The sequence below is a fragment of the Brachyhypopomus gauderio genome, chromosome 6 (assembly GCF_052324685.1).
Source record: "Brachyhypopomus gauderio isolate BG-103 chromosome 6, BGAUD_0.2, whole genome shotgun sequence".
Lineage (NCBI taxonomy): Eukaryota > Metazoa > Chordata > Actinopteri > Gymnotiformes > Hypopomidae > Brachyhypopomus > Brachyhypopomus gauderio.
Genome location: NC_135216.1, coordinates 17,219,530 through 17,360,931, shown reverse-complemented (window position 1 = coordinate 17,360,931; position 141,402 = coordinate 17,219,530). Strand labels below are relative to the sequence as shown.

Genomic DNA, 141,402 nt, shown 5'->3' with positions numbered 1-141,402 from the left:
GACCCCTCGCAGCAGTGTGCTGTCCATTCGCTCATGAAAAAAAGATGTGTGGAGATTTTTTTTTTCCAAGCCGCAGATGCCAGCTGAGCTGACAATATGCTCCTGGTCCTCGTCCACATAAAGACTGGGTGGAGCTCTTCTGTCCCGATGCGTCACAGAGCCACTCAAATCCCCACGCAGTTCCAGGCTGGGCGCTCCGGTGAAAAGGGAGGGCTCTGATATGCCAACACATGGCACTGAAGGGCGTTGGGGGAAAAAAATTACGAACCGGGTGTAAAAAAACAGGACGGCTGTCATTCATAAAGAGGCCCCATGTTTGTGAATTGTGTCTGGGGATACGTGGTGGCTACTGGGGGTGAGAGGCTGATTAGAGTACTGAGTGTTGGCTGAGCTCACATGGACAGAATGAGGACAAAACCAAAATCAGTGGGCAGAGGGAGTTTTCGGGCCAGGCTCACCCTCCACTGCTGTGACCCGATAAACACACCCATCACTCTGGTCGAACTCCTCCGGGTCTGTGGCTCTCCAACCCAGACCCACCAGCCTGGACTCACCAGGCCACACCCACCAGTCTGGACTCACCAGGCCACACCCACCAGCCTGGAATCAACAGGCCACACCCACTCACCCCGTATAGACTGCTAAGCACAAATCATTTCAGAAACCAAGCGCTACAAACGAGCAGCTTGTTTCCATTCTAACACACAGCACAGCCAATGGGTTTTTCAACTCAGTTAAACAACACCGAACGATCTGGGTTTATTTATATTCCTGTCTTTGAAGGTGTTCACAGGTGCTCTTGGGCTGGTGATAAGACTCTGACTGGAGCATGAACAGAACGGTTAACCTCTGCTACGTCTTCATGGGCTTGGAAATGTCTTCTGTGATTGGTAAATGTTTTCTCTGGTGCAGCCCCCCCCACCCCCCCCCCCCCCCCCCCCCAGTCATTATTGCACAAGCGATGCCTGAACAAGCCGGGCTATAACTGAAGCAGTGCTCCATTACCCTACCTTCCATTCATGCTAATGACGTGCACCATTACTCTTCCTCCTGCTTTAGCTCTTGTGCCATTTCACTGACTTATGGCACTATATATAACAGGCAGAATCGCAGCCTGATGTTGGGGGGGGGGCATTTACAGTGAAACAACCATGAGCAGCGCAGTCCTGCACCAAAAGCTACACCAAAATAACACTCAGGTGCTCCCATGTCCCCTCCCACTTCCTTCCTCTGGATTATCCAGTGTGAACGCATGTAATTGGGTCTGTGACGATATTAAACTCAGAGCCAAAGAGAGGCAGCATCAAAAGCAGAAAGCACAGCAAAACAATTTTAAGCCTAATTTGGTATGAGACATGACTGTCCCAGTGGCGGCACGCAACACAGTCAATTACGATAAGGATTAAGTGTACGCAATCAAAAAGATAGAACAAGATAATGTGCAGAGATACATTTGGAACACAGGCAATTAATTGAGGAAGCGTGACACCGAGCTGCTCCAGATGAAGGAGGAGTGGAGGTTTTTGGCTCTTCATCATTATTAACGACACACGATGCCTGCGTTTGTTCCCAGGCATCGGGAGCGCGGGCCACGAAGCCACCGAGGGCAGAGGTGGGGGAGGAGGGTGGGTTAGGGGTGGGGAGCGGGTGATGCGGGGGATTGGGGGTGGCGTATGGTTCGGCGGAGGCAGACGGAGCTGTCAGAGGGGCCGTCCGGATTGCGTGGATGCTGTCTATTACTCATGCGGCCAGTGAACCCGCCAGGCGGAAAACGACTGGGGTTCACGAGGTGATTAATGAGCTCTCGGCCACCACCCGTCAAAATATGATGCTGACTGTTAAGCCCCTGGACCTCTCGCAGGACAGGGCCCTGGAACATGCTTCCATCGGAAATCAATTTGGTGTTTCCTTCAGAACGGGCATCTCTACGTCTTTATTCATTAACACACTGACATTGTCTTGAAACTAGGCTCCAATCCCATAGGTGGGAGTGCACTTTTTTTTCTCAAAGACTGAAAAATAAGGACGTAAGCCAGAATCCTGAATGTGCAGTGTGTCCTTAAGACTGTGTCCTAATGTAAAGTGCATCCTGAACAGTTTGTCCTGAATAGTATGTCTTGAATGTACAGTGTGTCCTGAACAGTGTGTCCTGAACAGAGTGTAAGTCCTGGGTGTGGATGGTCACACAGCAGCAGAGGACATGTATCTTGTCACATGGAGAACCTGAGAACCCTCCAGTTAAGTGTAACACAGTGGACACACGACACACTCCTGCACACGGGCTGCACCTTCACCAAACCTTCTAGCTGAGAGAAAATGTAACGATACATTAAATGAATTAGTTTTCCAATAGACCCGTAATAAAACGCAACGATCCGACAGTCACCTTGTGCTAATATTAGAAATAGAAGCAAGAGAGAGTGGCAGCGGCAAAACCATCTTTCATTGGCTGGAAAAATAACGAGTCCACGAGACCACGAGTCAGTCAGAGCTGACCAGGGCTTCTGGTGCAGCCACAACCTGTACGTCAGACACACAGGGTGGGTGGAGAGATTTGGGTGGAGAGGAGTTAGTGGTGGGGGTGGGTGGAGAGACTCGAGTGGAGAGGGGATAGTGGGGGGGGGGGGGGGGGGGGTGGAGGCATGTGCGGCGGCCATCAGGTGAGCCCACGGGAGACTCTGGAGGAGATGAAGCCGCACATTTGATCTGTGCATCACAGTTAGAGGAACGGATGTGACAGAACGCAGGAACGCTTGATAAACAGGCTATCTGGGGCACACGCCATCTAAGGCACCTCTCCAGGGGCGGCCGGGGAAAAACCCAAGGCATTGCGATGGAACCCAAAGCAAATTATCCTGACGGGGATGAAACAATACCAAATTGGACAAATGATATAATGTGAGGCCGGCGGTCCCCGGCAGAGCACGGCTGCGTGGCGGCACTCATGGGGAATTGGAAATAAGACAGGGCTTTGATGGTAAAAGATTGGAAATAAGACAGGGCTTTGATGGTAAAAGGTCAGGCAAGCCAGGAGCTCTCAGCAATGCCGCCTTACTGGAAGAGTCCCAGCAAAATCCCTGAGAAACAAGCTAGCACTCAGCACACCCATTGTAATGTTGTTGTTAATAATGCATTGTATATAAAAGGGACCCAGTTTTTATTTCTCAAGAGAGCGGCCCCATGGGCTGCCAGCTTGTAACAGGGGATGTTTGAGGAACATTTTTTTGGTGAGGCCACTGACGACCTCGCGGACATATTTCCTCGAGACTCAATAAATCAAAGTGGTTGCTTCACTGTCACAAAGCTCCCGTCCGCCTGTGATAAATAGTCCCAGTGTTGGACAAGTACAGCAAATGAGCCTCACGTCAGGAAGGAGGACTGGGATTCCCGTCCCAAACGCTGCGAGGCCGCACGTCGGCTTTTATGACCCGCCTGTGCCACAAAATACGTTCTGACAAATTCCCATTAAGCGCACATTCATTATTTTGTTCGCTCGTGAGCAGAGTGTGCAGGGTGTCAGAGCAATTTTGAAATGACGCTAATTTGAATTCGGCGCACCGTGGAGACAAAATGGAAGGTGTGCCGGTCCTCCTTGCCCCGGAGGACGAATCTACTGCGCCTTTTTTTGATGCATTCGAGTTCAACTTGTGGCCCTTTGATTTCACTCTGACAAATCAATTACAAGTCAGTTCAAAGAGCCTGAAAAAAGGGGGGTGGGGGCTGCTGGATTGTACAGGTCAGAGGGCACGGCTGGGTGGGTCCGTCTGAATGCTTTCCCATGACGAGCAGAGGGGGTCCTGTGCTGGTAGTCTCGGCCTGGACTGAGTTCTCCAGTGCAGCAGGCAGTGGACACTCATGCTCATTAATCATCCGCTGCTGACACCGGAAACATCCTGACCCCTCTCATAAGGACTAAACGACTCCGGCCATCACGGGCTACGACGGGCACCTGGAAAACTCTCTCAGGCTGCCTCTTGGAGAAGTGAGAAGCGTTTGTTTACGTAGCCCCTCGTCAGCACGGTGAGGGGCCCGTGTGATGGGGACAGCTGGCCATTTGGACTGGGCTGCCTCACACCCCCACGATCAGCGGGGGGCCAGCAGCACACAGCAGCCTGGGCCAAGCTGAGAGAAAGCAAGGGAGAGCCGTGAGAGAGAGAAAGAGAAAGAGAGAGAGAGAGAGAGAGAGGATAGAAGACATCTTGAGATCACGTCCCCCGCCGTCTCAGACCAGCCTCATTGCCGCCTCATTCAGACTCCGTAGAACTTTGAGCTGATGTCAGGGTGTTGCCACAGCGACAGAGTTTGGCCCCACGTCCGCCAACACTGCAGGCAGTCGGAGAGGTCGTGGGAGAGGCAGTGAGGGAGGAAGTGAGGGAGGAAGTGAGGAGGGAGGCAGTGAGGAAGGAAGTGAGGGAGGAAGTGAGGAGGGAGGCAGTGAGGAAGGAAGTGAGGAGGGATGCAGTGAGGGAGGAAGTGAGGGAGGCAGTAAGGGAGCAAGTGAGGGAGGCAGTGAGGGAGCAAGTGAGGGAGGCAGTGAGGGAGGAAGTGAGGGAGGAAGTGAGGGAGGAAGTGAGGGAGGCAGTGAGGGAGGAAGTGAGGAGGAAGGAAGTGAGGGAGGCAGTAAGGGAGCAAGTGAGGGAGGAAGTGAGGGAGGCAGTGAGGGAGCCAGTGAGGAGGGAGGCAGTGAGGGAGGAAGTGAGGGAGGAAGTGAGGAGGAAGGAAGTGAGGGAGGAAGTGAGGGAGGCAGTGAGGGAGCCAGTGAGGAGGGAGGCAGTGAGGGAGGAAGTGAGGGAGGAAGTGAGGAGGGAGGCAGTGAGGGAGGAAGTGAGGAGGAAGGAAGTGAGGGAGGCAGTGAGGGAGGAAGTGAGGGAGGCAGTGAGGGAGGAAGTGAGGGAGGAAGTGAGGGAGGAAGTGAGGAGGGAGGCAGTGAGGGAGGAAGTGAGGAGGAAGGAAGTGAGGGAGGCAGTAAGGGAGCAAGTGAGGGAGGCAGTAAGGGAGCAAGTGAGGGAGGCAGTGAGGGAGGAAGTGAGGGAGGCAGTGAGGGGGAAAGTGAGGGAGGCAATGAGGAGGGAGGAAGTGAGGGAGGCATTGAGCGAGGCAGGAGCTTGGAGAGCCACGGGGGGAGGAGGGGCCTTCGTGCATATTTGCATCTCAGCTCTCCAGACACATAGGCAGATTGATTAATGGAGACAGGGCTAGCGGAGCCATAACAGGGCTCCTGCTCAGGTTAAGTGGTGCTTAGATTGTTTTTTATAGCCTGTGATTAGGCGGGATGAAGTTGAAGAGTTTTGATCGCTCTGAGTTCACACCCTCTCTAATCAGTGGGGGCCTTTCGATCCACCCTGCCCTGGCAACTTCAATCAGACATGCCTGCATTGGTTCCCAGAAGCCTGACACTCTGTCCGGGGGAAGACGTCAGGCCAAGCTAATGAGCATTTAGTGTCACCTACCTTTTCTGAACACAATGAGCAACGATAATACATTTATTGTACTTGAAATGTCTATTCTTTCAACTAGGGATAGGTGGGATTAGCAAAAACAGGATGGAGTTGACAGGAGCATCAGAGTCATCACCAGAAAGGATCTCTCAGTAATCACATCGCATAATCAAATCATACCTGCCAGATTTGCAGTAAAAAAACAAATCGGAAAAATCATTGTTAGATTTTGCTTTGCACGATTTCTTTTTAAATATGGAAGAGAAAACAGTCGGAGGCATTCAAGTGAAACGAAGGAGTCGACTTTCCAATCTAATCAGCTTACCACGTGTGGACCGTCTCACACAGCAACAAGCTCACCATTGATTTTTTTTTATTATCTGTGCGTGAAGCTGCATTACCCACTTCTGAACCCAAATATGTGATGTACAATAGCAAACAACATGGAAACAGGGTGCGATGTAGAACCTCGCATCACCGATCAGACAGAAGGCGCGTTCATTAGCCACTGGCCTCCCATAATCACCCACACTTAACCTTTTCACCCAGAACCCCATCTCTGCAGCACGGCTCTGAGCGGAGCAGCATAGCACCACCCCAACACACACTCCCTGCTATCACAATCTGACTTCTGACAGAAGCGTAAAAGATACACAATCCTGGAAACATACTATATATTGCTATATATTTCATATTAGTCAGTATACCAGCTAAACCTTCTGATAAACAGTGAGAGAGATGGAGAGAGTTGAGGGGGAAAGAGAGACAGAGAGAGAGAAAGAGAGAGAAAGAGAGAAAGCAAGCACGAGCTTCTGAGAGTCCCAGAAAGCTCATCTGTCAGGGGAGCATCTCGTAGTGTGACTCTCCTTCCCATTCAAACGCAGCCGGGTAAGTATTTTAATTAGTTGGCTAATTGTCTAAGTAATTGGTAGACAACTTAGCTCAAAGAGTAATCAATCTCAACAGGGCTGTGTTCTATCACATCAAAGTATCTGTAATTAAGACGGTTGAAGTGTGGGGCGCTCTGGCCCCTGGTGTGCTGGTGTGGGGGTGGGTGATCCCAGATAACGCCAGGATGAGGAGCTCAGACTCCACAGCATTCTGGGAGAAAACCAAAGAAGGAGGAGGAGGATGTACCAGGGACAAATATATATATATATTTATATATATAGGGACAAATATATATATATATATATATATATATATATATATATATATATATATATATATATATATATATATATATATATATATTTTTTTTTTTTTTAATTTCCTGGACTATATTGATTCCCTATTATTAAGTGTTTTAATATGCTGGAAATGAAGAGAAAAGAATGTATTAATAGGCAGGGCAGAAAGCTATTTTCATGTCTACCTTTTATTTTATTTTCCAAAAATATCTACTAAGTAGTAATTACAACAGTGTGCAATAATTCTTCATGCTACCTTATATTTCCTGGTAAAAGCTTCTTTGGTAAGAATAGGGAATGTTCTCATTAGGAATGTGCTGGAGCAATTCACTCTATCAGATGCATTTGTGTTTGCTTGAACCCCAGTTATCATTATCTACAATTCACTCTCATTTCATGACGCCTTTGCTCGGGCTATAGGCAATTATGAATTATGTTTGGAGGGGGGGTAGCACACTAATCATTTCCTGAATTCCTCAATTTAGGGGAATTTTAATCTAACCATTGTGGAAAACAAGAACCATAATGAACAATTATACAAACAGTCAATTTCTGTGTTGTGCAGACGACTTAATTAAAATTGCTATAATGAAAAATAAACTAGTTACAGCATGAAACTTTACTTATCAATTTTCAAAAAAAGAGAATTGAAATATTTTGGCTCCCTGCATAAGTAAGTTAATGAAAACGACCCAACTTGCAATAAAGCATGATTTATTTTGCAAATAAATGAAAATATCAAAGGCATTATTAATTACAGAGCCCCAAACTCAATTCCAGCATATCAGAGAAGACGTATAATAGGCGAGAATGAATAGTGTAATTCATTAGGTCCATGAGCCTCGCAGTGCGTCTGGTGTGTGCACAGTCCTCACAGTGAACCCGCCACTGGTTATGGACAAAATAACCTCCAGATATCTAGAGCTCATAACTCTGGTGGAACGTCTCACCACCCTGCAACTCCACACTGACCAGTTCATTCACCGCATCAAGATCTGCGATCGTTAGACGAGGCTGGGATGAGGATTCTGACATGCTGCTTGCGAGGGGAAAAGTGGAAGAATTCAGGCGGAAGGAAGCTTCAGCGTCAGGGCTGGAGGCTGCGGTGTGTTCACGGACGTGCAGGGGCTGTGAATACTCTCATCAGCACCGGATCGATGCGGATCAACCCGCACCGCTTTGATCCGCCGTGCGCCAAACAGTGTGTACGCCACAGCACGAGCGAGAGAGCCCGTCAGACGCCAATTTGCTGAAACACACAAAACAAGCCGGTAATAGAGTTAGTTTTACCAAAACATCCTGCTTCATCTGTCCAGGCCAAAGTGGACTAGTCATGAGATGGCTACATTTGCAGTTGTTAAAACAATCCTCTTTAAGGACACGCAGAGGGGGAACAGACACCATCTTGCTAGTTAATGATGTATACACAATCTCACACCACAAAGGAGGCTGACAGTTTTCAAATGATCAGATTACAGTGGTGAAAAACTGATAGCAGATGTACGAATGTTCAAGCCCAAGTGGCTAATTACAGAGGGGCTTCCCCGAGAGACAGACAGGGGAGGAAATTAAAACAACCCTCCTCCTCTTTCTGCCCCCTCTCTCTCTCTCTCTTGCTCTCTCTCTCTCTCTCTCTCTCTCTCTCTCTCTCTCTCTCTCTCTCACTCCATCTCCCCCTAACTCTCTTCACCCTCTCCCTCCAGCAAGGGCCAATACGGAGAGTGGCACTGACAGATTGACAAATAAGGTTAATAAGTACTTTCCACTTCTCCTAAAGGCTAATCAAATATTAATCCTTGCAGTGTGGTCAGCAGAAAAATAACAAACAATCAGTGGAGAGGCATTGATTAAATTGATTTGCCAGTGAAGCTTTTGAAAACAAATTCCCTGAATGTCTTTGAAAACATTTGCACAGTCAAAGAGAGCACTTCTCTCTGCAGTCTTCAGGATTTCATAAACCAGCTCAGGACTGAAATGAGTCCTTGAGAAGGGGACCTTGAGAAAATGTGTACATTAATTACACAACACTTATGATAGCATAAAGTGAAACATGGTTCTAAAAATAAATGATGGATTCTCACAGTTTACAGTATTCCTGCTGGTTTTATGTGTAAATAGTTGGAAATAGAACAAATAATTATAATCAAAATTGAATCAAAATGCACTCTCACACCCACTGAGCTTTGAATCCTAAGGCCCATTTGCTGTGTAAATCAAAGCCAAGCATTAAATTATATGGAGTTAATCAAGCTAGCTCCATAAAGCCTCGTCTTGCTCTTTAGTCTTTAATCAGGTCTCGTTCTGAGTTTTGAAAGATCCCCCAGAACTTGGTCGGTGGACTAAACTGGAAGGTTGAGCAGGACTTAATAAAACCTTGAGAGATAAACACCTCATCCTGAAGCTTGCCTTAAATGGGTTCACACTGGATAGGGCTTACATGGTTTCACATTCCACTCATGTTTTGACATCCAAGTATTTAAATATATCTTTTTCCAAAATCCATTCAAACAACTGATTAAAACTTGCGACACGAATGATTTCATGAGGTTAAAATAATAATTCTAAGGATTGTGTGCTTAGTTGATTTAAACAAACACTGGCACATGTCTGAAATAGTCTCTCACGGGCAGAGAGGAGCAAGACGACAGAGTGCAGTAGTGCTAAATGGGGGGAAATGCACACAGCGATATTTGTAGGAAATTGGAAATCAAGCAGTCGGTAGCAATAGGGGAGTGTTACTGTGACAGAGGACAGCGGTTGTGATAGGGCTGTTTGGGCGCCTCTGTTTCCCAACTCCCTCGATGATCCTCCCCCTTCTTCTCCTCTTTTTTTATCTCCATGCTTTCACTAATCACAAGCCCCAGGACATCTCCAGGCCTAGTGGACTATGCGCGCAGCCCTAGACACTCTCACTGATAGGCCAAAATTGGATCCAGTGTGAATGCAAAGAAGCTTATCATCCAACATTGCTAGGCTGTGCTCCCTCCTCGAGCATATGTCAACATCATTTATTAGATGTGGCAAGGGACTAAATAATGTATGATCACAAAACGAAAGGAAAAAAAATGAAGCTCTCCCAGCAGGTGGGTGGAATAATATTTGGAAAGAATATGAAAATTATTAATAGAACCCCCTTGAGGAAGAATTATTTGTTAACATTATCCAGTAAGTCATTGGGGGTGCTTCAAATCTATGATTAATCATATAGAACATTTTCAATAATAACAATATTATGGAGTGAAGGCTTCCATTTACTGGTAAGTCCACACAAAGTAGACCATCACTGAGCTAATACGCTCTTTGATTCTGTGATTCCAGCACATATTTCTCTAACCTGTCTGTCTCTGGAGTGGCTTCAAAATGAGCTGGTCGCACTGATCTGTATTCTTTTTTATTTTCTCTTAATAGAACACACCACATGTATTTTCAGCAGATTTCCAGATATCCAAAGGCATAAAATACAGAGAAATTTTAGAAGAAGCACCATACTCTACATCGCCATACTTTACACCGCCATACACTACACCATCTCATAGCATACAGGATGTAGCAGTGCTAGACAGTATAAGGAGACAATGGCAGGTAATTACAATCTGTGTCCTTAAAAGGCTGCTGGAGTCCAGGTTCACATGTTCATCCTGCTTCTCACAGATATGACTGTGAGCTTATAAACAAGAGCTGAGTCTGCAGAAGACACTTCTAACGCATGGCGCTACAGTCTCTTCTGGCTGTGTGATATTATACTTACACCACAGGGACTCTCCAGCGTTAAAATACACAAGCACTACAGTTTACTGCTTACAAACTTGGTAAGCTGGGGTAAGAAACAGGACACAAATATGCAGCATTATAAATGCATTAAATGAACAATATTGACTGCAGTTTTGTGAAAGTGCATTTTAAAAATCCTTAATACACATATATTCATTACTGGCAATAAGTATCTGAGCAGTTACTCAACCAACATTTACTCCAGAGATATATGTAATTGACTCCACATCTAACAGTATGGAACAAATCCTACTAGCAGAGGGGGCTCACAAATTGCATTAAAAACACTCAATTGGCCTGGGATTGGAGGGAGGCACATGTCTCTCTTTATCCCATTACACACGCCGCTCTTTAATCTACCAAACTTGCTGACGCACAGGAAAACATCTCTAACATAGTCGGATACAGCAAAATCAAGGAAGAAGGGGCGAAATACGGAGCGGGCGTGATAATAAAAGCAGGAGGCGTCACAGACAGAAGCACACGTCCAAGCACAGCGCTGAAAGACGTCAGAAAGAACCGGCTCTGTCAGGAGCGGCAGGCCTCCGCACACGGGCACAACGAGAAACAAAGAGTGAGACTGTCGTATCATCCAAGTTGCTGATGAATGGCTTACCCTGACGGGAACATGTTACAGTCCTTTTGATTACATGTAAACAGGTTTTGACATGGGGCTGCTTTAATGTGTACGACATGCAGAAAATGGGGTGGAAAAAAAAAATGCCCGTGCACAAGTGAACCTGTCAACATCCGCTACCTGCTTAAATCTACTCCTGCGTCTCAGGCAATCTGTAGGAAGCAGGCCTGTGGAGTCTAATCCTGTTTTGATCCACACCCCCCTCTCCGGTATCACACTTTCAATTCCACTCGCCGCCTCCTTTGTGCGATTTTCATTTGATCTTGCCTTTAAAATTCAAAATCTATTCAGCGTTTTTTTTTTAAGTTGGTTTCATGCTGTAGCCGTGAAGCCCTATTTATGTAGCAGATTTCTGGAATTGAAAATCGAGGGTGTGTGATTTTTTTATAAGGGAAACTCTGGTGCAACATTTCCCTGCTCCCGCTCTTTATGGGCATATAGATTTAGGATGTTAACACTGGCTGATCAGGCCAACATTAGTCACTCATTGGCTGCACCATGGAGACTAGTTATGGTCGTCGGCCGAACGGAGGAGACCAGAGTGCTCTGATGTATGGCTCAGGTGATGTCTAGACAGCTTGCCAGATGTCAATGCACTCTGTATTAATATTGAGTGACAGAATGAGTGATGGGGACTGAGTTGTCCTCAGTTAGTAATTAGCGCTCTCAAAGGGGGAAATCCCACCCGACGCCGGATCGCCACACACTTCAGGGGGGGTGTGTGTGTGGGGGTGGTGTGTGTTGGGGGCACTATGCTATGTATCAGTGAACCGGAATGATTTTCTTCAACATGCACCAATACACTTATGGCACCTTTAACAATGTACAACTCGTGACTCATAGAAACATGGCCAAGTGGAAATTTAAACACAGACCCACAGACCTGCATTCAGCCTGGGTCAGTAACAACACGAGTATGGAGAACTTACGGTGGAAATAATAAGACGCTTAACAACACAAACCCTATGGAGCCTGTGGGGCTTCCAAAAAGAGAGCAATGCCAGTTTTTGTAACAAACAGATCTCTGAAATGTCAGCATGCATTTCATCACATTGCTGCAGTCATTTTTACAAAGCGCCACTGAAATGTAAAACTGAAGCGGATCACTCCGCCATCCCTGCTATGAGCCTTGGGTATATGTACAGGCATTAATGGGTCTCATCTAATAACATCTACATTGCAAGCTTCAACAATTGCACGCAGAACATTAAATATATAATCTTATTTGCCAAGTACTTAAAGGAAATTTTATCATAAGAGGGCAAACAAGTCTATCAATATTATCACAAGCTCACAAAGCGCAAGACAGAATTAGTGATGCAGAGGACCACAGCAACTGTATGACCTAATAAAAGCACTACAGCAATGGTATGACATAACACAGGCACCACAGCAATGGTATGACATAACACAGGCACCACAGCAACAGTTTGACCTAATACAAGCAATACAGCAATGATTTGACATAACACAGGCACCACAGCAACAGTATGACCTAACAGAGGTACCATTACAACATTACAATCTAACACAGGCACCACAGCAACATTACAACCTAACACAGGCACTGCAGTAATGGTATGATGTAACACAGGCACCACAGCAACATTACGATGTAACACAGGCACCACGACAATGGTACGATCTAACACTGGCACCACAGCAGCTTTACAAGCTAACACAGGCACTACAGTAACAGTATGATCCAACAAAGGCACCAGCAACAGGCACAGCAATTTTACACAGGCAGCACAGCAACAGTACAATCTAACACAGGCACCACAGCAACATTACGATGTATCACAGGCACCACAGCAAAGGTACGATCTAACAATAGTAATGGTACGATCTAACACAGGCACCACAGCAAAGGTACGATCTAACACAGGCAACACTGTAACAGTACAGTGTAACACAGGCACCACACAGAGAGGTTCTGAAAATTATTCTGCATAGGAGATTTTTAGAAACCCACCAGCACTCAAGCCTTACCATAGTGAACCAAGTCATTTGCATGTGGCAGACAATGTAAGAGTAAACACGCAAATTATGTTGTTCTACGCCAGCTCATCTTTTCTAATTCCTTTAAATAGCTGACGAAAGCTTGGTTTGACAGGAAGTGTACATTGCTTTGTGGATAATACCCTTGAGTAATATATGCAAAAAAATTCAGCTGTTGCTCAAGAGGCCCACTGTCAGTGCAAACAAACACTGGGGCTTTCTTGTGGCCAATAATAAAATACTTCCAACGAGCACAACATAGCCTCTTCATTTTAAAGAGAATCTCATATATTTTTAATAAGTCATAGAGGAGACATTCATAAACGAAACGTGGGATCATCCGGAAATGTCACAGGGAAATATATTTGAAACTTAAGGAAAGCTTTGTGCTATAACACAGCAGATCGCTCAAAGCAGCAGAAAGAGCTGTGAATGTTCAGAATACATCTGAAAACACCATAGAGGGTCTTTCACGCAGGCAGCCGTGAGCAGGACACATGCCATAGCCCAGCCGCTCAAACCACTCTCCACCTCTCCACCTCACCACACTCTCCACCTCTCCACCTCACCACACTCTCCACCTCTCCACCTCACCACACTCTCCACCTCTCCACCTTTCCACACTCTCCACCTCTCCACCTCTCCACCTCACCACACTCTCCACCTCTCCACCTCACCACACTCTCCACCTCTCCACCTCACCACACTCTCCACCTCTCCACCTTTCCACACTCTCCACCTCTCCACCTCTCCACCTCACCACACTCTCCACCTCTCCACCTCACCACACTCTCCACCTCTCTGTCAAGCCTGACTAAAGCACGTGCTCAACTTGCTCATCAAGCACATGCTTGGTGCTATAAGCCAGCACCACCACCCTTGTGCGTTGACATTTTTGTTGATATTGTCATCGGAGGGAATAGCTCTGGCATGGATTTGTACTCTTTTCTAGGTTTATCGTTGTCATTTCAATGGTTTTTTTTAAGATAACCTGTCATGGCTTACTCCTAGGAACAACCCTTCAAATCCTTTGCTGTTTCTGACAACAGCATGTTGGCAGGAGGGACGAACACTGTTACAGTTTAAGACCACTGCTCAGCCTGCTAACTTTACACACTACACAACCAACATAATTCCAGAATACTGCAAACACTTTATGACCAGTATAACCAATCAAGTTACGCTATTTGAATAAAATTTTTCGATGGTATAGAATCCTAACCTGTTTCATAATAAACTTTGGGGGGTGGGGATAATGCTAAAAGTGCTGTCAACAATTATTCAAACATTAGTTTGCAAATGAGTCCTTGTTAATGGGTCACTGGGATGTCCTTGTGATGTGGAGGAAGCATCTGCACAAGATACAGGCTAACATCGGTTCTGTGGGCTCTCCCTCGTTTGCAAGGAGCTGATTCTGGAACTACACAGCCACCGTATTCAAGGACTGCCTCACAAAGTCTTTTTGCAAGTGTACATGTTCCTCGCCTTTGTGAAACAATTAAAAAACGGCATGCGATACATCACGGTGCTCGTCTGCATCCTATTGTTCTGCTGGTTTTGCATAAGCACACTTTCATCATACTGCAGATAAATACCGAAAACTTTTGTTTTTACACTCTTCACACTTTTAGTATGAATCCAGGCTGAAAACTAGGAAACTACCGTCTGAGCACGTCTCTGAAGCACAGATGGGAAGGGTTTTCCCAGCTCTCCCCAGTGTGTGAAACAACGGAGAAATATGAGCATTTTCTACCTATCAGTGGATAATGGATTCGGTATTGGGTTTTCCCATGACATTTAGAGGTTAATTTGCACTGCTTTCATGGTTACTTATTGACGGCTAGCCCGGATATTTGCATTTACCACGCTTTTTATTGACACAAATGATTCATACGCTGCCAGATCAAACAGCACGGACAGTCTGAAGAGCAGAAACACGCAACATTTTTATCTATTGTAATTGTTTATAAAGCTGTGACCAGTCTAAAAGTCCTAAAGTTTTGTACAAATCACAAATTAAAGTGTAACTATTTATTTATTTATTTTTAAATCTACCTGTACAGAGAGGATTGTCACATTGCCTCCTGCATTTCACAGAAGCACTGGAACGCATTTTGCAATGCGAATCTCAGTCTATATCATGTTTCATTCCTAACACAGAGGCCTTTCATCACAGGTGATGTATTTGGGTCCTGTCTGGTACTGACACGGTGTGCGGAGCCGTCGGGTCATGAAGCCTGGTTCTCCCACTTTGATCCCTCCACAGACACACCATCAGAGGAGGAATGGGAAGAGTCCATTCTTCACGCCCAGCCAAACCAACTCTGACCCTCCAGATTTGTTTTCCTCTCCGCTAATGTCCTGACAGGCCTGAAGAATCAATCGACTCGCTTGCTCATCCTCCTCCCAGAATGCCTCACTTCCTCCACCTTCTCCACCCACCCAACCTCTCCACCACCCCCACCGCTGGACAGGTGCATGGACTCCATTGATTCAGTTCACTTCTTAGGGCTTTAACCGCATGGCTCGGATTATGATGATTCTTGTCATGGATTAGAGGAGTCTGACACTCTCGAGTATTCATATAACCATGTTTTGTAGGCAGTAGAACAGTTCTTGCTCTTAGATTTCCTTGACAAGAGATCTGATCTTGCCACCATGATGATGAAGAATTACAGCCGCTTCATCTCTGATGTAGTACAATGCAGTGAATCTTTTTCAAGCTGGAACACACTGGGTCTCCTGAGATGCAGCTACCCCCCCCCCCCCCACCCCTTAATTCTGAGCAGTTATGCTTAAATGTGTATAATTTCACATCCTCAGATTCACACGGCATGTCAGCAGCTCAAGGGGGAAGCACACCACCGTTCAAAGGACTTCTAATATGGAATGAGGGGCGGGAGGATCTAGGGGGTAGCAGAAACTCTGCACAGTTGACACACAGCTGTCTTTGCTATAAATCTTGCAAATCCACAGTACAGAAAAAAACCGACTCTAGAGGATATTTTCGTACAGAACCAAAGCTCTTAACCACCAACAGAAACTTAAAAAATAGAAGAAACAACTTTTTCCTTCAGTGCAACCAAGGCCTTTACAGTGTGTAAATTGATAATTACTCTAAAGTGTGTAAGTCCACTAGCATATAATGCACCTAGTCCAACACTGGGATCCAGATAACCTCACAAACAAGGCTCAGCCCACAACAGTCAGGCACCGGGTAAATACACAGCAAGGCAGAGAATGCACAAATTAAATACCCAGCGTAGTTGTATTCTTACCAGACAAGGTTAATCTCACAGGTTAATAAATACAACAAATTTCTTCACTTCATAACATGCTTGGTCTTGTATGAGGAGTTCTATCTGCGAGCTATATGTGGGAGGGTTACGATATAATTGTATAATTGTATTTGTCATTTCAGTGTGGCCTTTGGGTCAAGAACAAATTGCATCACTTAATATTTTAGCTCTATATCCAGTCTGGCAGGAAAGCACGAGAAAAAAAAACAGTCAAAGTTCACACTTCTATGTAATGAATCTTACATTATTTATGGAGTGAATAATGGATGAACTTAAAGCCTCACATGTGTAGGGTATCTAGGAGTGTGGGGTCACTTCTCAACAGTCCAACTATGACACATTCCTTCGGCTGAAAATCCATTAGTATATTTAGTGGTGTGGACATCATCGATATCGAGTCTTAGTTCTGGTTCTGAATGGATCGCTGTCAGAGCTGCTCAACAAAGCTTCCTCGATCTTCCTCGTACCTCAACCTCATTCTTGCTGCATACACTCTGCGCTTCATGCTGGAAATTATCACATTTTCACAAAAATCACATTCAGACACAAGACCAAAAGGAGTCAATCTTAAATGACACAGCCATTCAAATTAATATGCATTTGCCAATGGCAAGTAGTTTCAAAACAGCACAAATCCAGAAGCTGAAATCCAACACACATGACAGTCAGAAGCACAATTCCTGTCGAGTTTTTAACCCAACGCTGTTATATTAGCTTATTTGATTCTCTATTCTCTGTTTAGTTGATTTAATACATATCCTATTTGCATAAAACTAGCCGGTAAGATTATCTTCACTTATTCGATCTATCCTAAGAGTCACCTTGTTTAGGATCTTATATGAATAATGAGATTTTAAATTGGAAGACACTCACACAGAGAAGGAACCATTTACAGTTAATTCATCTCATTGAGGTACATTGCTTAGAGGTATTGGAAGATTTAGATTTTCATTCAAGCATCATCTTTAACGTCTGCACTGTCTCCTTCACCCGCATTCAAATTTAAATGGCTCAATTTTGACTGATCCAATATTGCTTTAGACTGTTGTTATTTTTCCTTGAAGCAAATATTTTTTGGCAAAATCCCTTTCTTCTGAGAAAATTACGTGTTAGTGGAGGGTAGGGAGGGTGGGGGTGTGAGGTGGAGACAGAGCAGAAGAAGGGCAGGCGAGAGAGAGAGAGAGAGAGAGAAAGAGAGAGAGAGAGAGGGTATGCTTTAGTCTACTCCTTCATTTCCTCCAAGCCCCTTGCTAGGGTCCTGCTCTGGTTGTACACACCTATATGCTCTTCGTCTATTCCACCAAGTTCCTCCATCGTCCAGTGGTACACCACAAATACATTTGCATGGACGTTCTGGTCTTTATTTATTTATTTATTTATTTGCCTGTTTTTAGTATGAGCGTGGTGTGTGTCAGCGTGTGTGGGTGGGTGAAGTTAATTGGCTTTTTATGACTCCAATTATATAACATTATGAATATACAGGCTTAACAGCTCATATGTGGCCTCTATTAACAATGTCTTTTGGATTAGTGATTGGGCTCTTAAGGTTACCAGCATTCAGCAGTAGGCTTGTCACAGCTCTTAGAGTTTTAGAGCGCTCACTGCGAAATGACTTTAAAAACAGGAAAGACGTCTTGCCTGGGACAGTAATCCTAACACTGCCACTCCAGATAGTGATCTCACAGAGCAATAACTTCCAAAACAGGCAACCGGCAAGCGAAAATCAAAAAACATTTCTTACAACCCTCCCCATCACCGAACACCACCAACTAACCGACCCCGTTGTCGTCTACTACAAAAACGCTCTTGTTTCGATGAGACAAACAAAGTCCCAGGCTTCCATTGTTAGGGCATTAGCGTGTTATATATATATTTTTAAAGAAAGCAAATAGTGGGGAGGGAAAACAAGCAAGTGCCTGTCCTAAAGCGCAGCTCCTGAGGTGTTAAGTAATCTCCAGTGACCAGTCTGCACGCAGCCTCCTCTAATTGCTCCCTGTATTTCAGTCTGGTGTGGGAGCAGCCATTGTAGCGAGCGCCCGGCGTGGCCCCCAGAGTTCTTACACCTTCATTATCACTCTTTATTGCAGAACCTACCACGGGCACTCAGCACCAAACAGCCTGCACGCGTGATAAAAATAGAGCCCCCCCCCCCCCCCTTTTCTATTCCTTCTTTTTCTTCTTCTTTTTCTTCTTCTTTCCCCTCCCCACCTCTCTCCTTTCGGTGGTTTCAGTTTTAATTACCAACAGTGAGCCTGAGACTGAGTCCATGGCAGTCCATGGCAGGCCGGGCTTTTTGTACACTAATTAAAGTGAGAGGGTGTTTATTGAAGGGACCCAAACTCCATGCTCTCATCTATTATTAAGAGGGCAGGACAAATCATTTTCAAATTTAAGCGCTGAAACCTGTCCAGGGACAGAGGAGGTGGGGGGGGGGGGGTAAAAGAGGGGGTAGGTGGAGTTGAGTAGACTGATGAGTGTGGTCAGAACATGATGAAAAAAGAAAGAAAGAAAAAGTACTAGCAAACAACAAAAGCAAAAAAGCAAAAACACAAAAGGAGACAGTGATTGTTTGTGGTTTGTTTGTTTGTTTGTTTTCTTTGTATGGGGGGGGGGGGGGGTACACATGTGGTTTTAGATCATCCCTGTCAGGTAAGCTCTAGTACTCTAGCTCTGCCCTTTCCCAGCCATCTGTCCGTCACGTCAACCGCAGCGACGCGTACAGGGTGAAATAACGCACCTCTGCTGAATTTACCAGCAACCCCCACCAACCACAGGCCTGGACACCACGCTGATTTAATTGGTGGACCCCCCACCAGTGTTTTGGCTAAACAGTAGACGCAAATAAGCAAACAGTAGGCAGGTAACGGGAGTAGCGTGGCCGAAAGACCTGACGTCCTCCGTCCCAAACAGCCCAAACATGCTGCCAACCGAGTGACAATAATGGAGGAGGAAACACCTGAGGAGGCAATTTACGGGATGAAACCGAAAACAAATCATAATCACAGAGCCGTGTACTAACTTTTCTGTCATTGTTTGCCAACTACCTCACAAACTCGAGCCACTTTCCCTCCTGAACACAAATGTGGAGGAGGTGCGAGGGCCTCGCGAGAGCGCCACCCGAGCTCGCCCGGCTCTCCAGCTTCTACTTTAGGAAGGCGCGCGCACGTTGGGGTGAGGGGGTCGTTAGGGTGGAAGGAGAAATAATGAATTTAGCCGAGCTAAAACCGCGCTGACTTCCACCGGCCTAACAAGCGGTTCGCATCCTAGCTGCAATTAGTCACTGTCAAATAGGGGCAAATGTAGCACTCTCTACATGCTTGTTAGGTAAAAACCTACACAGGGGTCGCAGACATGGTGGAAAATACAGCAGATGCAGTGAATTCGCCGGGTGAACAATACAAATTCTCCCTTTTATGGTCTAAAGGGTGCAACTTTGTAGTGTGAGAAGAGGGCACCGAAAGTGAAAATAAAATGAAACTTGGAGTTCCGCCGCAACGAGTAGAGGCAAAAACGATCAGTAAAAAAGAGTACAGCGACAGCACGGTTTTAATAACCATTTAAATTAAAATCGTGCCATCACTTTTAGTGGATCAGAAACCACAACCTATTTTACTTCCTTAATAAAGAGTTGTTCAGAGTGAAACGGAGAAAAATATGCACGAGACATGATTTTATAAATTAGCATGTGACTGGATCGTGAAACGCACGCGCTTCAAATCACATGGGACCAGGATCTGGGCGCTAGCCTGCACTCCACCCCGAACTAATTCATCTTTATATGCTTTATCATTACACATTTCTATATGGTCAGTACATAGGTGAGGGATATTAGTTTAATTTTATAACACTGAATAAGACGGTAGAGCATTGCTAAAGGGGATTTGTATAGAAAATACTTTCAGCTGATGGAATTGCCATATTCATCAACAGCAGAATGTAGGCGACCTGCACTCTTGAAACTGCTGGGGAAAAAAGCCTCAAACATCATTTGGAATTCTCCAGTATTCCGCCTTCTTCAGAATGTAAAGATTTGAGCTGCAGGGCCCATAACTACGGTACAGGTAGGTATTGGTATTAAAACAACCAAATACACATCTTGCCCATGTTGCAGCTATATTGTATCAAACGTCAGAGGTCATTTAAAGGTGGGCAAACGTCACTGCATTGACTACAAAATCAAGTTAAACAAGAATTTTGTCAAATGATTTGATATTAATCGTACTTAATATGAGGAAGGGCATAGGTTAATAAGGTATGACAGTATGAAGGGTTTATCTATTGACCATCACACAAGACAATGCGTGATGCTACTTTATTACTGCCTGTGCCTGACTTCGGTGTGATGGTCCTTTAAGATGGAAGGTGCCACTTCTACAGAAAACTAATTTTCCCGTCAATAAGTCCAAAGCGTCGCTCGTGCACTAGTCAAAAATAAATGTCACTGCCTGTTACAAGGCAGGTCTGCTATAGATTTTTTTTTTTCAATTACCTAGAAAGTACTTCAGAGGTTTTATGGTTTTGTATCTTATCCACTAAACGCTGGTTCTAACACCGGCCTCCTCGGTTTATTTGTAGTGGGCTACACCATTCAAATGCACATTAACCACTCCTCGATATGCAAATATCCAAAAGGACAGTTTCCTCGGGGGTGGGCTTAAACAGGATATGATAACCTCTGACCCTGAACACCTCTGTCTTTTATTAAATTATAGTGTTTAAAGGCTGTGTTCGAAATAGACTACTACATACTGGATACTGCATACTGGACTCAGTATATACTGGATACTGCATACTGGTCCTCGTAGTAGTATGTAGTACAGTTTCCAGTATGCGACAAAAGCAAAGCACGCTACAGGGTCACGTGAACGTAGCGTTGCATGATGGGATGCAGTACACCACGAAGACAGCTCTGTTCGCGTACTGGAATATTTTGCGGAAGTAGTAGGTCATCCGGGTATGTTTCGCGTACTGGAATTTTTCATTTTGGTCACATACTGCATACGACATACTGATTTGGGGCTCGATCAGTATGCCAGTAGTATGTAGTAGACTATTTCGAACACAGCCTTTGTTTGCGCAGAGCAGAAACGGATGCAAAACAAAGTTTGTTCAGTTATACATGTATCAACAGCCAGGTGACCGTTACTCTCAAACACGAGCACGAGACCCACGTGTCTTATAAAAACACCACCAGTCTTGCCTGGCTAAACGAGCTACACTAACAATTACAACTTTTAAAAATCAACTACAACTTCTTATAAATCCGTTATACTGTATACTGTAGGTTATCTCGAGCTGAAAATGTCATCATGCATCATGGAAATTTCAATCCAGCATTAAATGAATGTAGGCGACAAATAAAATTAGCCTCAACCGCCACAAAATTAACATGGTCTAATCAAGCTACATGAAAAGCGTCTAACAACGACTGCAACACGGTCTTCCTTTTCTCGTCGTAATGTGGACTGAACAAATACTGTAGACATTGATGTGAAATACAATTTCTCTCTCTGCCTCTTTATTTTTTTTACCACCTTTGATTATTTAATTTCAGGACATGCATTTAAAAAGGTACATTTCTTTCTTGGATTATTTTTTTGCAATATATAGAGGGGAGGATATATAGGTCAGAGACCTTAACGCCTTATCAGTAATTCACCATTGCCTGGTTATTAAGGACAGCTTAGGTGGAGAAGGCGGGAGTACCATGAGGGGTTAAGGTGAATTGATTGCCTGTGGACATGTTAAACATGACCCTGTCGGGACTACACTCCACACCAAAGACGCGTCAACCTGTGCACCTCGCTGCAAGTAATCAGCTGTAGAAGGGCTTTAATAAAATTGGGAAGGCCTCGAGAACTGCCCCCAGGGGGTGTTTTCTACCAACTTGGAAATAATCAAAACCCGCGGCAAGAGACATTTGCCGCGCGCTATCGTCGAGACTGTGGTAAATGCCTTACCATATCGGAGCCCTTTAAAATATGAATAAAGCTACCGTGTGACTGGGCGCGGTAAAGTGCAATTGTTCGCGGGCGCAGCTAAAACAAACAGGCTTTTGACACGAAGCGGTCAGCGGGTGTGTGTGGCGGAGCCAGCTTCGCGTGCCGCCTTCGGAGGCACCAGCTTGCAGCGCGAGGGCAATGAGAAGATAATTACGGGCGTAACTTGGGCTCAATCTGTCCGCGTGCCCCCTCCCTCCTAAAGGGGGTGTTTCCCCTTGATTAGCCGAACTCGGGGTGCAGCCCCCTCTGCGGATAGCAGATTGAAGTTCATCACAGGGGTCTCAGCTGCCAGTGTGTAGCGATGAATTGCCTGCTGTAAGAAGGTGTTGACAGGAGCAGCTGGACATCAGAGAGTGATGAAAAGAAAGGGAGATTCAGCGAGACCCGAGACAGAACGGTCCGCTGGGGAGGAGAGACGGTGGCGAGAGAATCTGCCATCTGCTGGAGGCTGACTGAACTGCAGCCTGGCCTGGAAGAGCAATACGTATGTGCCTTATAATAACAGCAGCCACAGCAATAATATTATAATGTAAATCTCCTAAAGTGGTTGATGGGCTGTTTTGTTTGTTTTATTCTTTTTTGTTTGTTTGTTTGTTTGTTTTTCTGGCTTTTCATGATGAAGCATATTCTCCCTTTTCACTGTATATGCCTTTAATTAGAACAAATTTATACACTTTCTTGTGACATATAAGACATTTGACCAACCCTCTACATAAATGAGGTATAACCTACCCAAACCGATGAGTGATGTCTGAGGCTGTGCTTGCTCACATGTGAGTAAACAGTAGACCAGTAAATACCCTGCCCAGTGGTAACCCCCAGTGTAAATGAGTGGTGGGTCAGTGTGCTGGCAGAGGGAACCCCAGCCCCTGCCAGTGCCCCGGGGTTACACTCCGCTCTATTGGTGTGATTTCACTATCCCCTGCATTAATGAACTGCCTAGCGGTGCAAATGAACCTTTAATGGGTGTTACTTTGCCAGAGTGGTCCCACTTCACACAAAAGGACGTATTATTCACCAATGCCCTCTCCTGATATTTTTTCCAGGGTTGTACCCATGCTGGTAGGAAGTTCTGAGCTAGGTTGTTTTCATACTTGCCACCAAGATCTGTGTATGTCATCGTGCCCCCGCGGTACGTATGTCGTGCAGTCCGGCCTCTCGCATATATGCGCTGTGAGGCGCTTCGCGTGGGCCGGTCCTGACGTCTCCTTCGGCCCGCGGGTCCCTGCTCTTCCTGGACGTCCACCAGCATGGGCTGTCGGAGCTGAAGAGGGTGCTGGTGCCAACGTGGCCTGCGTGTGCTGCCAACAAGGTTCTTCTCCCAGGCCTGGCAACCTCCCTCGTCCCCCCACCGTGGCGATGGAGCGATGACAAAAGCCATACCCACGCCCTTCTTCTAGGAGCACCTCCCCACTTTGGAGTGGGACGTCTCCCGCTATCGATGATACTCAGCACCACCTTAATTAGCCAGTAGCAGCGCGGGCTGTGAGGAAAGAGACAACGCAGCTAATGATTAATGATAAAACTCTCATCTGAGCACGAGTGCGGATGCAGCTCCATGGCGACACACACCCCTTGGAGCCGGCTAATGGTAAAATGGTTTTTTTTCTCCCCCCTCCTTAATGCTGCCACCTATTTCAGCGCATTAAGCTCCTAATGGCAGAGTTGCACACTACTCTGCTATATGACACCTTCTGAAGCTCTAAGTGTATTGCTAAATCAATTGGGGGTATTGATCTGGGACTAATTAGGGGAGGATGGACGGTCGAAGAACACAAATATTGGTCTGCTGATGAGCCAATAGACTGTATGAGGCATAAATTCAGCGGCAGATGGAGTTACGCGTGACAGGCGGGTTAGCGGCAGCACTAAATGAAATTAAACGCTGTTTGAGGATACCCGTCAGCTAAATGTCTTCATGGGGAATTGGCTTCAGCTTTTCTCTGTTGATCTGAGAGGTTTCAGCATTTTTAGACAAACGTGAAGACATCTGATGGAAGCCAAATAGTACAGTAGTTATAACAGTCCAATTTATTTAATATGCTGATAACGAGACCTTTTCTCGAACAGAGCCACACTTGGAGAGTTAAGTGATGCTGACTAGATTGTTGTGTTTTTCTGTGATAACTAGCAACACTACACAATGCTTTGTCTGTCACATTCATTGCTTCCTAATCTCTCTGAAGGTCCTCAGAGACTCTACTATTTTACTCATTAAAAAGTGTACTCGTCACATGTCATCAAGCTCTAATTAGTTTCAGGTGACAGGGGGTGTCCTAGAGGTCAGGGGTCAGGGGGAAGGGTTGCCACTGAGCTCAAGGGTCAACATCCTCATTAGAGTCGGCCGTTCACACTTAAATCAACCCGATAACTGAGCACAAATATGCAGTAGCTCCCAGACTCCTGCCTTCACCAGAGCTCCTCACTCAGTCTCACTCTCGGACGCTTCTTCTTACCCCCTCAAAGCTATGACAACGGCTGCTCCCGCTCTTATGGAGAGAGGGCCCCACAGCACCCTCTGCAGGCCAGCTGTGGAATGGCCCGCAGATCAGAGTGCTGACATGGCTGAGTCATTAACCCAGAAAGCACCTTGTTTGCTTCGATTGTCATAACATGTTTCAGAAATATTTCCACCCAAGCTTAAAATTGAGAATAAGTCTTAAATTAATAACCACTCCCTTCCCTCGACGTGCAAGTTCTCAGCCAGTGCTAAGAGCCCTTGTTGACTCAATTGGATTAGCACTAATATGTAAACACAGAAGCTAAAAACAGTAATCCTCTAATAAATAGGGGAGAAATAGCATCTAAACAAGTCAAAATTTCAAGTTTCCTGTTTGATCACAATACATGCTCATAGAAACAGAACGGACTAAAATAAATCCCAACCATTGACTGGGAGACTTCTGTTTGAGATGCCTGTTTTGACCGTCCGGTATCAGAGTAATTACCCGTTTGTAACTTGGTTGAATAATAGGAGTGAACCCTTTAGGGGATAAGACAGAGACTTGTTAATTATTAAAAGCTTACATCAGCTGAGCGCTAGAGAGTTGCAATTATTAATGTTGTTGTTCTTGTTTGTGCTTAAACACCACCGTGGCTGTTAATATCCTCATTAACCAAAATGAGTGAATTTTATTACTCCTGATTTGGTCTGGGGGTTGCTAATACATCGGGGCTGCACTGTCAGTGTTCATCCAGGGATAAACGGTGCCACTGACTGTGTAGCTCACGCCAGTCTGGAGGGCATGTTTGCTTCTCACATTCGTCTCTCATGCTATCGTTCTGGAGACCGTCGCAGAGGGTGCAAAAATACAGAGCTCATCTCTAAAAATACTGGTTAATTCACAAGGGTAAAGGACAGCGCGGATAAAGCTTGTGGATTCAGCCTATCACAGTCATTAAAAACTTGCTGGAGAAATATTACCAAATATACCACAAAACAAAATAACTGGGATTAGGTGGAAAATTCAGAGATGGAAGCATGTCATTTTAATTCCGCGTCACAAATGGTCTGAGTGCTTTTGAGGTTTTACCCCACCCCTCGGAAAACTCTGAGGTGTCCTCAAAATGTCTGGTTGCATTAGAAGAAGACACAGTATTAACATTCAAAATACCTTTGCTCGTGAAAACACTTGCTGTGCAAAAAAACCAAAGTTGAATTAATGAGATTCACCTTGGATTAAACAGGAGAGCCGTCTGTTAATTACATGCAAAATATGGAGCATGTTAGACCTGCATGATCACAGGCTACACCCAGTGCTCCGAATGTGGATAACGCAGAGGTTCATTTTTAAATGTATTTATCTGTTCTATAAACGTGTGTGTAGTGGCATGTTGCATTCTTTCCAGGGGAAACAGTAAAGGCATAAATCCTCCGTTCTCCTCTGAGCATATTCTCTACCCCCCAGTATTTACTATTTTAATAACAAGCTAAAATGCTGTCTGATCAGCACTCTATGACAGCAGTAAAGAAGAGAACTTCATTAAGCTGAGGCTGTAGTGATCACAGACCTCTCAGCTGCAGCTCCAAGAGGGCCTCAGTTATAGTCATGTAATGTTCAAAAACATCAGTGATCCATAAAGAACTAATAATAGTACAGTAGTAAACAATTCTGTATTGAAACAGTGGCCTTTTCACAGAACATTTGGGGGCCTGTAAAATGACTTTGATGGCAGAGGTCAGAGGGCTTTGCAGCAACCTGTGTCTGCCCCCACGTTTGCTAGCCTCGTCTGCCCTCTCTGTCCACGTCCACCCTCTCTGCATCCATGTCTGCTGTTTCTGTCCATGTCTGTCTCTGTCTGCGTCTACGCCCATCCACCGTCTCCACGTCTGCCCTCTGTCCACATCCGTCCTCTCTGTCTGCGTCCATGTCTGCCCTCTCTGTCCATGTCCGTCCTCTCTGTCCACGACCGCACTCCGCGTCTCCTCTCTTTTCCCACAGTAAGACACAGGCCCTTGCAGGCATGGCGGATCCGTTCAGCTGACAAGCTCACACCAAGCTGTACACGCATTGTCTCGCTGTGTTGCGAATGTAATCCTATAGGTGAAGCACAGAAGGCCGCTTGCTACCTGAATCCATCCCAGCATAATCGGAAGCATATGCAATTTTAAAGGGTGTTTCTCCTGCTAATGGGCCCCTAGGGGCCTGGGGGTTAATTGATGCAGCTGTTGATGACTTTTACACATGACGCTGGGATCGTGTCCCTGGTGACTCTTATTCCAAGGCACTTTTTAATGAAGTGCTAAACAGAAGGCTTTTTTACAGCAGGATTGTATCCAAGAGAATGCTTCAAAGCAAAAAAGGGAAAGGGCTTTTAGGGAAAGTACAGGAGATGGCCATTGATTTATCTGTTAAATAAGCAGCATGGTTCTGCCCCTTCCTCTCTGTTGATTTGCAGGCCCTGCTAGGAGACCAGGAGGGAGAGAAAGTCAATTGCGAACACGCCATCGCTTGCTTACTATGTTATTTCATCCCGACAGCTCCAAAACAACATCAAACATGTATATTTTACCCCTCGTCGTATGACATAGGGTGAACAGATCATGGCCTTATACAGTCAGAGTTTGGACAAAATTTACAGTCTAACTCACTGTTGACACCAAGGGCAAAACATTGAAATCAGAACTACTGCCCACACAACACAGGTATGTGGTACACCCAAACGTCCCTTCTACAAACATCCCTGCTGTTGATTTAAAGAGCGTACAGCCCTTACTGTGAAGTGCTGCTTTTCTGACAACTGCTTTGTTTAATATCTGAGGTGACAAGTTCAGACTTTTATAATGTCACCCCTGGCTGGTTTTAATTATGCAGTTATTATCATGCCATAGATAATGCCTTTGAAGGCCAGCTCTCTTCTGGAGCGCAGAAGCTGACAGACCTCCTCCCTGTTAAAGGAGGCCTCTTTACTCAGCAAACATTCACGGATATCTGAGCATTGAAAATGAAATACAAATACATGGCTAAATTTATTTGACTGCAGGCCATGGAGGAGGTGGGGTGGGGGGGGGGGGGGGGGGAGAGCCTGACTGTTGGCCATGGAGGAGGTGGGGTGGGGGGGGGGAGGAGAGAGCCTGACTGTAGGCCATGGAGGAGGTGGGGTGTGGGGGGGGGGGGGGTGGAGAGAGCCTGACTGTAGGCCATGGAGGAGGTGGGGTGTGGGGGGTGGTGAAAGCCTAGAGTGATGACAGTGTGATGAACTGGATAGCGGCCTCACCCTGAGGATTATATTCCCATAGTCACTAAATTCTGCTCATTACTGAGACAAGCCCAAACACCGAAGCAGTCAGGCGTAGAATTCAGCTGTGTACTGCATTTAGGTTGCACCAGCACCCCTAACACCAGCATCCTCCACACACACACACACACACACACACACACACACACACACACACACACACACACACACACACACACACACACACACACACACACACACACCTGGAACAGCCATAACCTCCATCAAATCTAAAACAATCAACTTGCCTTTCATTTCCAATTTACCAGTCTGCCACAAAGCCCTATTAGAGTTCATGATCATACACTGCTGGTGACTTACAAATGAGGATCCCTCTCCATCTCCCTTGCTCTCCTATGGATAGCTCTCTCTCTCTCCCTCTCTCTCTCTCTCTCCCTCTCTCTCCTTCTCTCTCTCTTACTCTCCAGTCGCCATCTCATTCCATCCGTCAGCCTTCTCCTGATTATCTGGAGACGCCAATTTCAAAGAGACATCTTAATAGTGATGTCAACGTATTAATTAGAAGTGTTAATGAGCTAAAAGCAACCTAAATTAAATTAATGCAGCCATAGACACAGAGAGCGAAATTAGCTTCAATTTCTGTAAATGATTCTGAAGTGTGCACAACATATCAGCCTGCCTGAACACTCCCATCCCCCAAAGCTAATCAAGAGCTACATTGCAATTAGCTGCTTAATTAAAGCAACACTCTGCTTGGAAAATCCAGCACAATTAAGTAATGGCTGTTATAGCATGAAGGCAGACTGTATTTGTCTTCAGGAAATACAGAGGGGAAGAAGAAACACACACACACACACGCACACACAAAACATATTATATTCCTGATTGCCAGCAGGGACCGGAGACATCCAAGATGGGCAGAGACGGATGTGTGTGGAAGGGGCTTCTCGGCTCCAGCTGGAAGCGACACGGCCCAGTCTCAGCCCTGCCTCGGCCCTGGCACCAGATCCTGCTCCCCAGCCCTGAGGTTTCATTGCCATCTGAATTGGCTTTGCTTGGGATCAGGGTGGCCTAATCGCCATTTCCCCATGTTCTCGCCTCCTTGCTTTCCAGTTGGACGTGGTAGAGCGTAGACAGTTGGAGTCCACCAACCACCACCACCACCCCTCCCCCTCCGCTTCCTCCCCCGCCCTGCCCTTCCGCAGCAGTGGCAGTCATTACCCCCCTCCCCGGTCCACTTTGGCCGGGGCACAGCTCCTGATACGGGCCATTCTCTCACCTCACGACTTCATCAGCACGCAGCAGTCGAGTGGCCGGCCTCTCTTCCTGCCACTAGCTCCTGCTAGCCGCCCCTTCGGCAACGGCTCGGCCTCTCCGCCCACCCTCCAGCATGTCATCTGAAGAGCGTGGGAGTGAGCGGGCAGGTTAGTTCCGACCAGCGGACCCAGGAAGGGAGCGGCGTGAGCGCCCCCTTTCAGCTGCCGCGGGACACTGCACGACATATGTCGCCGGACGCTGTGCGGAGACTCCTCACCCGTGTGCTCCCTGGGGCTGCGATCAACTGGGAACGAGTGTCCCTCACAAACACCATCTGTCAGGCCCACCCTCACCTGCTAGGAGCATTTCACTGAATGGATTAGACAGAGAGAGTAAATATAGGCCTGCGTCAGGGCCCCTGCTTCAAACCCACTCTGATGTGGGTCCGTGTTTTCCTTGATCAATCATGTAAACATCAGACAGGAGCGAGAGAGACGAGAGGAGATGGCGGATCGGGAGCAGTGCTGCAGGACAGCTTTTCCCTTCTCCACGGAGAGGAGAAGAGACACCTGAAGTGTTTAATGCTAAATTAGGTTTTCAAAGACAATAATTAGACTTCCCTCCCTAAAGGTAAATTACCTGCTACCCAATTGATCTGCATTCTAATTATAGATTTCTGCCTCTGAGCCATTGCTAGTGCTTCCCTTTCCTCTTCTGCTAGATGTAAAACACATTAAAATACAAGTAGATATATGTGAACTGCTGTAATCAGTTTCACGTGCATTCGGTGGCGTAATTGAAGGAGTTAATCAACAGTGTTTTGCAGTGTGGAAAGCAAAGCATTAAATATTACAGGCTGTGAACCTTCATGATGAGTCATTCTCGAGTCTACTACCACACTACTTCCCCATTATGTTTAAACAGTGGCTTTCAAAAGCATGATAGACATGCCCACATCCCAAATCAGTAAGAACTAAAATGCAGTTACGGTTATGAGAGCAATGATTAATATTCATATTAACATGCCAGGACAAATGGACGATAAGAATTGGTCAACTGAAAGACAAACGAATCGCACCCAATCGCGGCGCTAAGCTAAGTGGTTGAAGTGGTGGGGCACTGGGAGTGTATCTGAGAGAGAGGGCGGGCTCACAACTACTGTGAGGTAAAAGGTCGGCACTCCACCCCCACCAGCACCGCCCTCACCACCCTCACCGCCACAGGGCGGCACTCTGGCAACGTGCGGCTAGCGCTTCCCCGCAGCCGGGAGGGGCCAGTCATTGAAATGCAGCCCGCAGTGCCGAGCGCTAATTAATATGTAAATTTCACATTGTTTGTTAGCGCCAATGTCAAATTTTGATGTGAGCTGCAGCTTCTAAAGTTAACAGAGATTTACCGTAGATTGGGCATGTGCTCCTGGCAAAGACCAGTCTGGCCATAATCTAATATTTCTTAAATAGATAGACTAATATATGTCTCTACAGCTTATAACTTGGGAGACAGGCTAATGATATTTTATTAAGCCAAAGTAATTGAAGAACCCATTTAAATATGCAATTAAGCACTTAAGCATAATTATGCAGGGCAGCTCAAACTCAAATTAATTAAAAAAAATGTCAATATGTTAATTTATTTGGGGTACTCTAGTTAGCTAGCTTTTTCTGGTGATAGACATATTTTGTCAAAAGGCACAGTTAAAAAGATTCATTGTTCTTTAAAAAGAATATTGAGGGTTTCTATATAGAAAATTCTATATAGAGAATACCAAAATTGCCAAAATACATACAGCATATGAATAATGACATGAACTTGTTTGAAATTTTGAGAACTGAGAGAGAGAGAGAGAGAGAGAGTGAGAGAGAAGAGAGAGAGAGAGAGTTTGACGCACAACCTGCAGGCAGCCTAATTTCTCGGAGCTGCCACTCCCGGACTGGCTTTGAGAGGGGTTCACTGATAAACACAGAGAAACAGGGCCATCTCTGCCCCCACTGGAGCCATTTACCTTTCTCAAAGTAGATTCCAGATATTAATTAAGATAAATCTACCTCAATTCTGAGATTCTGCCATCTGGTTATTTATCAGAATTATGTTAATCATTTCTGCAGGGCAGGAGAATTATTACCCATTTTCTGTCTAATTTATATTAATATTCACAGTTAAATAATTCAGCAATATGGTCCATCTGGCATGATCGCATTGCAGAATGGCGTATACAAACCAATCACACTACCTTACATTACACCAGCACTGTACTGCTATGTCTTACAGCTATGAACAATATGGCTGCATTAGTCCATCTTGTAACACAGCACGCAATGAATGCATATGGAGTCGGTACAACAGGTCTCACACTGGAATGCTGAGCGTACAAATAAGCAATCCCCAAATCTTACAGAAATCAGCACGTCCGCACACCTACACACTTTCAGGTCTCCAGTCAGAATCCAAACCTTCATACTCGACAGCCTGACGCAGTCATTACAGCCCTGCGTGGTCTTGGACGTGACTTTGACCACTTGTTTGTTAGCCAGGCATATGGCAAGGAGATTCAGCCTGGCGGTGGTGTGTGTGTGTGTGTGTGTGCGTGTGTGTGTGTGTGTGTGTGTGTGTCTTTGGTGGGGGGGGTGGTCTGAGGGGTTGCACGCAGGGCAGATCACACTCCTGCTCCGGCCAGCACTAATTAGGGTGAAGAGGAGGCCAGTGAAGGCATAGTGTGATTAAATTTAGATCTGGAGGGAGATCTTGACCCAAGTGTGCCCCTCATCTAAGTGACATTTACCCAGGAAACTATGCCACAGCTGCGCCTTATTAACCTTTTGTAGACCTGAACACTGCTGACTACCTAATTGGCAGATGGATTATTAAATAGAGCAACTTTACGATGATTGAACATCTCATATCTACAACACGCAGGTTAGTTGGCAAAGTCTCATTATCACACTTAGGCTCCAGGATATGCTGCCCTAAATACGTCAAATAGATCATCTTTGTTATTGTGGCTTCACTGAGCATGGCAAAGTTCACACTATCCCCCTGAATACAGAGTACAGCCAACACTCAGTCACACATTCTAGTGGTTCAAAGCTCACATTTCCCATTCTCTAGACCAGGGGTAATCAATTAAATCTTTCCGCGGTCCATTTTTGGCAGATAGCTCAGACCTTAGGTCCGGGTCCGCGGTGGCGAACGAAAGTTGTTGAGGGGGGGGGGGGGTGGCGAACGAAAGTTGTTGAGCGGGGGCGAACGTAACACTCAAATGGGTGGTGAACGTAACACTCGTCTAAAAATAAATTCTCCGGTTTAAAATATAGTCTCCCGTTAAAAAATTTTTGGCATTTGGGTCCGTATCCAGTTAATCAGGAATGTGATTGGGTCCGGACAGGACGGCGTTCGGGTCCGGATCCGGACCGCGGTCCGCCATTTGGTGATACCTGCTCTAGACCAATTGGGGAAAAAGCATGTGCTTCAATATTATGAACTTTCTATTTAAGGCGTAATGTAAAATACAGAATCTGAGGTAATAATCTGTCCAGAGGTAAACCTATTTAAGGACATCATATTAATTCATTGTACTCATTTAGCCAACCCAGAAGTGTGTTTCAGGTTCCTTCCCTCCCCTCATGTCCGCCGCCCCTGTCCTACACCCTAGACCCTAATGCAGTGCTACACGCTGCTTTGTCCACCACTTATTGTTACCTAGCACACCATAACAAAATAACGTCAGCGCCTCTAATACCTAAGGGATTGTTTAATCTACTCTAAACATCAGCATGTATAGAAAAAAAAGGATGAGAGTGAATGCTGATGTTCTCGAGGCCCGAGGGTTTTGCATAGGAGGGCAGTGACACGTGTGCGGCTAACGCCCTCCCCTCCAGCTCACCGGCAGAAAATGCTACACGCTTATTTCCCCGCACAACCAAAAGAGCTTCCCGACCTGCGTTTCAGCGCCATCAGTGCGGCCCGGGCCGCACTGCTCGGCTGTGTCGAATCGATGCTTTCGAGGCAAGAACACGCCGCCTGCGTCGGATTCGGTCCTGCCCGGGACGAGTAAGTGGATCATATTGGCCGCATTACCACACTCGCATGGACGAGTCCACCCCGCCCCCTCTCCTTCCCTCATATTCGAAAAAAGGGGGGAGATTATTGCACGGCGTGTGAGAAATGTCACCTCAGAGCGACGGCTCATATTATGCATGAACCTCACACGGGGGCCCGGGGCTCCCTCCATCACCTCTGTGAGCGTCCACGCTCGGTCCTATCCAACCGCCCCTGACTCCCAGACTCAAATGGAATATTATTCCAGCTCAGCAGCATTGGAAAGGAGCTGAACACAAAGGGAGTGTGTACGTAATATACAGGGGTGTTTGTTTTAGCCGTCGGAGGTCCGGCCTTGCTCTTTTCCAGAAGACAAGCCACGGGATGAGAGAGGGCGTGGGGAACCACGGAACGGTGCTCGAATGTGGCGTAGGACATCAGCGACCATGAAGCGTCGGGTTCGGCTGCTCGTGATGGACAAGTCATGTGATATACGTACTCCAACCCCGCAAATATAATCCCCCCGAATAAATAGTTTAAGCCCTTTTGTAATTAGCAGACTCTCTAATGTATGCTAGGCTTAAATGACCTTTGCAGCTGAGAAGGGCTGTTTTCGCCTCTCCAACCAGCTACTTTCCATATTAACGCGAACAGGCCACGTTTCACGCCGACAGCAGTCGCACGCTGTGAAATTAGCACGCCCAAAGACAAAGGGCCCGGCGTAGAATCAAGCAATCATCTCTCATATCAAACCGCTAAGTCCCTTTATAGTGCTGTATAATTAAGCTCAGACTTATGGGACAAGTTCTGTAGTTGACTTCCAAAACAAAACCCCTGTGAATCAGAAGTGGTATGGTGCTGTTTGCCTCTGGAAAATACATTTTTTTGCTGAATGGGACTGTATCAGGGAATTTAATGCAACAGTAAGTTTCCTCCATGGGACCATGGTTAGGGTCTACAGAGCAACCTTGCACACATGAGCAAATCCTTAAAAACTTTACAAATATGTTTTCTGAAAACAAGTATATAAGTAACCTAATGTTCCCTGTAGCATTAAATAGCCACAAACAGAAAGTGTAACTGCTATAGATAGATAGACACTTTATTAATCCCGAGAGAAATTGAGGCAATACACAGTCGCTAGACGAAACATCCATCTTGTACAGGAACATGAGCATGTGGCCACTTGCTAAGCTATATGCTTGCTTATAAACTTACAAAGCAGCATTGTAACCTCGCATGTAGTAGCCCACAGTGGCACGGTTAACATGGTCCTATTCACTACAGTCAAATGTCATTGCGAAGAACACGCAAAAGCTACCTACGTTTACTATCCCTGATCCAATAAGCTAGTCAGAAGTAATGGGTATTTCAAGCTTAACCATTTTTTAATACAATTCAGCCAATAAGCCCCTATTGTAAGTCACGTTATTCATTATACAAACACCGCTTCACCGCATTCTTGTCATGATAGGCGTCTGAAAAGAGTGCATTTACCAGCCAGCCATAGCCAATTAAACTAAAAAAAACAAAAAAACAACACACACACACACACACACACACACAAACATGGTATGTAGCGTATTCAAATCAAACCATTTAGAGCCCAAGTCCTTATTGCAGGTCACAAGTTCTTCAGGTTACAAAGCCCCGTCCGGTTTCTTAGCTCACCTAATACCCCAGAAGGCTGAGAACAGAGGCGTAGGACTATGGTTCTAATTAGAGACACACTGGCATTCATTTGTTATTTTTAGAAATTCTTCCTAGGCTTGCCTGTGTAAGAGTAGCATAGCTTAGCATTGCGCTACTGCGGTAAGTCTGCTCATGGGCCAGGCGGGCGTGATGTGAGCGCGATGTGGGCGCGATGGCGAGCGCGATGGCGAGCGCGATGGCGGGCGCGATGGCGGGCGCGATGGTGGGCAGGCGTTCATCGCAGCTTTAACAATATCACCCTCTAATCTGTCTAGGATTCCACGTGTGTTAACACAGCTCAAATGTATAAAGCAAACACTCCAGCAACGCTGCGTGAATGTCTCAATATATTAACTGCACAATAAACAACCTATTCAATTCTGAGGATTTGCATGAGAAACGCAGGCATTAGCGAGAAAGGGATGCGTAAAGGCACAAGTCGCTGGCTTGGAGGGAGGCTTCAGAGCTCTTCTCTCAGAGGGGCCCAGGGAGTCCTGCTGTGGCAGAGAGGAACACTGCCGTTGGCCTATCAGTGAACACAATGCCCTAGATTAGCACAGTGTCAGTGCTGAGCTGAAATAAGCTAATTGCTTAATTAGCTGACCCAATTCGATAAGCTTCTTCTTCCATATTAACAGTTGCTATGTAACAAATAGCTTGGATTCATGAAAAAAAATACTATGGGTTTAATTACAATCATGAGTGTAAAATACTAAATGAGACGTATGGATAGGCTATTACTGTAAGACTGTTTGAATACACTTGTATAAATGTTATTTATACACTGAGTAATGGCACGCAGGATAGTCTCGATGGGAATTCAAAAATAAATAAAATGAATAAATAAATAAATAAAGAGGACGGGTTGGGTCGTAAGCAACAGGAGTGATTCAATCATTTTTTGGTTTTTCTGCTATCTGTTTGGTGAATTGTTTGTTATAGATTTGATTTCATTACCGAACAAGTGAAACTCCAAACAGTTTTCCCTCCAGTAAAAGGTGCTCTGTACTCGGCTGAAACAATTATGCTGTGTCTCGCAGAAAGTGATTTCAGGGAGCTGTTGGAAATAGAAAAGTAGGGTTAAAGGTAAAACCATTTTCTCATTAGACTGAGCGATGAGTTGGACAGATTAATTTACATTTTTCTCCTGACATATTTTACATACACAATCTTTCGCTTAGCGTTGGGAGTTGTGGGCAATAGGGCGCTATTTGTATAAGATGAAGTCATTTATATGCTAATTCATCGGGAGGGAGACCTTCTAGATTCATTTCTTACACACAGTCATGTTTACCTATTAGGACATATGAGATGCAAAGGTACATTAGAATATTGTAACAAAAATAAATAAATAAATGAATTAAAAACTAGAGCTTAAGGCAACAATACATTAGGGGTATATTTTCTCCTATTAATATAACATTATGAGCCCTTTCGTTTTTATTTAAGCGGTAAGGGCCACTAGACCTGCTTTAAGTCGTGCGTACTTGACCGGTTTGTTTATATTGATTCTCCGAATAATGCAGTTTCGTCAGGTCGTCAAATACGTCACCCGACACCAAGACAGCACTCAAGACAGCAAGTATTTGTCCATTTAACAGCAGGGAGCATTGTTGGGAAGTAATTAAAGAAACAGAAGTAGCCAATTAATGTATATTCTGCCAACACAACACGTGCATTCACATAGACTGAGTCGATGCTTTAAAAATCTTCACTCAAGCTTCAATGCGGGTCTTTCGCACTTTAGCGCTTGGGGGGTGAGGGTACTAACGAGAAGACAAAATGGCGTTACACCCGTTTTACGTGCTTTTGGAGTCTCGGTCCAACTACGCAGAGAAAGCAGTGTTTATAAAAACCAAAACTCGTTTACGTTTAATAAATAAGTCCTACACAAGGCCATTTTCACTTCTACTTTTGCTCGCGACGGGTGCTAACAGCGCGCGAAACTACTGCTTATGATTCCGCTTGGGCTAAATGTTTCCTTGGAAACTTATAACACATTAAACACGACCAACTACTTCGTGTTATTGTATTAAACAAAAATTTGGATGAGCGAAACACGCTAATGTTCATATACCGTTATAGTTGTTTTAGTATAACAAATATTCCTACCAAAGCCTTTGGTAAACCACCCCACCCCTTTCCCGCGCGCCTGTTTTTGGGGTAAAGTCAGGGTGCAGACCCTCACGGCAGCTCTGACTGGCTCGGAGAGCTGTGACAGATCATATTACAAGCAGAGCTGAAATGTTAATGTAATTCCTCGCGAGTTGGGTTTAAAGAGATCCAATCGACCATTCCAGATATCAGCGGCCGTTGTGTCTTAGAGGATGCTATCCCTCCTCTCATTGTCTCAGTAATTCACCAAAATTGCCACTTAGAGCAGCTCCGACTTGTGCGTTTCATCTCCGAGCTTCCTCTGGTCTCCGCTAGTCATCCCATTTTTACTTCCTGCAAGAGCACTAGCACTTCATTAACCTTGCCAGGCTCGAGATAAGAGAGGTAGCGTATCAAAGCAGCGAGCCTACAGAGAGCAGAGCGAGCGGCCACCGCTGCACAGTGGCCATCAAACACATATAAGCAGAACCGACCTCGCGCGCGCGCACACACACACACTTTCTCTCTCTCCCCCTCTCTCTCCTCCCATACACACACACACACACACATGCAAAGCACTCAAACTGCCTTCTTCTCCAGCCCAGTTTGCCAAAGCCTTCTGTGCGTCTTTTATTACTTTATCAGCCAACCAACCGATTTCTCTCTCTGAATGGTCATGCAGAGAACACTGACTACAAGCACGTTTTACACTGGAAGTCAGCACGACTATGAGGCCCACAAGCATGAAGTTCATCCGTCATGGCAAATTGATTTTTGAGGTAGAGTTTTGGTAGAAGAACCATTTTTTATGCTGTAATGGACATTTGCAAGAAACACTCAACCTTCTTTTATCGCTAAGAGAGACACTAAAGTACATTTCTGATTCCGAATTTGTTAGAATAATAAAGCATTGACTTAAGAGAGCAGGAGCACACACACACACACACACACACAGCCCTCACACCATCACGTGTACATCCATGTGCAGGCAGCTTCACTTAACACACACTGTTCCTGCTTAATCTCTCCTAACATTTTTCTATAAAGAGGGCAAAATTATTTTTCTTCAGAGGGAACTCTGAATCCCAGTGTGGATTCTGTCTAAAAGGCTTAAAATGTCACTAAATGCCAAATCAGGAACTCTTGCCGACTTGTAGGGCTTTAAGGTATGGTGTTAAAGTATCTTGAGTGCTACCTGAAACTGATGAGGTTAATATTCTTATCACCCATGCAAGGTGCTGAGAGGTGCTTATTGAATATGTAGTGTGGAGCCTTTACATTACACAGCATCTCACAGCTCACACGCAGCCGCCGACAATGGTTACTCCTGTAATTGTTTAAGAAAACATTTAAATATGACAGTGAATGCAGGAAGAATTTAACTGAACCTCAGTGAGTTCCCACATTGGGGGTTTAGTCTTATCACATATACTCAAAGGTTCTTATCTTCATATAACATGTACACATACACATATGTGTGTGAAAATATCATTTCACCTGTCAAAATGCATTTTTACAATGCAGAGAACATAAAACGTCTGTACATCATCACGGTAGTAATGTAAGAAAAAATAAGTTAAACCAATTCAAAGGCTTTTTCACATTTATTTTTTTCTAAATTGCAACATATTATAATCTAGTGACAAACAACCAGAAATGTTTTAGGGGGAAAAGAAAGAAAAATGGAAACTTTACAACACCCTGCCTGGTGTGCACACGTTTAACTCGTAACGAGGTTCAGAATCAACTTATCACATTCAAACTCCTGTTACATACTAATTAGTTTGAACCTACTATTAATTTAAAGTGACTGATTAACCCCAGATATAGTTCAGCTGTTCCTATAGGATCCCCTGACAACAGGAAACACTATTGTTTGCTCAGTGCCTACAAAGAATGGGATTTCCTTCTTTAAAAATGTAAATCAGAAGAGGATTATGAAAAAAATAATTCACCATTCCATGGAATGTGGAACGAAATACAGCAGAATAGTGACTTTACTAAGACCTGGATGTTGCTGTAAAACAGGAGAAATCCAGGAGAGGAGCAGTCAGGCGGTCTGTGTGGACGCCTTCAGATTCTTCATGTGTCTGGACTACAGGGTAGAGCAGCCAGACAAATATCATCCAAACCAACTACACTGTTATGGGCCGTTGAGACCAAAGTTGAACACTTTACCTATAAAACCAAAAACTAACTAAAATAGAAACACATCACCAAAACAACACTGTCTTCACAGTGAAGGCCACGACAGGGCCGGCGCCACGGGGGGGGGGGGGGGGGGGGGGGGGGGGGGGGTGTTGGGGGGGGATGGGGGGGTGGGCGAAAATGGGGGCGTCGCCCCCTCAGGCGAGGTGTCCCGCACCCTCAATGTAAAAAATAAGACCCATTTATTTTACAACAATCGCTACATGGTTCCCCCTCGGGCCGCTCGACAATCGTTACACGCACCCCCATCCATCCCCCCCCCCCCCCCCCCAACAACTTTCGTTCGACACTCCCCCCCCCGCTCAACAACTTACGTTCGCCCCCCCCAAAATTTTCTGACGCCCCCTCACTGTATATGTTCTGGCGCCGGCCCTGGGCCATCGCCACGGTGAAGCCCACCACCTTCACCATCATGAAGAGTGGAGATAACATCACTGTGCTTCAGGGGGGCTCTGCAGCTGGGTCTGCCGTCACCATGGAAGGAAGGAATGAGGAAGCAAACACCAGTCACTTGTAATGCAAACCTGCTCTGCTGGAACATTTAATGATGAAGAAGAGGACTCTTCTTCTTCAGCATGACATCAACCTAACGCAGTTCTCCAGATCAACAAAGGAAAGGCTTCACCTCAACAAGGTCAAAGGTTAGGGGTGGCCCAGTCTGCAGGACAGGACCGGAGACAGACAGTCTGACAGGTAAAATGAAAAATAATATTGGAATAATGGAAAAATGATGCTAAGTCAATGTAGTCAACTGACTTTTACATTTAATGAAATGTGATAAAATCAAATGTGCTTCAACTAAATATAAATTTAGCAATGTGCATACAAATGCAACTAGATTGTTGAGCTTTTGAGCATTTTTCTCCCTAAAATGCTTGTTTTCTAATCTTTGTACAATACAATGATGGTTAAAATGTTTCTGATATTATTTATCTGTTTTACATAATATAAAACCTGCTAGTTTAACAGGGGTCATAGACTGTTTTATATCTACTGTATAAATGCGGTTTTAAGGCTTGTGATAAAAAAAATAGAAAACAGACACAGTTGTACTAGGGAGATGAAACTACACTTGTGTTCAGTGAAGAGAGTGTGCTTCATGCCCGTAGCAAGTTTGCTGCCAAGCGTGAAACCCCAAAGCATGAAGCGACAAGGTCTTACCAGAGCTCAGGATCACCCAGACTCCTACGTCCACCATCACCCGGCCCAGACGTGCAAAAACCACAGCAGGCCGGTGAGGGAGAGGCTGTCTGGGTGAGCAGAGGGGGAAAAGTTGGTGCGCTGCTGAGCGGCGTGGGGACGATTCCTGCACTGGCTCTGATAACGGGGCTGGATTACGGATGTTTAAGGGAAGGGAAAATTATTCATTTGAGATGGATGAAAAGCTGCACTTGTCGAGTCTCCCAGTTGTGCACTTCATCTATTTCATCCCCACTAGCTAGCATGCATATTTTTTCCCCTCAATGCAAATTCTTTCTTCCTTTTTCCAACACAGTGAAATTTGTGAGCATGTCACCCTTTTTAACCACTCTGACTGACACACAAATGATATCTCTTTGCAAAAGGAATTCCAAAAACAACTCCAGAAATGAGAAGCAAGACATAAAAATATACCCTCAACTACAACAACCAAAAAAAAAAACACACAACACAACAACAAAAACACACATACAAAGGCATCAATCGAATCACATTTCATGAGCACACACTCTGAGAAACCAGCCCAGGACGCTACGACTGTGTCTACGCCTGCAACCCCCAGCTCAGGAGACACCGGGCCAAGTGGATTTTGCAGATCCGGAATGCAAGGCGAGCGTGGAGCCCTGATCCAGCGTTTAGCTGCAGATCAGACAGCATGTCTGGTAACTGTAGTCATGCTTAATTATCAGAACAGGCCTTCTGCCAGTCTGCCGCTTGGAATGCAATTAATGATTAAAGCAACAAAGTCCTCCATCCTGGCCCTGCTGGCTCTGAGATGATGCACAGAATATGTCAGCCTCTCTGTACAAATATTATGATGGGGCTGATGAGGGCCCAGTCTCCAGTCTGGATGGCCAATAAATTAGAGGCGCGCTTCTCGTTTACTCATCAGAGCTAATGAGCCTGATAAAATTACCTCGAGGATCATAATTACAGGCTAGTGGCAGAGACACTGGCACTCAACACGCACCACACACAAGATGCCTGAGAAACACATTCACACACACATACTCCAAGACAAACAGTAGAGCACATGGCGTGTGGGCCCGCTGTAAACTGGGTGGGCAGACACGGACCATCGCAGTTCGTCTCAAAGAACCACCAGGACATGAGGCACGGACGTTCAGAATGTGCACCGCAATTACAAAGAACCGCGGCACCCACAAAAGATCAAATATGAATCATAACCGGCGTGGTGAAAACTCGTCTGTGGCTTTACACAGATAACGACATGCGGAATGATCATTTTGCATTAGATATGCTCATCTTTCCTTTTGATGGGCAAACAAAATATCACCAGTGCACCATGCAATGCAGGAGCTGCAGTGAAGGTCCTGGATCTCTGAATGGCAGCAGGTCAGTTCCTAACGAGCGAGACTGCTGCCCCGCTCTGCTCCTTCATTATCGGTCATCCCTTTTATCAGCATCCCCATACATGTTAAGTACTCAATCCGTAATGGCATCTTTTGATGGGCATGGACAGGGCTGTGTGTGTGTGTGTGTGTGTGGACCTCACCTCAGAGGATTTCCATCTCACCAGCCTTCACAGGACGAATTGTTTTACTTATGAATATTAATGCCCCTCTAATTTGAGCCTGTTGTTAATGCTTGTCGCTAGGAGCTGGGCAAATCAGGTCCCCTTCCTGTTAAAGCCGTGTATTAGACACCCCCCTGACACTAAGCCCCCGCCTTTGAGTCTTAATTGCAGAAGCGTGCGCATTTGCGGGAGATGGGGCGCAAAGCTTTAATTAACTCTAATATCGCATATATTCAGTCTCGACTGTCACCCGCATCAGCGCCTGGTGTTCTGTACCCACATCGCTGCCTCTCTCGGCTAGAAGGACGCCGTTCCAAGTTCACCAGCGCAATTTTGTGCATCTTACAAAGCGGGGCCGGCCGGCCCGTAAGCAGCAGGCGTTGGACGTGGGAAACTCACTCCCTCCCTGTGAGGCCCACCTCAAACCACGGCTGTGACTGGCGTTTGTTCTGTTTTTTTTGTTCGTGTGTGTGCATGATGTCAGGGACCCAGTGTCACAGGAACAAGGGCCCAACATACTGCAGCTATGATTTGTCATTAAACACGGACACGAATGATGGGACGTCCCGGCGCCAGTGCGGCCCATTCCCCGTGCACACACACGTCAAGGTACAGGGAGATGACCACATCGTCACCAGGCCTGCGAGGTGATATTCATATGCATCTGCACATTATTCACCAAATTTCATTCCAGAAAGATTCACGTGCCCTTGAGTATTAGTATTATGTAGTAACCAGCGTTTGAACATGGAAAACAACTTACTATTATGTCATAACAAGCATTATGTCGAAACAAACAGTAGTAACTTTGTGTAAAAGTATTTCATTGTTCAAAATTGTGATTTTTTTCTGTTGGAAAATAGAGCCCTTGTAGGTTTTCTGTTATTATGTTCCAATAAGAGTCTTTGGGGACAGGGTCTAGTTTCATACTGCACACACACACACACACACACACACACACACACACACACACACACACACACACACACACACACACACACACACACACACACACACACATGCATAAGTAGTTCAGAGACCCAACTCAAGGATTGTGCCAACAGATGTAAATCTAGAAGTGAATGTTCGTTTATTACATAATCAAAGCGGCTTTGTAGACAAACAGAAATAACATGAAATTAGTGAACAACTGTTAAAACATATGTTTTCTGGATTTATTACAGAGCCAGTAATTAAAAATTTAAATGTAATTAAATAAAACAAACAAGTACAGTTTGCAAGGATTTCCACAAGGCAAAACATAAATTAAAATATTTTAAAACAGCAGACTTTGTTGCTGTACATGTCTTCTATAGTTTATTCAAATATTACTCAAATACTGAAACACAAATCATCCTGGAATTTAGCAACTACTTTCTAAATACACTACTGGGGGCTTTCACTTCATATAAATGTATTTATGTACTTAAAAAGGTAAAAAATAACAACTAATTATGTGTTTATTTTGCATATAAACTCTCAATGATGCCAAATCTTCAGCTCAATTTACCATTTCATACAAAAAATTTGGAGGGGGGGTGTGTTTCCTGAAGATGCATGTGGGCCAATAGTGCCACCTGCAGGGCAGTAGTGGAAGTTAAGCCTTAAGAAAACATACAAATACACATTCAGTGCTTTTCCTTAAACATATAAATGTAAATGTGACAGACTGACGGATTGTCAATTCTCCAAGTGCTAAGTTCACCTGCACAGCGATGATAAATTTAATTCGATGTCTTCTTGAAGCGTAGGTACAATAATGAAACCAGCAGATGAGTTTCCTGAACTGACAAAAATCTAATCACACTGATGGAAAACAGTAAAAAATTATGAACCACAAAAAACACACAAGCGCTGTAGACTCTGAGTTAAGCTCAACCTTACTCCTAATTAGTGTACAAACAAACCAAACTAAGCCTGCAGAGTGACAGACCCAGTCTCCGCCCTCAGCCCTGTTTGGGTGACCCGTGCGAGGACCGTTACAGCTGCTAAATGGCGCTGCGTGGCATCTGGACCCGCCCTGACGCTCACTCCTCTACGTGTGTTCTTCTGCTTCTGCGGCGGAAGAGCTTTGAGAAGGACGACTTGTGTTTGAGCTTCCGTGTTTTGAGATCTGACCCAAGACAGGAGGGGAGAATGACAACAGTGTCCTCGGCTCCAGTTGGCACTCGGATCAGAACCGGCGGCCCACACTCACCCAGCCTCCGCAGCAGGTCATACAACTGTTGGTCTTCTTCTTCTTCCCTTGATTTAAGAACAGCAGACAGCACTGCTGAGTCCCAAAATCTCATCAAATGCTGCAGGTGTGTAACTTCATGTAGAAAACAATTAACTGAAGACTTTAATCCCAGTGCAATCAGTGTGTTTCAGTGTCTAGGTTTCCTATATTATGTACTGATTCAGATCTCAAACTAAGCAACACACTGTTCTATCAATGGGATGTAATTTGCCTCAGAAGGCAATAACATAACAGTCATGTATCCTGAACAGGTGTAAGATGTAATGAAGCCCCGCCCACCTCAGCCTGTCCTGCTCTAGACCGTCCACAATGGCGTTCCTGTCATTCACAATCTCCACCAGCCTCGTCATTAGATCAGTCTCTGTCTTCTTCTCAGCAGCACTCTTCAGATGTTCTGACACACACCCACCCACACACACACCCACCCACCCACACACACACCCACACACACACACACACACACACACACAGAACTGAGCTATGTTATACTAAAGAAGACACTGTAATCAGCCACTGTAACTAAAGCATGCAGACCAGGAGATCAGACGAGGTTGCGTTTGACAGTATCACGTTTGTCTCACGTTTGTCTCACCTGGTTTATTCATTAGCCGCCTCAGCTGACCTTCCACACCCGGCTGCAGCTGCTCCAGGTCCTGAGACCTCGCTCTACAGAGTTGGAACACACACCGAAGCACACAGCAGCAGGTCAAGGGTCATGACCCCTGCCTTGTCCTTTAAGGCCAAGACTGGACTGACTGGGACACCCCATCCAAATTGCCCAAGTCACTGGGTTCACGAGTTAATGTTCATTAATTTCATTAAATAAAATGTGCCAACATTTAAATACTTGTTTGCTAAATATGATTTATTTTATTTGCCATCTAATAGTAGATCAGTTATTTATGTATTATGATTTACTTGAAGATGAGATAAAATTTTTATGAAGTATATACACAACTGCAAACAATTTCAAACTGGTCACTAACCATTTTTCGAACCATACGTCTTAAGCTGCATTCTAATACTGTCAACCAAATATCTCAACTGTAAAGTATCCAGTATTACTGCCGTGTTTGTGTTGACCTGCTCAGCTCAATAATGCAGAAAAAGTCATATTGAATGAGGCAAACTCAAGATCCACATACATGTACACGAGCTCCGACTCTCTCCGTATGTAACTTTGTTTCTTCTGAATCAGCCTGAACCAGTCCACCATCAGCGGGTCCATCAGCACGTCTCCGCTCCCCTCTGTAATACAAGGTCACACTGGGGAGACCCTCGCAAGTCTCTGATGACTCTGATGATAGAACAGACATGCTACCTCAAGCCAAAATCATGATTACATATTCTCTGGAGGAAGCAACCATTTTCCAGCGAAATGCTTGCTGTATATCTGTTTGAAATACGAGTCAGTTTTATTCCACATTTAATATAGCAATACACATCTGTTGTGCTACTGACATTGCCTTGAGGTGCCCATCCCCCCACACCCCCCCGCACACACGCGTGCACGCATTCGCGTAATTCGATCAAGCGCTGGGCTAGATTTGGCTCGGGCCGAGAGGCAACAGGGTCCCGTCAAATCCCGGCGGCTGCCGGCAGCGGGACAAGCGAGTCTGGAGGAGCGGGCGGCTGCGGTGACCTTGAAACCAGCCAATCAGGCGTCCCCGTCGCTTAGCTCCACCATCGCCGAAGCCGCAACGTGGCTCCTCTTTCCATTTGCCTCCCAGAGCCCTGCAGGAGGAGCGGGACTTTACCCCGCACCTCACCTCATTTGGGCCAGGCTGCCAGATGTGAGCAGTCCTTCACTGGCCGACACCGTCCCTGCGAGACCGGGGCGGGATTCAGCCTCAGGGGTCGGAGGCCTGGCCCAGAGCGTCCGGAAGGAGTCTACAGCGTTTAGATCTCTCAGAGTGCTTACACACATACATATTATTCCACCGTGTCTAAGGAATGCTCTGACATCAAACTCATCCCACATTACAACTCCGTGTCACCTATCTTATTTAGTGCTATGCAACCTTGAAGGAAATTCCCACCATCGGCATGTTCTCAAAAGTGAACTCATTTCTCATTATAAAATCAATTAAAGTCACACAGCTCTCATAACCACCAGTGTGAACCACCAATTCCCTTCACTCTAAAAGGCTAGTTTTTCACCTTCTATTACTTTGAGCAAATCAAATAGGGTTGGACACAACAGCCTGCAGAAAGAGAAGCTGATAGTCTGGGTCAACCATTGTGGGATGGAGAAGGTAATAAGAGCAGTGGTGGGAGAAGTTCTCCTGGTGGGAGAAGTTCTCCTCATCTCTAACCTTCTTCACAACAGCGCAGCTTCCTCTCCAGCTCGATCCCCTCCTTCTCCAAACCACTCAGGCTGGTCTCTATTTCCTGGAGCTCCTTAGTGATCTCTTCCACCGGGATGTGGCAAAGCTTGAGCAGTGTGAGAGAGAGAGAAAGAGAGAGAGAGAGAGAGAGAGAGAGAGAGAGAGAGAGAGAGAGAGAGAGAGAGAAAGAGAGATGATGTTGTTGTAAAAAAGGTTGTGATCTCAAGTTATGCTGAACTGATAAAGATGTGTCAAATGACACAGAAAGTTCACCTGCCAACTTGATATTTGCATACTTACTCTTTCAGATGCTTGGCTGGTTTTGAATGTGTCTCCAATTTCAGAACCTAAACAACAAATAAACACCAACCACAGGCACACTCCGCTTGAAGCTTTGGCATCTTTAAAGGAATATCACCTTAAAAACTAAGCAAACAAGGTCAAGATAGGATTACATAGAGTCATTAGTATAAGCCTACAGTTCAACGCTAGCTTTAATTTACCACTAAGTCAACATTTTAAGAGATTTTCCACCTTTCTGGTGGTCATACCATTACCTGCAGAAACACTCCTTGTGTGATCAGCAGAAGGTTCTCTCGATCTGTGTGATTCATCTAAAGAGAGACTGGCATCAGGTTGGTGGGATAGAGACTCTCTGGGATCTCTAGGTCTATACCCTAAAAACAAGTAAAGAACAGTGCGCATGTCATATTTCTGACAGCTAAAGGCACGTTTCACTTCAGCACAGACTTCAGCACAGGAGCTGAACTACTCACACAGCTTTGCCATCATCAATGAGATCATCATCTAGCACATTTAGAGTCTGTAAGCAAACGGGACGTGATGGATGACATTTGACTAGCATATCCAGACCTTATATGAGGGTGCTACCCCGCTCACTAGAGGGAGGATGGGATGGGAGTCTGGGGCAGGCTGGCACGATGGAGGAAGAGCTGATGGCCAAACCTCCATCACTAGGAGACCGTTCTGATGAATGGATCTCGTTCTTAAAGCCTGAAGCAGCAGTGGGACGTGCCAGGTGGAAATCTAACGCCAGTAAGTCCTGACTTGCAGGTGCTCTCTCATTTCAGCAGAAAGCAGACGGTCTGTGAGGTGTAGGTGTTCTTTAGAACTCACACAGGTAATCACGCCTGGCTGAACCATGTTGTAAAGTTTATAGACAATAGGCAAAAAAAACCTTTTATACTGGAGTAAATGTTTCTGAACCATAGAGTCACTGTGAGTGAAACTGTTCTGAAGTCGCATTTGATAGAACTACACATCCCAGCAGTGTGAGGGCCAGGGCCTACCACAGGCAGCAGGGTGCTGAGTGGGAGAGTGAGGGGAGTAACACCTGATGATTGGACAGCTGGTGCAGTGGGTGGGGCCTGATGAGTCACATGGTCATTGGAGGAGTTGATTATCTTGTTCTCAGGTGTTACACAATTTCCTTCAGTAAGTCTGCAAAGATCAAAGTCAAAATGGAAAAACAAAACATTCAAAACAACATTTCCTAATTAACCCTCACCTGATGATTCTGTGACTAGATGTTTAGAGCCTCATCTTAGTGACCAGAGTTTAAAGGTAGCCGAGTGAAAACTGGAATTTGCCCATCAACAGTAACGTAAACCCAGAGGATCGTGTTGCACTGGGAACACATACTGGGGAAGTCAGGCTTAGTAATTAAATACATGTAATGGTGTTACATCACCAAGATACAAAAATATGCAACTACTCTAACAGTTACAGAAAGGATGACGAGCAAAGATCACACAGTCCTTTTGAACATTCACAGGGGCCGTACGAGAGGCACCTCCCTTCATCTGTGTTTGGCTGAAGTCCACGACCCCCCCAGCAGACCCATCAGTGAAGTTTACCCTCCCTCCCCCCCTCTAAGCTCCATTTTAAGCAGCCGCACGCACTTCTGAACGTGAACCCACACTGCTGTCTCCGGGGACTCCACACCCAGCCCCACTCCCACTGTTACTGCACACTCAGAACCACCAGGTCCACGTGGGCTTGATGTGCTTCAGCAGGACAAACCCAGCCAGCACCTCCCTATATTCATCCACTGTGCTGCCCCCAAGCAGACAATCACTTCCCAACCCATAAAAACCCACATTAGCCTCCCCAGACTACGGCCACGCCCAGTTCCACTGGCACCATTAATGTGTACTCGGTGCCACCAGATCCACTTGGATTCTACCTACAACACCACCAACATTCCCCAAGTGCAGTTCAGTGCTGGCCTCCCTGCTGACTAAGACCACGCCCCCTCTGCTGACTAAGACCACGCCCCCTCTGGCACCAGCTCAGTGACTCCAGCTCTATCTGGATCTACCACATTACACAATGACACCACACAATGTCCCACTCACCTGCCCAGTCCTCCATAAACCTGAAACACCTCCACCATTTCACCTTTATAATGCATTTCCCCAGCTAGCCTGCACTCTCCTCACCCACAAACCCCTTTAGCTACTACTCTTAATTCATTCACTGCCACCCCCAGCTTACAGCCTCTAAGACCAAGATTTCACTACAGATCCCCCAGCACGTCTGCACTGGTCTCCCTCAGTCTGTCTGTTTCAACCTCTTCATCAACCGCGTCCTCAAATGGAATCATTAACTCTACAAAATAAACTGTCCATTTACATTTAGAGTATAACATCATGTTCTGCACCAGCATCGTTAAATAAGATACTGAGGATCATTAGGGAGTTTTTTAATGTATCTATAGCCACAACCAATTTCCAATCGTGCACTTTAACCCCTCAACTAATATTTTAAATATGCACCATGCCTTCTGTTTCTACCCTTAATTTATTTTGGGACTTTTAATTCGTTGCATTGGAATTTTACTGGAAACAGAAGCATGACGTCCTTTGTATATTATTAATGCACACAACATGTTTATTAATTTTCTTTGTTGATCATGAATAAGATATCTTTTTTGTTAACATGTACAGTAGCTTTTTATTGTACACGTTAAGTTAAAGGTATCTTGATGAAATACATGTTTTGTTTAACTGATGATAAATTGCAAATCAACAGCCAGTAATTGATGCTGCTAATTATGTGATAATAAACTCTGTTTATACTCTAGTTATAATGTGGGTGAAGAACCCAGTAAAGGGGATTACCACCCTCTTCAAGACATGCCCCCTTTTCAAGACATGCCCCCTTTTCAAAACCCGCCCTCTTTTTCAAGACACGCCCTCTGCTCAACCGAGTGCAAATTACCAAAACCGATTACTATCTTCAGCAAAATTTCTAAATTGCCAAGCTCACGATCTCCTAGTGCAGGACAATGATTTAAATCTGTGTATTCCAGCAAAGGGCCCCAGGCTGTGTGAGGAGATCAGTGTGGAGGGCCGAGGCACTGGGAGACCTCCTCACTGGGCACTGGGAGACCTCCTCACTGGACACTGGGAGATCTCCTCACTTGGCACTGGGAGACCTCCTCACTGGGCACTGATAGACCTCCTCACTGGGCACTGAGAGACCTCCTCACTGGGCACTGGGAGACCTCCTCACTGGACACTGGGAGATCTCCTCACTGGGCACTGGGGGACCTCCTCACTGGGCACTGGGAGACCTCCTCACTGGGCACTGATAGACCTCCTCACTGGGCACTGAGAGACCTCCTCACTGGGCACTGAGAGACCTCCTCACTGGGCACTGGGAGACCTCCTCACTGGACACTGGGAGATCTCCTCACTGGGCACTGGGAGACCTCCTCACTGGGCACTGAGAGACCTCCTCACTGGGCACTGGGAGACCTCCTCACTGGACACTGGGAGATTTCCTCACTGGGCACTGGGAGACCTCCTCACTGGGCACTGATAGACCTCCTCACTGGGCAATGAGAGACCTCCTCACTGGGCACTGAGAGACCTCCTCACTGGGCACTGGGAGACCTCCTCACTGGACACTGGGAGATCTCCTCACTGGGCACTGGGAGACCTCCTCACTGGGCACTGATAGACCTCCTCACTGGGCACTGAGAGACCTCCTCACTGGGCACTGAGAGACCTCCTCACTGGGCACTGGGAGACCTCCTCACTGGACACTGTGAGATCTCATCACTGGGCACTGGGAGACCTCCTCACTGGGCACTGATAGACCTCCTCACTGGGCACTGAGAGACCTCCTCACTGGGCACTGGGAGACCTCCTCACTGGACACTGGGAGATCTCCTCACTGGGCACTGGGAGACCTCCTCACTGGGCACTGATAGACCTCCTCACTGGGCACTGAGAGACCTCCTCACTGGGCACTGGGAGACCTCCTCACTGGGCACTGGGAGACCTCCTCACTGGGCCTTGGGAGACCTCCTCACTGGGCACTGGGAGACCTCCTCACTGGGTACTGGGAGACCTCCTCACTAGGCACTGGGAGACCTCCTCACTGGGCACTGGGAGACCTCCTCACTGGGCACTGGGAGATCTCCTCACTGGGCACTGGGAGACCTCCTCATTGGGCACTGATAGACCTCCTCACTGGGCAATGAGAGACCTCCTCACTGGGCACTGGGAGACCTCCTCACTGGGCACTGAGAGACCTCCTCACTGGGCAGTGGGAGACCTCCTTACTGGGCAGTGGGAGACCTTCTCACCTCCTCAACTAACAGAAAGTACTCACAGTATGTAAATACAGCAATCATTTGGATTAAGTAACAGATACATTTTTAGGTAGATGATCAGTAATTGGGCGTGGACGTGCCCAGGGCAGGTGGCAGCGCCCCCGAGCCCGTCTGGAGGGAGGAGGCGTGTGGGGAGGGCACACAGGTGAAGCAGCCCTGCTGTCTGCTGTCCTGCTCCACCTCACCTTGCATGTGTTGGGGGGTCAGGGAGAAGCGGGGCAGGTCAAACTCACTGTGCTGCTGGTGTGTGTGGAGCCTCTCTCTGCTGCAGACGCCGGACGGCCAGGAGTCCACCACCCATGTCCTCACCTGCACTCGCCGGGGAAGGAAATAATATTACAGCCAACAACCAGCAAGTGTGGGATCTGATTGTGCTGTTTAGAACAACAGCAAGAAGCACAGGGAAGAACAACCGTAACTCTGCCTACGGGTTGTACCAGCAAGGAGAGGAAACCAGAAAAAACACACACACACACAGCATCATCCCACGACGGCGTCGTCTCGAACGTCACGACCTCATTTTGACAGAGTAAATGAAACACAGACAAAAGCGTGCGGGAATATTGGCGCACGCTTTGATAGATCACTCGACATACGCCTGTACGCTGTCTCCTTCTGCTCATAGCCATTGTTTATGATAATATTTCCCTGGCGACCTTTAGAAAGCATTTAGAAAAAGGGGGTGGTAGCCTACATAAGCAAAAGGTCATAGACACGTGAAGAACCCTGCTGGTGATGAACAGGCCGACAGGCTCCCAGATGATGGTACCTGTTGGGAGGGACTCCTCACTCCTTGGGCTGGGAGCGCTGGGGGAGGGGTTGAACTGGCTGGCTCCTCCCACTGTGGTCAAGGCCGGCCTCTCCTGTCTCCCGCTTGGGCTGCAATGGCTCCCTGGCCTGGAGAGAAGCGGACCTCAAACATCATGCACCAGGCATACGTCACGATTGTTTGAACGCTACACAGCGGTTGCATCAAGTTCCTAATTCTGCTCAACACAACCGTCAGTCTGGCACAAATGCACTTTCTTTAACGCAGGGCTTTTTAAATTTGTGGCAAAATATTCCAAGCAGCTGATGGGACGGAAGCCTTACGTGATCCGTGACGTCGGGCCACAGCTGTACGCCTTGTTGTTGTTATTGCTGTTCCCTTCGGCCTGGTTCTGAGGGCTTGTGGATGGCGCCCGCTGCTTCTCCGGGTCGGCCTCGCGTGCGCTGGCTCTCTCTGCAGGCAAAGGCTTGTCAGAGCCGCCCACGCTGGACCGCAGGACCGGGTCGGCAGACAGGAAGAACTTCCGTCTGGCTTCCTGGGTCCGTTGCGCCGAGTCCATCCATGGCTGCTGGGTGGGGCCTGGGTCCAGAGGGCGGGGCAAAGCCCTAACTGGGCTGCACAGCACAGAGGCATAGCCCGGTGGAGATGGTCCACTCCCAGGCAGCCGGGCCGCTTCCGGCTTAACCGGGCCGCTGTGAGCACGGCTGTGTGAAGAGCTGAGGACAGAGTCCTGCTCCTGTCCTGACACCCTGCACTCCACAGGAACCGGACGCTCACAGCACCTACGCAACAGCACCGAATGCAAGTTACTCAATGTACACAGGAGACAGTGAATTAGTTTGGAGGAGGCTGGAGGGTTTCTCACTTGAAGCAGCTTCTGTGATACAGTTTCCCATCCACTAGGTGTCTCTGGACCAGGTGAACGTGACTCCCACACACCACACATTTACTGTTCAGCGTGCCCGTTTTATTAGAACTCTCTCCCAAAATGGTCTTCTGCAAAAAACAAATGAACCCCATGAAAAAAGTGAGCGAGATGTTAATTCACCACCAATGCTAAATATTCACACATAACACTCCTCATTCTTCACGGGTTCAATCATGAGCCACTCATCACACAACAGGCAGCGTAGCAGCGAGTTTCAGCCAAGCAAAACCACACCCACTCCATCCACTACACCTGCTCACCTGTCTGAAGACTGAGAGGGAGTGATTAAACAGGTTGCCCTGACGCACTCCTGCTCGGATGAAGCCAAACACTGCAGGATCGCCAGCCACTTATGGCTAAGATAGATCACCACATCTACTCTATTTCAGAACCCTGTTTGCAAGTGTGCGGAGTGAGAGTGGCTCAGTGAGAAGTGAGTGTGGGACTGTGAGGGGGTGAGGAACTCTGGGAACTCAGCACGGAACTCTCAAAGGCTTCTGCTTTGGACCCCAAGCAACACACCCACAACACTGCGCCCTCTAGAGGCCAGAGGGAGACATTGCATATACAACGCTTGCTAAGAGAGAGCTTCAGCTGTCCGTTTGTTCTCCCAACATTCAGTTGTAACATATTCTATTTCTGCACTAGAGGGCGCTCAAAGCAAGATCTGCTGTGTCTACACTGGACAGCCACCCCACTGCTGGACTCCGCTCAGGTTTGATTTATTTGTGAGAATGTGTCTACAAGTTCATCAAAGAGGAGACTTAACAACTTCGTGAATGTTCTTGCTCAAAGATCAGGTGGCTGCTTTAATTTGATCTGATTTAATCACAGATTGAGCCTCCAGAGTTTCAAAGTGATGATTTTGCTTTTAAAAGATGTGTGTTTGGTTTGTAATTGGGCCAAGACTTTATAATTATACCCACCAAGAAGCAATGATTCAGCAAAAACCTAATTCATGTAATTTTCCACAAACCCCAAATGTAGTCGATTAATCCAGAAATAATTAATGGACAGTTTCTTGATTAGTTTTGCACTTGAGCAATAATAGCGAATACTGAAGCCTTTTCATTATTGTTTCATTTAAAGAATATGCCCAAATATTTGTACATTTGCATTCAGTGCTTCACCTTCAGTAATATCACAGAGAATTGGCAATGTGGGTTAGGGTTAGTTTAATATATTTATATTTACAAAACTGAACAAAACTACCACACAGCTCAATAGTGTGATATTACAGGACAGCTTGGATAACCAGAATCAAATTCTTTCTTTACAGACACAATTGTAATAGAAAGCTGGAGGCTATGAAGATAATAACCCATATTCACTGTCAGCTGAAATTCTAGACCAGCCGGATTTTATAAAATCATTTATTTAAAAATGCTTATTTAATAATGATGTTGGAAGCAAGTAAATGAAGATTTTGGCATGTGTCTATGAAACTATTTGCTTCTGTTACTTGCTCCCTACATTAGTTTTGTGTCTCTAGTGCCAAAATAATAAGGAAAATGTGAGATACCAAATATGTCTAGGCTCGACTACATTTGTGTAATGGTGAAAAATAATATTATTGTTTGGATGAACTATTTTAAAACAGTCTCTTCAGGGCTAACCAACCAATCAAAATATTGGACAAAAGTGACACCACCCATAAAAGGTGATACATCTCCTGCTCCCACCTCTCCTCCTCCTGCCCCACCCTCTCCTGCCCCCACCTCTCCTCCTCCTGCCCCACCCTCTCCTGCTCCCACCTCTCCTCCTCCTGCCCCACCCTCTCCTGCCCCCACCTCTCCTCCTCCTGCCCCATCTCTCCTCGTCCTGCCGCACTCTCTCCTGCCCCCACCGCTTCCCTCTCCTGCCCCCACCTCTCCTCCTCCTGCCCCACCTCTCCTCTTCCTGCCCCCACCTCTCCTCCTCCTGCCCCATCTCTCCTCGTCCTGCCGCACTCTCTCCTGCCCCCACCGCTTCCCTCTCCTGCCCCCACCTCTCCTCCTCCTGCCCCACCTCTCCTCTTCCTGCCCCCACCTCTCCTCCTCCTGCCCCCACCTCTCCTCTTCCTGCCCCCACCTCTCCTCCTCCTGCCCCCACCTCTCCTCTTCCTGCCCCACCCTCTCCTGCCCCCACCTCTCCTCTTCCTACCCCCACCTCTCCTCTTCCTACCCCCACCTCTCCTCTTCCTGCCCCACCTCTCCTCTTCCTGCCCCCACCTCTCCTGCCCCCACCTCTCCTCCTCCTACCCCACCTCTCCTCCTCCTGCCCCCACCTCTCCTCCTCCTGCCCCCACCTCTCCTCCTCCTGCCCCCACCTCTCCTCTTCCTGCCCCCACCTCTCCTCTTCCTGCCCCACCTCTCCTCCTCCTGCCCCCACCTCTCCTCCTCCTGCCCCCACCTCTCCTCTTCCTGCCCCCACCTCTCCTGCCCCCACCTCTCCTCCTCCTGCCCCCACCTCTCCTCCTCCTGCCCCACCTCTCCTCTTCCTGCCCCCACCTACTGTCTGTCTCTCCTTACCTGTTTACTTTATGCTGAAGTTTCAACAATAGCCACCAGATTTATATCATGAGAACAAGAGAGTAAACACCAGTTCACAGCGGCGCACCTCGTCAGCGGGCCCGTGTGGAGAGGCCTTCACTTGGCTGGGAGAACTTCTGCTGGGGGAGCAGGAGTGTTTGTGGGTGCGTGCGGCTGGGGGTCGTTTCTCAGCGGCAGGGGCGTGCTTCTCCGAGCCCTTCTGCAAACGCAGTGATGGTGGGCAGTTCTCCCTGACACTTTTTGAGGCAGTGAATGTCAGCGGGCGGTTTTCTGCTTTGGGGCTGTGTGTTTTGGCAACAACAGGCAGGTTCTTCTTCTCTGAAGGCTCCTCCTTTGAGCCCTCTGCTGGTCGTTTGATGCCACCGCCGCCACCGGCTGGGGAGGAGCAGGTGCTGTTTAACACCGAACATCTTACATATGAAGCCCAAGAGCTACATCACAGTAAAACACCTCTCAGACATTCAAAGGAAAAGCTGAATTTGGCCATTACCATTGCTGTCACAATATATGTCTACTGGCAAATGTCTGCTTACATGCAATAGCAATAAATTAGTGATTTTCATCATCATCATCATCATCATCGTCATCATCATCATCAGTTTGGCCTTACTGGGGCAGCGGCTGTTGAAGTAGTTGTAGTACTGGGAGACATAAGTGAGGATGCTGAGTCTGTCTGGGACAGGAAGTGCCACCATGTCTTCAGCATCCAGGAGGGCAGGAATTCCCAGATGGTCCTCAGCTACACAAAATGCCTAAGAACACACACACACACACACACACACACACACACACACACACACGCACACACAACAGGGTTCAGCACACCACATTTTACTGTGATACAAACCGATGAACTATATTATGGTCAGCAGGAAGGAGAAGTTAAATGTCTAATGACATGGAAAACCTGAAGGTGAATGAATCTGTGAAACAGTTTTCAGTGTGCTGCACAGCCCCTGTGAGACATAGAGCATATTCAAAGGTTTTAAAATAGGTTTTAAAATAGGCTCTGCATATAACCTCAGCGCTCCAAACCAGTAGAGTGGAGCATTGACAGTTTCTAAGGTCATAGCAGCTGGCCAATTAGCTATAAACACAGAACAGACAAGAAAGAAAAGATACAGCTCCCCAAATAGCACAAAAAAGCAAAAAAAAATAAAAGTCCAGGAAGCAGCAAACTTTGGCCTCTGCGCTGTGCAGGTCTGCACACAGAGTGCATAATGAGGAACGCATTTCCTGTGCACAATGCTGGACTTGGGGAAATGGAGTGTGTGTGTGTGTGTGTGTGTGTGAATGCGTGCGTGTGTGTGTGTGTGAGTGTGTGTGTGTGTGTGTGTGAGTGTGTGTGTTTGTGTTAGACACACTTATTAAATTGTGCAGGACAGCCAAGATCACGTTGAGCACTGCAGCTGCTGCTCAGGAGGAAGTGTGTGAGAGCACTTCCTGTTTCCACCAGCGCGGCTCTCCAGCACATCCAGTACACACACACACGCGCGCTACTGCAGCAGGGATGGTGTTGTCAGTCCTGTGACGGGGGTCTCGGTGTTGTCAGTCCTTTAAAATCATCAGGACAGTAGATCTCCAGATTGTAGTCCGTACAGCACTACAGTGTCAGAGTTTAAACGAACAGCTGGTGTTGCTTAATATGTAAATGAACCAGTGAATTAAAAATGTGTCATGATAGTAGTGGATGAGAGGGGTGAGCTCATCTTGACAGGAAGGATCGGGTGTTCCGTAGTTGAAAGTAGCCGTCCTTCATAATAGATGAGCTGGAGTGACTAGTGTTTCAAGAGCAGATCACGGCGTGTGTATCCCACTACTGGAGCCAAAACTCCGAGCACTGCAAGGACGTCGAAAGGTGAATAATTTCTCCATAATAGAGAACTTACAACTGCAGTGATGATCCTTTACATCTCAAACACCCCTTACACTCTCTCTGACAGTGACATGGATGAGGGGTCAGACATCACCAGGGCAGGGGCTCTCCACCATAACGCAGTCCTGATGATTAAAACTGATACCTGGGCAGATGGTCGTAGTGAATAGACAGAAACTCGATAGATAGTTGCTAGAAAGATGTAGAGCAATTTTTTTTTAATGTCTGAAAGTAAATTGTATGAATATACAGTTCCCTAATTTTGGGTACAGGAACATCAAAATGAAAAATATGATATATGATAATATGATATATATTCAGCTCCTGTTAGGATAGCAAAGTCTTCCAAAAATACAAAGTGTGTACAGTATAACTGAAGGATGACCATATTTAATTTGAATGTTTTCTGTTATAGAGAATGTAAATTATATATTCCATTTGTCTAAGATAGCAATAATAAGAATTCTTGACATAACCTAAATCTCACACACTTTACTCTGACATCCATAATGAATGGATTGACTCATTCAGCCATATCAGAATAAATCAGAAACAAAGCATTCCTCTCTTCAGAACCTTGTCCAACCTAAGACTGGCATTGTACATGTTCCTCAAGCAGCATTCATGTTCACAGGCTGATGAGCAAGACTTGGTAAGCATCTTCAGTCCTGATGGTGATAAGTGCAAACACTGTCATAACCAGAGCAGCCAGAGACCAGCTCCGTTTGGAGAGGGGTCAACGAAATCCACGATGCCGTATAGAACAACACACATTTAATAGAAAGCAAAGCCAAGCCCAAACGCCCACTGGTCAGGCTAACAGTGAACAACTCAAGGACAAAACCCAAGATAATTCAGTCAAGCCAGGTTCATCTCAGTAAACCCCAGGCACTTTTGTAAGACACTCTAAAATAACATTATACATAAATATAACACAGTGAGAGCTGTGATGAGAAAACAAACAGACTCTTTCTTGGGGTGGGGGGGGGGGGCATAGATGTGTCATAGGTTCATGGGTGGGTGTAATTTCCTTTAGTATGGCTACAACAGGAAATCTTACCAAGTGGTTGTTGTCATACACATTGTCTTTCCTGAGGGACTCAAAGTTTCTGAAAGAAAACAAACAGACATGAGTCACATGAGTTATGATTAGGAATATATTAGTAGTAACTGATTCTTTACCTAATTATATCAGAGGATATAAATGAAAAAACAAACACAAGCAAAACTTCAGATTCATATTAGTTTATATCTAGAATGAAACTTCATAAACACTGAATGTATAGATTACCCAAGGCTACACATAGCAATAGGTTACCCATAGTCAACACATAGCAATCTTTTCCCACATTCCATTTGTTTAAGTTGTGTTCACAAAAGAATCTACATACACCACATAAACTTATTCAAGATAAAATTTGAAATGTTAAGTTCCTAACACAACGAACACGTTTATACACTGTATTTGATAAGGCCTGAACATGAGAGCAATGTGTTTATTTTTATATACCATCATTTTGATTTTTAAATCATTTATCTATCACCAGAAATTTTAGGAAATCTTCTTCATTTGGTTATAAACCAAAGTTATGAGAACGGTGTTAAGACATGTACCTTGCATACCTAGTACGCTCTACTGATGTAGCATTACATTCACAAATAGTCTAAAACTCCTTTAAACGCTTCAGCATCAGGCAGAGACGTATCTCCACACGAGGCCTCTGTGACTATTAGTTTCTTTGTCGCCAGGTAATACCTGGAATGAATACAACAGTGACATCTATCCTAAATGCTCACATTGCAAAGAGGATATAGTAGGTATAGGATGGCTGGCAGTGTCTGCTACAAACGGTTGCATTATTTCACGCCAGTTATGCCATGAAATGTTCTTTGAAAACGGAAGACTAAACTTAATTGTGAATTAAATAACCGTATGTCAAAACTACAGACTATTTATAACAAATATAAGTCTTACATGAGATCCGGTCTGAATTTGTGGATGAGAGCGCAGAACGCCAATCCATCTCTGAAAGAAGTTGTCATGTTAACAATGGCCACATTTCGGTATCCGTCGCATTGGATTTTGCACCATTGTTGGAGGGCTTTAATAGCAGCCATCCCTCTTCACAAGTTCTCAAGAACAGAAGTAGCTCTTCCAGATCTTCAGAGGAGTGTGATCCGGTCTTTGTCCTGCTCTTCTGCGCTGGTCAGAGCTGGAAAACACCAGGAAGCTCCGGTACAGGTCAGCGCCGGAAAACAACGCTACAAAAGGAGGAGGTTTTGAAGATGAACGAGTTATGTACGATCCAACAGGTTGATTACTGTACAGAGAGACAAAGAGACGAAGTGATACCTGAACAGAATGGTGATAAAGGGGGCGGGGCTTGTGTTCCTCATTAACTGAACCTTAATTGTCCCCTTTCATCATTAAAATGAAAACGCTATGGACGCATTAACGGGTATTTCCAGCCTTCTCGTTTGAAACCACATCAAGTCTTTGGCGGCTGGAGTTAAAGCTGCATAGAAAACCGATGGAAAAAACGCAGAGCAACTTTTAAAAATTAATACAGTTTTTCTCAGTCGGTTTGGTTCATTTCTCAGATCAGAATTGAAATTCTCAAAACAGTTCATTCAGTCTCCACATCTCCTTGTCACTTGTGCACATCATAATTGAATTTCTCCTTGTGTTTAACATTTTCCAAATGCTTTTGTATATATTGCAAATGGACATGGGCAGTTGTCTGTTGTTTTTTACATTATGTGTTGCTTATGTCATGTTTATCAAAATGTGTTGTATGGATTGGCTGTTGAATTGTCTTACCCTCCCAAACATTTAGTCTTTAGGTCATCGCCTAGGTCATTATATGCAAAAGTGCTGAACATGTTGTCATAATCTCTACGGCATCATTTTACATTTATTTAGTTAATTTTTTTGTTACATTTTGGTAATTTATCATAATTTGATTAAATTGTTTACAAGTGAACATTCAGTTACAGTAAGAAAGGGAATTGGTGAAGGCTTAGATCAACCAATGGTCTCAACCACAGGTCAGAGGTGCGTCTCATGAACCTTTACTGTAATGTTGGCAAACATTTATAGACGCTAAACACGGCAGTATCACAAAGTCTCATTATGGAAAGACAAGGCCATGTATAGGGTGAACAGTCAATAGGAGAAGTAAGGCTGTGGTGTAGAGGGGTAAGACTATATGGTGTAGATGGGTAAGACTGTGTGGTGTAAGGCTGAGGGGACAAAACAGTGAAATACAGTAAGGGCAACAATTGTGGACCATGTTTTACATGTAAGTCATGGTCTCACAATGGCTGAAGCTGGTTGCTGGGTGCAGCCGAATATTGGAAGATCAACTGTGTCTTCAATCGTTCAAACATTTCATAGAGAAAACATGTACGTACTGTAATTCAGAAATGTGCTCTCTGCTGTAATGCTGCACATTGACATACTTTCTGACATGTTATTCTTTTTTTTTTTTTTGCATTTTTGCATTCTTATACCATATAGGATATCAAGATAGATATCAAGATATCTAGCTCATAGTGGTAGCAGAGGTTCAATTTTCACATAGCAAGAGGAGGCTGTATGTGCTCAGGTTGTTTTGAATGTGTAGAATAAGTTTCTAATTTTGCAGTTTTTCCAGTCAGTTGTCTGTCTTTTCTGAATTTCAGTCAGTGTTTTTGTCAACAAATTGCAGTGCGAACAATACAGTCAAACAATATTGCTGTACAAATTTGATTCCAGTCCAATTTCTTGCTATCAGTCTCCCACATACAGTCATGTGTAACTGTGTTCCGTCTGTAGTTTTGTGTGTATGTGTGTACCATGTATTTGATATACCACAGAATGTGCAGCGTTCTTGAAATCAAAAGCTTAGCTAATTTCCATCAGAATATACAGTCTACAATGACTGTGACTTATAGTTGCACTGACAACATGACTAAGTATTTTGACTGCCTTGTTCATAGGCAATGGCACACAGACTAGATATTTTGATGGCACTAACAAATCGACTGACCTAAATATTTGATTTTGGGGCAAAAACAAAGAATTTTGAGTGAAGTATGTGATTTTGCTGGTATTTCATTGAGTTTTGCTGTTTGCACTAACTGTTTTGAGAATTGCACTAGTTGTGATGCCAATGTAAAGCATGATGTGAGAAATGAACCAAACCGACTGGGAAAAACTGTAATTTACATGAAAACTTTAAACAAGGATTTAAGTATCGTCGAGCGGTTAATGCCCGTTAATCTACACACGACTAAAAGTGTATGTTATCCGAATCTGAACACTTTTGTTCATGATGAACGCAATCAGGACCTCATTTTCATAAGTCGCAGCCACACGTTTTGGCGCTTTTAGTAAAAGAGAAAGCTTGTTACCTTGACCTATACCTTTAATTTATTTTCACACAATAAAGCAAACAAAAACGTAAAACATCCATATTAAAAATCGAAGCAAGTAATTACTCTTGTAGTTTATTCCAATAAAAAACCTCTGGCTGATGTATTGAATATTACCGTGATATAATTATGTAACCAGAATGGCATGGACTACCTACAAATGCCTCTGCACATGCATCCATGACCAGTAGAGGGCGTCCTCACATCGCAGCTATTCTACAATTTATAGCAGTCAGTTCGACTCTCCTGCTGGGTATGAACCTACTTGCATGAACGTACTGCCGTGCACCAGGCAGGCGCAGATGTGCTCCAACCAGCGGTGTGGGTCCAGGACCTTTGACCTCAAACAAGGCAGTGGAGCTCGTCCTGTTTACCACCTCAGAGGCTCCGAAACGCATTTGAAACAGTTCCAGCAGCTCCCGTTATTCAGAGGCGATAACAGATTCACAAGAGTGACATAAAATAAGATATTTTCTCCAAACAAGTGCCAATCTCCTCACAATCGTTGGGGAAAAACTTGAGCAAAGCAATGTAACCTAATCAAATTACTTTAATCATGTTTGTACACATTACATTCGAAACAGAAACATGAAAATTGGAGACGAAACCATGAAGATATTTGGGCACCTCTGTCGGAAACGGTAGCCATTTCCAACTGTCCCCTTTGTGTTCACAGTAAGACAGTGGTAACTTACATCCTGTATATCTCCAGTTGGTCAAACAGGATATCTGGCCTTGGTGATATTCATTTCCTCTTTATTTAAGCTCTTAACTTGTGTATGCAGCAATTTCCCCAAAGGCATCATATACGAATTATTTTATTAGAGAAATGTAGATTATGAAATAGGCTAGTGTAACCATGACCTCTGGACAGTTATCATTCAGAAATATTTTGATCTTAGGTCCACTTTAAGTTGTATATTTATATGTATTCTGATTCTGAAGTTGTATATTTATCTGTATGTTGATTTTAGGTTTTGGATTAGTGGAATTATATTTGTTATTAATTAGGATGACAGTCTAGAAGGGATGCTGTCCTAGATAACAGAAAGCAGAAAAGAAAATTAAAATGGCGAGTACATAAATAAATTGTATTTGCATCTAAGAACCACGAAACCAAAGTGATAACTTATAAAGCGTCAGTCAGTCAAGTCCATGAATGAGAGAACAGTTTATCATCCGAGACTGACCCAAGTGAAAAAGAGATGATAATAAATACTGTTATAGGAGTTCTGACATGCGCAGCGATACTTTCAGTCACTTTCTGCGTCTTTTCGGTACCGCTCCCGCGTGGCCTTCGCTACCGTGCTGTGGATCTCCGCCTCGTAATCTCTGGCCTTGGCTCTCAGCTTAGCAATGCTGGAAGAGCGGAAGTCCTCTGGGCTGGGCCGGTCCGACTCAGCCCGCTCTCCGTCTCCCCGACGCAGGCTGTGGCCGGGGCTGCTACCGGCTGCTGGGGACGGCTTGGCCCAAGACATGCTTCCCTTCTCCTGCTTCTTGTCCCAGCACCGCGGTCCGTGGCTGCTCTCCGGCTCCGCACTCCCGTTCGGTTCGGACGCCGGCGGCCCGGCCTCGGGGTCTCGCCCTGTGGGCAGGTCCGTCGCGTGTCCCTGAAGTTTCAACTGCCGTCGCATTTTCGCTCGCCGGTTCTGGAACCACACCTGCACCGCGCAAAAATTTGAAATAATACACTGGCTTTTCATTCATTCCTCAATTCAAGATAACAGTCAAAGCGTTAATCATAAAATGTGTATTTGTGTTTAACTGAGTTTTTCGCACAGTACATGCAGTTAAAAGTGGCCGATGTAACGAGCAACACTGCAGTAACGCCTATATATAAGGTTCTAGTGAAAAGATCGAGGCTTCGGAGAAACTGCGCGACTCGTGTTGCACACATTGCTCTAGCTTATCGATGTCTATAATTAAAGCCACTCTAAGCCACTGTACCTGCACTCTGGCCTCGATCAGGTCCAGGCGGAGTGCCAGTGCCTCTCGCATAAAGACGTCAGGGTAGCGCGTGCTCTCGAACGCCTTCTCGAGCTCCTCCAGCTGCCAGCTGCTGTAGTTGGCCCGCGCGCGCCTTTGTTTCACTGGCCGCGGTTCATCTGGAAGCCGCATCACACTCGCCAATTAGACAAACGCCCGCGGCTGACGGGGAACTAATGGCTCTAGATTGGCTAATTAACGGCGCGTTCATTAAGCTCTCTTCAGTGGAGCCATGTAATTGATTGTTAGTTACGAGCTGTTAGCGGATCCTTTGTAAACATTCTGAGTCCCATTAAATTCGGAGGGTGGATATTATCAGAGAACAGACCATCATCCTCAAATTACCTCTCACACTGTGAATTACATGAACATTATTAAAAATCTATTGGCTAAATATACAACACAAAGCATGGCATTCTGTTGCTTCACTGGTCAACACAAAATGCACTGCTGGGATATTTTCTGTTATAGGCTAAGCAAAGATATTAAGACATATTCCCCAAAGGTGAAAAAAAATCTCTTAACAGTATTTTCCTTCCAGTTACACAAATTATATAATAATAATAATAATAATACAAGTCCAATTCAAGTACTAATATGTGGCTTACCAATGCTGTCGGAGAGGTGGACCTGTGAGGCTAGAATCAGGGCCTGCTTGCAGGGTTCGGGCTGGAGGTAGGCACGCAAGAGCTCGTAGCTGAGCAGCGGAGTCGGGATCAGGAGCTGGGGGGGTCCTGGCCTGCTGGAGAAGGCTGGGAAGAAAGGAGGCATGGGTGGCGGGAGCACGCCAGGACCCAGGGAGGAGAGAAGCTGCCCAGAGCTGAACATGGTGACCTGCAGGTGGAGAGACCCGCAGGTGGAGAGACCCGCAGGTGGAGAGGTCGTGCCGGGAGCCCGCGGGCCCGGATCAAAGTCCAGAAGCAGAGGATGTGGCGTTGAGATGCAAGACCCTGAGCTGGACACCTGGATCAGGGAAGGTGGGGTTGCACCCTGTTTAGCAGCATAGCCAGACCTCTGCAGACATGCCTCTCGCTGTGATGATGACTTTATGAAAGTGCAGATCTTCAGTGCTACAGCAAGCTCGGTTGTGAACGAGATCCATCCAGTCACTGAAAATGTATTACGGGAGGTGAGGAGGCTTCCCGCTGTAGAGCTGAGAAGCTTTGTGCTCGTCTCCACACTAAGGAACACTCACCTGGCTCAGGTGCACGTTCTACTTTCATAGGTGCCCCACCCTCTCACCTGATCACATGACCCACCTGTAAACACTAATCCCACTTAAACAGAACTGGGTTTGAAGGCAAACAAGCAATCCCAGGGCATGGGTATTCACCCCATGCTTCATTTAAGAGCAGAGTCAGAGAGCATCACTCTTCATCAGCGTTTCAGCCTGACACCTAATTCCTTCATGACCCCCACCCATCCCAGCCTTACAGGGAGTGGTGAACACAGGCCCTCACTTCCATTTAGAGAGGCCTTGTTTTTTTCTGCCTTGTTCTTCAGACAAGTTCAGGCACTATTCAGCTTCTGTATTGTCTATTAATGTGACAAACCAGACGCGAGGCACTGGAGTGTAACAAGAAAAGGAGAAAGGAAAGAAAAAGTCGGTTCCAGGAACACTCACGCCGACACGTATGCAGCCAGTGGAAGAGCTTGCTCTGCAGAGTCATTACTGCAGTTATTGCAGGGGCTTGACTCTTGAATAACAAGCATATTAAATCAGACAGGAAGGATGAGAGGTTCACAGCAGAGAAGCGTTTACTGAAGACCCCCAGTTCTCACGGAGCTTCAGATAAGATCTTCAGGGTGAGCACAAACAAACTGCCTCTGTTTACACAGTAAACACATCACACTAATTGGCCCACATAATTGACATTCATTTACTAGCCCATTTACTGCACACGGCTCTTCGTATCACACTCGTTTGCTCCTCTACACAACGGGGGATTGAGACTATCCTCAGGGAGGCTGCTGATGCATCTCGACTATCAAATGTGACTTAAAAATGGTATTTACTGAAGCGGTTTCAGCCCAAAATGCAGAGTGAGAGGGCCTGGGACTTCTGTCACTGGATGAGAATGATTAAAAGTGACTCCTTTGATCCTGGGACTGTCTGAGTGGCTTAGTACACTCAGTGCGGCTTCCACAGTGAGAATCGGATCACCTGTCTAAACAAGAGGAATTGTACAGGGGCCGGGTTGAGTGCAGAGTTCACCAACAGTGGCTGCGGGTCACTGATTTCTGTCCTTTGAAAACCAATCACTTCAGCAGCCAAGGTTGGATTAGACTGTGAAAGGAATTCAAACCCTTTTACTTGCTGTCAAGCAGTTTAGGCAAATTGATTTAAGTAGTTAAAAAATTCCTTCCGATAACGTGATTTCTCAAATCACACCACATTCAAAAAGGCATTGCAAATAATTCAACAACTTGTAAAAACAGGAAGCCATCAGACACATCTGCACTGACATCTGGGCACTATTCAAAGGGCATAGCGAAGCGTTCAGCGCAGCTGTGAGCAAAGCGTTGACGGACAGGCGATGAGTACGCCGCGATAGCTTGTCTAGGAGCCAAACACAGGTGTGTCAATTAATCCTCCACAAATGCATTACGCAGTCACCTCCATACACCATGCCAGCCAATCAGATCAGAGCTCTCGGAACGTGCGGAGCTGTCTCCGGCTACGGTGTTCGCCTCCGTGAGCTTTGATCAGTCCCCGAGTGGCACCATGCACAGCTGGGCACAATCGAAACAGACTGAGTCACAGTGGGTCATAAACAGCGAATGTGAGAGATGTAACCACACCTGTCCAAATACCGAACAGCTTTCACACACAATCCACATGACCTTTAATGGCTGGAGTTTAACAGCTGCTGCTGAAAAGAAACGTTCAGTGCCATGAAAATAAAACATCATGAGGAGAAATTAAGGAAACAATTTCACCAAAAGAATTCTTTGATCAAAAAGAGCATAGGTGTAGGCATCAAACGATGAAGTCTGTCTGCTTCCTCCATCAGCGGCTGTATCTGTGGGCACAGTGAGACTGGAATCGTGCTGGATGGAAGTAAAATAAAGTGAGTGTGAGAGGTGTGGTGTGACTGAAGACCCAGATGTGTTTGTTTTCTTGTCACAGGTAAGCTCAGACATACAGGCCTCTCACATGACATTTGTTGTGTAGGTCCTACTCAAACCCCCATTTAAGTAGATAATTGGAATGAATTGACATGAAAAGCCAGGCTGACTGATTCTGCCATTAGTGTGGCGAGCCGTTTCCAAACGAGGTGCTCATGGATAATTGAGGAACGCATTAAGAACAATAACACCGGCCGTCCATGCAGGACCCTGCTGGTCCATTGGCACAGTGTAAATTCCCTTTGTCACCCCACTCATTTCAACACTAGCATCTCCCCTGTGAGCTCATGACGGCATGTTAGTGTATCAGCCGCCGATTAACAGCAGCTTGGAACAGAGAGCCCTCTGAGCCCCACGAACACCTCACCTCCTGAACCAATCCCATCCGCGCTTTAATAAGAGAACCCAGCCACGCTCATATGCATTCCTTTCATGCTAAGGCATTAATCTCAATTGTTTTCATATAAAATCACAATTAAAGCAAATGGTTAAAATATACGACAGTAAATAGACTGTCTAAATGGATAGGCAACGGCAGCAAGGATAGAAGTGGCAAAACTATTTATTCTACTCTCTCATTCATGGCGCCATTAACCGTCTCGAATGAGCTTGGGGCCGCGTCTTAGTGCAGAGCTGATTCTCTTGATTGATCTATTTGCGAAGCTGGATCGCGATTTAGAAGGGCTAATTGCTTCCTGCAGCAGTAGGAAATGATTCGTGCATTATCAGACGGCTGTTACAGGCAGGCTTAAACAGCAAGGCTAAGACTCAAAGAGGAAAGGGCTAATCCTCAGTGAAAGGCATGGAGGGCCCCACAAACGCCACTTCCTCTGCTAATCTCAAACAATGCACGGGTGATTTTTTATTTTAGAACTGGTGCTGCACATGTTACTCACAGCATATGACATTAAAGGCTGCATTGTGATCTTTGTGCTATTCCAGTTGTTCTAGTACACACTCGGTAGCTATCATATTCCAGATGTGTCAGCACAGGACAGGGCTGACACAGAATGTTAGCAATGCATTATATCATTAATACTCATCCACAAGAGTGACATTTAAGCAAACAAAGCACCTCTACAGGTGAAAAAAACGAATGGTGATCCGTGCTTTGAGTCATGGGAAAGTGTGTTTGAATTTTGCAGGAAAAATGAGAGAGAGCTCAGATAAAATCAAAGTGGAAGCGTAAGTGAGAAGTCATTATTTAGCCTATCATTCAAGTAAGGATAACAAAAGATTACAACAGGTCATGTAACAGTTTTTAAACATAATAAACTGAACTCTTGGTCTTCACCTGTTTACACCAGCAGTCTCTTCTAATTGACCATAGCGGGGATACTGATCTCCTGGTTAGCCCGAGGCCGCGATACGCCGTGCAAACTGTTTAATAGCTATCAGTAACTCATTACTGTCATGCGGGTTTTGTCCATTACTACTGACATAAAATGGATTGCAACTGTAAGCCAGTGTTTGCATTATGATTTGGTATTTAGTTGAATACTACATTTGCTTGGCGCAATTGGTGGATTCTCTGTGTCTACACTCTCTTTGTCTCGGTGCGGTAATTGTATCTCCCCAGTCAGCGGGCTGATTGGTTTAGTCCTGGATCATTGGCGCTGGGTAAACTCGAGAGCTCGAGCCGCTTTTCATGTCAAAACCTTCAAGGAAAGCTCCCGCGATCCAAAAGCAATCACACTTTACACTTCAAAGCGTCAGGGGGGAAAGGGAAGGCGAGAGTCAGTCGACGGGGTTTTTTTCCGCGCTAGCCAGGCACCATTCATGCGTGGAGGAAGAGGAGATGATCTAAGAAGAAGGTGCGGTTGAAGAGAAGACGGAGCCGACAGGTGTGCGCCGGGCAGGTAGGAGCACATCCCTCCCTCTCGACCAGGTGAGGGAGACACAAGCATTAACTCCGATTCTGTCTTCGTGCATTCTGTCTTGGCCATTATGAGTTGTGGCCAGCAACACTTGGAAATCTTAACATACTTACATATTACACGCGCTAGACATATTATACTCGGAGTGAAACATAAAGATTCCGATATTTTTCGGCTTAGGAGATCATTGGCGACCAAAGATGACTGTCCGTGGTGTCATCTTCACGGATTGTCACGGGCCTGTCAGATGAAAAGCGCCGTGTCACCGGCTTATCATAGTTTTCACTAACACCTCCTTGCCAGCCCTGCCCCAGCTGAACTGTCACTCAGCCCCTTTCCGCCCCAGTGCAATCCGGGCTATGGGAACCTTTCGTCTTGGTTAGAGCACAAGTCATCTGGGGCGAGCTGATGAAACCCCGCTACTAAAAGCTGCTGAAAAAGAGACGTGTTACATGACACCTTACAGGTGCAATTAACACTGATCAAGCGCATCACGCGCGAGACAAATGAGAGAGAAGACTGACCGCGCCATCTCGGGGGCAATTAACTATTCAGGTTACAAAAGGACGCGTATATCGCGATTCAGACGTCAAAACAAAGACTGAGGTGTAGAAGTAGCCTACGGAATTAGGCCATTCCGAGTTTATGCGTGGGATAAATTTGCAGGAAACGTCGACGTCCTCGCGCTCATTTCGCGGAGAGTCAAAAGCGCGCGGACAGTCGTCAAGTTTAAACGCAACCAGAAGTCTCAGCTCTAGATCTGATCTGTTGTCGAGTGTTCCTGAATTCCTCCACGAGCCTCTCATCACTAATGGCACGTTAAAAGGAAAGAGTAGGGGAGGCATGAGACCGTGGACGGCAGCGGAGCTCGGGCAGAGGAGGTGGAGGAGGAGGAGGAGGAAGAAGCTGCTTTCATCAGTCAAAAAAAAAGCGCCCCGCGTGCTGAGAGCCTGTCAGTCGCGATGGAGGACAGCGTCTCGGTCCGCCAGTGCGGGCACGTCCCGCCCTTACGTTCCCTTCACCCTCCAGAACCCGCCTGAGCCCGTTCCTCCCCCGAGCCCCACAGTAACCGGACACCTAGGCAGCCACTCTGGTCTTCACCTCAACAGCGCGCCCGTATGCTCGCTCCGCACACGGGCCCTCTCTCCGACCCAACTATTACTGACGCGGTTCATTCAGCCCAGACCCGAGAAAGGACGCTCGCCAGCATGTCTGCGCCATGTTTTCCCTATTCCCTCTCTCTCCACGACGATGTTTTCGGATGAAGTCAGTGACACTGGGCAAAAAACAACTCGCACTTTCATGGCAAATTGAGTTCCATCACGGCGGTTGTAACATAACTGGAAATTCGTCAGGGACACGAACGCGGGGGAAATCCAAAGGAATACTGCAGCCATGCAGAAAGAGTTCATCATCCCTCCAGCTCTCCAGGCGGGTAAATGCTCTCTAAACAGAGGACCAAAATAAACTGAACACAAAGGAACGCCTGAAGGAAAGATGACCCATTTGAGGGGGGGACTCGAGACATCTTTTTTATTACACAAAGTAATCCACAACAAAAAGTTTATAACTCCCAAAAAGTCATGGAAAATGACATTAGATACAAATCACACTCCTGTTATCATTTCTTTAAATGTAATGGGCAAAAGCTACTCTGGGAATAATAAAGTCAACACTTGACCCCAAGACGTGTGTTTTAAGCAGGTGAAGCTGCCAAGCCCATCATGACAAATGCAGAAAGCTTCCAGTAACGCAGTAAAAAGAAAAAAAGGCAGTCTAAGTTGTAGCCTCCATGCGAAGAACCTTCATGGACTCTGATATCACAGAGCTGGTGTCGATCTGGCCGTAGATCCCCACCAAGAAAGCCTTCTTCAGCAGAATGTCCGCATGCTCTGGAGAGAGACGACATGACGCACCGGTTCTGGTCAGCACTTCAATGGTGTAGCCAGACGGAGAAGCATCGTCTCTTTTTCATGTTAAGACAAGGCAGGGAGGCTAACCGAACAAACCGACAACTACCATAGGTAGAGGACGTTAGGACAGCTCAACCCGACTTGAAAATACCAAACACGTCAATTAACCTTTTTTAAAACTTAATTTCTTTTGTTAACACACAAAGTAGTTAGTTTGTTCCCAGCTTTTAACAGAAAGGTTAATAAACGCCCTGATTAGGCTACCTTGGCAGAGAAGTACGTATTCTGGAAGGTTCCTCAGGGCTGTCTGGACGACGTCAAAGTTGCCGCTTCCCATGCAGAACATGAAGGTGGGGAGGAAGTCTGACGCCAAGCTGCACAGATGCAGGAGGACAACAGTGAGAGGCTCGCTCCGAACCTGAGCTGGGACCACCTGGACCCACCGGGCCGGGCGGGCGGCCTACCTGGGCGTGTTCTGTATACAGCGCAGAGCCAGGCTGAAGGCCATGTTGCGACACAGCTCCTCGGGTGAGGTCATCAGTCTCTGCAGGTCGCTCTGCAAGAGTGAACACGGTTACGCCGTGTATGGAACAGCACAGCGCAGCACAGCACTGACAAATTAATTAAGCAGACTTACAATAAAATACTGAATTATTTCAGGAGTCCTCTTTGACTTCTCATCAACCTCAGTCAGGACCTCCAGCACGTCTGGAAAAAGCAACGTAATTATTATTTTAATTTTTATTATTATTATGTCCAATATGTTTGAGTTTAAACCAACACAGAAGGCTTCGTGGCCCACCTTCAATGGCCTCTCCTCGTGAGATCTTCTTCAGGTACTTAGTCATATCTGCTGAGGAGAGTGTCACGGAGGCGGAGATACTGACCAGAGGAAGTGAGCCAGAGGAAGAGTCCTCACCTGGAGACAGACAGACGGGCAGACAGATATAGAGAGATTTAAAATGGAAGTCAGAAATGCTTATTCGGTAAGGTGTTGAGATGAGGGATGAGCTACCGTGTTTGTCCTCTGCAGTGATCTCTGTGGAGGTCGTCTTCACAGGCAGAGTGAGACCAGCAAGGAGAGACTTCAGCTGCACCAGGTCTGGATTCTCTGAAGAAAGACCCCTACAAAGACACAGAAAAGGAGGAGAAGAAAGAGGGGATTTTATTTACCATACAGAAGTTTAAAGAAAATTCACATATTAAATAGAGAACTCTTTAACTCGTTCTTTAAGAACGAAAGTCATGACTTACTGTAGGACATCCGAATGCTTCTGTAGATAAGGCACAGCTGCAGCGGCATCATGGGTAATGTATTTCTGAATGAACTGCACAAATTTGCTAACAAGAGGCATACGGGACAATCTTCTGAAGTTCTGCAAGACAGACGGATTTGGTCAACTTTGATCATGCCTCGATTTACATACCTATATCAACACTCACATTAATCATATCAGTTTTCTTTTATTGTGCCATCATTTATTTCTCCTGAAGAGCTCTATTCATTGACTGGCTGAAATGCTAGAACCAGCAGTGGAAAGAGTTATACAAGTCTTAAAAAAGTAAATTTTGAACTCTACCCTGTGGATTACTGCTGCTCATGAAACAAACTCCTGACTCAAGAAAATGCCTTTAGTCTGCTATCCTGTCACACACAATACTGTGGTCTCCCACCTAGTCGTGATGGTTAAATAAAGCTTCACACAAGAGCAGGTTCTAAAGCAAGCAGCTCGCGGCACCTGCAGGACTTTAATAAAAGAGAGCAGGCAGTCCTGCAGCGCCCTCTGGTGGTCCGGGTGGAAGACGAGCGGCTGCAGCAGCTCCAGGATGGCCAGCACGTCGCTGAAGGTGGTCAGGTGGTGCTGCTGGCGGACCTCCCGCAGGTTCAGGTGGACCCGGCCGTGCAACAGGGCGGCGATCATGGGCAGGTGCCTGTGGAGGCAAAGGGGGGGGGGGGGGGTGTGTTGGCTTCGTTTGAACCTCTGGGTTGTAGGTTTGTGGAGTCATGTGATTTAGCGCACCTGAGCATTAGTACGGGGTGGGACACGGCTAGCCTCCTGCAGGCCAGGTTAGCGTCGGACGCGCGGCTCTCCGCCGACTTGGTCTCCCCCGTGTCGGCCAGGAGAGTGATGAGGCGGTGCACGAGGACGTCCAGCTGCGTAGGAAACACCCTCGTTAGCGCAGGGTCACCACTGACCGGAGGAGGCCAAGGACTCGCACTCGTACCTTGCAGGTGCTGCCAGCGGCGGTGGCCTCTCCGCTCACGCAGGCGTCGGGCAGGTGCGTGCGCTGGATCACCTCGGGGAAGTGCAGGTAGACCTGCAGCAGCAGGTTCTCACACCTGCGGCTCATCACGCTGCGGAACACGAGAGACGGCGGCGTCAGGCGAGGGACCCGCGGGACGGTCCCGCAGATCCCGCGCTCCGCACGCGTGTTTGCGACGTCCGTACTCCAACACGCCTCATGGAGGGGTTGATAATTAGCTGACGACGAGCTGAACTGGGGTGCCAGAGAAGCCATAAAAATGTGGACTGGGAACAGGTGCTAAATTCACACACGGACACCTAAGGGAAAAGTAACCGTTAAGCTTATGGAGGAGGTAGTCACTCTGGTCCAGTCTCGTTAGTCTTGTTAATCGGGTCGGGCCAGGGCAGACTAAAAATAAAGGTCCAGGGGGCCACGCGATAACGCCAAAGGAGGCATGAGGGACAGAAGAGCCCTGCTCTGGGAGGACAGGAGCGATAAACGACCTGCAGGGACAGAGACGCTCGCTGTCCTGCAAAGGACACTTGTTATTAGTTCAACAGACAGCAATAAACACTGGCTTGCGTCTGAACCCTGCGTCTCTGTTACGCTACAGAGGATAAGCACGACTAGCTCGGGGTAATCCAAACGTGTTCTTGCACCCAGGTTCTCCTACACATCCACCCAGCGTCTCTCATTCTGACAGCTAGCCATCGTGATGCCTGCTGACTTCTTGCGTCTGTTAGAGGGGCGGGCCTCCGTTAAGAGGAGCTGTGCTATGACCTCACAAAGGTCACGCCGTCACCCTGGTTACAGTGCGGCTGAGAGGAAGAGCCCAGGGAATGATCCCCCTCTGCAGGCGTCAGGCTGTGGCGAGCTTGCTCCCTGAGATCAGAGCGCCACCTGCAGTTGAAGACACACTCTGCATTACTAGTGCTGTTGTGGAAACAAACGCTAGGGACGCGTTTATTATTGTTTATTATTATTACACACATTATTGTTATTATTCCACAGGCACATTATTGTTCTTGGAGTGCCCATCTTACACACAGACGCGCACACATTGTCGAGATGATTTGAGTTTAAAAACACCTAAATCAACATCATGAAGTCGCAGTCTTCTCTGTACTGTGCTGCAGAGGAACACAATTACACAGGTAAGGGATTTTCCTGCTCTAGCCGACACACAGCACTCAGCCTGATCCAGCCCTTCCTCCGCTCAACTGGGCGGTTTCGACGGGCCGGTATAGACGGGCCAGTTTAGACGGACCTGTTTAGACGGACCTGTTTAGTCGGCAAGCCATACCTGTCTCCCCACTTCTTTGCTCGGTTGATGAGGTATTCGGAGACGTTGCGGACGCTCTGTGGGTCGCTCTGGCAACAGCTGTGGAGCAGGGGCAAACGGGATTGGATGAGGGAGCAGGAGGCGTGGTCCAGAGCACCTGCAGACGGACTCGCATCTCGCCAACTCAGCTCGGACTCCCACAGGATCAGGTCCACCAGACTGATCAGCTCATCAGAGGAGAGCTTCAGAACAAACGTCTCCGTGCGCTTCTGGAAGGGGAGCACGTTACAGCTTCATCTCGTTGGTTAAACACCTACACACACTAAACGCTAAAAGCCAATTAACACTCAGTGACAAGGTATAAAATGAGAAACACCTCAACCGTGGTATATTACAAAAACAAATTCTCAGGTCCATTAAAAGTGCCGACATATCCTTATATCCAGATTACTCCGCTGTGACTATGGAAACTAAAATATACACCAAATACAGGTCCAAATACAGACTCGCTAATATGAACATGTCTAATCTGAAATGCAACTGGAACTAATTCACTAATTCACAGTGAAGAGAAGATATATAACAACCGCACTACAATTCTGAGCTACTGTGTGCTACTATTATGTTTGCTGGGACATCAAGTCTTCCTGTTGTAGCCGAGTGATGGTGATTTGGTGATCCCAGGTGGGAGAAGTGGGGGGGGGGGCTCCTACCTGGGGAGTTTTCTGGTCTCTGCCCTGCCATATACGCGGGATGTGACAGCAGGCCCACAGGAAGTCCAGAGCTGAGGACGGATTCACCCTGGGGGAGACATCACATCACCTAGCACCTGGTGGGGCGGGGCTGGAGCTGGCAGTGTGGGAGGAGTTTGTCTGGGGGTGTGGCCTACTCACCTGTGTTCTCTGGGCTTGTTTAGCAGGGCGCTGATGCACTGGTGCAAGGTGCTCCAGTTAGACTGGTGAGTGAGCAGAGCCAGCAGGTAAGGCCTGTGGGAGGGGACTGCACAAACCCCGCCCCCTTTACCTGTCTGGAGCACACACACACACGGATGCAGAACCAGGCAAGTGTTAATCATTAAGGTGGCAATTCACCTTGTGCTTAAAATGTGTGTGTATATATATATATATATATATATATATATATATATATATATATATATATATATATATAAACAATTCTATGAAAAGAGGACACACTGGTATTTCCAAAACTGAAAAGGAAAATAAATTTTCTTTACAACTTTTTATTATTATAATTATTATCTGAATAAGCATCAACCAAGCAAACATGTACTGGTTATTTCATGATACAATGCAAATGTGCTTGATAGATCCACCACATGTCATACTGATGAATGGGTGGAGTCAGAAGAAGGGGCGGGGTCAGAGTGGTACCTTGTTTAGAGAGAAGAGCAGTTTGTATTGGAGGTCAGAACACACAGAGGTCACTTCAGGGTCGAGGAGCTCCAGCAGGTCCACTAACATGCCTGAGCTGGAACTAGATCTCTTCATCTCTAAGCTGCTGGAACGTGACACACACGTGACACACACGTGACACACACGTGACACACAGGCTCTGGATCCCATAACAGCTGTTTATCTGATCTATGGCATGAGCTTAGTGCCAAAATACACAAAATAACACTGTATATAGCATAAAGTACCGCAAATCTTTTTTCTGAGACCAAAAACTGCCCACAAAATATGGGAGGAGTTAAAAGGTTTGTATATAAATGTCTGTAGATGCAGCCTGTTTCAGGGAAGCAACAGTGAGGAAGTCCTCATCAGAACGTCCACCAGCGTCCTACACCTCACTCAGCTCCTTACGTTTTAGAGTCTGATTCCACCGTCACCCTCTCCTCAGTCTCCTGCAGCAGCAGTGAAATCACCATGGCGACAGGGCCGGCTGTGTTGCCAGGGGCTCCGGTCTCCGTGCCGACAGTCATGAGCAGCGACAGCAGCTCCTCAAAGTACGGGGACCTCACCTCCATTAGACCTTGGAGGACTGAGAGGAACACACACACACACACACACACACACACACACACACAGAAACACACACAGACACACACCACACACACACACACACAGTCACTCTGCTGCTTTCTAGACTCCTCAGACTGTTGTGAAATCCTGCAGGGTGAGAAACAGCCCAGCTCAGCCGATCCCAGATGGCCCTCCCAAGCGGTGCTGCAGCTGCACTCTCTGGCCGACCTCCACCTTGTGTGTCCAGCCTCACCAAACACACACACCTCCGCACGCCAGTCTGGCTCTGGCCGGACATAAACAAGGCTGAAAAGACCTTGGCGGATGTTTCTCAGTGTGGCTGTTTTATGCCTCTGTCTGGTTTCAGAAGCCACAGGTCATAAAAGCAGATAACCACGACCACGTCTTGGCACAGCGAGATCTGGAGGAACCGAGGACTTGTGTAGTCGGGCCTTATGCACCCTGAGCACAGACATTCCTACACAATCCCCTCGAAAACCACAACGGAACCAGACACGCACTTTGCTGAAGATTCTGGGAAGCGAAGCAGGCCGGCCGCAGCCTTGAGCAATCTTAATAAGCTTAATGAATCTGGGCCCAGGAGTGAGCGGTGCAGAGGCGCCCCCTGCTGGCTGACGTGGGAGTGCAGTGAGCCGGCAGTAGACGAGCTACCTTTCCTGAGCAGATCAGCCTCTGCGTTGCACTTCTCCCCGGCCCGGAGCGAAGCGATGATGCCCCTGACGGCCACCTCCGTGTCCCGCCTGTAGGCCAGGGCCTCCGCCAGCCGCAGACATCCTGCACGCACTGGGGAGGAGAACGGGTCCGTTAAAACGGCTCGGCCCGGTGGGGACCGGCGGTGTGCACAAGATTGGTCCGACAGACGAGCAGCGTTTCCAAATGATGTTTAAGGGAAAACTTCCATAGTAAAATGCTAATATGGCTACAAACGAATGAGAAAACCTCGAAGTTGATGTTAGCATTATGCAAATGAGGGCGTATTAAGTGGCGGTGTGGATTGGTCAGCAGGCCTAAAGGAGGAGCGGCGGTGATCACCGTCGGTGATGTGGTGCTTGTGAGAGTGCTGAGCTGCCAGGGACTTCAGCAGGGAGTTGAGGGGGCCCGTCTGCCCCGCCGAGCTCTCCAACCACGTCAACATCTGCATTACCACCTTGAAGAAGAGGGAGGCGAACGCCACGTCCTGGGACACCAGTCGCTGACGGACACAGACAGAACCGGAGAGGTCAGAGGGGCGCACCAGCCGGGGGGGGGGGGGGGGGTGGTGGGGGTGGGGGGGGTTTCGTGCTCGCAGCCCTCGTACCTGGTAAAGGTGCAGCTGGCGGAGGAGTGGACACGAGAGGGCGTGGCTCTGGTTCATCGCCATGACGAGGGCGCCGGCGTGGGCGGAGCCGAGCAGCGCTGCCAGGGCTTGCAGGAGGCGTGCGGCGACCCCGCCCTGCTGGCCGGTGCCTTTCCGCGCCCGCAGCAGCTCCTGGGCCAGAGTCTGCTGCAGGGCCAGGGCCAGGGGGCGGGGCGGGGGGGGCGGGCCAGCGCGGGTCCAGCTTCAGCGGAAACAGCTGCACGCACACACACACGCGGACAGACACACAGACGTGCACAAACACACCATTCATGGTTTTGTGAACTTGGCGTGATTTGATACACAACAGCTTAGGTCACAATCAGAAGAATTAAGCGAACAGTGAACATATCTGAACACTCAGATATCGGGCCCACCTGCAGCAGGACGGAGGTCAGGTCGTCCTCTGGGCCAACGACTGGCACCTGGCTGGGACTTCTCATCTTCACCGAGCCGTGGGGGGTCTCCACACCGACCTTAGACCTGCTCACCTCTGCACTGTCTGCACAGCCATGCAAACAAGACAGTTCTCACTGTGTGGAGAGAGTGTGTGTCTATGTGTCTATATATATATATATATGTGTAAAACGTACCTCTGCGTGGAGGAAGAGAGGCACTGAGTAAGGTGTGGAAAGTGCGCCCCCCAGTGGCTCCTCTCTCATGCTGCACCTCCACCAGATGGGCCATGTAGTCTGTCAACACAGTGACAATGTTCAGACACTCGAGCTATTTTGCATAAATTTGGCGTGACTGAGACGTGATTGGCCGGTGTGCGAGGCCCGGCGGGGAGCCCTCACTCTTGTCCATGATGTTCTGCTCCAGCGTGTGCGGGTCATGTGACACGGCCTGGTCCAGGTACTGCAGGAGTTTACTCATACTGGACACGGGGATACCGAAGGACTGCACAAAGAGCAGCAGCTGCTGGGGCTCTAGATCCTGAAGAGCTGGAGAGAGAGAGAGAGGGGGGGGGAGTGAGGGAGAGAGAGAGAGAGAGAGAGGGGGGAGAGTGAGGGAGAGAGAGAGAGAGAGAGAGAGGGGGGGAGAGTGAGGGAGAGAGAGAGAGAGAGGGGGGGGGGGGGGAGAGAGAGAGGGTGGGACAGGGGAGAGGGAGGGAGGGGGAGAAAGGAGAGAGAGGGAGGGGGAGGGAGTGAGGGAGAGAGAGAGAAAAAGAGAGGGGAGGGAGAGAGAGAAGGAGAGAGAGAGGAAGGGAGAGAGAGAGAGACAGAGAGGGAGGGGGAGAAAATGTTTCACAGAAGTTCAAAAATGGACTTCAATTTGAGTCACAGGGGGTGGTGGTATTTGGATGAACTTCTCACCTGCATCAACCAAGCGGGAGACCTCGGAACGAATCATCCTCAGCTTCAGCCAATCAGGCAGCAGAAGGGCTTCCTCAGAGGTGTCCACCAGGAACGCCGTAGGAAGTGGCTTTTTATCAGGGAACCAGATGTCAAGCAAAGTAAAGAAATCACTTTCCCCTGTTAAAAAAAACACACACACCTTAATTACACATAGTGCCCAAATAACACACGGATGGTGGTGGAGGTGCTTTTAATAAGCTGCTCATTACACTTTTCTCCATAATATGGTGCAGGTCTACAGATGTGTTAGTGAGTCTAGCTGCTTTACCTTTGGGGGGTCCCAGTGTGAGCAGAATCACCATGGCATGAACCACCAGAATGTGCATGGTGGCCGTCTCCCCTGTGGTCCAGCGCAGAAACACCTGGTCCTGAGACTCCGACTTTTAACAGGTACAAAATGGGGGTGTAAAGAGGAGAAAAGGGCTAGCATGCAGTGATGCGTCTCTAGGAGCATAGGATTGTGGGAAGTGTAGTGCGCTGACCCAGCTGTAGAGGTCCTCGCCCTCCTTGGTCTTCCTCATGCGACGCACGTAGGTGGAGAAGATGGAGATGAGGGCAGTGAGCACCGCGTCTGACTCCGGCCGACATGAATGCCTGGAGAACAGGCTGGTCATGATGGTGGAGCGCTCCACAATCAGCCGGGCCACATCCTGATACACGCACACACGCACACACACACACACACACACACACGCGCGCGCGCACACACACACACACACACACGCACCAAAGATCAGTCACCAGAGTGAATTTCTCTCTCAAGATGTTAATCGGCATAACCAATCTGGTCACAAGTTGCTGTGAGCGTTTGCTGTGTGAGCGTTTGCTGCGTGAGCGTAGGCTGTGTGAGCGTAGGCTGCGTGAGCGTTTGCTGCGTGAGCGTTGGCTGCGTGAGCGTAGGCTGCGTGAGCGTTGGCTGCGTGAGCGTTTGCTGCGTGAGCGTTGGCTGCGTGAGCGTTGGCTGCGTGAGCGTTGGCTGCGGCCCTCACCAGTGCCAGATCGTTGTGCAGGCTCTGCTCCTCCACTGGGGCATGCTGGGACAGGTAGATCAGGTAGGCACTGATGGTCTGGGGATCCGTCTCCATGTGAATGGCCTTCAGAAAAGGGCAGATGATTGTCTAGATCAACACTGCTATACACAATGGAAACGTTGATGCGATTTCTCATACAACCAGCAGAAGTGACCCAGGACCGGAGTCAGAGGTGTGTGCGGAGCAGCTGTGGGTGTGAGGAGCTCAGGAGAGCGTCAGACGGACCTGCTGCAGGGCGCTGGCCGTCATCGCCCTCACGCTGTCGAACAGCGGCAGCTTGGGCAGGTCCTGCAGGAGCCACTGGTACGCGGGCAGGAGCTCGGCGTCCCGCGAGTCCTCCTCCATCGACGGCTCCCGGTCCTCCCCGTCCTTCAGAGCGCCCTCGGACAGCACCAAGGACAGGCCCTGTTGGACCGGCACCACAAATCAGCACATGCCGACGCAACACCCGGGGCAACATTCAACCGGATCGCTCTGCTAATCGACAAAGTCTGCTGTCAAACTTAAAGTACGGGGAGTACTGGGGCAATAAGCTTGGGGCGGAGAATATTATGAAATGTCTCTGATTTCCAAGCACTGTTGAGGGGGTTGTGATAAATATGAAATATTTACAAGATCATCTGTTACAACAGTGCGATCGAGGGACTTAACCATCTGTTAGCCAAACAAACACAGCTTGCTACACAACAGTCTGGATCACGAAATATGGGGGAGGACTACGGGGGAGGAATACGGGGGAGGACTATGGGGGAGGACTATGGGAGAGGACTATGGGGGAGGACTATGGGAGAGGACTACGGGGGAGGACTACGAGAGAGGACTACGGGGGAGGACTACGGGAGAGGACTACGGGAGAGGACTACGGGGGAGGACTACGGGAGAGGACTACGGGGGAGGACTATGGGGGAGGACTATGGGGGAGGACTATGTGAGAGGACTACGAGAGAGGACTACGAGAGAGGACTACGGGGGAGGACTACGGGAGAGGACTACGGGGGAGGACTACGGGAGAGGACTACGGGAGAGGACTACGGGGGAGGACTATGGGGGAGGACTATGGGAGAGGACTATGGGAGAGGACTATGGGGGAGGACTATGGGAGAGGACTATGGGGGAGGACTATGGGGGAGGACTATGGGGGAGGACTATGGGGGAGGACTATGGGAGAGGACTATGGGAGAGGACTACGGGAGAGGACTATGGGGGAGGACTATGGGGGAGGACTATGGGAGAGGACTATGGGGGAGGACTATGGGAGAGGACTATGGGAGAGGACTATGGGGGAGGACTATGGGGGAGGACTATGGGGGAGGACTATGGGGGAGGACTACGGGAGAGGACTACGGGGGAGGACTATGGGGGAGGACTATGGGAGAGGACTATGGGGGAGGACTATGGGGGAGGACTATGGGGGAGGACTATGGTGCTGAAGGCAACGACATCTTGTGTTACAGTTTACTTCCCAGTCACATTTAAAGCAGGTGCGTAAATCTGGGAAGAGGAAGACGAACGAAGCCTCCTGTTTGAGACCACGTGAGCGCGGTGCAGTTTTCCGCGGGCCGGTACGGTACCTTCGTGGCGAGCACCCTGGACGCCACCTGGGAGGAGCTGAGGCGGCGCAGGAAGTAGTCCAGAACCTCGCAGGTGGTCAGCTCATCCGCCCTGGGCCCCAGCAGCAGGTCCTGCAGGCGGGCCAAGAGCTGCCTCTGCTTCTGCTGCCTCTGCACACCAGAACCGGGCAGGAGGAAGGAGGAGAGATGAGGGTTAAGGGACATTCCTCAGGGGCCCGACCCGGCAGCGGTGAGGCCTGAACCAGAAACCTAGCCGCGTGCTACACTGGTAGCGTAACCGCTGAACCCAGACGGAGAAGCAAGCAGCCCACCTGGCGTTTCTTCGCTCTCTGCTCTTTGCTCTCCCCTTCGTCGTCGTCCTCGGCAGATGGGGTTTCGTCCGCTGCGTCGTGGAGGAGGAATTCACACAGGCACTGAACGGGCAGCACGTCTAAGGACCCCTCGCTGGACTGCACCAGGTCAGCCAGCCATGGCATGGACTGGGAGGACGCCTGGAAGAACACAGGGAAACCAGTGCAGCTGTCGGCTGTGACGTCCACATCGCAGTCAGACACCACGAGCAGGAGACACGCCGGCGGAACATTCTGGGACGATGGTTCTGTACCGAACCTGAATACCGGCTCGACAACGATGGCGCGATGTGCTCTCGGGCGCGAGGAGGCCGTGAGCGTGCACGGCTGGAGGACCCACCTGTCTCTGGATGATGCTGAGCAGGAAGTCAGGGCTGCGGCTACGGCACAGCAGGTGGCCCAGACGCAGGGACTGGTTCAGACTCTTCACCTGCTCCTGGACGTGCGGGGGGGGTCTGCGCGGGGGGCCCCTGGGGGAGACGCACAGACACGCGCAGCCATTAAAGGACCATAAGAAGCAAACGCCTTAAACATAACAGCAGCCCCCAAAAACACCTGCACTTAATAACTTAACCTGTTATTTAATTCATTATCCACCTGCGTTAATAATGAATTCACTGACTGATAACCAACAGATTCAGGAGGAACAGTTGTGGGCCGAAGCGTTCGTACTTGGGCTCGAGGCTGGTGAGCTGGGACAGGAGCAGACTGTTGGTCTCCGTGATGGTCTGCTTGGTGGAGGCGGCCGCCAGGTGGCTCTCGAAGGCCAGGATCTCCTGACGCTCCTTCTGAGAGACCTGCAGCTCACGACTGATCATCTCCGCCTTCGTCTCTTCGTCCGCAACCGTGCACGGCGGGTAGGAATAGTTGCTAAGGGGGGCGGAGCCTACCGTTACTCACAGAGTTCTGCTGTTCACCAACCCAAAGCACTAACCAAAGTAACACACCATTCACACTTAGATTACACTTAATCTAATTATCAATGAATTATGTTAGCTACACTTGCTTTTCGTGGAAACATTTGAGGAACTGAAAATGACACTGAACACTGCCCTGTACCGACTGATAAATAAGTTCATTCTTCCCCTTGATGGAAACAAATATTTTCTCACTTGGTCATGACCATCTCCATGAGCATCTTGAGGGTGGGGTAGCCGTCCCAGGCGGCCAGACCTGCGAGGCAATAGTGAGATGCGTCAGACGGGGCCTTCAAGGCCATGACGAGGTCTGCAGGGAGCCCTAAAGGACTCACCAATCTTCTGAGGGTTGAAGGCAGCCACCACCAACAGCAGCACCCAGGCCTTCCAGTACAGGGTCGATATGGCCAAACTTGGAGGCTGATACCTGAAATGGAATTTGGAACATTTCAGTGCTGCCCAAAATCAACAGGAGCCGACCGCACTGGGACGGTTGCGCAACACTGCCATGCAGACCACTAAAGAACATGAGAGCTGTGTTCATCGTGCAGTTCAGGCTCAAAGGATCATTTGGTGTTAGCATTTCCCAAAAGTGGTTGTTTGTACTGCATAGTTTGGTGTTTTCTTGCTCCAACGCTTGACTTGGTTTATAAGGAAGTGGTAAAAGTAGAAGATACCGAGGGGCACTGTCATGGGGAAGACACTGATTGGTAGTGAGGTACTTCACATAAAGCGCTAGGGTTAGAGAGAGAGGGGGGGGGGGGGGGAGAGAGAGAGAGAGAGAGAGGGGGAAGAGGGGGAGGGAGAGAGGGAGGGAGGGAGAGGGAGAGAGAGGGAGGGAGAGAGAGGGGGGGGGAGAGGTGGAGAGGGGGAGAGGGAGTGATAAAGAGGGGGAAGGAGAGGGGGAGGGGGAAAGAGAGAGAGAGGGGAGGGAGGGAGAGAGAGAGAGGGGGGGAGGGAGAGAGGGGGAGGGAGGGAGAGAGAGAGAACAGCAAAAGGTTGAGGACGAAAAGTGATAGTAACAAAAAGTGACAGTTACCCTGCAGGTAGCTGGATGTTCTCTGGGTGATGGTATGTGCACAAGTTGAGCACTGCATCGATGAGCTGAATCCTCTCCACACACAACACGTCGAGATCTGCAGAAACACAGCCAGAGACTGCAGCTCACCATCTCACAATGCCAGCAGAGTGACCTCTTAATGCGACCTCTCAGAGCCGGCTGACGCGAGGAAGAGGTGGGTGGTGCTCTACCATCTGATTGGACGCCGGCGGCTCTCTTCACCAGGTGGTCGGCCAGCTCCATGGCGTCGGCCGGGCCCAGAGGAAGGTCCCGCGACAGACCGATCACCAGGATACGCATCAAAGTGTCCTCCAGCAGGGGGACCTCCGAACACAGGCGCAGGAAGAAACTGGCCAAAGAGACAGAGTGTATGTTTGTGTGTGTGTGTGTGTGTGTGTGTGTGTGTGTGTGTGTGTGTGTGTGTGTGTGTGTGAGAGAGAGAGAGAGAGAGAACCAATCAACTGTGTTCATTCCAAAGCGGCCACCAGCACTAACAGTAAGAGGCAGAGGAAGGGAAACTCGTACTTTCTGTCGCTTTCTGGAGGCCAGTTGTCCCACTTGTAATACGTCTCAGGCTGCTCTGTGAAGAGCACTTTGTGAAGGCTTTGGAGAGAAGGTGAAACACACACACACACACACACACACACACATACACACACACACACACACACAAGAAACATTTAACAACAGGTGTATTACCGGGAACACCACACGTATTGTTTCTAATGCCCAGAGACTGGGCTGTGCTGCAGAGGTGGAGATGTCCCTACCAGTGGACGTAGTCTTTAGGGCCCAGCTTGCTGATGGTAGGGACCACGGTGTGCAGCCACCACACAGCGTCTCTCTGGATAGCAGCGATCTGGTTCTGAAAGGCTCGCAACGCCTCCAGATCTGAAACAAAAGCCAAGGAGCACAGTCACACTCAGCACATGTGATCCTACGGCTAGACAATCTGCAGAAGTTCCCAGGAGGTCTCTTACTCTTCTTCTCGCCCTTGTCCCACGCGATGCCCGCTTCCTTGACCTGTGCCGTGATACCCAGCATCATGGAGACAGTTAGCAGGTCCGTCACCTGGATGACGAAGCGCTCCTGCGTGGAGGAACAGACAGAAGTCCAGGATTTAAGTCCTGCACATGACTTTTATTTTGAAGCTGAACTATGCAGCATGTCTGCTTTAGGCTTCACGTTTGAACAGTGCCTCACCTTAAACTCCATGTCTGCGTACGCAGCCTCCTTCCTCTCCTGCATGAGGCCCAGGCAGAAGGACTGGAAGTTGATCTCGTGCTTGGTTTGCTTGATGATCTCCCGCAGCAGGGCTCGTGACGCCCGAAGGTAATCATCCTTGTTGGTCAGCAGGTCCTGGAACACCATGGCCAGGAACTGCGTGGAGGAAAAGGGAGATGAGAAGAACTTTCACATGTGGTTAAACATGTGGCTCGTTTAAAATAAAAATAACCACAAATCTGATGAGATATTTGTTCAACACGCTGCACTGATTTTTAAATCAACAAAAGATAGTAAGAGGAAATGCGAGAGACATCTCGCTCGGTGGGCAGAGGTGAGGAGCAGGTTGCTCACCTTGGGAGCCTGTTCTGGGCTGTGCTGCAGTACTGTATGAAGAACCTGCATGTTGTTAGGATTTCTGGCATTTGACAACTCATTAAAGATCACAAGCTTCACCATCGTGCCCAGATTGTCCCGGTGTGCATTCAGGAGCTCCCTGTGAGACACAAGCCATGCAACACATAAGAGGCAGGGTTGCTTGGGGGGGGGGGGGGGGGGGGCAGAAAACACAACCAGCAGGCAGCCCAGCATACCTGACACACAGCATGTAGTGGTTGAGGAGGACTTTGGGTTTAAGTCTGATCTTGATGAGGTTGGAGATCACGTCCATGTCGTCGGCGCCGTGCGTCCTGCAGTTCATGCACAGGGACATGAGGAGGTCCTGCGCTGGTCTCGTCAACTGCAAGGAGGGGGGGGGGGGGGGGGGGGGGTCTCATTTATATTTCACTTGATGAAATACCACAGGAGCTTGTGATCTGGACTAGTCAAGGAGGACACCATCTGCCTCGCCCTGCTACCTTAGGGTTCTGCAGCCACATCTCCAGCCTCTGCACGGCCATCAGCCGCACCTCCTTGTAGCCGCAGGTGGCCGTGAGCAGACGCAGCAGGTTCCTGGACACGTTGTCCATGGGCTGACGCCGGTTCAGCTGGTCCTTCAGCACGTCCAGAACATAGTCCTCCACGCTCTCCGCCAGTTCCTCGTACCTGTCGCAGAGAGACCTGCTCATAACCCCTATCCAAGCACCTGGGACGGTTTACACATCCTGAATGACCTACCAACACCCAGGCGATAGAGTCTGGATAAAACCAAAAGAACGTGGGATCATATAACAGTACGGCTAGCTGGACTGTGATTGGCTAGAAGTAGCAGCCACGCCCGCAGTGTCATCATAGTCACCTGGGCATGACTTGTCCTTCCTCCTCTGGACTGAGCTTCTCCTCAGCAATCAGAAGCTCGGTCTGATTGTCATCCTCATCTGGAGTTGAAGGATGAGGGCTGTTGCCTGGAAACACAAAACCGTCTCTGCATGTGCACAAACACACCAACGCGCTGTGTCCTTAAGCACGGTGGACGCTGCAGGGCTGCTGAAGCTCACCTGCACTGAGGTCTCCTGCAGAGCGGCCTGCTTCAGTCTGAAGCAACATGCTCTTCGGGGGCATCTTGGTGGAGAACGCAGTCTGAATGTTGTCTACAAATGTTTTGCAGTGAGAACTGTCCACCCAGATTCGCTCACCGAGAGAGTCCTCAATGTACACCTAAATAAGACCATGTTGATGGTATCACACAAACCTAAGCTTTCAAAATGCTTTACAAAAGCATTAACAATTTAAATATGACTTAAACAAAATGGAGTAAAATAAGATATAAAAATGATAAAATGTTAGAATATAAAGTACAGGAGACAATGTCTGATCCCAATTAAGGTTAGACTCTCATCAGAGCCACTCGCTGGTTGGGACTCTTACTTTGACAAAGATCTCAGGCCAGTTCTCATCCTCTTCGTAGGCTGCCATTAGTAAGTTGCAGGCCAGAACGGACACCAAGTTGTTCCCTTTCGCCTTGAAGTTGATGGAGGCGTCACGACGAAGGAGACTGCACAAGGCCTACGTTCACACACACACACACACACACACACACACACACACACCACAATGACCTAGCTGACCAGCAGCAGCAGAACCACCGGTCCGTATCAACACCCACACTCAGCACCGACCTCGATGACGCCTTCGGTAGCGAACACGTTGGGCTTGATTTTGGCCAGGAACATGAGGCTGAGGTAGAGCGTGATGTCGGGTTTGGCGCGGTTGATCTTCAGCTGCTTCACCGCGCCACACAGGACCCCCTCAATCCGCTCGTCATTGCCCTCAGACTCCGCCCCCTCGATCTCGTCCAGAAGCACTGCAGGAGGAACTGCAACAAACCCACAGACGTCAGCACAATCAAATCCACAGAATTCTTACGCTTTAATATTCTACAGTGCACAACCCATGGCATAAAGCGTGACCGTACAACTCTGGGGTAACGCCCAAGCCTCAGAACGCCTCACCTTCGATGGGCACGACGGATGGCTCCTTGATGGAGGGTGAAATTGCCCTTTTGTCAACAGCTGCTACTTCAGCCAGACGCGACAGTGTGCTGGGGGGCGTCGTCGAGTGTTTGGGCCGCTTAGCCAGACTGGACAGCCCTGAAGAGGACGGCAAGGTAGAGGCTGCCTCTCTCTTGCGGTCTGGAGGCAGACCTGTAGAAGGTGGTTTTAGCAGAGCTGGGGGCGCCTTTGGCTCGCTGGTCTGGCTTTTGGACCCTAAGGCTATGAAGTCTCCTGGAGGAGGGTGACCTGAGAGGGGAGGAGGAGGGCATTTGGGTGGAGTGTGACACTTGCACATTATTCACTTCTCTATAAAACACAACAACCTTCGCGATCTGCGTACCTGATGGTTTGGCACCGCTAGGGCGCCTGATGCTGGGGGGCTTTGGCCGATTCATGACACAGTGTGAAGAGAAACACCCGAGATCTGTCAGATAAAAGTGAGCACACTAAGACACACACACACACTACGACACACACACACACACACACACACACACACACACAGAGAGAGAGAGAGAGAGAGAGAGAGAGAGAGAGAGAGAGAGAGAGACAGACAGACGGACGGACAGACAGACAGACAGAATCTGTCAATAGCAAACCCTAACCTAACTGATCGTAACTAAATAGCAACACTGCAGAATTATTTCCACGGCCGGTTAGTCCGCTGATGTAAACCAGTAGGTTAACTAGCTAGATGGCTAGTTATCTAGCATTATGTAGCTGTCTAGTTTCGTTAATATGTTAGATATGTATTCCTCAAAAGAGTCTGGCCGTATCGTTGATGGACATTTCCATATATATTCAAACACTGAAATGAGTTTGACAGTTGTGCAATGCTAGAAAACGACTTACTTTGGTTTCTTACTGCCGCTGTGCCATAGCGAAACCGCTTCTTCCTCGGTGAGGCTAAAGTGGCGTAGTCGACAGTTGGTGAGGTGTGTAGTGCCACCTCGCGGCCAGGAGTGTAGGTGGGATGGGAGACTCTGGTGAATTGATGAATACTGCCTATTGATGACTATTTCACGCGGTTTATAATAATTCACCAAAGACATTTATCACATCTGAATGTCCTCTGCACTAATGGTTCTGCATGGCAAACGTGTCGTCAGCCGTCATCAGCATGCCTATTTGTGAAACTTGTAATGATATGGTACGTCTGAAAATACAACCTAAAACCTATTCATGCTTGAATTTGTAAGTTATTTTTGCTTTTGAAAAGGGCATCTGCCAAATTTTGTTTTTATGTTGTTTTTTATTTTAGTGTTGCATGTTCTATACTTTACATTTCTCCATACCATATAACTGTTTGCTAATTTCTCTTCTGGACTTTTGAGAATATACCCATGCAATAACACTCTTTATGTAAACAAACAGTATTGTAATACTCCAATACTAAAGGTTCACTCTTGTGGTCCAAGAGCTTTTATGCTCTGAAATATCAGATTATTGTTATTATTATTAATCGTGGTGGTCATTATGGTATCACACAAGATATTTCTTCTTAAGCCAATAGCATATAAATAAAATAACAATTGTGCTACGATGCAGTTTCTGTGATGATGGAGGGATGTAAGTGGTACTCTGGCCACAGCCGAGCATGTAGGGAACAGCAGGGAATAAAGTTTCCATGACTCCTCACATTACAAAATGATGTCAGGCGTGGAAAGAGACATTACCCGTGCCGGCCAGACAAACGAAAACAGAACTTTCACCCAGAGGAGAACACCACAGAAAAAAAACACACATACACAAAGCTTTGCCGAAAACAACATGTGCTTGTAACCTGACCTCTGTGACAAAAAAAACATACCCATGGGCTAGGTCTCGGTTCTGTGTACGCTGTTTGAAAATAAACCCCTTTTCCCTAAGAAAGAAGAGAGAAAATGATATGCATGTGTCCTTCTCTTACAAAATGTTCCAAAACCTGTCAGGATACTGTACTTTATGTGCCAGGCAGCCATTGCCATGAGTGGAGCTTGATCACTCTTTCCCCGTGCGAGCTATTCAAGGAGGAGATTATTAAAAGCAAATACAACACGTGGGTCAAATGTGATCACCCTGTAAAACAGTCCCAAAGTAAGCATGATCTTCCACTACCGATAACCAAGAGTCAGTAAAAGTGGCAGCACTGACTGACTGTCCCTCCGCTCACGTGTCTCACACTAACCAGTTACATACGGTGTTTTTCATGTTAGGCATATTTTGATGAGGTCAGTGGAATGCTTAGGAAAGACTCCAAGTTTAAAGTCAGTATAACAAGGGAAGTCCACAAATCTGGAGAAGTATTTAGCAAATAAGCTCTTTCTCCTCATATGTGGTTATGACTCAATGTTTTTCAGAAAAAAATATTCAAAATACTGGAATCTACTCTATTTCAAGTAGCAATTAATTTTTTTTCAATAAGTATTCTCAGTGGAAAGAGTACAGTGGTCTCGTTGTAATTCTGAATCCCATCTGATGACCAAATGTTACAGCTTCCAGAATACTCTGTCTTCAGTACCAGGATTCAATAATAGTATTACTGATTTTGGAGTACTATTCTACATTTATTACTACTATTACAGATTCATGTTATATCTTTTGGAGTACTATTCTACATTTATTACTACTATTACAGATTCATGTTATATCTTTTGGAGTACTATTCTACATTTATTACTACTATTACTGATTCATGTTATATCTTTTGGAGTACTATTCTACATTTATTACTACTATTACTGATTCATGTTATATCTTTTGGAGTACTATTCCACCTTTCATTCTATATTACTGATCATTGTAAGCATGTTCGGAGCACTATTCTTCATTTAGAATTACTATTATTGATCCACTTTTGGGGCGATGCTGGCAGAGCAAATGTGTGCATTGTAAAAAATGTTGAAAGGCTTCCTGGCTATGACAGCTGTTTACTGCGGAAGAGTCCTTCCTTGTTTTGGCAGTGATTAGTGATGGGTAAGGGTTTCCGATCACTCCGCAGTAAAAGCCACCCAGAATACAAACATGATTACTCATCGACTCCTGCAGCCAACTCGCGCTCCACTTTTAATGTGCATAAAAGAACCAAGCACACTGATATGCAATTAGATCCATATGTCTCCTGAGAGGGAAATGCACGTGCGTTGAGTCACTCAGTGGCAGTGCTGTTCGACGGAGGAAAAGAATGATCCAACTAACCTGGCATGATGCCTTCAGGGTTCGTGGATGTCACCTTCTTACTCTGGTCCTTTTATATTATATAGCAGTCTAGTATATATTTGTTAAGTGGCTCAGATCCATTGCTTCAGAAAGTCTATTGATTTAATTAGTATTTTATACACTACGATAAAGGATTTTGTTCGAATCTAAATCATAAGAGGAGAAACAGTTACATGGTAGGGTAACTATATCGTTTTTTTCTATTTTTGCAGGCAGACAATAAATGGAAGTTTGCTGCCCTTACATTGGCACTCTGCAGTTCGTGGGTAATGTGAAACGCAGCAATCATAAAAGGTAGTAACTAGTTCCGTTGTTACTACAACGTGGTTACTGCACGTGGTAACGATGTCAGACAGAGGGCGCTGTTGATGTCCGTTTTATATCACATCAACTTTAAGGTAGACAACAGGTTATAAAGTGGCTAGCTGAGTGTGACGAATGGAAAATGGCAGTTTCCTCTGTAAGTTCAGAACATTTGTCAACAGTCGCATTCCACGGGAATTTAAAGGAGAACAAGTAATTCCAATGTAATTAAGAATTTGCAGAAAGTGCAGAAATGTCATGAATAAGAAAAGTCAAAATCGCATATCTCTCGCGAAAGCTTTGCGTATGGATATGTTTCGTTTGCGAGATTAATTTAGCCAGTGCTTTGAAAGAATTCGCCAGCTGCGTCTATTTCTGGCCTCCCATAGTTTCCCGCCTGGCTGACGTCAGCAGAGAGTTATTTTCATGAATGGAGGGGGCGGTCACGAGGAGCTGGTGACGCGCGCGCTTGCGGAAGCGCAGAGTGGAATGTTGATACATTGTTGTTGTTTTGTAGTTAATTTAGTTCAGCGTTACATTTCGGTTCGATTGCAGGACACGTATCGCAATAGCGACAACACGCCCCGACCTGCTACTTTAAGATATTTCCCCAGATTCTCGCATTCCCGGGTGAAATTCCGCGTTCACAAGGTAAGGTGTACGAGTTTTCCAGGGAGATGTTTTGAAATTCCTACCGAAATTGCTGATGTTCTCATGATGACGGATCTACTCTCTTAAGTCTAGTCGAAATAGCCTGTTCGTGGATATTCAACAATATTGTTCTGTTTTTGTAATCGATTTCAGATAGCATACAATATTTTCCCATACAGATGTTAATTTTGAGTGTTTTAACCAAGTTTGCAGAAAATATTTGATAGTAAAAACAAAAATGCATCATGTAGGGGCACGTGCGGGAGATCCAGTATACCTGACAACAGCACTTTATGAAACCATTTTTGGGGGGTTCCGATTTAACGACAACAAAAAAACGTTGACCGCGGGATTCACCTAACAAACTCCTGTCGAACATTAATGTAAATTACATTTTTTTCACAAAGAAAATGATTGTTCGACAACTTTAAGTACTCAGTGGACAACTCTTGTCGTTATTGTGCACTATATAGAAACATGATTTCACGATTTTGTTTATGGCGTTTGTCAAACTTTTCAGTGTGTTTCAGTGAATAACCAGTATTTAATATTAAGAAATAATAATAAAAAACAACACGTGGTCCGCGTTTAAGGCTTTTAGGACAAAGGGCACCATAGCCCACATGTAGGACTGACGTCTGTCCACGGCTACGTTATGAGCTGCAGGGCTGCATAAATATACGATACGAAAAAGTTTATCAGGTATTTATTTTCGAGAAGCTTACTTAATAAGTGCAATGGCCGAACGGCGATCCGAGTTCAAAGATAGAGTGACATTATGTCGGATATTAAAGTTAACGCAGTCGTGGTGCGCGTGATGCGAATAATTTTTCACGCGCTTTCAGTCTGTCAGTGATAACTGGCTGTGCCCACCCTCGCGCGCGCACAGTGCGCTTGTTCACGCGACCACCCCTGTAGTTTATGTTAGTAAACTATTAATAGACTACGTCCATATGCAGACATAGAAACATCGTTTTAATGTTATCGAGACGAATACGTCTAATAGGGCTGGCTGTTCAGTGTCTGTGCAGTGACTGAAGACTGTGCTCACACTAAAGAACAACTGATGATAGTTGATTCTGTATGGAATGGCTGACACTGGAGCTACGCCCTCATAGGAAAAGTGAGTCATAACTGGATAATGTGAATCATGTCCACAATGGGTGATAAAAGAGTTGGCACCAGCCTCCTCAAAGTACGCAAAACGGGTCTTCTCAACGCAAGTGGCGCGGCATTTCTAATACTTTCTATCAGAATCAGACGTTGTATATGTTACATTTGAAGCATGACCATTTATGGCCAACTAATAAGGGACACCGTCCAGACGCTCGCGAAGGAGTTCTTTCTCCATCTTCCCCAGTGACTGGACTTTTTTCTTTTCTTTTTTTTCTTTCTAAAAATGTTAGTTTGTAAGTTAGAGGAAGACGAACAGCTCGGTGACGTCCCGTCCAAAAGCACCTGCTGCAGGATGAGGGCATCAGTCTCTTATGCAGCATTGATGCTGTCTTTGCTGGCCTTACTGTGATAGTAGTGGTTTTGAAACACAAACACACAAACTATGCAAATGCGATCAAAAACAGTGTAAACTTAACATGCCTTTGAAAAAGCAGCATTCCCTCTTGCAGCTGAGCACATAGTCCTAGACGATGGGCGATGTGTTGGCTTTTCTGTGACCTTTGCCCCCATGATTTATATGGAAAGTCTTGGAGGCGTTCCTCCCCGTCACTGTTCTTGATGTCATACTGTACGCAGGCAGCGTGACCTCGTCCGAGGGTTCGTCTGACTCACTGAGGCTGGGGTGTCTGCGGCTCTGACCTCCCACAACTATCATATCTTCTGCCTGTTTTAGAAGCCAAGAGGAAGTGTGAGCTCAGCTCCATCATGAGACCTGCACGTGGGCCGGCGGCCCCGTGGCCCCGCGGTCCCGCCATCTCTGGACCCGGTGGCTTGTGAGCGCGGGGCTCCAGGCTTAGAGTAAATTGCAGAGGCGATATTAGGAGTCTGAATATGACACAGGGTGGCGGCTCAGGTTGTGGTAAGAGCTTCTCCCCTGAGTAGATGGAAGCGGATGCTTACTGTACTCATTGTGGTTACATACAGCAGACTTTGAAAGTGAATGTAATGGTGATGGTTGGTGAACTGATGACTCACACTGACACACGGGGAACTCCAGGGCCTGTAGCTCTCTGTATGAGGTACCAGCTATGAACAAAGCAGGGGTATTAGCCTTAGTCATTTCCACACAATATTTAGTTAGTCTGAGTCATTTCACCTCTGGAAGGTCACTTTGTGGGTCATGTTTGTTGCTACAGGATGCCAACAGCTGGTGATTTGCAAGAGAGTAAACGGATCAGCAGTATTTGGTATTTAATTAAAGACCAAGAGCTTGCGTGATGAGCAAGCATGAGTTGTTAGTGGGTTCAGGCCTGTATAGGTCATGGTGGGACGAGATGGTGTGGGCGCTAACCCGGGAGCCCACAGGGGCCCCACGGGAGCGTCAGAACCAGGATTTGCTGACTGCACCTTTTTCATGTGACTCTCACCAGTTGCCAGCTAGGAGAGGAGCTGCAGTTACACACTGTGGATAAGCTGCCTAAAGCTAAGAGCCCGACTCAGTGATCCAGTGTTTATGCTTGTAAGTCACGGAGATGACGCCCCGTCTCATCTTGAACCAGTGTTGCTTTAACAGCTGCCAAGCACTAGCCTACGCATACGTGTCCAGATAGTGGCTGTTAGGTCCCCTCGAGGGCTGGGGAGTTTGTGTCCCCTCGAGGGCTGGGGAGTTTGTGTTACCTCGAAGGCTGGGGAGTTTGTGTCCCCTCGAGGGCTGGGGAGTTTGTGTCCCCTCCTGGGCTGGGGAGTTTGTGTCCTCTTGATGGCTGGGGAGTTTGTGTCCTCTCGAGGGCTGGGGAGTTTGTGTCCTCTCGATGGCTGGGGAGTTTGTGTCCTCTCGATGGCTGGGGAGTTTGTGTCCCCTCGAGGGCTGGGGAGTTTGTGTTACCTCGAAGGCTGGGGAGTTTGTGTCCTCTCGAGGGCTGGGGAGTTTGTGTCCTCTCGAGGGCTGGGGAGTTTGTGTCCCCTCGAGGGCTGGGGAGTTTGTGTCCTCTCGAGGGCTGGGGAGTTTGTGTCCCCTCGAGGGCTGGGGAGTTTGTGTCCTCTCGATGGCTGGGGAGTTTGTGTCCTCTCGAGGGCTGGGGAGTTTGTGTCCTCTCGAGGGCTGGGGAGTTTGTGTCCTCTCGAGGGCTGGGGAGTTTGTGTTACCTCGAAGGCTGGGGAGTTTGTGTCCTCTCGAGGGCTAGGGAGTTTGTGTCCTCTCGAGGGCTGGGGAGTTTGTGTCCTCTCGAGGGCTGGGCTTATTTGCCTGGTCTTCTGCAAGCACCTGTCATATTTGATGGTTATGTAAGACAGCTGAAATAGTTGAACACCACTCGCTCTTCCTCACGGAAGGTGCTTGCAGCTTTCTGCTTGTTACCCACGTAATCGCTTCCCGTTGTACATTCTGGATGGGCCACTGTTGTTTTGTTCATGCCTCACATTCCTTTGAATCCCTGCATTCCAAGTTGGAAAAAGTAGCTTTGCTCAGATATTGCCCTCTCCTCCCTGTCCGCAGAAAGTTCCGGCAGTAACGCCTGCCCCATTCTCTCCGTACTTTTCCTTCCGCACAGCGAAACAACAGGATTTTCCAGGAAATGTCAGTTTGGGAGGGTGTGATCCCTGCCGCTCGTCCTCGCGCTCTTACCAGTAAACAGCGTGACTCATGGCTCGGGTATGCTCCCCGTTTCCTTTACATAACGTCGGCCACACCGCCGCTGCACCGTGGATTGCGGTGGGCCGAGGGCGGAGGAGACGGCTTCTCCACCTAGCTCCAGAAAAAAAAAACAAGGGGGGGGGGTTCTGTAGCAGGGGCGGAGCCTCTCGATGGAGGCCATACAGCGGAGCGTCAGGTCTGCCGAGGGCTTGGTGTGTGTGTGTGTGTGTGTGTGTGTGTGTGTGTGTGTGTGTGTGTGTGTGTGTGTGTGCATGGTGGGGAGAGAGGGGGAGAGGAAGCAGGCGGCACTGAGAGGCGGCGAGGTGGGAAAGACAGCACGGGCGCCTTCGGAGCGGCTCGCGACTTCGCCCGAGGTGTTGCGCAACTCGCCGCCAGCCGTAATAGAAGAGCAGGCTTCGAATTTGAGCTGACGCCTCGTTTCCCATGACAGCCGTGGGTTCAGGTTCCACAGCAGGGCAGTTTCTGAGAGAATTTTGAAACATTTCACAGTCCAAATAAAGCAGCCAAACAGAAATGCTGTCTGGCCTTAGAGACAACCATAGCACAGAGGAATGATCTGCTGCTTACTAAATTTATTGCTGTTGGTCCAAGGACTGGTTGTAAATAATTCTGACATTTGGTTTTACTGGGATCAGACTAAGCCCCATCAGCCCATGTGACGCTGAGGATTGCACTGTCTTACATCATCATCTGTGGTTAATAATAATGATGTCAGACTCTGGCAGTGTGCTTTTCTGACACAAGCCTGTTCCATGTTGTGAAATGGCAACGTTGTGTGTATTTCCATGCGTTTCCTCAGTGATTGTGTTGTGTCCACCTCACAAGCTTAGGTGTGGTGACAAGTCTCATGATACAACTTCCATGGCTGACACGGGGGGATGACCGTATTTCCCTTGTGATGCTCCGGAAGTTTCTGTTCCTTTGTATCCACGTGCTGTGTATCTTGTCTGTGTGTAATTGGATGCAAACACTGTGGTGAGCAGGGATGTGGTGCTGACTGCGTTTACTCCTTACCATGCTAGGAAGAATCACAGCGCTGATGGCATATTTCTCTTCAGAGCGTCCCTCCTCATACAGTGTTCGCGTTTACACAGAATGCATAGCACTCCTGGTGGGTCAGCATAGCTCCTTCACAGCTGAGGTATCCTGGATTCTGTCATGTTACACACACACACACACACACACACACACACACACACACACACACACACACACACACACACACACACACACACACACACACAAACACACACACACACACAGCTTACACAAAGCTTTTATATGTAGTAAAAAAATCAAATCAGAAACCCTTTATTAACTTCACTTTCTTGCGTTCATAAGATTGGAAAACACTGGCCTATGTTTTGGAGTTTTGAACCTTTGGTGCTAATCCAAGCAGGCCACAGGTTTCCCAAGTTTGCAAACATCATATGTCAGCATATTTGGTAACTGGGAGAGAAGCTGCACTGACTCCAGTTGTTTTGTTTCTAATGCTTTACTCAGATCTGTAGCCATGTGCTAAGGGCCCTTTTCATGTTCCATGTCGTCACCGTACACCTGTGCAGTCCTGTCAGAAAACGATCGCCTAGTAGCATGTTGGTCAGGTGAAGGGAGAAAACGTTTGACTAAGCAGTGCCTGAATCTCTGTCCATATGTGGAATCTGTTTCAGAAAGACTCTCCAAGCAGCATTTATGATTTCATCTCATGCGCTAGTCCTGAAAGTACAATCATTGTCTTTCTGAAAGGTTCCCCAACGTTTCCCACTTGACTCCTCTGTGGCCATTCGGTGCGTTTTCATTTTGTCCTTAAATCAGAAGTCTGAAGAAGTCTAAATGGCCATTTTATGTCGTCTTAACCAAGAGCAGCTGCTACACTGTATACATGTGGCTATCATGCTACAGACAGAGTGAGCACTTTGTTCATGCATGATGGAACTGATTTGACTCGTTCTCCAGGCCCAGCTATGCGAGGAAGACATTAAGTATGCAGCTTTCCAAATGGAAAATGGGGCCCCTTCTCCTTGCCCAGTATGTGTGTGTATAGTGAGGAATGTGGCTCTCTGTTGTCAATGGCCCTGGTGCGCACTGGGGCTTCTCTCCCAGGGCTCTCTCTCTCTCTGACATGTTTTTCTGTTTTTCTGCCCTGGCCCTTGATAGCCAGAATAAGAGCACCAGTGTTCCGGCAGCCTGTCGAATGTGCGTCGTCAACGGCAGCACTGGATCGGGGCGGGTGGTGGGAGGGGCAGAAGAAATGTGTCCGTTGTTTCGTGGGAGAGATGATGAAAACGCAGCCTGGGGATACCAGACCCTCTCCTCTGTACCAGGACGGAGCAAGAAGAAGTTTCCTCCAATCAGCTCGGTTCACTGTGTGAATGAAAAGAGGGCGACCACACATTGTTGGAATCTGAAGGAAGCCTGCATTTGTGTGTGTGTGTGTGTGTGTGTGTGTGTGTGTGTGTGTGTGAGGAGAAGTGAAAGGCTGGAGGCCCCACATATGCAGGGTGGAGGTGGGGGTGGGCATTGGTTTGTGAGGGGGTCCCATCTTTCTCCACGGTCTTCCCTGGAAAGAAAAACAGAGGTTCCCCCCCTCCCCACGCGCGGTCCTTTTAAACACAGCCGCCGTCAGCCAGCGTGCTCTTCTCCAGGAGTGCTCCTCTCTGAGCTAAGAGCCTACCGTCATACTGCCGTTAGTCACACGACTTCCTTCACCCTGTTCCCAACTGCTCGGGACTGTTGCAGTTTCGTCATGTTCCTGGAGAGAAAGGCGAGACGGGTGGTTTCTGGTACATGGGTGGGAAAGACACGGCGGTCGTCATGGCCTGCGTGCGCACTGCTGCTCATACTCGGACATGCTGGCGTATTCTGCGTCGGTGGCTTTTTAGTGCCATTTTCGGCGCGCTGTAGGTGGCATGGTTGGTTTTGTGCGTCGCTGTGTTGCTCTGAATGAAATGTGTAAAATGTCTGGCAGGGCCCATATGGGCCCCTACGCCAAGGTCCAGATGGTACGAATCAAGACTTGAGTCTATTTCTCCTGTGGTGTTTGGTTTCAGTTGTGTGGTTCATTATCAGTTGTGAAGCTGACCGAGGATTCTCCGTCTACACTGTTTGATCCCGTCATGGCCAAAGTATTGGGCTGCTTGCTAATGCTCTGCAGGTGTGCTGAGACGCAGAACAAGTGAAGGGTAGATTCACATCTGCCTCTCACAGGCCAGAGTGGGGTATGACCTACTGGTCCACATGGCACATCCTTACGAGAACGTCTCTAATCTCCCTTTGTGGATGTTATTGATTGCTCCGTGTGAAGTGACCCTTCAGTTAATGCTTTGTCATGACTGGACTGAAGTGTTATAATCCATATTCTTTCTCAGGAAGTTTCTGGTTCTGGTTCCCTCACATCTATGATATTACTTTGCAAAAGGCAAAATGTATGATCTTAATGATCACTGTCTGTGCTGTAACCGTGATGTTCTTCGGTGATCTGGATGAAATCCTCGATGGACAACCCATCATTCTCCTCAGGAGAGCTGCTGTAGAGCTGGACCTGCGCGTCATTTAGCGCATGTGAACCCAAATTGCAGTGTTGGCAGATTTGCCTGGTGGGCCTGCTGAGCTAGATATGAGTGGGGGAGTTATTAAAGGGGCTGTGGCAAGCCAGGAAAGCCCTGTGTAACACAATCCAGCCTGCCAGCCGGGCTCCTGAACCTGGTCAAGTACATAGTCCGAAAACAAAAATATAACCGTGACAGTGAGGGAAACTATTTGAGGGTGACACAGTGACTTCTGGAATGTTCCGCATCTCTTCAACAGAATAGTACAGTATTGTCTTGCACCAGGCAAAACATTTATTCTGGCATGTTACGTTTTACTAATGTATTGGATAAAAGGCCACATGACTGTAGTCTTCTGACTGACATTGTTTCCTTTTTAGGCAGAGGTGATATTTGTACACACAAAAAATGTTTCAAAAGCAGTACTTTTGGTACTGTGATTTTCAAACACACCGAAGAGCTACATTAATGAGAAGGGAGTCAGTGTACTGTTTTACAGCACACAGTACAGGTGTAAGCACGCGCACAAAATCAAAAGTAAAAGTGATTTAAAGCCAGCATTCCTGGTGTGTTAGCTGTTATTTCTGCTGAACTGTTTGTTTCCTAAGCGGCTTTATCAGCATTTGCAGTCTTCGGCAGTTCTATACTGGGCTTATTGGAATGTGTGTTAAGGTTATGAATGAAGCTTGTTTACCATCGGGCTGGTCATGTGATCAGCGCTCCCACACCCATTAGCAGGGCATCTCCATGGTAGCAGTCATGCACAGAGTTTGCAGGGCATTCTGACACTGGCCAAGACACTCCTGAAATGGAGACTGTTGAGCAGGTCTTTTTTCCTCCCACACTTGTAGCATTTACTCTTTTTTTTGGCTTTGGCTATGACAATCATCTTCAGACTATGAGCTCCACTGTGCTGAGAGGCCTTTTTCGAACTCGCCTTGGCAAAAATAGCCTAGCGTGGATAGCTGAGCTCAGAGATCAGACAAAGACCCTTGTCGGGGCCTGACCTGCTTCTATTATAGTACTCGCAATGGTCTAGTGAACTACATTGTGAGAACGCGCTCTCAGCAAGTAAACAGGGTTGTCCTTGTCTGCTGCTCAGTCTGTGGGACACTCCTGACCTCTGGTGGCCAACCTGCAGAACTGCCTTCCACTAGCAGCAGACCCGAACCCTCCTGTTCATGCTACACCTCCTCATCCTGCTCTTCTGCTCTTCCTCATTCCCCTCTTCATCTGACCACTGTTGGATGTCTGGTCTTCAGTTGTATGGCCGCTGCTTGTGAGATCTGTGAACGCACTAGAGCAGCTTAAGTTTAAACCTCAGAACTCAGATGTTCACCCTGGCTTGTTCTTAGTCTGTATGATCCCTTGTGCTGTATCAAATCATTATCTTTATCATTTGTGCTTGAATTTCTTCAAAGGTACATGAAATGTTGTAATAATAATAATATTATTAATGTTATTATTATAATATTAATATTGATACTATTGTTATTATAATTTTTTTATTCTTCTTTTTTCAACAATATTATTGTTGTTGTTATTAACGTCGTCGCTGTTGTTGTTGTTATTATTATTCCTGGACATGGAAAACAGTGCTTCAGTCACCTTGCTGCGTTACTTGCAGTGTTCATGCGTGTTCATGCGTGTTCATCCATGCTCTTCTGTTTTGTCCTCTCTGCAGACATTTCTAAGTGCGTCTGACCAGCGGTGTGCAGACAGGGTATGACGACTCACTTTAAGGCGAGTAAAGCTTTAAAGGTAAGCTTGGTTGTCTGGCTCCACACACCACTGTGGGCCACTTCACCAGACACTAAATCACAAGAAGTGCACCACACTGTACACTGTAGCATAATGCAAATATCATAAACATTTTATTACACTTATATTATACAGTAATGTTTCCTTTGTAGCACTGGGGTTCAATCCCCAGTCAGGAATATGATCTGTGCTGTACCAGCACGAGTCTTTTCATAATACTCCTAACATTACACTCTGTAGTACGATTGATAATTGTAAGTTGCTCTGGATAAAAACATCTGCCAAATGTGTAAATGCCAAATGTGTTTTTTTGCAAATACACAGCCCTCCTTCCTACAAATGAAGCTGAACAGTCACGTCAGTTTGACGTGTTTTGGAAGTCTAGTTCCCTGGGATTCCTTTAAGTAAATACAAATTCTGCTCATATCAAACTGCCTAAAATGAAAATGTTTTTTTAGTAGCCTACAGTACAAGTCATCCTTGATGTCCACAAGGTTGCCATGTGAATTCCTAAACGTCAGTGAAATGTTTCATTTTAGAATTTGATGATAACACATTCATGTGTGGCTTTGCGCAGGACCTCAGATTTGCCAGTGATGCCAAATCGTGCGAACCGTGCAAAATGTGATTGGCTTTTGGCCAGGGACTATCGAGCTGTAACATCCAGCTTTATTTGACACACACACACACACACACACACACACACAGTCACATGCAGTATGGTGTGCGATGGTGAAATACTTGTATGACATGACTGCTGGTCATCCTTGCAGATATGAAGCACCCTCACTGTGAAAGTAAAGCAGAGTCAATCTAGGCTGCTGTTTATATGGAAAATTGTGCATTGTTTCATCAAAATATCTACCAAGCAATCTGACACTACTAATTTCACCACTTTCACTGATTTAATCACACATTTGCATAAATTAATATAAAACTGCTAAGATAACTAGCAATGTGGCTTCTAGTAGATAGGCTAACAGATATCTGAATAGCTAGCAGCCAACTTGGCATCTGTCATTCTAGGCACTACATTGTCTGTCTTTCAAATGCAAAGCCAATATCTACTGGGATTTCACTATGCCTCTGGTCATGGATACTGAGGAATATTTTTGGGTTGGGCATGAACTCTGTTAATACAGTTTGTTTGTTTCCATGGCTGCCACACACTGTTTTACAGCCACTTATGGTTCTTATCTGGCAACCCAGCGTATCAATATACGATATTGGAAGTGAGCAGTGGGCAGGAACACTTTACACTCCAGAAATGACAAACATGCTGGCTGTAGCACTGCTGTCAGGGCCTGCGTTTCAGTTTCCTTAATCTTTGATGAGATGTGGTCATTTTAAGATTTAATAGATTAAATAAATTAGGTATTGTTCCTATAAACCTACTGCAAGTAGATGCCACGCTTGGTGAGGTGTCATTTACAGTGGCCACACTAGGATTAGGGGGAGATATTCAGTATGGTTGCTGTTTACCAGTGTACTTAACACGCACCATTGTGGCACCATTGTGGTGTGCTTTAACCTGTTTCTTGCTTTGAGTCATTTATCTTTATAGCAGTATTTTTATGGCCATGTTTATCATGGCGTAGATGACGAGTCATGGCCCACCTAACGAAGCCTGACAGCTGCAAGTCACCCTGACAACGTTCACCTTGTGTATGGGAACGCAAACACACCACACACTCCTGTGAGCACAGTGTGTGTGGGAACGCAAACACACCACACACTCCTGTGAGAACAGTGTGTGTGGGAGCGCAAACACACCACACACTCCTGTGAGAACAGTGTGTGTGGGAACGCAAACACACCACACCTGTGAGAACAGTGTGTATAGGAACGCATACAGAATAATGTGGCCTAATAGGGTTGAGCAGAATAATGTGGACTGCTGTGCAATACGCTGTCGTTTAATTCTCCCCTGACCTCCATCCATATTTTAACTTTTAACGCAGGTAAAGAAGGAGGCGGGCGAGAATGCTCCGGCGCTCAGCGACGACGAGCTGGTGGCCATGTCAGTGCGCGAGCTGAACCAGCACCTGCGCGGCCTCACCAAGGAGGACGTGGTGCGGCTGAAGCAGCGCCGGCGCACGCTGAAGAACCGGGGCTACGCCGCCAGCTGCCGCATCAAGCGGGTCACGCAGAAGGAGGAGCTTGAGCGGCAGAAGGCGGAGCTCCAGCAGGAGGTGGACAAGCTGGCGAGGGAGAACGCCAGCATGCGTCTGGAGCTGGACGCCCTGCGGGCCAAATACGAGGCGCTGCAGTGCTTCGCCCGGACTGTGGCCCGCGGGCCGCTCTCGTCCGGCAAGGCGGCCACCGCCAGCGTCATCACCATAGTCAAGTCGACCAACCACGGCCCCAGCTCGACGGCGTTCTCCGCACCGTCGTAGGATGTGGGGGGGGCGGGTCCAGGGGAGGCGTCCCGCGCGAGCCGACCCGGTTACGAACCCACCTGGTCCGGCCTGCATCCACCTGACCCACCACTGACAGGACACTCGGGGACTGAGGGTGGCTGGGGAGGGTAATGGAGGATAACTCTGCACCGTAGGCTGCATTGACTTTTCTTTCTCTTGAAATTTCTCTATTTTCACCACACACACACACACACACACACACACACACACACACACACACACACACACACACACACACACACACACACACACACACACACACACACACACACACACACACACACACACACACACGTATTCAAGCCTTCTGTATTGTCTGTGCACTGTGCTCTAACCCTCCAGCACCGGCAAGGCATACTGAGACTTGCTGAAGTGGGACTGAGTCTTTGATTTAACCTGCCATGTCTGTGATAGCTGATGCCTGTGGTATCTTGCACATCAGAGAGTTAACGAATCATTGGAGAGCGCCATCTATAGTATATTGTTGGTAAAAATATGCAATTTATTGATAACTGAGATCTTTTTGTGTCTCTGTCTGCAACAGTTGACTTATTACAGAGATTTTTTTAACAGTTCTGCATTTAACCTTTTGTTACGCTTCCTATACTGTATATGGAGACAAAAGTGATTTTAGCACTGACCTTAGGACCCATATTGGTTTCACCAGTGAAGAAAAGAAACCAGAGTGAGGAAGTTCTTAGCACTTGCAAAGCCATGTGGTTATCTTCTGAAAAGTGTTCTCTTCATCCAGTACAAGCTCTCATCATGCAGACACCACTGACAATGGAAGGGAGCCATAGGAACTAAGAGCTGTGGGTTTTCCCTCTGTGGCGTTAGTGAAGGAGGTGGTTTGAATAGCACTTATTTTACTGTTAAATACAGTTTAACTTCACAAAAGCACTTGTAGTCACTTATGACTATTCTGAACAAAGAAATCATAGGATTATCTCAAACAGAGCACATACACGTATACTGACTAGGCTACTTTTATTAACTTATACAATTAACCCATGCATTGTTCACTCTTGCATTACCTAAAGGGTACATTTTGTTCTTGATTATCTAAAAAAAAGAAGATATACACCTTCACTACCACAGATGTGTTTTTCCTTGTCAGCACCATAATGAATGGTAGGTAATCCATATTGGATATCGAGATAATGACAGCTGTCTTGACAAAGTAACGCGAGTCAATTATTACCTGTATATTACAGAAGATACAGCCGAATGATCGAAACATCATCAAGCTGAATCTCATGAATTCAGTTTTACACAGAGAATTCCGTCCGTCTAAAAAGCATTCCTACTGCTAGTCCCACAAGGTCCCACTGCCGGTGCTGGAAATCCTGTTTATGAATTGCAAATACTTTGAAATTTCGACACAGACTCTTGGGTAAAGACAGTCTGGGGCATTTTGGCCTTCTCCTGCCTCAGCATTTAAGAGTGCTTGTTCCAGCTGATGGACTTTAAGTTGGATGGTCCGGATAGTCTTGTACTCAAGTGGCTATGACTGTTCCTTCTCCCCCCTGGTGAGTTGTATCCCTGTGGGGGTGAGGCCCAGGATGGCCCAGGATGGCCTGGGATGGCCCAGGGTGGCCAGGGGTGGCCAGGGATGGCCCAGGGTGGCCAGGGGTGGCCAGGGATGGCCCAGGGTGGCCAGGGGTGGCCTGGGATGGCCCAGGGTGGCCAGGGGTGGCCAGGGATGGCCCAGGGTGGCCAGGGGTGGCCCAGGGTGGCCCAGGGTGGCCAGGGATGGCCCAGGGTGGCCAGGGATGGCCCAGGGTGGCCAGGGGTGGCCCAGGGTGGCCCAGGGTGGCCCGTGCTGCTGAGTTGCCTGCTGCTAGCTCAGACGTCGCTCCACTGCTTTCAGCGTATGTATGGGTCTGGATCTCCTGCTCCAGTACGTGTGGTTGTTCTTTTGTATTGTTCCTGCGTGGTTTTCTCTCTGTTTTGTATGGTTGAGGACATGGAGTATGTAACCTGGGGCTGAGCTTGACTTTGTGACTTTGTGTTGGTCTGTTTCAGTTCACTGATTTGTTGCATAGATTTCTTACAGCTGCACACTGAATTCTCTGAATTCTGACACAACAACAATTCTGCTTTGCGTCCTTGCTTGCAGTGAGCACATACCTAACTCATCCACTCAGCAGTGTTTATGGTGATCCAGTGGTGTAAACTCACTAAGATGCTTTGGTAAATTTTGTCACCATATGCATATTGTAAACAAAATGCATAATTTCAGTATTCATAGGTCGTGAGACACTGTTGTGGTTGGTTATAAACTGACAGACAGCATTTCAAAGTTGTGTGTATAAGAACTTGTGGTCGCAATGGCTAACAACAGAGAGTACTTTATAAATGTCACAATTGCTCTGTTTTGCATTGTTGTAACCTCAGATGTATTTTTCACTTTTTATATTTTACGCTTGGACCACAACGGCGCTGTGAAACCCCCCAGAGAAATCCCCAGACCCGTGTCCTGTTTTTTCACTTCCTGTTCTGTTTAAGTGATTCATTTCCCCATGAGCTGTTAATATTACTTCCTCTTCATGGATTCCTGTTTAATTTGATTTTTCCCGTTTTATTTACCGATTTTAAAGAAACCTGACAAAACAGCTCTTTCTGTGCTTTGTACTGACATCTGGTGGTGATCTTTTGAAATGCTGTGACATGTGCCGGTAAACTCAAGACACTGCATATCTTTTCTTTGACAAATGAGGCATTGTTTCTCTTATGGACCACCAGAGTAACACTTCATCATGTTAAGTTAATTAAATAAATCCACACATATTAGCAGGAAGACCATAGAACCCCGGTTCACTCCAGTTGGGACTGATCGAGGGGAGTTTCTGCCTGATTTCTGTTGGCCAGTTTGGACAAACGCTCGCTGCTCACAGTCTCCCAGAGTGGGGTCAGATGCTGGAGGACAGATCTTTTGCCTCATGTAAATTCGTGTGTCCCTGCACAAATAAAGGCAGCAACCTGGTTGCTGGACAAAGATGCATCCAGGGCTACCAGTGTTCACCTGCAGGTCTCTGTCCCTTTCTGTCCTAGTATAATTCATGGTGAGGATAACATCTCCACTGAGTGGTACTTTTTGGTGTTATATTCTGTCTATGCTGTATGTGGCCTCTTTGGCGAAACAGGTTAAATTATTCTATATTTTACACATGACCATATCTGTTTTTGAAAGTATATATATATATATATATATATATATATATATATATATATATATATATATATATATATATTTGCGCTCTGTCAGTCCTTAAAGCTATATTTACCATGAACGCACAGAGGACGTTTAAGCAATACTCTTGAACACACTTGCCTATAAACACAGCAGAACTCCATGATGTAAGGTATGCTGCTCCAAACGATTGCATCATTGTCAATATTAAGGACGGATGGGCAGGTGGTAGAGGGAGACTGTGTGTTAACTGTGTATAGAGCACGTCAGGACTTTGAGTTTGGCATCATTTATGTACTGTAGGAAAGACTGGGGCAATGGAGTCTAATAGGTGACCACAGACTTAAGAGATTAGTTCTGCTAAGTCCAAGATGTGTAAATCTAGACTGCTTCATATCCAGTAGTGATTGTAAAAGACAAGAAAGGCAGCAAACCTAGGCTTAGATTAATCATGCCATCATGATTTCCATCATTAATCTGTACGTATGCATTACCTTTGAATTTTTATATTTATTTTGATTTTTTTTCAACCTCTAAATTATTTTTTATTTACATTCATGTATTTACTTTTGTTTTTCAAAGAACTACCCTCATGTACAAATGAAACCATTCATTTTTCCACTCTGGCTAAATATAAGGAGGTAAATTATTCCTGTACATAGAATGCAGTGTCTATTTTGTACTTTTAAATAAAGCTTCCTCATTTAACCAGGTGTGATTAATCTTACTATTAAACTCTAATAGTTTATACTTGTACTAGCATTAATATTGTGTTACCAATGCTGTTATTGTTGTTAATAGACGATACTATAAATATTAAGATAAAGAAACACCATAATTATCCATCATCCGCATTTTTTATTAGAGAAAAGTAAACAGTTAAAATCCACAAAATAGCAACATACACAATATCTTACATTATTAAAATCACTGCCTCCCTAAGTCCATTAATAATTAAGCACATACTGTTAGAAATGTAAGTATAATCTTGCTCTCAGACACACTCATTTGTAAGGCAATAATAATTGGCACAAGAAACATTAAAAAATCAAACTGCATTCATGACCCGAGCTTCTAACACCAATGTGTTTATTAAAACTCAGATCGAGGTCAGTAATCAGTTGGGCTGATGTTCCCTACACAGAAGTGTTGCTGTAAGACCAAGTTTAAAGTTCAAAGTACATTCCAAAATACATAATGAGCAAATTTTATAAAAGGCCTTATTTTATGTACCATCTTAGCTCCTTTTAAAAAGCTATGGAAACTCAGTAAACAGAGTTTGTGGCTGAATATTTTGTATTTTGTTTTTACTGTACAAGTACAGTGATGATGGTGTGATTGTGAGAAGAGCTGTGTGGAGAGCTCTGCTCTATGGTTACATGTTCATCCACACATTCGGCTAAGGTGGACTTTTCTCTTCAGTATTTCTGATCTTTGTGAAAATATTGATAGCCTAAGGAAAACTGACTTGAAATTACAGAATTTGGTAACTTTTAAAAAAGATTAATATAGCAAAACCAAACACAAAAGAAGAGTGGACAACACACTATGATTCAGCATATTAACAATTAATACCCCATATAAACCCCAACATCACCTGTACAGCCAACCAAACAGTAGAGGTATATACACACGATGTACAGTTAGGAGCACAAGTTGCTTTGAAGAACAAGCCTGCTGAAGTTCCTTGATTTTTGAGTGCATGAGCAGAAAATAGATGAACTCCTCACACGAGCAGCACGAACGCCCTCCGTCCTGTCCATGATGTGAGAGATACCGAGTGTCTCCAAGGGCCTAGGTAAACGTTCTGAAGTGTGCGCTCTGAAGCCAGGCCGTCTTTGAGAGATGGTTCCGTTCATCAGGAGATACCGACGGAGGACCGCTGGTCAAATACTTCAAACAGGCGTGACGCAGAGGCATTCTCTGAAGCCGGAGAGAGCTGTCTGAGTACCCCCCCCCCCCCCCCCCCCCCCCCCAGCCCCTCCCACCAAGGACCCTGCCTCACATTTCACCGTAGCACAGTCAGGATTGGGCAAGGGAGGGGGCAGGGAAGAAGGGGTGGCCAGAGTAATACAGCACTGCGTGATAATCCTTTTGTGTGACTTAATGAACTCATTTGTGCTGGCATTGTGCACAAGTCCATTATTTACATGCCTTCATTAGCAAACCCTTAAGGCAACCCGGATCAATTTGGCATTAAGTAATGTGAGGCCAAACATATAGATCATTCAGCCTGAAATATTCCTGTCTGGGTTGCCGGCCTGTTCTCCAGCACTAGAGGAGCCAGCTCCGCCATCAGGGAGCGCTGCTCCCTAGAACTCGTCATCCGTGTCGATCAGAGTGATTTTGTCTGACTTCTTGGAGCTGGTTGTGATGCTGGGGCCCATTTTGCCGTTGGGACACGGAGGCACCACCTCCTGGGTCGACTGCTGGGTATACTGCTGGTAGGCGGGTGAGAAGTTGTGGATGGCATCCTGGACCATGTCTCCTGGGTTGATGGTCTCCTTCAGGCCACTGGAGATGCTGTGCATGGGGGCGACATTATCTACAAAGCGGAGGAATGAAATTAGAGAGACATCCACACGGAGGGAAGGGTATTCTCACGGCCATTCACATCACGCTAATCTGATATCGGCTTTTGTGTTACACATCCTAGGAAATACAAGTATGCATAAAAGTAGGAGTTTATTCTAGCTTATGAGTCCTCTACTGTAAAAGAACGGTAACGTGAGAGAGAATGACCAAGGCCTTGTAGGTATACTTAGTGGAAAAACAAGCATTACACCCCCTTGTGTCAAGAAACGGGAACAATGCAATGCATATCGTTTCTTGTGTAAATATATCCGGGTGACATTGGAACGAGAACGAGAGTTGGAAAGATGGATATAATGTTAAAGCAGAATAAAGATATCAGACATGAGATCATAATGTGCATATTTTTACCCTCCCAACAAGAGGCTTTTAACAATGGACTGCCAAGTTACATAACCTCTGCATTTCAAATGGCTTTTTGAGCAAATCCTGTGCCTGAGTTATATAAGCCCTCACTGTTTCCAGCACTCATCCCTGCACGGATTCTCATGCCATTATCTGGACTTTGGAGGCACGCTAGGAGTGCACGAGTGCACTTCCAAGTTGCACAATCGAACAGAGACGGGGATTCAAGACCACATCGTCCGAGATGGGCAGAGCTCCAGTGCTGCCTGATGTCCACACCAAGCCATGCCCCTTCTATGATTCCCCGATGACCGATGGAGATGTCAGGCTTACTGGCTGGAGGCAACAGCCCGACATGTAACGAGGGGTTATCAATGGAGGAGTAGCACAACGTAGCACCACCCGCAAAGCTCCACCTAACCGTGTCCGCTCAGGCGTGGCTGGATGCAAGCTTGTACGCGGGACTGCGAAGGGAGGTCTCCTGCCCCCTAGTGGACGGCGTGCGAGGCTGTCTGAAAGCAGCTGCTATCTTCCCCAGTTAGAACTTGTTGTTCAGCCGGCCTGATCGTTGACCTCTCCACCCCAGCAGGGGGCTTAGTCTGGGGGTCAGATGCAGGGTGTGATGTGGGCGGCGGGGGGCTGTAAGCCCCAGGTCAGGGAGCAGAGGTTAACCTGAAGGTGTGAGTGGACACTTCCGTTGAGGTTTCCCACCCTCTCCCTCCGGTAGCTAAAGGTCAGTGTATCAGCAGCGGTGCTACACCGCCAATCCCCCAACAAAGCCTTAGAAACTAGCAGGGAATTGACAGTTCATGCATGTGAGAACAGAGAGGTCTCAGGCATTCAAATGGCTAGTCACGAAACCTCTTGCATAAATTTGCCAACGGCGTATTCCATCAGATGCTTCCTCTGTAATCACTATGGTAGGAGGGCCGAGGGTGGACCTCCCCCTGAGATTACACATTGACATGCATGCCTAGGCGGGTGCGGTTCCGCACACACCTCTGAGGTAAACCTCGAGCTGCACTTCATGCAGACCCCATCGAATTATAATACAAATCTAACGCGGTGTTTAACATTCAGCTGCTGCCAGGTTATTAGTCCTGAAATCGAGGAATATTAAACAGAAATCTTCTCTGCAGCTCCGACGCTTGCACACTGCCAAACAGCACTGATTCGCTTGAAATGAAGGTGCTTTCGAAGCCCTTGGCGAGATAAAAGCGGAGGCTCGTCAAAAACAGAACAAAGATTAAAACACTTCACGTTCCAAAAGCACTGAGCAGTTTCTTCTCTTCCTGCATCTTCAACCCAACAGTCAGCTGAACTCCAACCCCTACAAAACTACTGGTTGAAATGGTACAAGCCAATTTCTTTTTTCCTCAAAAAATGTTTTTTTTTATACCACCGCCTGTGCCTCAGTTCTGTTACTCAGTAAACTGAGGTCATCAGGTGCTCTCTAAGCACCAAAGGGGAGCTGAAATTTACAAAGATCCTCTGAAACACGACTGACAGCAGTGATTCCTGCTGCTACAACCACCCTGTCGAGACACAATGATCTTTGCTCTGAACTCGTCTGGAAAACCAGAGAAAGCATTTCAAAACAGATCCAGGATCAGCTCGGCCATACGGCCGACGGGTGTCTACTCACCTGGAGCGAAGCACTTCTTAGCTTGGTATACGTTGTCCGTGAAGGCGTAGCGTAGCGCGATGGCGGCAAAGAACATCTCGATGCAGGTGATGAAGTTCTGCCAGCCGGCCGCCACGGTCCCGGCCCCCACTTCGTGGCCGTCTATGACAAGTGCCTCTGGAATCACCCCACAGCGTTCCAGGATGGCCAGAACCATGCCTGAAGAACACAGCAGGACAAAAATACATCAAGGCTTTCTGTACTACGGTCATCACTGATCACAGCATGCCTGTGGGCCAGTTTAAACAAATAACAGGGTTCATCATTTTCTTCATTTATAACGTGACCGCGGTCAGTGGCTTCCTCTGGTACCCTCACAGGTACGTAGGGCGCAAACCTGACTTTCAGTGAGCGAACACCTGGGCAGCTCACATGGGCTTTAAGAATGATGACCCACCCATGAATTATAACTGGCCACTGGCCTTCCTATTACACACTTCCTGTTTCAGACTACTTCCTATTGTACATTTATGACATGAATATGGACGGTTCAGCCACCCACCTTGCCAGAATGACAGGAAGATGACGGATTTGATGGTGAGGAACTTCAGCACGGGTTCGTAAGGCCTCAGGAGGTCACTGGTAGCCGAGAAGAAGAGGAAGAGAGCGTAGAGGGACAGACTGACGGAGATATTGTAGATGATGGTGATGTAGAGGTAGCCGCCATTCACACTACAGGGAGGCACAGGGGAGACATGGTCAGAACAAGTTTTACTTCGCTTCACGGGAAGACAGCACTGGGCTGTCTACAACATAATTTCAACCATTAAAAATTAGGAGAGAGAGGGAGGGAGGGGGAGAGAGAGGGAGAGAGAGAGATAGAGAGAGAGAGAGAAGGAGGGTGAGATAATATAAAAGCAGCTCACTTAAAATCTCCATCGTGATATTTTCCAAAGGCTTGTAGTAAGATAGTGATGATGGCCATGATTGGCTTCACAACACAGAACTGAAGAGTGGCCTAAATGACATCACCACAATGGAACATGTGACACTACATTCAAGGACAGATACAGACTCACTCACTCACTCACTCACTCACTGCTAAACAGCTAATGGAATGTTAGGGCTTGACGGTTAGTTTTCTTCAGTGAATAAAGTGATTTGTGGCATCAGAGACTGTAATGACACTTAATGACACAGGTTATGTCCCATTATGTAGTGGACAAGACCCCTCAGACATGACACAGCAGCTTAACAACAAAACAGACGAAACCCACGGCACACTGAGCGAACTTCGTCCGAGAGCTTCCGCATAAACATGTAGCAAAGAGCCACAAAGAAAAAGAAGTTGATTTTGCAGACAACTCAATGTTTTTAAAGATCAGCTCTCAAATCCAATCTCCATCAGGGCAGTTGTGAGAGTCCCAGACAGCCGTCTGTGCGCAGCCTGCGCCCATCTGACAGCTCCTATTATTTCTCTGTTTATTACAGAGCTGCTCAGATCTGTACGCTTTGTTTTGCTTCCTGAACGCTCGCCGCTAGCTATTATCTGAAGGGAAATGGACAAACGTTTTTATATGCCTGTCACTTTATGAGAACAGGATACATGATATTTTAGATCACAGAATGGCCAAAGTTTTAGAAAATGCTACAAACAGACGCTTCCTCACAATTTTCTTATACACAATAACGGAGGAAAACCGACTGAGGTGGTGTTTGAATTAGTCATGCGCCCTGTTGAACGAATGCTCCACCAGAGAACATACCCGCAACCCACCCCAGACAGATGGAGAACCGTGCAGATGTACGAGGGGGAGGTGGACCTGAACTTCAGATGGACCTCAGTGATTCATAATGCAGATCTAATGCTGCAGTTTGACAGGCTGTCATTTTGTTTTCAGGGTAGGAGATGTTTTTGGTGACAAAGTGGCTAACGTTTTCCAAAATTGTACATGTAAACCTTTCATGTTTAAACATCTTTAAACTTTTTGTACAATGTACAATAGACAGAACTGTCCATGGTGCTTTTAGCAACGTATAGCTGTTACTAATTTGACATTCCCAGGAACACGTACCACAAAGATGTTCAGTTAACAGAGAAACAAACCTGTTTGCAGAATCTTAGGAAGCCAATGGAATAGCTCATACCAGCCAGACAGCAGGTGCCATACAGACAGCTTGACCTATGGGAAACGAATAGAGAGAGAGAGAGAGAGAGAGAGAGAGAGAGAGAGAGAGAGAGAGAGAGAGAGAGAGAGAGAGAGAGAGAGAGAGAGGCTACATTCAGAGAAGCGTATCCTTGTTTACAGAGAACCATCAAGAGGATATGCGTGATGATTTAAGTACGGCGCCCAAGTTTAGCTATAGGTGAGTGTGTCAGTGTGGGCAGATCTACCAAATACAGTGACTAATGAACACCAGCCTTCCACCAGCCTTCCACCAGCCTTCCACCGCCCTCCACCGCCCTTCCACCGCCCTTCCACCAGCCTTCCACCAGCCTTCCACCGCCCTTCCACCAGCCTTCCACCAGCCTTCCACCGCCCTTCCACCGCCCTTCCACCGCCCTTCCACCAGCCTTCCACCAGCCTTCCACCGCCCTTCCACCAGCCTTCCACCAGCCTTCCACCGCCCTTCCACCAGCCTTCCACCGCCCTTCCACCGCCCTTCCACCGCCTTCCACCGCCTTCCACCGCCTTCCACCACCCTTCCACCACCCTTCCACCGCCTTCCACCAGCCTTCCACCAGCCTTCCACCACCTTCCACCACCTTCTTCAGGATTTGTACAAAACAAATTTCTGCAGGATGGAACAGTCCATCACATTTTTACATTTTTTATTTGAAACCAACAACATTCAAGCAAGGGGTAAAAGTGCGGGAAGTACCCTGATGTTAGAAACACACCCCAGAAGCATAAACAAATGGCAAAAAGAATGCTAATTAGCCCCCATCTGCCCGTCGTGATGGTGAACAGAATGAACTGAACTCAGGCCTAACATTTCTTTGGTGTGCACTGCATGGTGAGGTAAACAGCACAATGAGGAGCCTTCGGTGCTGTTAGGAGGACCCAGGGGCATGAGGAGACATCTAGAGGATGAACAGCTTCAGGAAATGTGGTGCTGACTTTAAGTCATGATCCTAATCTAACACACCCATAAGGCAATAAAGGTCTTTGAGGAGCACCTGAATGCAGATGCCGAAGTGATGGATGACCAAGGTCAGGGTTTAAACGGCAACATGATTACATGCAGTTTCAGACTGTATCTGAGAAATGCAAGAATAAATTGAGAATCTGACCAAAAAAAAAAAAACCTAAAAAAATAAAATAAAATACAACACATGAAAAGCAAAAAGATACTCAAGATATCCCACAGAAAAAAAAATGTTTTTACTCATGCAATTTTAGAGGTTTGTCATTTTATTTTGGGAAATATCCCAGAAGTGCCTGGAATATAACAATTTACCCACAATGCCACTCCAGCCTGACTGAGCTGCACCTGTTTTGTAGGGAAGAAATGGCCAAACTGTGACAGCAGTGCCACGGCCAGGACGGCACACACACCTTTAAAAAGACCTGACAGTATGACAGCAGAAACACACTGCTCTCGCCTGCAGAGAGGCGTTATTGTTCAATGTCTATTTTTGTTTTAAATTAGTACAAAGATACTGGAATTAGCTTTAGTTTCATGTTTAAATTCATTGAACATTTAGATTTCCTCTTAGATCTGGCATCACGTCATTGAATGAGACGCTCTTTACACTGGAGATGTGCAGTGAGAGCATGGTGGGAAGTGCGTGTGCGCGCGCGTGTGTGTGTGGACCCAGAGGGAATAGACTGCCCCTCACCGAATCATTTTCCCACGTATCTCTGCCATGATCGCACTCTCTCCTCCCAGATACTCAAAGGACAGGCTCAGGAAGTTGTAGATCACGAATGCTGAAAAAGAAGACAAACCATAGTATTACACACGAGGAAAAACATTAGACTGTCTCACACACACCTTTCTTACACGAGAACACACTGGCATCACAAAGAAAGATAAACTTAATCATCATCATCTTCACTCTAGATATAATACAGGTCATGGTCAAGGTTGTGTCCAAGCTAATCTGACATGTTCTATTGCAGCTATTTCAGGAAAGCTTAGAGACTCTTGGAGTTACAAGTGATACTAACATTTCAGCCACTGGATGTAGCCAGATTTTAAATTACAGCAGTACATAATGTGACTAATAAATATCTGTTCACTATCAAAAGCTAAAGTCCCTTTGAAGGCTGCACCTGTATGGATTCCTGTGTGCTAATAGAACCTAGAGCATGTTTCTTCTCACAGAGGGCAGTGTAAAAACATGAGATGGATAAATCCGTGTGAAAACTGAGGAGCACTGGGATCAATCGGCCGTTACCACACATCCTCCGTGCTGAAGAGGCAGCGCAGCAGACATACCCTCGTAGCAGTCCCGCACCGAGTCGAAGTAGACGTAGTACTGGTCGTTACTGATGAAGAGGAGGCTGAGCCAGGAGTCGAACGCATAGATGGGCACAATGAAGAGGATGCGGATGATGTAGCGCTGCTCATTGGGCGCTGTGTATGACCTCAGGTGTGAGTAGATCTGACACACACACACACACACACACACACACACACACAAGTAAAATTAATTAGACAGCGCTGTGAAAATGCTGAGAGACTTCCCAAAGTAAATAAGTAAAGCAAATCCAAGAGGTTTTAAATGTAGTGCTTCAAAACACCACAGGGACTGAAGAAAACAGGTTAGGAATTACAATTTCCTGAATTTTGCCTCAAGCAAAGACATTGGCTCTAGAAAGAACATGATGATGAAAAAGAGAATGGGAATATTAAAACATTTAATCAGGCAGCGAGCTGGATCTGAGGATGACCACAGATATGGGGAAGATGAGTTTGAAAATGGGGAAAAAACGCTGACAGCACAAAGAAGAGAAGCAAGACACATTTATCCCAGCAAACACACTCACAGGTACGTGCTGGCCACCCTGATCACTACTCACCTGTTTTAATACACCCACCACATACTTTACAGTTAATTATTAAACATCAGGTACAGTAATGCATTAAATGGTTGTTAGATATGCGAATGTACAAAAAAACCAAAATCTCTGAAAGTAATTTAAAAATATGCACATAGAGAGCATTACCTAACGAAGGCTTTTTGGCATGCGAAAATTCTGTATATTCAGTGAGACATATCCGTCATCCTCTACAGTCAGCATTACAGACAAGCATCCCCGTGCGCATGGACGGTGACTCATACAAAGTCAGACGTGAGATTGTGCTTTCTGCCTGGGCTTCAACGTGGGGGGGGGGGGGCGGGGGGGGGTTGATGTATTTGGATGCTGGAGAAAACCACGGTGACTCTGCAGCTCCACTGATGTGGTCCATTTCTCCCATACTGCACGAAGAAAAATAAGCTCACAGCCCGCCCATCTCCACAAGGCCAGAATGCCAGGAAGAGGGAGCTGTGCTCAAGGTGATCATTCTTGCCAGTGACTCGGTCTGCAGTCACTAATGTTTTTTCCCTTTTGTTTGTAAGGAATGGGTTGTGATTTATTTGTCCTGATTTTGCTATTAATGCTTAGTGTCTTGCACTCACCAGCTGCAGTGCCGAGCACACCTGGTCACAGACAGCACCTGTTCAGCTGTACAGGGGCCTCGTTGGAACCCTGCATCTACACGGCATTGGTCATTCTGTCTTAAGTGTCTACCAAATTATAAAAGAACTTTAGAATTAGAGATACTGTCCTCGTTAGTATAGAGGATAGTATCTTTCCCTAGCACGAGGAAGACCCTGATTCAGAGTTCATGTCCCCTGGTGGTCTGGTGGTTAGGGAAGGGTTCTTGTGACCAGAGGGTCATGGGTTCAATTCCCAGGTCCCAGCCCATGACTAAAGTGTCTTGAGCAAGGCGCTGAACCCCAACTGCTACCCGGGCGCTGAGCTAGGGCTTCCCACCACTCAAGGATGGTGAGGACTTGCATATTAACTTCAATACTTCATGAACCTTTGCCCCTGAAACACTGTAGGAGTGCTTGGAGGAGAGCGTTCACGTACGTTTTAAATAATGTTTTATACCTTACTGAATCAATAAAGGCTACCAAGGGAGCAACTATGTTTGTTCTTGTAGTATGAACAAAGCTCACTACAGGGCTTGGTTTGCTCCATTCAACAAAGGCAAGCTCCTCCAAACATATGATTCATCTTTCATAGGGCTGAACGCACATGATTATTAACTAACTGCCCTTGGTGACAGTGATGTCACACACAAGTGGAATGTGCAAATGAGCCTTCAAAATTGAGTTATGAAATAACTGAAGTTATGGAGAAACGCCACCCTTATTTCTCCCCATTTACACGCCCAAATTTCCCTATTTTTCTCTCTGACAAATCTCACACCTATGGAAGGCATGGTCAGCACTTGCAAATAAATTACTGGTTGTTGTGCTCTGCAAGATCCCAATTTCAAATGCGTCCAACGGGTGTTCAATAGTTGTTTTGATTAATCACAGCACTTACATAGTCAAACAAAGGAAAAGAGTTTTGGTCAGAATGGTGCTGGTCAATCTATGCCCACATAACATCATGGGTTTATTATTGTATTGAATTAATATTCATTGTTTAAGTTATGAAGCACAGCGCAATCACAATGGGTAGCAAAAAAATCACAATGTAGCAATTACGTCCATATTGTGTTTTACAGGAGTGGATCAAGCGGCTACAATAGGAGAGGAAGCCTTGAAACCACTGATAACCTGTAACACCATCCACAGCCCACTGAAAACACGATGTGACAAGACAAAATGTTTTTGGGACAGACCCATATTACAAGTAATTAAACTTTGACCATCTGACACAAGAGGAGGTTTCCAGCTCATTTATTCCACACATTGTACACACGGTACCCAGACACACTGGTAGAACACTCAGTTTCTGCCTAATAGCCCAGAACTGTTGATTTTTGGCCTCAGCAAAACTTTAGTCTCTCCGTTCACTGAAGCTCTGGATGTTAGGAAAGCTTCCTACTAGAACTAAGAATAAGAAAGAAGTAATGTGGCCCAAGTGCTGCCCCTGAAAAGTTGTTTTGAGTGGACTGAGCTAAAGATCTCGCAGCCAAAAAAAAAAAGAATGGTTGGTCAGACTTGGCAAGGTTTAGAAACGCAGCACTATCAGCAGTTTTGGTGGCTAATGCGTCTGTGATACTGGGTGTAATGGGCATTCATCTCACAGAAGTCTCCTCTTATTTCTTTTAAGTGGAACCTGGACAGTCTGGATTGCTGCTTCACACCACTCAGTTCTTCTGATCACGCTTGGAACATCACCAGAGAGCTCGAGAGGATGGCCTGTGCATTCACTAAATAGGTAAGAGCACATAGATCAGTTTTGTGGTTGCTATTCACACATGGTGGCAGGCACTGGTGGCTTATGACCTGCTCGAGATCACCACAGCCGCTTCATGATTGGCTGGGGAGGCTGGCTGTGCTGACGGGAAGCACATGCAGATGCTCCATCCCAGCTGGGACAGTGAGTTTGTCTCCGAAGTGCTAATATGAAAGACGTTGTGATTCTGGACATTTTTGGGTAGTAATACATTGTTTAAAACTGACCATTTCTCAGGTCTTCAGTTCCCCGTTTCATGTCAATGGCTTAGGCAGAGGCTCTTCCATGTGTGTCAGTCCAACATGGACATAGTAAAGATAAGTTGTCCCACAAACAAACAAATCCTAGCATTTTATATTATTTACATACAGTACATACAATAGAAATGGTGTTTCTACATAAGGCACCTTTCAGCAACTCTGGGCATGAAGCACAGACTGAATCCACAGATGATTCAAGTCACAGTTGGTGTCTAGCTAGTGCAGGATACTGACAGGAATGCCGTTGAATCAAACTAGTACGTTAAGAGCAAAGCTTATGGAAGACATAGATTGTCAGACTTTGCAGTTACTTTGTAGCACTGAAAAAACAGAGATCATTTATAAGAAAATAAGGACTGACACCAGAATACTGAAAACATCGAGAGTCCTTTTAATCCCCTCAGGATTCACATGTGATTTCTGCACACATTTCTTTCCACCTCAACAGGCTGCGTTTCTCTAATCATCAGAAGCTGCAGTAGTGACGCTGCTTGGCCACTGGTCTGAAGCCAGACTGGACTGAAGAGAATCATTATTTGCAGAGGAACGCCATTTCATGTTTCATTCATTTTCAATAACTGAACACAGACCCGATATTGTTTATCCACTCCTAACGCTTGAGCCTCTTGTGAAGGCATTAGGCTTTCGCAGGAAGGATGAGAAGCTTTGGAGGAAATCAAAACTGCTCAAAGTGTCCTCCACGCTTCTGGTGGAGGGTTGTTCTTCCTGACCTCTTCCCCAGTAGCTGGAGTACTTGCAGCTCAAATACACCGCGTGTCCATGAGACACCATATTCCATACTGCATTTTTTCATAGGTTATGAATTCTACAACAAGCAACATCATCAAGGATGCACAAGGGATCCGTTAGCATAAGCTGAGGAATGAATTTTTAGTCAGCACAAGTTTTAAACAACCCAAAAGGTGATAGCTTCAGTCACAAGCATAAGAATCAGCCAATGTTACTTTATTCAAAACAATGTCCCCTAACTTAAACAAGTACCTGTAGTGTGTTGACTGTAAAGAGTCTTGGGGCCTTGGCACTACAAAAGTGTAACTTCTTAATATATCACTGTATGAAGAACTGTTTTCAATGATAAAAAATATATATATTAAATCCGAGCTCTCCATTACACATTTGCACATGCAAATAAACACACACTCAGCACCTTTGTTTGGAACTTTCACAGTAGCTGTTAAAACTCACATCTGATAAAGAAGTAAATTATTGATCTAATTTGTTGGTAAATGAAGCGTAAAGGTCAACACTGCAACGTCTATGCTAAACAACATTAGCAACCTAAGTATCATCTTTTCATTGGCTTCAACATAGTGAGGAAATCTAGCTCATATATTTGAAAACATGTTACTCATTTAAACATACAGTGCTGTGATTAGCTCCTCGTTACCCGTCACTGTTAAACAAACATGTACTGGCTTGACACAGGGATTAGTTTACCAGACACACATTAAGTCTACCTCTGGACTCAAAATGTTTTTTTTTTTGTCTGCTGGAGATGGCAGCGATACAATATTCCATCTCATACTTCACTGGACATTTAGTCCTGATCAGCTTTATGCATGACTGCTACTGATATAACCCCCTCAAACATGCTTTGGCAACCCAGTATTAAATCCAAACTCCCCATTCTATCACCACACACAGTGTTTACACTCTCCTCTATCCTCTCAGATAACACGCTGCATTTAACCACCCCTCAAATCTGAGGCTGCTCGCTGTGGCCAAGGACGACCGGTGCCATCCTTAATGGGCAACACCGTAATAAGGAAGTAACAATACCTGTCTGGCACCAGCGGACAGATTTTTCATTCAGCTCCAACAATCCCACCATTGATCAGCTGTGGTGGAGGGAGCAGCACGAGGGAAGGCTGGTAACAGGTCAGCGTTCTCACACCTGCTCAGACAGGGAGACGTGCTCAAATTACAGATAGTCTGTCACCCTATGGCAAACGAGGAGGTGTGTGTGTGTGTGTCTGTGTGTGTGTGTGTGTGTGTGTGGGGCTCCACACAAAGCCCGAGTCCTCCAGCCAGGCCGCCTGTTTGTTTATTTGCGTGTTCTCGCGTCGGGCTGCAGCTGACTGTCATTTGGTGAGCCCTGCAGTCCCCAGATCTCCTCCACAACCACACTAACCCAGCAAGAGCGCTAACCCAGAGAGAGTGCTAACCCAGAGGCTCTCTCAAGAAGCCACACATCCACATTTAAAAGCAGCAGCGAATTCCTGTTTTGTTATTCAGATTTTGCACCCCCAAGGCTCTGGAACTAAACTGAATGTCAGAAGCTGGGTTGGTCACGTGTTGAGCAAGCAATACATTTGAGTGAGGTAGGGAGACTACATTCCGCTGTAAAAGAAAAAAATAAAAATAATAAATAAAAGAAAAGCAACCTACCTGGTGACAGGTGATAAGCAAGGCAGACCAAACAAATATCCCTGATAGAGCTTGGGCAGCCACCGTGTTGAGGAAGATCTGGTCCTCTACAGGGGTCCCGTTCTTGGATATGACTACGGTCATGTTAGCCATGGTGGAGAGGTTTGACAGCAACAATGCAGACCGAGGGACAGGCAGTTCTGCACTGCTAGCAGAAGCCAAGGTATTATTTGTAATGTTTGACAGTGATTAATTCATCTGAAAAAGAGAATGTGTTGATTTAAAAAACTGGGTCATTGTGAACGCTAACAAGCATTTCATTTTCACATTTCCACATACCATCAAAGACACCTAACTAATAATAAAAATAACACGTGAGAAACAGGAATAACAAAGACTTGAGCTTCAGTGTCATTACATTGTAAAAAAAAAAAAAAAAAAACAATAAAATAATTTTGTCTTTATATACAACGCTTCCTGCACTTAAACGTGTGAGCAGTCAGTGGAAATGGGGAGAAAACAGAACAGTGAAACTCACTAGTTAAGATTTAAATTAGCATCCTACTAGCATCACATCCCAGAGCCTGAAATGCAGTTTGGTCTTTGTTTGGCAGCTCACTTCTCTCTTCCTGCCAGATTGGAGCTTACAAACGCGTGTGAGTGGGCGACCACCACAGGGGCCGAGAGGCTAGAGCCACACGGCCTTCAGCATCCAGCCACAGACATTGTGTGAACAGGTGCAGCAGCCAGATATCAACTTATTTTGTCTCTCTCATTATATATATATATATATATATATATATATATATATATATATATATATATATAGTGGTACCTTCTCCTTTGCACTTTGCTTGCACAGCTGATGAAGGAACTCTGTCCAAGGAGTCCTGTTTCTCTGGAAACACTTGTGTACTTTACTACAATTTTAATCTCTTTCTCTCTCCCTCCCTCTCCCTCTCTCTCTCTCTCAGAAAAGAGCTTGTGATTCCACCGTTTATGATTTCAAATCTCAGATAGCGTTGTGACGCCCACACAATTATAGTCTATAATGTATTTAATACAATAATCATAGTGTACATTTAACTAATATGAATATTATTCTGTAACATGTATAGCCTGTAACCAGCATTAACATCTGAACTCACGAAAACAAACTTTCACAACACGATAAACCTGCGCTAAACGACGTCAGGGTTTCAACGTAGTTTACCTTGCTATCCAAGGTTTTGCACTACCGAGGAAAGTTGATGTTTACGTGTTTCCATAACCAAAGACAGACTTGGATGGAAAACTGACAACATTTTACGAATAACCTATTTAAACAAACAATAAAAAAAATGAAAACGATGCTTGCGCCACTTACCGTCCTAACACGAACGACACCTGCCCCACGTCCTCCGGCGAGTCCACACGGAAACTGTTGTCTTTACAAAATGTAATGTTTATTTCCAATTTCACACAACACTGGTCGTTACACGGAATGAATACACTTTGAAGGAAACTATGCTGAAAGTGGCCATCGGTGGAAATGGCTCCCGTGTGTAAGCGGCTACACCAGTGCGTTACTTCCTCGTTCGTATTCGACAGGTGATCGAGCAGATCGAAGTCCACAATGGTTTCTCCCCTTTACAGCATCGTGCACAGGGCTGCTCCTCGACTTCCTACTGTTTAGTACAAGAATGTTTTAAACGAAGTGCCGACTTCGCGAGATTCGGAAGTTTTCGGACTCAGTTACAGGTGCCTTAAAACAGGTATAAACTCATCACAAGCACAGACGCCACCCCAGATCACGTTACCTAACGGCGGCAGGTCTTCATCACGTGCTCTCATTTGTACAGGTGCACATGAGGCTCCCAAGAAATTGGATTAAAAAACTTTATTTAGAAATGTCAAAACAGTTTAATAAAAATCGGTAAGGCAAAAAAAACAAACAAAAAACAAAAAAGAATACAGCTGTAAATACATGAATAACATTTTTCTAATAGCCATCAACACCATTCTCACGTTCAACAGTGACACTCATTTTCCTGGAGGGAAATACTTTTTGTTTTTATTAACAGACATAACTAGAATAGGACCAATGTAGGAAACGTATAACAGCAAAATAAAAAATAGACTTTTCACATGTAGCATTTGGGTCTGTGCAGCATTTCGTCTGTCAGTAATTGTAGAAAGTTCTTCTGGTCACCATACTTGGCAACTTTTGATCATATCTTTCATAACTGTGAGATTCTCGGCGCTGCAGTCTTTAAGCGCGAGCCCCAAAAGGACAGGGCGGTTTCCCGCTTCTTGGGAAACAAACGCCGCCACATTTTTGGCCACGACGTGCGTGAGAGCCTGTGAAAAGAGAAGACGGGAAACATGAGCCCCGAGACGCTTTACATCGCTCAAAGGAACTGCGTTGGCGCGGTTATTAACGTGTACCTCGTCCTTCCCGAGCAGCACCTTGGTGGTGAAGAAGGGGCTGCTGACGTCACTGGCGCGCGCGTCAGGCGTGACGGACACGAGCGTGCCGATCTTCCCGTACTGTGTAACTACAACGAAGATGTAGTTGCTGAACTCGCTGCAAACAACCTGAGTTGATATTCCATTTATTGCTTTTTCTTTCAGTCTTGTTCTGATGAGTGGTTGAAAGGCCATGGAGAATGCGGTCACCTAAAAGCACAGAGAAACGTGACGTTAAGAGCAGGCGAGTCCCTGGTGCAGCCTCCTTGTGCCAGGGAACCTGGTGGCTGCATTACTCCACTAACGCCACCATGGAAACTGTACTGCTAAAAATCGCACTCTGTCCTGTTCGTATCACTCATGACAATGCTTCCCTTATTTTAATGCAAGGACATGCAAGCAGTAAATGTCCACTGTGAGGCAAGTATGAACCTTTATTTTCTCTCTTGCGCTTGTGCATAAACATACAGTGGCTGTACCGGCTGGATGTGGCACCTGAGGACATGGTTAGCCTACAAGGCTATCAAAACTAGCCTATTACGCTAACTTCATACACCAACGTTGTATTCCCTGTATACATCCCCCGAATAGTACTGTAGTATTAGTAGGCAGACTGGGCCCTATTTCCACCCCAGCGAGGTGCGTGTAGACCCGGTGCAGGGCAAAGGAAACACCGTGGCTCCCCACCGAGTATGTACAAAACTGGCGGTGTGCAGAATTTACACCTTATTTTAGCTAATATTAAACAAAGTGTGATGGAAATAGTGAAATTTATCTTACCGTCGCTTCCACCTGCCGGTCTAGCAACAATCAGGTTGTGCTTAAAAAGAAAGTTTCAGGTGTTCTTTCGACCGATGGTTTGTAAATCAGCGAATCTGTACACACACCAGCATTACTTCCGCTCAAGATGTCGCGCATGCGCGCTGAGGTTAAAGCGTTATGACGATAGTGTGCGCGTTAGGCCTATATGTTGTTTTTAAAATAATGTTACCTTAGTTATCTAATAACGGTGACTTATATTTTATCATTATTGCATCTGTTATTTTGTCAGCTAGAATTTTAATTACATGGGGCAAATGACATATCTCCATAAATAAGTTAATATGTGGTGATGCTATTCAGGACTGGTATTCACTGGACTGGAAAGATGAGAAAGATTGTTATGGAGAGCCTTGAGCATTGCATGTAACGTTAACGGTTACATAATTAGTCTAGAGTCGAGTAGAAAATGGAAATGATTTTGTACATTAGTTTTCACCGAGTCTGTGATTTGAGTCTGGAGCCTTTGAGTACACTTTGAGCTTTTTTGAGGTCATGATGTTTGGATACAACTTTATTTGTTTCTCAGTGAGCAAAATTGTACCTAAAAATCTGACACAGTAAAAGTTGTTAATTCCACGTTTCATTAAATTTGCTTCACAGAGTGTATGTAGTAAAAATATTCATACTTTTATATTCTTTATAGTCATACTTTTATATACTTTTAAGTGATGGTCCTTTAACAACTTCACAAGCACTCATCACGTAAGTGGAGAAAGCACTTCAATATAATTGACCCAGTGTAATTATAAGTATAAAATATAAATAAATAATTATACTTGCACTTCTTCAATGACAACATTTATTATCCAAACTATATTCAGAAATCCCTGAAAATTAATGATTAAATAAACATTTGTTTTGAAGGTAGTATAGTGGCATGTTTTATAAACATAGCCCTTTGCTGAGTGGGTGCCACAAATGGCACTACAGGCTTGATGAAAAGTAATAAAAAAAAACACATGAATGGCTGAAAACACATGAATGGCTGTAGAAAGGTTTTTTTGCCATGTGAACATTGAGTATGGCAGTAAAATGTATAATGTATTTTGTACATGGGCACCCCAAATTAAATATTTATATTTGTTTAAACCAATAAATATTTAAAACATCATTAATAATGAACAAAATTGATCCAAGTTGTAAATACTTAGACTGGAATGGGTTTTTAGGCTTAATGGTCAAATGTGTCTGAGAAAGAGGTTAAATATGCACCTTTGCACTGGGGCTACGACAGTAACTGTGTTAGTGAACTTTTAATCTCTCAGTGACAGTTTGACCTTTTCCAGGCTACAGGGTAAAACCATAAAAACCCCTTAGAATGTAAGAAGCCTGTAATTGAAGAATCTTTGTGCAGTGGAGATCTGTTGTCTTTCTGCTTCCGATTCTGAAAAAATAATGCAACGTTTCTCACAGCACAATATATTTCTCTTTTGACTGTACAGTTGGGGCTGTCTCATGTTATGAAATATGCCATATTATTTCAGAGTTATTTATGCTTAAATGAAGTGGGAAACTGCAGATTTTCTGACGGCTGAAGGGAATAATTACTTTGCTGCTCCCTTAAGCATTTAATTGTGGGTCTCCTTCTGTCAGTGCCAGGTTTTCATATTTTTAGGTTTTGTTTTTTACTTCATTTCTAGTTTGAAAATATATTGTAGTGCTATGTAAAGGAAAGCCATCTTTAGCATAACATTGTTTTTAAGATTTTTCTGTTTGCTGGCATATGAGAGATTTGTTTATCAGTTGCAGCATTTAAAGGTAGAGGTGAAACTATATGAGACATATTTGAGACCCATTTTTGAGACATATTTTTTGTCTCAAAAACCTGATGTGCATTCTGTGGATAGAGACTTGAAAAAAAGACTTCTGTGCTACTAAATGTCCTTTGTCAGTCGAAACTAAAAACACTTAATAAGAATGAAATGTCTGAGAGGTTAGCCTTTAAGAAGCTCTTTTTGTCAGGTACTCTGCCTGCCTTGTCCTGTCAGATGGGCTTCTGTGGCTGTGTCACACCTCTCCAAGCCTGGCTCGTTTGACAGACTGTGTCATGTTCAGAGGGCACCGGGCTGCCACTGCTCCGCTGGGCTTATTCTGGAGGATCTGACTCGCTCATCCACCTGAAAGAAGGTGCCATGTCTGCACTTTCATTGCTCCCGCTTCTCCTTTCATCCGCCTAACCATGGCAGGTCTCTCCTCTCGCTCGCCGTCTCCACCTGTCAGTCCCGTTCTCTTGCCCCGGTGGTATGTAGTCTGCCCGAGTGTGACAGATGACTGCTTTAACTCTGCTTTGTAGCACAAGCCTCTTCCTTGTTTTACAAAATACTGCAGCAGATAATCAAGTCTAATCAGATGTCAGAGAGTGATCTAAAGTATGAGTAATAGATCTCCAATGCTCTGTAGAGAAAGAACCACTGTGTTGACATCTACAGTATTTAAGTATTAAGTCCAGCTGGACATAAATCAACACTAAGAGTAAATGCAGCACTGTGGGTGATATTTATGCTTTCAATCATGTATTTACTGCAGTCTTTCATATTAGAATGAAATAGTTTTAATGCAGTTGTTATGAAACTTCTGTACAATTTGTTACATTATCCAATATTGATTGTAACACTAGTAGATGCTTTTTAAAAAGACAGGAATCTGTGATCTTTCTTACATATTCATTCATGTTCCCAGTCTTTCTGTTTTCACTCCAGTTCCCCTTTCTCTCTAGAAACAAACGGGCTCCGCTGGGTGAAAGTCGTTCACCTTGATTACTACCCATGTATTGATATTCCCTGTGGCCCAGAGCTCTGTAGCCCATGCTCCCATGCAATTTCTTTAAAAGGTCCATGAGGCGCATTGTGGGTCGTTTTCATTTGTAACAAGCACATGGCCTTTCTTCACTGAGACAGTTTTGCAACACTGGTACATCCTCCTCGGGTTGGTCGGATATGGTTGTGCAGGGCTTCAGTGCAGCAGCAGTTACTCCAATCAGTCTGTGATAGTGATTTGTGTGCGTGTGTAATGGAGTGGTTCGTATTCCCCATTATGACATGAAGAGATGTGTCTGCCACATTGCACAGTTGAGACGTTGGTCTGGTAGATGTATTCGTTTCCAGGATAAGGTTTTCCAACAAGCCAAAGACCTTTTAGAGATGAGCCAAGCCAAACATGTCAAAGACAACAAAGATGAGCAATCCATCAGCATATTAAGGAGCTGGCAAGGAAAAGGGTGACGGAAGGGTCACGTCCAACACACTGAAAGCTACTTAGAGCGTCCCATGCACGAGTAGCCGAGCTCCCTTGTGTAATTGATCATCTATCATCGTCATACTCTCAATGTCCCAATGATTAGTGATATCAATTAAAGTAAATGCAGAATAATTGTATCAGCCTCGCATAATAACATCAAACTCCCCTGGGTACATTTGCCAAGCCAAATCAGTTAGTGGGATTTCCAGATAAAACGCACCACTTCTGTTCAACCCTAATGGACCATTTGCAGTAGGGTTGGACAGTGTTGTTATTAACCAACATGAGACCGTTGAGGCAGAGTGAATCTCAAACCACCTATTTTCTGTCAGTGAGATGGTTAGGCAATCGGGCTGGCAGCTGTTAGCACCAGGTTAAACGGACGTGCGCCCACAGAAAATACGACGCTGAGCTCTCTGAGCCGCAGCACAGCGCCGACGGCCCAATATGATGCTTTTTTAAGGGCAGCAGGCAGAGAGCACTGTCTATCGTGCCTAATCAAAGCAAAGAACAAACACACACATTGTTCATGAGCACAGTGTGCAGAAGAGGCCTATCACTTTAATATCTGTTTTATGTTCCGCTGGAAACGACTGTGGTGTTCAGGCCCATTTTTTCTACTCCCACAGCAGCGAGATAAGGCTGATTGGCTGGCAGGTTTTAATTAAAAAGACGTTTCTTCCCCCAGTGTTAGTGACGCACTGAGCCACATACCTTCACTCTTTTGTTCCGGCTTTCCCCTCAAAAGCAGCTGCTCAGTCTGCCTTTTCTCCAGCCAGCTTTTCTAATGAGGAGAGGATTATACAGGCATGATGGACGTTGCAAATTCACTCGACAGTGGCGACATGACTTGAATTGGCCTGATTAAAGAGCTTTTGTCCCATAGCCGTGGCAAGTAATTATTCACACTCCTGAGACACGAGTCAAAGGCGTGCGAAATTAGCGCGAACCGAAGGTTGCAGCTGTACGGGTTCTTTAAAGCCTTGTCATACGCCATTGACCTAGGACGTGGTGGAGACTGATGTGCGAAATCCTGGCAGCTAGTCTGTGTGATGTTACATTATTGTTGCCTGGACCATAAAGCTCTTTGAAAGTAGTTCTTCCCAAACCAAAGGTTCTATGACTGCAGGGCGCCCAGGATGAAGGACAGGTGGCGGTTAATCTGGGATTCTTCTTGGTCAGTTGTTTCCAGGATCATACCAATACTCATGTGAGACATCAGCTGTGAGGACAGTAACCTTTTTACTCAAACACTCAAACTCACTGATATACAGCAGTGAATAGTGGATGTTGTGAATGCTGGATATATAGTAAAAGTAATTATCTACCCATTATGAAAAGTTCCTTCCTTCTTTGGTGAAGATCTGTGATGCATATCTGTGCCTGTTTATGTCACAAGAAAGAGATAATCAGTGTCTTTGATACTATCTGAATGGAGTGTTATATTCATCACATCGCAAGGATAAATTGTGTCTCGGGCCCTTAGGAAAGGAAATCTTATTGATTTGTAAGACTAGATTCATGACTTAAGTGGAACTCAACAATACAAGTAATGAAAATTACTGCCATCTGGATACGACTGTGAGGGGCTCATCCATGAAATAAGTCTAACTCCCTATCAATACAAGCACATGCCTACGCAAAAACACACATCTAAGCAGGCAAGTGTACACACGCGCACACACAAACACATGTTTTCCCTTCTTGACCACTAGAGTGCTGTGCAGCCTTACAGATAGCACTGTCATGTTCAATGAGCTTAACACAATGCCTAAGTCAGAATCACTGTTATTACAGGGTTCCTCACATCAGAATCACCATTACAGAGTTCTTCATGTCAGAATCACTGTTATTACAGGGTTCCTCATATCAGAATCACCATTACAGGCTTCCTCATGTCAGAATCGTTATTACAGGGTTCCTCATGTTAGAATCACCATTACAGGGTTCTTCATGTCACAATCATTATTATAGGGTTCCTCACGTCAGAATCACCATTACAGGGTTCTTCATGTCAGAATCACTTTACAGTGTTGTTCACATTAGAATCATTTTTACAGGGTTGCTCACATAAGAATCACTATTACAGATTACCTCACATCAGAATTAATTTTCAGTTTTGCTCACATCAGAATCATTTTACAGGATTGCTCACATCAGAATCATTTTTACGGTTTGCTCACATCAGAATCACTATTACAGGGTTCCTCACATCAGAATCACTATTACAGGGTTCCTCCCATCAGAATCACTATTACAGGGTTCCTCCCATCAGAATCACTATTACCGGGTTCCTCACATCAGAATCACTGTTATTACAGAGTTCATCAGAGAAAATATTTATTCGAAATGACTACAGAATCAAAATCAACCTTTTTTTAGTTGATGAGTTCCAGTTTGTGCTGGTTTTCAGTGCCTAAAGCCTAAAGCCAGTGTGTACTGGCCAAGTCCTTTATGGGAGTTATGTAGATTATACAAATAAATATATGCTTATTTCATTTGGTATCCAGTAACCTTGAATGGAAATGTATTAAAATTGAATTGAAATCCTTTCACACACTTAATAAAATTAACATGAGCATGCAGGGCTGTGTTATGTTCTGCAAAACCTTCATTTATTATTTAACATGGTTGTAGGAAGTCTGCTTTGGGGAAATAGGTGCTATATAATTTAAGCTCTTTCTAAATCATCCACTTCGAATGGATGTCATCGCCATTCCAAGACTGTGATAAACACATTTGGCCTTAATATCCAAATGTTAAACCTGACATCACAACAGAACATCAAAACCAGGACATTTTGATAAATGAACGGTGTGACAGTCCGTTCAAAACAGCTGCAAAATAACCTAGTTTTGCATGTCTGCTAAAAAGAAAAACGAGAGAGAGAAGCTAACATTAGTATAAGCATCCAAGACTGCTTAAGGCATTGCACCATTTAACACCATGAGGTTAAAAGACTTCAATCCAGTTGTCCTGTGATACAATGTCAATGGGACTGTGGGTCTAACCTTGGAAATGCACACAGGCTGGTTCAGTGAGTTAGCTGGAGCTCTGGCAGCCTGATGGAGAACCGGGCAAGTGGAGGTGGCTGTAAGCCCACTGAGGGGAGTGTGTGATGAAGAGCACGCGCCTGTGCTCAGGGAGAGAGAGAAAGATGGAGAGAGAGAGAAAGAGGGAGGAATAGAAAGGAACAACACCCTGGCCCTATAGGCTGACCTTGCAGATTTCAGTTCCAGGAAGTCCGGGCTTGGCATTCCCACCATGAAATAAACATGTTGGCCACACAAACGTTGCCAGAATGATGCAGCCCACATCCCCCACTCCCCCCTTCATCGAACTGCCTCACCCTGGAAAAGTGCGCATGCAGCGTGTGGTGTAGTGCTGCCTGCGTCTGCTCTGTGCCAGGGGATGAGGTGGAGCGACGTAGCAGCACAACATTAACTGACAACACTGTTACCAAAGCTTTTCTTTGTTAGTGTGAACAGGAACACGCACAAAAAAAGGCTTTAGCAAGGGCGCTGTCAGGGCACACAAAGGCCTTTAAATAGCGTTTACACATGTGGCCTCGTCCCTAACTTCTCAGTGGAGCATCTCCTCAGGAATAATACCATGTTTCACAGTGGCATAAATAAACAGCCTGACTGCTCCGCGCACCAGCCATTGTACCATTAGTGAGGCCAGAGATGACAGTCATGACAGCCCAGCTGATTAGTTTGTTGGTCAGTCCAAGTATGAGAGGGAGCTGGTGGAGGTGTGTAATCAAAGTCTGCTCCCTTTGCACTGTCCCTGTCAGCCGACCCCCTCATTACGGGCAAACAGCACCGGCGCTGGTGCCACGTCCCTCAGCTCCACGGCCCGCGTGCTCTGAGCGCGGGAGCAGGCGGCGTGGTGACGAGCTCTCCGAGCAGGCTCCTTACTCTCGGCAGGATGGGCGGATTCCCCATCCTGCCTCAGTGGAGCTTCTGCTTCTCTATCTCTCTTATTACACTAATTACAGGGCTAAACAAAGCTATTATTAGACCTGCTCTTTGTTTACTTTGTCGTCTTTTCTCTTTCCAGCTGCAACGCTCCTGCTCCGTCATGTACATGCTTGTGGCAGGGGTGTGGGGCCAGGCGGGTGGGGCCAGGGGTCTCCGTGACAGTAATAGTCCAGGCAGTTCCCATGATGACTGAAGAGAGAATTTATTAAGATCATTAAAGCACAGTACTTGATCTTCGGAAATTATTTTTAAAATGCCCATCACACATTCGCAGGTACGATTCTCTAAATTAAAAGTAGCTGATTAACTTGTGACAGCGGCTGTCATTGTGTCTCCTGATCAACTGGGCTCGCCTGCTGTGTTAAATTCAAATTATTCTTTGAGGGCTTTTGTTTATGTACTGAAATATTAAACATTCAGGAGGATTTGCACAGACCCAAAAGTAACTTGTCATGGCTCTATTCTACTATTGATTGATTATCCAGTGAATTAGTCAGGGACTTTAATTATTTACTTGCCAAATGGACAGAATCATCAAGAGAGATGACATGGGAAGGGCAGGACGTGAGTGCAGTAGTTAGGTTATTATTGAGATGGCAGTCTAATTACAAAGAGCACCAGTGAGAATATAAGTCAGATTCATCTTTATTGACTGAGCCAAATATGATATGTGTGGCTGTGCAGTAACGGTTCTCCAAAAGGACTGTGTTGTGATTATGGGCTGAGGTCTTTACACAGCTACATGTCACAGATTGGCCCCGGTTGGAAAGGATATCAATAAAATTGATCATGCATGAGAGAAAATATTTGGGGTTTAATAACCTTTTCTCCTATGCAATCTAATAATCATATGCGTTTATTAGATTCCAGTTGTGCTTTTAGTGCTCTGGTGGTGTGTGTGCACATACAATAACAGAGAAAGGAGAGGGAATATATAGTGCAGTGTACTTGGGGAAGATACGTGGAGATGTAGAGATATAAAAAAATTGTAGTGAAGTACACAAAGTTTCCAGAGAAACAGGATGGAGGTCTTTCATCAGCTGTGCAAGCAAAGTGCAAAGTGCTTATATATATATATATAAGTGCTGTCAATTCCAGGTGCCGCAATTAAAAGTCCTCACCAGGATTTTGCTCAGGCTTCCTGGATTGTGTTGATTCCACTAATTTTACCTGGATTGCTAATTAGAAAATCTAGCAAGCTTGAGCAAAATCCTGGCCTTTCTGGCTAGGACTTTCAGCACATCCCACAGATAATCGACCAGATTGAGATCTGGGGAATTTGGAGGCCAAGTCAACACCTTGAACTCTTGTCATGTTTCTCAAACGATTCCTGAGTTTGTGCACCATGACAGAGTGCATTGCCCTTACTTACAGGGGCGACTGCTATTAGAGATTATTATTGTCATATAGCAGAATATTTGGCCTGCAACAGTGTTGACATAGGTACTAACTAGGGCTGTGTACAATATGTTGATACAGCAATACATTAAAAGTTTAAATTCTTTATATTCCTATATACCAGCACTACACCGCACAAGACCTGCCATTTTGGAGATGCCCTGAGCCAGTCGCATAGTCATAACAATTTGGCCCCTGTCAAAGCTGGTCGGATCCTTATGCTTGTCCATTTTCCCTGTTTTCAACACCTCAACGTCAGCAGCTGACTGTTCACTTCATGCTTAATAATGTTCCTGATATTGCTCCAGTGTTCTCATGCTGTTGTATGCTTCAGGTCAAGTGTAAACCCCAGCCTGGAGTTTGGGGCACTTTGGAAAAGGTTTTCACCCAGTATTGCTTTACTTTTTTCCCCTGCATCTGTCTTCCCCTTTTCTTGACTAGTCTCCCAGTCCTTGTCACAGAAAAGCATCCCTACAGCATGGTTCTGCCTCCACTGTGTTTGACTGTAGGAAGGGTACTAATGAGGTGATTCTCAGTGCCTGGTTTCCTCTATACATACTGGGAATTGTGGCCAATCTTCATTTCATTAGACCAGAGGATCTTGTTTCTATATGGTCTGAGAGTTGTACAGATGCCTTTTAGCATACTGCATGTGTGTTAATGGGCTTTTTAGTAAGGAATGGCTTTCATCTAGCCACTCTACCGTAAGGGTGGAGTGTTGCACTGATGGTTTTTCTGTAATGTTTCCCATCTCCACAAAGGAACTCTTTATCTCATTCATTGACCGTTGTGCTCTTGTTAACCTGACTGACCAAGGTCTTGCATTCATCTGGGCGGTCAGATATAGAGACACTGTGGATAGTTCTCTTCTTCAGTGTTCATACAATGTTCTTATAGACTTCGATCTGTGCTAAGACATAATCTTGCTTGCTGGACAGTAGTCTCAACCTCTGTTTTCTAAGGTAGACTACAACTTATTCTTCTGATAAGACTCATGACTTTCGTCAGAATGGACTTTCTTTTCAATAAATGGTGGAATTAACCAGTAATGTGTGGCGATTTTAATATAATCTACAAATTGTGATGTTTGCTTCTATTTGATAATTGTCCATTGTCTCAATATTTTTTTACTACTTGATCATCATTAATTTGCATAATTAATCTGAATCAGTTCACTTGTGTTGCTTACTTCATGTTTATTGTTAACATATTGTTAACCAATCATAACCGTGTTCTCTAGAAATCTTATATGAACCAATTCGAAAAAATATATTGAAGTCAGAAATTTGTAACTTCAAGAAAGTAGGAAATAAATTAAATCAAGTCACTTCACCCAGCTTAGGGTTTGATACTGTTTGAAAACTTAATTCTAAGCCAATTAGATATGAAATAGTTTAAGAAATATATGATTTTCTTTAGTTTTACTGACTCGTGGTGAACCTTATAGAATGCCTTACAAGAATAATTTCTAAATGGCTGTTGAATATACATGATCCAAGTTATGCCCTTTCCCCGGTGTACATCTGATAAAGACCCCTGTAGTCAGTGTAGAGTGGAAGAGGAGAACATGCGAGAAAGACACACAGGGGAGTGGAGTGTGAGATCTCTAGACTGCAAGGCATGAGGAGAAAGACATCTGTGAGAAGAAGTCGAGACTTACATTTTTTTTAATTAAGCCGATAATCTCTCGCTGAGGGATTAAACAGACACAAGTTTCATGTTGTTTCATTTTATTTTGTTTTAATGCTCAAGCACCTTGCTATGTTGAATGAGACTGGAGTTTTATCGTATGGTTGGCGAGATGAACTATTCTAAAATAATCATCAAATGTAAGAACGGGCCACATAGCCACCGATGCCAAGACTCCTGCTTCTGAAACGCCTACCCAGAAAGACCTCTGACTATTCCAACCGAGCCAGCTCCGGAAATCCAATCACACGGATCAAGAAAGCCCGGTTGCTTCGTTGTCATGGGCCTACAGCGCTTGCACAGGACTGAACCAGCAAGATGACTGGTGACAGACTCTCTCTGTGTCCTCCATATGGGTTGACATGGTCATGCCCAAAGAGTCATTGGGACATTTTCAATTCTTTTACATTACTAATTGGTATCAATAGTTAATTGAATGTTTCTATATCAAAAGTGGATCAGTTAACTTCACCCTTCCTTCTTCTGTTCAGTGCTGCTCACTAGTCACCCTTCAGGTTGCCTAGCAATACTCTTCCATTTCCTTGGAAGTCTTCCTGTTATTTTTTTAGTCGTGCTCAGTTCATCACGAATCTTGTTTGAGTAGTAAGTTTTTCCTTTTGTTGATTGTTGTTTGGTTTGCTACTGCAGTCTATTCCGCCGGTCAATTACACTCACAGGTTATTTAAACAATTCTCCCTTTTTGTTCTTTTCTTCCTTGATTCTGTTTAGCCATGCTTGGTCCTTCGTGAAACTCATTTGGGTTCATTTTGTTTGGTTATGTTTCTACATTTGCTTTACTATAGCAATTTTAGTTAACTCCATACCTAGGGTTAGGGTTAGCTGCAACATTTATGATTCAAGAGAAGAATTATAATTACCTGTAGACTAGAAATCACTACATTGTTGAATTTTTGACTTTCATGATTTGAGGCTGAATTAATAACCATTGAAGTAATTCAAGTGAATCCATTTCTCCTGCCAATTTGGGTGGATCCCCAGTTAATCTGAATTCTTATCGACAACTTATTAAAGAGTTAATATTCCTAGGCTTAGTTTTCAGTCTGAAATACTGAACTATAGATGGGTGTGCTTTATGTATTTGTGTTCTCTCTGCTCAGTGAGGTATAGGTGATGTTTCAGAGACATTTTAAGAACTGTTGACAGAGGCAGGTGCACCAGAGCTCCACTGCAAGTGTCATAACAATCGGTATAAACTCTTATGTAAATGTGATATAGCTGTATTTCAGTTCTTATTTTTAATAAATGTAGTTATTAAATGTAGTAGTTATTAAAAAGTTATTTAAAATGTCTTCATGATTTGTGGAGTAATATGATTGATTTTACACATGTGAGTATATATGGATATAATGATTAATGTAGTAAAAAAGAAAGTGAAGAGATGTAAATGACACTAGAATATCTGATGCATTCAAACTGCATCTGATTTTTCAGTGTTAAGAATGACTTAACCTTGTGGTTTTTCTTCTGAAACGTAACACCATGTTAATGTTGATCATGTTTGTTTAATTCTCTTTTCAAATGTTCATTTCTGCATGGAGACTCAAAGCTTTAGCTGTGTCAGTGGGAGTGTTCTCAAACTCAGGGTGAGGCTGGTGTCTTGTGTCGTTCTGTGCTTTCAGGAACGCTGCCTTTTTAATGACTTTCGGTTTTTAATGGAACATGCAGTGACACTCGCTAAGCCCCGGAGAAGCCAGCGGTGACAGGAATCCAAATGTAGAGTGCAGCATAATCGCCTTCACTCCCCGTACTCGTCGAAAATTAAAATAGATCCTTTAATTCCAATGACTTTTTTTCTGTCATAAAGTTTCTGTCAACTTTATTCATCCACAGACACACAAGAATTAAACTGAAAATAAGTGTGAATATTTATGTAATCGTTTCTACTTTACACAATATAGGATATCAAAGCACATAAAAATAGCTACTGAATGGCCAAAGGAATGTGGCGATGTGGACACCCACTAATTATCGAGTTGAGGTGTTTCAGCCACACCCACCGCTAACAGGTGTGTAAGATCAAGCAGGATTATGCTGAAAGGGCTTTGTGATGGGATACCACATTTGTTTCATGTCAGTTTGTGAAATGTCTGTGATGTTAGTCTCTGGTCTGGTCAACCTCAGTCAGCTATTATTGTAAAAAGGAAAGTGTTCACAAGCAAAAGCGGTTCAGCCATGGAGTGGTCAACTAACGGAATATTCACTATATATAGTGATCTGCTGCATCACTCACAAAGGGTTCCACAGTACGTCTGTAAGCAACGTCACCACAAGAGTTGTGGTTTAGGAGCTTCATAAAATGGGTTTTACATGGCCAAGCAGCTGCATGTAAAGCCTATGAACAATATGTGCACAGCCAGGCACAGGATGAAGTGGCATAACACACACAACACATGGACCACTGGACTCTGGAGCAGTGAATCCATGTTCTCTGCAGTGATGAATATACGAATCTGGATTTTAGGGTTTTGTAGACTGCCGACAGCACAGTTTGTGGAGGATGGATGTCTGAGGTTGTGCACAGAGCACCGACCTAAAACCCACACAACACCTTTGGGATGAAATGGAACATTGATTACAAGTCAGGCTTTCTTCCCAGAAGATTGGAGGCTGTTACAGCCGTAATGGCTGGGGAACACTCCATAAATAATTCACATGGCTTTGTTATGTCCAACAGGCTCATATATGTGTGATCAGCAGGTGTCCACATTCTTTTGAGCATACAGTGTATTTCAGCTACCAAAGCTCAGCTTCACAATTGGAAGTTTTTAAAGAAGAATTCTCCATCTTTTTACAGTTCCTGAAGAATGCATTTTTAGGTTCGAAACATTATGGAGACTTTTGAAATTGTATTGCCATGAAGTTTTTCACATGGTTCAATGAACACACGCGTGAACCTAAAATAAAAAAAATAAAAAGTTACATAACTTAATAAATAAAGCAACTTTGACAGCCTTTCAGTGGATGTACGTGTTTAATATTATTCCTCCACAAACTGGCTGTAGCACTCTTCACATTTTCCCACAAAATGCAGGGCTTGGTGGGAGCGTGTCCCTAAAACCACTAGCCCTGTCATGCTTCCCCACTGCCCATTGAGAAAGTGGATGAAGGGGCAGTTTCGGAAGACGGGTCCTCTATTAATTACCTTGGTGGTCTCAGAGCTGGGCCTTGACAGCAGGTAAATGAGATTCAGGAGGAACAGCTGCAGTTCCTCGTCTATTCTTAGCAGGTAAAGTGCGTGCCGGACGACAAGCTCACCAAACGAGCCACCAAAATGGACGCTGTTGGGCCCTGGTTTAGTAGACTTTGTCACCATTGTGAAATATCTTTATTATTCATCTCCTCAGGCATCACAGGAGACGAGAAGAACAAGGAAGGAGAAAATGGGAAGATTGTTCCAGAAAACATCAACAATCCTAAAAAGTGCCTTGTTACTCTTGAGGTTCCTAACACCTGGGAGCATGTTACAAGACTTTTATGTCTGCGGTTCTTAAACAGGGTTCCATCAATTATTCAGAAGCTTAGTCTTCTCTGAAGGTTCTAGAGATGGATTTGTGGCATATGAGAATTCACTAACTTGGTGGTTAAAATGTCACTTAAAAAGAGTTTTTGGATGCATTAAACCCCTAAAATGACATGGGCTGCTACTGTTAGATCTGTCACTACAACAGTACTATGTATGGACAGGACTTCATTCAAATGTGTTTCTTTCACATTTCTCTACACACCTTTTGCCCCATTTTGCCTTGCAACAGCAATTGCTCATTAAATGGTCCTCCATCCATCAGCACCACCCGATGAAACCAATGGAATATCTGGTGTATTTTGGAGGAGTTGGAGGTGGGGGGATAATGGGCTCCATATTTCAAGACACCGGGGTGATGTTTTTGTGGGTGGACTGAGCCGAATTTGGACATCAATCTCCCCTTCGCCTGCTGCTGATTGGACAGTGTGGGGCTCGGCGCTGAACACAGGTGAACTGACAGGTCCTGGATTCCGCCAGCGCATTATTTACCGTGCCGGGAGACACACATACATTACACACATCTAGGAAAAGGTCATAGAGAAAGATGGAGAGCTGCTTCAAATTGCCTTTCCATCACATTATTGGGCTTTCATGTAGCCCAGCCAGTCTCAGCCATTCACCCAGGGCCTGCACCCTGAATGAATATTCAACACACCATCTTCATTCATCTTGATGGCCGAGGGACCTAATTGGTAGCAGATGTGTTGAATTACGTCTCTTATGCGTACTACTGAAGCTTACTCTGATGGTATGTGCAGCATGGTGTATAAAAGTGTGAAATGCAAATGAGTATACTGTTGATTTGTTTTAAACATATTTACAATTACAATTAAAGATTAGAACCTGTGAGATGTCCTGCACTGCTTTTGTTATCCTCTATACTCTCACCTGAGCACAGTAGCTGGAGGGCCAGGTAGTGAGACACACACATGTACACACTCCACCAACACTACCATGACTTATCCGTTCTCACAACACCCACCGCCATGCCACTACAGTATCAGTGTCACTGCCGTGTTAATGGTTCACTGTCCAAATAATATGGAGGACACCTATGCTCATGAAGAAACCGGGTGCCTTATGTGTGAGCTTCCATCTGTAAAATGCACCCTTAAGATTGGGCATTGGCCTAGTGAAGTGGTAGATGTGTATTGTATGTAGAGAATAATATTGGGAGAACTGGAAAAAAATACAATGGTTAATTGCATGGTCTCATTTTCACAAGGCTGTGCATTCTATAATGGATAAGTGCTGGTTTTCTACAAGTACTTTGTGAGCATGGCGATCTTGGTAAAAGTGCTGTGATTTACAGGTAGTGCTTTACTTCTTTGCAGCTTGTCATTGGTCCAGTGAAGTCCTTTTCAGAAATAGATAACTCATATTGTCACATGTGTCTCTAGTACTGCAGGAACTTTGTTACGTTTTGATTTATTTAATTGCCCTGTGGTTTACACTGAGGGCTACACAAAACTAAATGTAAATGTATTCACAATACTCAAGAACTGTGAGATTCTGCATTCATGAAAATTATGTAGAGTCTTTGAAAGCTTATCACTTATAATTCGTTCATTACTAGTAAGCAACATAAAAGTGAGCAAAACCCCTTTAACTGAATTGGATCCACTGTGTTCCAACCTGTGTCATTTGAATAAGACCTCTGCGTGTTTGAGGCTGACAGCGTCAATTCAAAATGTGATCGAGTAAGTTCCATAACTGGCCTGAGGGAAATCTGTAATGTAACAAAGCAGATTTATCACCCATGGCCTTTCTTCTGTTGTCAACAGTGGTTGGGTTCTGATTGAAATAAAGTGCTGAGAACGTTTTCCCAAGGCATGTAATTTCTGAGATGAATTACTCATTTGCAGTGGAGGTTTGAATCCCACTAGGCATGCACCTAATTGTACAAAAGATATGGGGTGAAAAATATGGATATTTCTCCGCATTTCCTACTTGCCTCTCCAGCTGAAACTCTATGACGTAGGCTTGGCAGTATAAGCTTTAAGACTCTTATTAGCTTTCAACAGCCGCTGTGATCTTTATGACATCGTCGAAATTCATTTTACTGCTCTGCTTGCATGTCTTTGATGAACCTCGTAATTGAAAGGCTAAATTTCATTTTTGTTCATTGCCCTTTCCAAATTGATTCAATCAGTAGCTGAGCTGAACAATTTCATTAATATGCCTGACAACTTTACATTTAATATCAGTAAAAAAAAATATTGCTTTTGCACCATTTTGTTTGAAAGATTTAGAAGATTACGTAGGCTAAGCTAACATGAGCCCTGCACTAGCAGACACGTGCTGTGGACACGCTTCGCAGGTGTTTACCTAATGATTGTTTATAATGCAAGTGCAACGAAAGTCCACGTCACATTTAGGCCGAACAATGTTTCCACACGGGAACTCTTCGAAAGAGCAGCAGTCTTTTCCACTTTTCCATTTCTAAAAATTACTCAGCAAGTCATGTTCCCTATAGCCGTGATTTAAATTTACCTATAGCAAGAGCGATTTGGAATGCCATTCGCAAGGCACGTCACTGCGCGCGCATCTTATTGCGATGAACTACTGCTCACGTGGAGTGGTCGCTTGCAGCACTTCCTGCAATCCCGTGTCTGCGCCGAAAAGATGCTCCGCTAAACTGAACACACAGAGCCCAGATTTTCTCAAGTGTACTCTGTGTCCGTGACAACGTCTGACAGAAGGAGGATAAAGCTGTCTATTTAATGTACCCAGTGAACAGGAAACATCATGTTTCATTTCACCTGATTGCAGCTGCCCTGAAGTCCCTTCAGGACTTTCCGTGTTCCAATTCACCCCCGCCCTCCTGAACGGCACCAATGTAATTAAATTACTCAAATGAGCCATTGCGTAATTTAATAGATATTAATAGGTAAATGCACTGCAGGTCTGTGGTCCCAAATGAAACGTGACATTATTTGTATTAGACTCTTCATGGAGCATGAGCTAGCTATTCCTGAAGAAATACTTTAGAATTACACATTTTTCTGCTTAAAAAGAGAGAACATATATTCTCTGTCCACTGAAAGATAGAATCTAGGTTTGTGGTTAGTCAGTACATCAGTGACCTGAGGCCTGAACAATGCTAATCATGTCTACAGGCACAACCTAAAGACCAAGGTTTTGCTTCAGCATCAGAGCTGACCTCACATACAGTCAGCGGTGGAACTAGACTTTTTTTCAAGGAGTGGCTAAAGGGTCACCAAGGCTTTATCAGAGTCCATATACAAAAGGAAACACATATTTTCTCTTAAAATGACCATTTCCAGTGGGGTGGCACTAGGGGTG

General features: G+C 46.0%; 6 protein-coding genes and 1 long non-coding RNA gene across 9 annotated transcripts; 2 read left to right on the top strand and 5 right to left on the bottom strand.

Moving 5' to 3' along the window:
- Positions 1–43,134: 43,134 nt before the first annotated feature.
- On the bottom strand, positions 43,135–59,702 carry micall2a (mical-like 2a). 2 transcript variants are annotated; one of them, XM_077009229.1, is made up of 17 exons: positions 59,352–59,700; positions 58,437–58,485; positions 56,111–56,252; positions 55,568–55,875; positions 52,907–53,037; positions 52,365–52,823; positions 52,042–52,169; positions 51,506–51,581; positions 47,982–48,088; positions 47,185–47,304; positions 46,928–46,974; positions 46,616–46,733; positions 45,446–45,548; positions 44,893–44,966; positions 44,580–44,694; positions 44,259–44,305; positions 43,135–44,174 (listed from the first exon to the last, which is right to left on the bottom strand). In XM_077009229.1, exons 1-17 carry the CDS (start codon positions 59,492–59,494, stop codon positions 44,089–44,091), a joined length of 2,253 nt encoding a protein of 750 aa, XP_076865344.1. In that variant the 5' UTR covers positions 59,495–59,700; the 3' UTR covers positions 43,135–44,088. The 2 variants fall into 2 exon arrangements, with proteins under 2 accessions (XP_076865344.1, XP_076865345.1); XM_077009230.1 differs by lacking the exon at positions 43,135–44,174 and having other exon boundaries at positions 44,259–44,372; positions 59,352–59,702.
- Positions 59,703–62,346: 2,644 nt separating this feature from the next.
- Positions 62,347–68,188, bottom strand: LOC143517097 (uncharacterized). The gene is made up of 3 exons (XM_077009228.1): positions 64,387–68,188; positions 63,740–63,897; positions 62,347–63,453 (listed from the first exon to the last, which is right to left on the bottom strand). The coding sequence occupies exons 1-3, from the start codon at positions 64,604–64,606 to the stop codon at positions 63,046–63,048; spliced, it is 786 nt and encodes a 261-aa protein (XP_076865343.1). The 5' UTR covers positions 64,607–68,188; the 3' UTR covers positions 62,347–63,045.
- A 2,115-nt stretch (positions 68,189–70,303) lies between these two features.
- On the bottom strand, positions 70,304–88,498 carry ints1 (integrator complex subunit 1). Its single transcript, XM_077009227.1, is given in 49 exon segments — positions 70,304–70,676; positions 70,962–71,071; positions 71,162–71,253; positions 71,335–71,405; positions 71,500–71,616; positions 71,713–71,822; positions 71,952–72,073; positions 72,437–72,629; positions 72,719–72,852; positions 72,924–73,053; positions 74,248–74,495; positions 74,940–75,027; positions 75,120–75,253; positions 75,621–75,744; positions 76,053–76,230; positions 76,884–77,015; positions 77,265–77,424; positions 77,530–77,748; positions 77,750–77,785; positions 77,946–78,070; positions 78,162–78,260; positions 78,366–78,512; positions 78,885–79,043; positions 79,195–79,306; positions 79,409–79,576; positions 79,916–80,020; positions 80,183–80,362; positions 81,529–81,678; positions 81,840–82,019; positions 82,219–82,348; positions 82,551–82,748; positions 82,991–83,051; positions 83,131–83,222; positions 83,835–83,931; positions 84,047–84,204; positions 84,381–84,458; positions 84,626–84,746; positions 84,836–84,944; positions 85,059–85,235; positions 85,434–85,575; positions 85,673–85,818; positions 85,937–86,123; positions 86,317–86,422; positions 86,516–86,675; positions 86,886–87,023; positions 87,137–87,333; positions 87,470–87,757; positions 87,852–87,975; positions 88,364–88,498. Coding segments are annotated over 48 exon segments (6,579 nt in total). The 5' UTR covers positions 87,907–87,975; positions 88,364–88,498; the 3' UTR covers positions 70,304–70,560.
- A 2,979-nt stretch (positions 88,499–91,477) lies between these two features.
- Positions 91,478–107,062, top strand: mafk (v-maf avian musculoaponeurotic fibrosarcoma oncogene homolog K). The gene is made up of 3 exons (XM_077009225.1): positions 91,478–91,663; positions 100,665–100,741; positions 102,703–107,062. Exons 2-3 carry the CDS (start codon positions 100,706–100,708, stop codon positions 103,135–103,137), a joined length of 471 nt encoding a protein of 156 aa, XP_076865340.1. The 5' UTR covers positions 91,478–91,663; positions 100,665–100,705; the 3' UTR covers positions 103,138–107,062.
- A 130-nt stretch (positions 107,063–107,192) lies between these two features.
- On the bottom strand, positions 107,193–122,753 carry tmem184a (transmembrane protein 184a). 2 transcript variants are annotated; one of them, XM_077009222.1, is made up of 9 exons: positions 122,342–122,753; positions 120,997–121,233; positions 115,362–115,527; positions 114,760–114,850; positions 113,023–113,098; positions 111,842–111,933; positions 111,478–111,647; positions 110,937–111,134; positions 107,193–108,899 (listed from the first exon to the last, which is right to left on the bottom strand). In XM_077009222.1, the coding sequence occupies exons 2-9, from the start codon at positions 121,126–121,128 to the stop codon at positions 108,667–108,669; spliced, it is 1,158 nt and encodes a 385-aa protein (XP_076865337.1). In that variant the 5' UTR covers positions 121,129–121,233; positions 122,342–122,753; the 3' UTR covers positions 107,193–108,666. The 2 variants fall into 2 exon arrangements, with proteins under 2 accessions (XP_076865337.1, XP_076865338.1); XM_077009223.1 differs by lacking the exon at positions 122,342–122,753 and adding an exon at positions 120,388–120,502 and having other exon boundaries at positions 120,997–121,135.
- Positions 122,754–122,839: 86 nt separating this feature from the next.
- Positions 122,840–123,618, bottom strand: psmg3 (proteasome (prosome, macropain) assembly chaperone 3). The gene is made up of 2 exons (XM_077009224.1): positions 123,403–123,618; positions 122,840–123,315 (listed from the first exon to the last, which is right to left on the bottom strand). Exons 1-2 carry the CDS (start codon positions 123,616–123,618, stop codon positions 123,163–123,165), a joined length of 369 nt encoding a protein of 122 aa, XP_076865339.1. The 3' UTR covers positions 122,840–123,162.
- Positions 123,619–123,632: 14 nt separating this feature from the next.
- LOC143517094 (uncharacterized) lies at positions 123,633–138,942 on the top strand. Its single transcript, XR_013131843.1, has 2 exons — positions 123,633–123,843; positions 137,918–138,942. It is a non-coding gene; the product is annotated as an uncharacterized LOC143517094 (long non-coding RNA).
- Positions 138,943–141,402: the final 2,460 nt, after the last annotated feature.

What these genes read in the sequence shown, in the direction of transcription:
- LOC143517097 (XM_077009228.1), bottom strand. Translation starts at nt 64,606, where the DNA reads ATGTTCAGCTCTGGGCAGCTTCTCTCCTCCCTGGGTCCTGGCGTGCTC. An exon ending in CCACCTCTCCGACAGCATTG is followed by an intron (nt 63,898 to 64,386) that starts GTAAGCCACATA and finishes TGCGGCTTCCAG; the next exon opens with ATGAACCGCGGCCAGTGAAA. An exon ending in TGATCGAGGCCAGAGTGCAG is followed by an intron (nt 63,454 to 63,739) that starts GTACAGTGGCTT and finishes TGCGCGGTGCAG; the next exon opens with GTGTGGTTCCAGAACCGGCG.
- mafk (XM_077009225.1), top strand. Translation starts at nt 100,706, where the DNA reads ATGACGACTCACTTTAAGGCGAGTAAAGCTTTAAAG. An exon ending in AGGCGAGTAAAGCTTTAAAG is followed by an intron (nt 100,742 to 102,702) that starts GTAAGCTTGGTT and finishes CTTTTAACGCAG; the next exon opens with GTAAAGAAGGAGGCGGGCGA.
- micall2a (XM_077009229.1), bottom strand. Translation starts at nt 59,494, where the DNA reads ATGGCTGCTATTAAAGCCCTCCAACAATGGTGCAAAATCCAATGCGAC. An exon ending in CACACGGGCCCGCTGACGAG is followed by an intron (nt 53,038 to 55,567) that starts GTGCGCCGCTGT and finishes TGTTTTTTGCAG; the next exon opens with AAGACCATTTTGGGAGAGAG. An exon ending in ACCAGCTGTCCAATCATCAG is followed by an intron (nt 47,305 to 47,981) that starts GTGTTACTCCCC and finishes ACTTGTTTTTAG; the next exon opens with GGTATAGACCTAGAGATCCC.
- tmem184a (XM_077009222.1), bottom strand. Translation starts at nt 121,128, where the DNA reads ATGGCTAACATGACCGTAGTCATATCCAAGAACGGGACCCCTGTAGAG. An exon ending in TATCACGATGGAGATTTTAA is followed by an intron (nt 111,648 to 111,841) that starts GTGAGCTGCTTT and finishes GCCTCCCTGTAG; the next exon opens with TGTGAATGGCGGCTACCTCT. An exon ending in TAAGAAGTGCTTCGCTCCAG is followed by an intron (nt 108,900 to 110,936) that starts GTGAGTAGACAC and finishes TCCGCTTTGTAG; the next exon opens with ATAATGTCGCCCCCATGCAC.
- psmg3 (XM_077009224.1), bottom strand. Translation starts at nt 123,618, where the DNA reads ATGGCCTTTCAACCACTCATCAGAACAAGACTGAAAGAAAAAGCAATA. An exon ending in TGCTGCTCGGGAAGGACGAG is followed by an intron (nt 123,316 to 123,402) that starts GTACACGTTAAT and finishes CTCTTTTCACAG; the next exon opens with GCTCTCACGCACGTCGTGGC.